Source organism: Oryzias latipes, chromosome 7 (assembly GCF_002234675.1).
Source record: "Oryzias latipes chromosome 7, ASM223467v1".
Taxonomy (NCBI): domain Eukaryota; kingdom Metazoa; phylum Chordata; class Actinopteri; order Beloniformes; family Adrianichthyidae; genus Oryzias; species Oryzias latipes.
This window is the reverse complement of record NC_019865.2, coordinates 1-144179: the sequence shown is the minus strand read 5'-3', so window position 1 is coordinate 144179 and position 144179 is coordinate 1. Positions and strand designations below refer to the sequence as shown.

The following is a 144179-nucleotide window of genomic DNA, read 5'->3' as shown; positions in this document are numbered from 1 at the left end:
AGATAGGTGTGCCTAAATGTGTTATGTTCGGCATTTATCTGCACAGGTTGAGACATTTAACACCAGCCTGGTGTGAGATGGTGGGGGGTGGGGATTCTTCCTCCTATTCTCTTTATTTATTTATTTTATTTTTATTTTATTTTATTATACTGTATTTATCCCACAATGGGAAATTTGTTCTTCGCATTTGACCCATCCCCTGGGGGAGCGGTGAGCTGCAGCCGAGCCGCGCTCAGGAGGCAGTAGCGTTAAGGGTCTTGCCCAAGGGGCCTCACTGGGTGATGTTAATTGCTCGCCATTGATACGGCAATTTCCCCATTATTATTGTTCATTCCACGCCAGGAATCGAACCCTGGATTCCTGCGTCTCTCACCTTGCCAACCGAGCTACCCAGCCGTTTGAACTTGGTTGGATGAATGTCTTTCAAACTGAAAGCCTGTCATATGGGCTGTGTGTGATCTCATTATCAATCATTTAATGTATGCTGATGACATAGTTGTGTTCCGTCCAAGCACTGCTGGTCTTCGACAGTTGCTAAATGTCTGTTCAGCTTACGGACTTGATAATGACGTTACATTAAATGCAGGAAAAAGCATGATTGTGAACCAGAATGCCACCTTCCCAGGTTTGTATCTAACAGATTCTGTTCTTGTGTGTTCTGATGAGGCCACGTGTCTCTGGCGTGTGATCTCAGGAAAGGTAAAATCAATCAGATTGTGAATTTCCGTTCTGAGATCCATACAGTAGTTTGGTGGTGATATTCTGATGAATCAACAATCAGCTGACCTGCTGAGTGTTTCTTTCAGGAGGAGCTTTTTCCTCTTTTAAACTCGTAGAAATGGAGTTGATCATGGGAGCGTTTTAGATGTCGGGATTTTCCTCGGGGACTTCCTTCTCAGGTTTCATCTCCAGGCGTTTGGGATTGACCCTGAACGGCGCAGCGGCGGCATCAGAGAGGGCTGTGGGGGGAATGTCAGGAGATGCTGCTGTTTTTCTCACCACCTACCTCTGTGTGTGGGCTACACCCCCCCCTCGTGAGATCCAGTTGGAACTGGAAATTTCTGGCCGGCGCTGGCTGCGTGCCCACTCCCACAGGCCCGGCTCCGGCAGCAGCCCTTACGGAGTGTCTGGCTCTGGGAGGAGAAAGTGAGAAGAAGGAAACAAACAGCCTGGAGAGCTGAGATGGACAGGGACCAGTTAGGAGGCGGAGTTTCCTCGTTAAAACAACGCCTTCTGTTTTCAGACTGAGGCTAAGCTTCATTCATTCAGTCGAAAGCATCAAAGATGTTAAAAGCATCTCTTCATATCAAATAACAGCTCTGCAAAAACCCTGATTAATTCAAACCAAATCAGATGAATTAAACCGTATTTCTGGATGTTTTCTGATTAATATTTATCATTTTATTTATTAAACTTTCCTTTAGTTCTGATCCCACTGATTTATTATTTATTCTTCTTTCTTTTTTTCTTTAATTCTTGAAAAAAACAGTTGCATATGTCTCCGCCCTTGCTGAATATTTAACCCCACCCCTCACTCACCTCAGCACCAAAAGCACCACCAACCTTCTGCTTTCCTCTCCACGGCGTCCATCTTCACCTCAGTGTTGGACAGTACTCCTCCTTCTGTCCTCGTCCGTCGTCTTTACTGTGTTTGGCCGGAATCTGAGGGGAAGGACACCCAGCTTTGTGGCGGGAACTAAAAACTTGAATGAATGAACTTTAAAATGACAAAAAACAAGGGTGACAGAAAAAACTGACCACCAAGAACTGAAAAACAGGCACTTCATACGCTGAGGGGACCATCAACCTGAACCTGGTGCAACTCATACAGAATGTGACCAAAACCTGACATATCACTGAAAACACAAACTAAAGTCCACAATCACCCCCTACAGCTTTTTGATCACATCTGCCCATTGTTCTTCGTCTACCCACCTCCAAATGTTTCCATCTCACTGTCGCCGGTGACTGCAGGAGTGCTCCAAGGCTCTGCTCTGGTTCACCTTAACTTTCCTCAAATATAAAAAAAACAATAAACTGAACTTCTCTTGTGGACGCCAAATCTCTCTGTCAGTATTGATTACTCTCTCTCTCTTTCTCCCGCCCAAGGCGAAGTCTGTGGTCTCAGTCTGCCTCAAAGCTTTCTGTTGCTCTTCCTGGAAGGGGCGGGTCCTCACTTTGTGACATCACACTGTGAGGTCCCTCTCGTTTTCGTGGATTGGGAGGGGCCGGTCCTTAGAGAGCAGGGTTTCAGAGGAATGCTCAGAAATGTGTGAACGCACCAAAATACTGCTGATAAAAGTGAGGAAGGACATAGGTCCTTGAATTATGGGCCGCAGCAGTGACTAACTGCAAGGAGCGAACGAGAAAAACGACAAATGTACAAAAAAGCTCTAAAAAGAGGAAAGGACAGACATGAGCAGTGTGAAGGAGAAGACAAAATACACACAGTCCCTGTTTCATTAGCAAAGACGACTAATTGGAATTTTTTCTTTTCTTCTTTCTTTCTCCGCCTGTAAGCTAAAATTTGACATGCGGGAAAACTCATCAAAATATGCACACGCCTAGTACCTGCTGAACATTGTCAGCAACCCCCCCACCCCCTTTCAAAGCGAAGACATCATCATTGAAACGTTAAACAATAAATGGGGCGAAAACCGCTAATGAAGCCAAAAATACATCTCAAAATTCACTAACCAAAACACGTGTTGGGGATATCCAAAGGAAGTTTTCATAGAAGTAGGTTTAGAGGCCGTCATCTGGACGTTTCACCTCTTACCCCAGAGGCTTTGACCATTCCAGTACAGAAAGCTGAGTCCAGATGACAGCCCTAAACCTACCACTATGATGGAAGCAACCTGGATGAATGAGAGGCTTCACAGACAAAGGAAGTTTTGTAATTATTATGGGATGGTCACACCGCCAATGGCTTGGAGGCCATTTTGTGGCAAATTGGGAAGTTTTCATGTTTTTCAACAATAAAGGAAAAGAAAACTGTTTCCACCACATGCAGCCAGCTCGAGTCAACAGCCAACAGAGAAGTTTTGTCGACCTCTGACCTCTAGAAGAGGCCGCCATCTTGAACTTGAAAAACCCCTTTAGTACCAGCTACAAATTAAAGTTTGTCCTATAGGGACCTTCACTCATCGTCTCCTAATTTCTTGGACATCATTGGGAAGCTATGGTGGGAAAAAAAATGTGAAATTAGAAGTTGTAAAATTATTAATTGTGTTGGCATGGTGAGCTCGCAAAAGGGACATTCTCCTGTTACTTGAACATTTGTTTACGGAATATTGTAAAAACTGTAATGCATGGATCCCTGGCTACACAGGATATAAACATGTTAGGAATGTGGGCGTGGTTAGCAATAAACCTCTGTTGCCAAGGAAATCCAAAGGTTTACTTTTGTCAATTTTTATGAAACTCACACTCTGTTCGGTATCCCCAGACAACCAAAAAGTAGCATAGTTGCCATGGAGATGAAGCCAACAGAAAAGCTGCCATTTGGAAAAAAATTTTTTTTTTACATCAATTAGTCACCCCCCCCCCCCCTCTCAGTGAGATTTCTATCAAGGCTGTGAAGACGGGGGGGCAGGTAGCGCCGGCAGGTCATTCAGCGCCGCTCCCGGCTTTAATTATAATTATTCCTGTTTGCATCATCAGTTTTTATTTGTGTAACTTTACACAATCTGAGAACGAGCACATTTGGACATTTAAATATATGTTCACAAAATCACATTGTGTCTTTTTAATGGCCTTAGACATTTTCATTCATTCATCTTCTAAACCCGTTTTGTTCTCTTTCGGGGTCACGGGGCTTCTGGAGCCTTTCCCGCCCACTTGTGTGTGAAGGTGGGGAGGGGGGCATCCTGGACAGGTCGCCAGTCTGTCGCACACTTTTTCATTTTTTCTTAAAAATTTAAGAGTTCTTTGGAAACAGCATTTTCTTCCCAGCCTCTACAAAAAGTGGGATCTTTTCTTTTCTGTGTTCCAGTGATTCCAGTTCCAGCTCAAGTGATGACTCTCCAGCGCGGTCAGTGCAGTCTGCAGCCGTCCCAGCACCCTCAGCTCTTCCTTTAATCTCACTGGACAAGGATGAACCACGGAAAAGCTTTGGCATCAAGGTCCAGAATCTTCCTGTGCGCTCCACAGGTAATTCGCTCAGAATAATATGAAAATAAATGTGAGATAAATAAATGTGAACGGTATCTTAAGCATATATGGAGTGTCAAAAGAAGTATGCAAAGCTGTCCAAACAACAAACAAACCTCAGCTATCTAATCTCAGAGATCTGACCTGCAAAAGAAAAGGGAAAAGCAGCGGCAAACGCTGACAGACACAGGAGGAAACGTGTGATAGGCAGCTGTCCCGACTTCTATAGAGAAGCAGACAGGTTGTACTCGTTCTGTGGGTCAGAAGAACCGTTCTGGATCTGATACCTTCTTCCTAACTTCTTCCTTCTAGTCCTCATGTTTTTAAAGATAGTTTTTCTTTATGGCATGTTATATAAGTTATTAACTGACCAATCAGATGCCTCAGTAAAAGCATGTGGGTCTGACGACGAATGTCTAAGGCGTTTGATTGACAGTTTTTGGGTAGCCAATGGCAGCAGACTTCACCCATGAAAGCCCTCTCCTTCTTATTGTGACGTTCTTTTTTGAGCGTTCAATGTTCCCGTGTGTCTCCAGCTCCACACGGATGAACCAGGAGGGAAAAACTATAACAAAGTAGGAATACAGGTTAACAAATGCAAACTCACCGTTGGGAAGGTTCTCTCTCAACGCCGTGTACAATTCTCCTGCGCCGCGTTATTGACTGTAGAATGGGAGAGCGGGGTTTCCATGACACAAATGCAAAAAACTACCGACATTCCAGAAAAAACACAACTTCACTGTTTCCATTAAACCATAATTATGTGAATAAACACAAACCAACTCACACCATAAGTCCTTCATAAACACGGATGTGAGCAGTATTTAGATTTACAGCAGATACCTTCATATTTCTGTCTGTGTGTGTCTCATTACAATGCATGGAAGACACGGAGGATGTTTAGAGATCAGATTGATTTCTTTTAAAAAGTTCTACAAAAGCATCAGTAACTACGTCTCCATGTCTGGTTCATGACATCATTCATTCTTTCTGCTTCTGTGTCTCTGAGACCCACATTAGCTCAAGAGGGAAAAATAGAAACAAGACTCAAACTAGAGGATCTTTTTATAATAGTCTTGATGAAAAGAAGAATAATATCATAAGATTTAGGAGGCCCGAGCTGGCTGCCTTTCCGTCCCGCAGCGGCGCTCTGTCTGCTGCCAGCCAGCCGCCCGGGTGCCGGCATAGCCAGCAAACGGACAGAGAGGTTTCAGCAAAGCCCCCTTCCTGAGGCCTGGAGTTCGGCACGGTGCTTTTAAAGCTGCTTCATCAGCTTGTGTCCATATGTAAAGAATCAACATGTATCAAGTCTTGTCATTTTAGTTTAAATGAATAAAATGGTTCCAATCACGGTTAGTCAGGAAGGAATGAAAGTAAAATGATCTCGTCTGCACTTAGTAATCTTCTGTTGCACCCTAATCTGAACTTTAACACACAGTCATTTAGAATTAAAGTGCAGCAAGAAAAAGAAGAATAAAATGAACTCTGTATGACTCAACAGTGGAGCACGTCTTCCACAACATAGCTTAGAAGAAATGCAGGCAGGCAAGTGTTGACACTTTAACACAGGTTAAATACTTAAATAAGCATATATATATATATATACAAATATATAAACATATACATTGGAATGTGCTGTTGCAGATTTTATCTGTGCATTTTAGAGTTGAGGGCTGTTATTGCCTTGGGAAGAAATATGTGAATGTGTGTGTGTGAATGTGTGTGTGAATGTGTGTGTCTGAATGTGTGTGTGTGAGTGTGTGTGTCTGAATGTGTGTGTGTGAATGTGTGTGTGTGAGTGTGTGTGTCTGAATGTGTGTGTGTGAATGTGTGTGTGAATGTGTGTGTCTGAATGTGTGTGTGTGAGTGTGTGTGTCTGAATGTGTGTGTCTGAATGTGTGTGTGTGAGTGTGTGTGTCTGAATGTGTGTGTGTGAATGTGTGTGTCTGAATGTGTGTGTGTGAATGTGTGTGTAAATGTGTGTGTCTGAATGTGTGTGTGAATGTGTGTGTGAATGTGTGTGTCTGAATGTGTGTGTGTGAGTGGGTGTGTCTGTGTGTGTGTGTGAATGTGTGTGTGAATGTGTGTGTCTGAATGTGTGTGTGAGTGTGTGTGTGAATGGGTGTGTCTGAATGTGTGTGTGTGAATGTGTGTGTGTGAGGGTGTGTGTCTGAATGTGTGTGTGAATGTGTGTGTCTGAATGTGTGTGAATGTGTGTGTGAATGTGTGTGTCTGAATGTGTGTGTGTGAATGTGTGTGTATGAATGTGTGTGTGAATGTTTGTGTCTGAATGTGTGTGTCTGAATGTGTGTGTGTGAATGTGTGTCTGAATGTGTGTGTGTGAAGGTGTGTGTCGGGGTGTGTGTGTGAATGTTTGTGTCTGAATGTGTGTGTGAATGTGTGTGTGAATGTGTGTGTCTGAATGTGTGTGTGTGAGTGTGTGTGTCTGTGTGTGAATGTGTGTGTGAATGTGTGTGTCTGAATGTGTGTGTGAGTGTGTGTGTGAATGGGTGTGTCTGAATGTGTGTGTGTGAATGTGTGTGTGAATGTGTGTGTCTGAATGTGTGTGTGTGTGAATGTGTGTGTCTGAATGTGTGTGTGTGAATGTGTGTGTGAATGTGTGTGTCTGAATGTGTGTGTGTGTGAATGTGTGTGTGAATGTGTGTGTGAATGTATGTGTCTGAATGTGTGTGTCGGTCAGGGAAGACCCAGGACACGCTGGAGAGACTACGTCTCTCTGCTGGCCTGGGAACGCCTCGGGGTCCCCCCAGAGGAGCTGGAGGAAGTGGCTGGGGCGAGGAAAGTCTGGGCATCTCTGCTTAGACTGCTGTCCCACGACCCGGTCCCAGATAAGCGAAGGAAGATGGATGGATGGATGGATGACAACACACATTTTTTTACATTTTGCATCAAATAAATAAAATAGTGTTGATATTTCCTGCCTTTACTGGCAGATTCACCATTACTGCTACTTCCTGTTGTTTTAATGAGCTTGGAGAAAACATCCGCATGCACCTGCCCACTTGACTTTTAACCAATCATGACTGCAAATGCACGCCACAACTTTTACTAAATAACTATGACTGCATTGTAGTGAGGATTTAAATAATAAGTTAGATTACTCTCTTACTTAACTTATGGTGAAGGACAGTTCGTACTGTCCTATCAGTATCCGACACATTTGGGTAGAAACCGCGAGAACTGAACCTACAACCTTCTAGTCAGAGGCTGACCACTCAAGCTTTGCACTGAGACTACACAAAGAAGTTGAACGGTCATTGTAACTAATTTATGACGCATCCCTCGAGTCAAACCGTCTTACAGCATCAATATCTGTGTGTTTGGTCTAAAGTGGGCAAAAAGGGTAAAGGTCAAAATCTCACCATCATGTACTCAGAACGATAATCAGCTTTGAAGCCTTGCCCAGCACAACAGGCTGCAACCTGTTCCAATGTCCAACAGTTTGTGCAGAGTAATGATAGAAACACCGTCTGCACAGCTGACCCCGTTTTCAAAGCATGAGGGGTTCAGCAGCAGTACGATCTCTACGTACTAAAAAAGCTGGAGTCGTTTTCGTGGCAATCGTTTTTATGAAATATGAGCCGCCATTTAGTCACAACTTCATTTTTGCTTTGCACAGATACGAGCCTAAAGGACGGTTTGTTTCATGAATTCAAAAAACACGGAAAAGTGACATCTGTTCAAATCCACGGAGCTTCAGAGGAGCGCTATGGACTTGTCTTTTTCCGTCAACAAGAAGATCAGGAGAAAGCTCTGGGAGCGTCCAAGGGGAAGCTTTTCTTTGGCATGCAAATCGATGTGACGGCCTGGAACGGTCCAGGTAAGTTCAGGGGGTGGCGGTGGTACAGTTCATATCTGCAAAGTCAGTTGCTCATAATCTGCACCTGTTAGAAACAGAAAGTGAGAATGAGTTTAGACCATTGGATGAGAGGATTGACGAGTTCCATCCGAAGGCCACACGAACTTTATTCATTGGAAATCTGGAGAAGACCACCACCTACCATGACCTGCTAAACATCTTTCAGAGATTTGGAGAGATTGTGGTACGTTTAGATGCTTACTTGGTCAAACATTCTGTTGTGTTGGCCACACTTCTAAAAATGAGCCTTCTTTACTAACATGATTTGTTTTATTGTTTCTGTAGGATATTGACATAAAGAAAGTAAATGGAGCCCCACAGTACGCCTTTCTACAATACTGTGACATTGCCAGTGTCTGTAAGGCCATAAAGAAGATGGATGGCGAGTATCTGGGCAACAACAGACTGAAGGTGAAACCTAATTTTTCATTTGAAACATTGTCCATGTGAATTGAAATAATACAATAAATTGTGTTTTTTTTTTAAAGCTTGGCTTTGGAAAAAGTATGCCAACGACATGCGTTTGGTTGGATGGACTGGCGTCAAACACAACCGAACAGTTTCTCACCCGTCATTTTTGCCGCTACGGACATGTTGTCAAGGTGAGCATGTTGTTTTTCCTTCCCTACATAGCTGTTGGTCTCCTGTCTGTGCACTCGCCCTAACGCTCCTCTATTCCTGAAAGGTCGTACTGGACAGGATGAAGGGAATGGCCCTCATTCTCTACAACAACATTGAGTATGCACAGGCTGCAGTCAAAGACACAAAGGGATGGAAGCTCAGTGGCAGTAAAATTAAGGCAAGGGAAACATTTCCCGACTATGATCCATGATCTCAGTGACTGATAATGAACTTTCTTTTTTTCTCCAGGTGGACTTTGCCAATCAGGAGAGTCAGATGGCTTTCTATCGCTCAATGCAGGCATCTGGGCAGGATATACGAGACTTTTATGATGTCATCTCTGAGAGAAGGTTGGTGCTGTATTTTCCTCCCTGTAAGAGCAAGCAGCTGATCCGATGCTGACTTCTACATTATTGTTTGAAAAATGGACAAAAAATGTCAATTCTTTCATTCCAATTTTTTGCAGGGATGATCGGCGATCCCAATACGAGTTTCAAACTGAAAGACAATATTATGAGAACATACGAACTCCCGGAACATACAGTGATGATCTGCGACGAAAATATCCTACAAGAAGTCGGGAGTTCTACACTGAATGGGATCCTTACCAGGGAGATTACTATGACTCGCAGTACTTTGAAGACCCTCGTGAATATCGAGAATACAGAGCGGACCCTTACGAACAGGACATCCGCAAATACAGCTATTTGCAGCGAGAGCGTGAAAGAGAAAGAGAGCGCTTTGAAACCGATCGTAGCCGAGATCATGGAAGAAGGACCATTGAGCGTAGTCAAAGCCCGTCCCACATTGCCACTCGCCGTCCTGCCAGCCCCACAGAATCCACTTCCATCCCTGAGAGGGTGCCAAGCGATTCTGACAGACGAATTTGTTGCCGATCGTCTGAACATAGTGGCAGCTGCAGTTCAATATCTCCTCCCAGATTTGAGAAAGCGGAGAAGGCTCGCTCCGAAAAGCATAGCAAAACGGAGAAACTGGAAAGGGATCGGATGTTTGAAACCGAACGAGGAAATTTTACAGAAAAAGAGAAAAAAATGGGACGAAAAGATAGAGGGGACAAAGAAAAAGCTGAAAAACAGAGGCTTAAAAAGCTCAAAGTCACATCGCCCGTTGCTCTAAAAAGTGAGACAGAATCCGAACTTGAAAGAGAAGTCAGCCCAGAGTCTGTTCCAAGAAGTAAGACCAGCAAAAGCCCCAAAGAAAGCTCCAGCAGAGGAAGGTTAGACCTTCTGCCTTGTGTTGTGCAGCTAACACGTGTCAAGGAAAAAGAAGGCAAACTGATTGGTCATTCTGTCCAAGACAAACAAATCCAGCGTGGTGGCATGGACAGTCTCCGGCTGGTTTCACCTACAGCTGATCAAAGTCCTCCATTCAGACCCGAGCCGTCAAAACTAGATACTTCCAAACACGGGAGAATTCCCAGAGTTAAAACTATGCACAGCTCTGCAGAGGTTTCGGAAAAGGAGGGTAAGATTAAGTCAAAAAAATACAGTAAATCTGAAATAGGATTTGAAAGTAAAATATCTGCGGATATCAGCCGTTTAGCTGTAAGGAAAAGGCGTTTTGAAGAGACAGGAAGAACTGATCGACAGAGAAGAAGCGGCGAACAGGAAAATAGCAGACATAGGGTTTGTAAGCTGTGGAACAGTGCACAAGGGCTACGCAAAAAGGAACACAGCACAGATAAATGCACTCAAATGGTTTTAGCAAGCAGTCCTGAAGAAGGAGCAGACAGTGAGAGTGACCCCATCAGGCGTCCTCTGGAGCAGTCTCAGCTCAGGGAACCTCTTGAAGACTGCACAGAGCAGACGGACTGCCCCCTCCTCCACATGGACGTAGAGAGCTCAAAAAGGGACTCTGGCTCCACCCCCACAAAGACAACTGGTGACTGCTGTTCACAGGAATCAGTCCAGCAAAAGCAGTTTGGGGCTGAAAATGGAGACAGGACAACGCGGTGGAGAGACGTAGATGGAGACAATCTTTTCCTGAGCATGGAACAGACAGATTTCCTCATGAAACAAAATGACTGGCACAGATTCAAGCTTGGCAATCCTGACAAGTCACTCAAGCTTGAAAAATCACCAAACAGTGATTCGTGCCAGTTTGAAAAAAATTATATCACATTTGAAATTGGAAAATCCATCCAGGATGCAGCCAGGGATGACCTGCCATGTGTTAAAAGAAAGAAACATCAAGATTCCTTTGATATCCTGAAAGTAAAACCAGAGTCCGATTTCTCAACTTCAAATTTGAATGATGTGTGCCAAATGCCGTCTTATGTTGTAGCTAATCACCTTTCAGAGAATGAGGAAGATGACGCTGCCCAGATTTCTTTGTCGGTCACAAAGAAGGAAAGAAAATCCTCCCCATCAACAGATGATGCATCCACACAGCCAGAACTGCTGAACAAAAGTTTGAGACATTTTCAGTCTTCTAATAATGTGACCCCAAAGCTGAAAACAACTTTGCTGAGGAGTGACGATGACTTCTTGCGTCACTGGGAAAGACGTGTAAAGTCTGATTCCCTAAGAATGGAAGTGACGTCATCAGGGGACACTTCTAAACGAGAGAGCATCCACAAATGCCTTAGCCAGGATCTGGAACCTGGAGAAGTACAGTCGGATTCAGATGATGATGATGATGGAAAAAACAAATTCAACTCTCCAAAGTGTAGGAGCTCTTTATCATATATCCTTAGAGGTGCTAACAAAAGGAGGGCAGACATTAAGCTTCCAAGCTCCCTGGAGAAAAATAAATTTTACTCCTTTGCATTAGATAAAACCATCACTCCTGATACAAAAGCTCTCCTGGACAGAGCCAAGACTTTGTATTCCTCAAGGGAGGACAATTGGTCCTTTCTTCCCTCACGCTTTCCAGCCTCCCACAGCTGTTCGAACAAGGACAAGGCAGAGCTAGCACCTCGGCCCATTCCTTCATGGTACATGAAAAAGAAAAAGATTAGAGCCGATTCTGGTGAAAAGCTAAACAATAAAAAGGAGGAGCTTAAGCCACAAGACCAAGAGCGCCAGGATTTGTTTGCCTCTCGTTTTCTGCACAGCTCAATCTTCGAACAGGATTCCCGGCGTCTACAACGTCTTGAACGTAAAGATCAAGTTATGGAAACTGAAAGTCTGAAGCCTTGCTTTAAGACTGGTGACGCAGAGGCACACACTGAATTTGCAGAAGCTAATGTCTCACAAGAACCAATAGTACTTTTCCATAGTCGGTTTTTGGAACTTCAGCAGCATAAAGGCAAAGAGAACACTCATCTTGATGTGGAGAGTGACTCAGGTGTGGAGGAAATCAGGAGATATGCTGTTCAAAGTAGCGACCTTGACTTGTCTGATAAGGAATCTGAGCCACCACTGAAAGCCAATGAAAAACCAGCTTGCCCCACGGCGCTGTCTGCAGTTTGGCAACAGGCTCATTCTCCCAAAGACACTTCTGTTCCAGAACTGAAAGACATTTCATCTTCATCCCAAGATCAGGAAGAACTTTGTGGCAAAGAAGAAAAAATGCATCCAATTCCAGAGAGTTCTTCGTCTATTCCAAGGGAAGAAAAAATATCAGAAGATATTAAACTAAACATTTCTTCTGAATTTAAAAATTCAGAGCCAGAAAATAACTTTGAAGTAAAAGCTGAGTCAGTGGAGCCTAAAATCAACTTCAGTGATAATTTGGTGGTGGAGCCTAACCCTGTTGTCGAAGACAAGTCTCCCACGCCTGGTGCCTCCCTAAGAGCCCCTGAAAAGGAGAATGCAAAATTAGAGTCTGAAACTGGAAAACAGGAAGCAAAGCACTTTGAAGAGGCTCCAAAGTCTGATGTAGAAACTGATCCTCACATGCCAGAACTAGAGCCAGAGACCAAACCATTGCCAAATCGCAGACAACCTAAAGGGAAAAGGGCAAAACCCCCATCCGTGTTACCACAATCAACTCAAGCGGAAAAACCTGTGACACGAAAAAGCGAACGTATAGACAAGGAAAAACTCAAAAGGACCTCATATCCTCAAGCAGAAGCTTGTAAAATTAAATCAGAGCCTAAAGCCACATCTAAGTCCCTGGTACATGCATCTGATTTGGAGCAGAACCTGGAATCAAGCTTGATTCATGGAAGAACACGACGAAGGAACGTGAGGTCAGTTTACGCAACTCTGCATGAAGATGAACAAGCCGGCAAAGAACTTTTAGAGTCACCCCGCTCCATGCGTAAGCGAGCTGTCGAGAAGGAACCCACGTCACCCCGCTCCATGCGTAAGCGAGCTGTCGAGAAGGAACCCACGCAGCAAGATGTTCAAGTCTCCACTACCGCCAGGCGGGGACGGCCGCCGAAGAGAGGTGTCAAGCGAATTGAAGACAGATCTCCTTCAAAAGGGGATCCAAAGAAAATGGTAGAAACTGATCCAGACAGCAAGGAGATATCCAATACTGCAGAAATTGTTAAGGCTACTGAGGGATGGCGTTCACCTCGCACACAAAAATGGCAACAAACGACACTTCCTCTAACTGCTCCAGTCAACAAAAAAAGTGGAAAACCAGAGAAATTCTCTGGGAATAAGTTGTTGTTGGCCGAACAAATGGACGTGACTTGTAAGGCTGATGCAGAGCTTCACCTTCAAACGGATACTGACCTGTTTGGGAACATTTCAGATCAATTGGAAAATGTAATCCTGCCAGCAAACAGACATGATAAAAATGTGAAAGACAGTGGTGACACAAAATTTGCTGAAACCAGTTTAAAAGAAATGGGAACCTTGGAAACGAAACAGCAAACAGAAAAGAGTGCCAAAAGTAAAACACCAAGGCTGAAGCGGAACACCAAACAGCTTCCTGAAGACCAGCCGCACAGTTTAAAGAATCTAGAAATCCGTGTCAGTGTTGATGATGTCAAGAGTTTACTTGGTTCTGACAATTCTGAGCCCAAGACATTCGAAGTTACTGCAGTTAGTAAAACCAAAACAGTAGTTCAAGAAAACACGATTGTGCAAATGACAGACTGTCCAAACGAGTCCAAAGACTCTACTTCACTGGACAGTAAAGAGAATCTTTTGGAACCTGAACTCCCTGCAGATCCAACAGCTGTTCTTCTGGCACAACAAATGGAATTGGAGCAAGCAGTTGAAAATATTGCCAAACTTACAGCTGACCAACCTCCTCGACCTTATAAGGAACCACCTGCCGAGCCATCGGCGGAATTGCTTCCTGTCACTGAGGAGCCACCAGCTGAAGTTGAGGAGCAGAAACGAGCCAACCCTGCAAGTGAAACTGAACTTGCAGCTGCCATTGATTCAATTACAGCTGAGGAAACCTGTGCAGATGCAGAGGGCTTCAGTGCTCCTCCTCCTTACACCCCTCTCATTCCAACCCCCGAGTCATTGATATCCTCCTCCTCATCATCCAATGAGATCATGGAACCTGAAACACATATGGTTATCAACAGCATTCTCGCAGGCAGCCTAGATGACGGTTCTCACACACCAAGCCCAAAAGCCCAAGAACCTAAGGCAGCCGATCACACAATTAAACTTGAAACCCCTAGAAAAACTGGCAAAATTAGAGCCAAAAGCCCAAAGAAGTCAAGAAACTGTAAAGGTACAGCTAGCAAAAAAGAGAAAGCATCCAAGAAGCAAAACCTGTCTGTATCGTCTGCACTCAAATTGCCAGAATCAATTCCAGAGGATCCAGAGGCTGGTAATTCAAAAGCAGCCATTGTTATAGCTGGGGCGCCTACAGCAACTTCCGTGGTCACTGCTGTTGCAACATGCAGACATGAGGTTACCAGTGCCATCGCTGTGGACACGCCTAAAGAAGCTGAGCAGCCTGAGGTTGAACAGCCTGTGCCGAAAGAATCTGCCTGCCATTCAGGCCCAAACAGCATCTCCACTTGTAAAACGTCCGTTCAAGCAGCAGAGCTATGCCTTCCGTCTCTCACCCCTGCTCACTGTCGGCCAGTTTCCCAGCATACTGCACCCGCAGGACGACCTGCCAAAATGCCCCTGTCATTAGACTGGCCCCAGAGATCTGAAGAAAGCAGAATTCATGTGGCTTCTTCGTGTCACGTCACAGTGGTAACTCCCTCCTCTCCCGCATCAACCGCACTGGGAAACCCTTCAGCTAACCCTCCTTTGCCCCCTGATACAAAGGCTTCTGACATAGACTCTAGCTCTAGCACCCTAAGAAAAATTCTAATGGAACCTAAATATGTGTCTTCTCCCAACAGCACTTCTGTACCTTCCACTATAGTCTCATCTGGGCGGTCAGACCATATAAGGATGTCGGAGAAGGTAAATATTTCTGATTCAGTGGGTTTAAGACCGTTGCATCTTGAGGAAAGACAGGCACTGCCATCCCAGCCTGCACACCATAAACCATCTCCACTTAAAGAGTCCCAACAGAATTGTGGAGAAAAGAGGCAGCAACAGAAATTTTCTCCCACCACTTCAGTAATTAGTCGAATTCCAATACCTTATGATACGGAAGAAACTCCTAGAATTTCGTTAGGCCATCGAACTATTAGCCTAACAAGTCCTAAACACAGACTTCAGTCAAACTCCAATGAAAACATTGGCTGCCATGGCATGGATGCAGTAGAGGACTGTAACAGTCGTCGCACAGTTGTTGAACCTTCTCCTTATCGTGCAGGCTCTGGTCCAGGCTTACGGGTCAACACATCCGAGGGAGTTGTTGTTCTGAGTTATTCTGGTCAAAAAACAGAAGGACCTCAAAGGCTGAGAGCCAAAATAAGTCAAATTCCTCAGGCCAGTGCTGGTGACATAGAATTTCAGCAATCAGTGTCCAAATCTCAGATAAAGCAGGACCCACTTATTACGTTATCCCAGTTGCCCAATCAAAAGGTCTCTACTGCAGGTTATGGGCACACTGGGGTAGTTTTACCAGGAAGTTCTTTTAACTCACAACCTGTCATCTCCAGTACAAAGCAGGAGAATCATGCATGTGACACATCTGAAGCTCCATTTCACGCCTCCTCTCAGGGTGTGGTGAAGATGTTCCAACCATCCGTTAGTTCTTCTCAAGTCTTAATGTACAACCAAGCGGTGTTTCAGCAGCAGCATGGCAAGAGAGGACTATTAACAGACCCTCATGCTAAAAAGTTGGACATTAGCAAAGTTTCACAGCAGTCCAGTCTGAGTCCAGTCATGAGCCCACACCATTCTTCGCTGTCTGGAGCTCGGATGAGTCCAAGCCCTGGGATGACAAATGAGCGATCAGCTCTAATTCTGAAGCAAGAACCACAGTCTCCAAGAACATCTGGCCACTCCCCTTCACCTTTTGTCAAAGCTTGTCCACAAAGCAGCTCTCCCATTGGGACTTCCGTCGTTCTTGGTCATGGTATTCCACCAATGTCATCATATCATTCCAGTGTCCATCACTCACATGCAGAGCAATCGTCTGTCATAATTCAGCCTCACAACGTCTCTCAGTCAACTGCTCATGAGGTCAGAATGAACAATCCAACTCTGTCTGGAATAAACTACGGAAGGCGTGGAGACTCCATGTCCTCCCCACATGCAGGGCCTCCACAAAGCTCAAGCACGTCCCATTCTAATGTCATACGCGATGTGGTGTTGCAGACCCATCCAAGTCCCCAAGGATCAGTGTCGGGTGTTGGCAGCAACAGTGTGAAAGAAGAAGAATCTCTACACTTAAATCAAGCTCTGAGTAGACCTTCAGCTCCCCAGATCCAGTCAGACGTCATGATGATTCCTAGTGACCCCAGAAGACTCCATGCTGTCCTTCACATGGATCAGTACAGAGACATGCACCAGCGCATGCTCATGCACCAAAAGCGGGGAGAGCAGGCAGCTGTGGAAACCAGGCAGTCACGCAACTCAGACACTGAAACAAAATCTTCCAGCAATATCTCTGGGCCTTCGACCAGTCCTATGTTAGGGAAAAGCGTTGAGCTTTCAACTAAAGGGCCTCTCAGACCAGCAGAGGGAAGGCTAACCCATCAGAGTCCAAATGACAGTAGGATTCGCGGAGTCTGTGTGTCCAGCCCCGTTATGGTGTCTCCTCACCCTCATGGGGTGCAGCGAATCCATTCCGGCTCAGCCTCCTTTCAATTATATCGAGATGTGCGAAAATACCCCTCCCAGTTTCCAGGACACAGCCTTGCTAACCAATGCATTACATCCTCACAGGTAACTAAACACACCCAAGTATCTAAAAATACAAGAAATGTTCAGTTTATCTTCTAATTTGCTTTCAATTTCTGGAACAGGTGCCTCCAGAGCCAGAGCCAGGGAGCAGAGGTCAAACTTCGCAGTTGCTTGTGGGAGGAAGCGATACCAAGCTGGTGAACGCTCATCTTTGCCATGCTAGCTCTTCAGAGCCGTCCCAACTCTCCCAAATGACGGTGGATAAGGTCTCCCCTTCATACCATTCTCCTCTGATACCCCCCATGAGTCTTACTCATAAGCCAGAGCTGTCTGTGCAGAAGGGCCCCCCATCCGTCCTCCTTGGTCCTCCGTCAACAGCATTGCCGTCAGGTTTCAAACAGCTGCGGCATGATGCAAACGTGGAACATTCAGGACAACGGTCTACTGATATGGTGCAGCTATTGACGGTAGGACGGTGGGCTGGCAGGACAGCAGTACTTGTCAGATCAAAAGCCGTTTAACTACACACGCTTTCCCTCACATCTGCAGAAATATCCTATCGTATGGCAAGGCCTGTTGGCACTGAAGAATGACCAGGCTGCTGTCCAGCTGCACTTTGTTTCTGGTAACACGTTGCTGGCACAGCGCTCCCTGCCGCCCTTGGAGGGGGGTTCTCTTCTCCGCATCGTCCAGAGGATGAGGCTTGAGGTTTCCCAGTTGGACAGCGTAACACGTAGAATGACTGTATGTATTTTCTGACTTTTGAAATATTTCAAACTGCATAGGTAATAAAAATGTGTGGCTTACGTATCTGAACTGCTGAAAGCCCTGCAGCTGTGATTCTTCCAGGGGTTTCTAGGACATTTTGATGCATGAATAACACAACCACTTTACTTGTGACAGGTGGAAAATGACTTCTGCTTGCTGCTGGCTCTGCCTTGTGGTCGAGATCAAGAAGATGTCCTCAGTCAAACGCAGGCCTTGAAAAGTGGCTTCATCACCTACCTTCAGGCCAAACAGGCAGCTGGCATTATCAACGTACCTAATCCTGGCTCCAATCAGGTTTGTGGTCTTTAGAATGTCTTTCTTTATCCAGGGGGGTCCAACTCCAGTCCTCAAGGGCCGCAGGCTCGCTGTTTTCAGGTTGCTCCTGCTGCCGATCGCTTGGATCCGCTGTGAAGTTGAACGGATGGGGTAGGACTCTGACCCTGGAGGACTGGAGATGGACCCGAGTGTTTGGAGCTGTGTGCCACCATGCAAACTTGACCCTTTTCTTGTCCATTCTCCGAACCTACAGCCAGCCTACGTGGTGCAGATTTTCCCGCCCTGTGAATTTTCGGAGAGCCACCTTTCCCGTCTGGCCCCTGACCTTCTCAACAGCATCTCCAGCATTTCCCCCCACCTCATGATCGTTATTGCCTCTGTCTGATTACGCCAACACCAGCCCTCAGCCAGAACTCAGCCAGTTAAGAAACTGGAACTGCCTCATGTTTTTCTGAGTTTGACTTTTACTAAAGTAATTTCTTGTGCTTCTTCATGTCACCGAGTCCTTAAATTCCCCAGTGACGACGAATTCCAGGAATCTTTTGAAGACGCACTGAGTGGAGGATGAAATGAGGATTATTGATAAGTTTTGAGTTTATTTTTGCCAGTTTTGGAGCAGTTGGACAAGTCATGGCATTATTTGGGCTGCAGATGGAGCTCTGTTGGAATATTTCTTACCATCAGATTGTAATATTTTTAAGTTGATGTGAAAATTCATTGCACTCTATGAGAGAACTATTGTAAACTCTGTACAGGTTTGAGTAGAAGTTGATGTGTGTACGCTGGGATCCATTATTCCAGCAGAAAGGACGTCTTCGCCTGGCACTCTCGTTGCTTTCTCCTCCGTCATCAGCAAACCTCAGCCTGGTTTCCGACTCTGGTCCTTTCCCCAGGGACGCGTGATGGGATCTTTAAAGCTGTACAGTTTACACTCAATGCCTCAACAGGGGACTATAGAAAGATATTTAATTTGTGGATTTTTTTTGCATCTTTTTGAAAGCTATTGCAGACAATGGTCAAACTGTAAGTATTGTAAATAGTTAAAGACTCAAACTACATGGAGAGACCAAGAGAATTATTTTAACAGACACATCATAAAGTCTTGTTTTTGTGTTTTAAGTTTCTGACCCTCCTGTTCTCCTTTCATATTTATTTTCCACAATTGATCTTTGGATGTTTGCAAAAATTCAAAACAGAAACAAGGATTTTGTGCCAAAATGCTTTTTTTTTTGCAACATGAACTAACGTGTTAAACAGAACCAATTTTCTTATATGACTTTGTATTTTGCCATCCAGAGGGCAGTTCGTTCTTCATCATCACCGTCCTCTTCACTTGTTTATACACAATGAACATGTTTTGGTTTGAAAGGACCTTTTTGTACTGACAGTTGTGCATTTTCTGTCCTTTGTTCTGCCTCCCCGGCGGTCCTGCACTGCCCCCTGCTGTCTGAAAATCATTCCACATTGAAGTCATTTCTGCCACTGAGTGTGGGAGGTGCCGACATGCTTTAGGTTGAACCTGAAGAGGCAAGATGGGATCATAAAGGCCATGAATGTGAGTCAAACGACGCTAATGGATGTTTTGATGCCCCCCCCCCCCTCCCCGTTCTATTCTTGTTGAGTGTTTTTGGAGGAAAACCGATGCTGAAAGTAAAACCATGTTTGTCATGAATCCTTTATGACTGGAGGGGGTCACTCCCATGGTTTATGTTGAAGGCACTTATCAGTTTTTATACATACAAAATCTTTAAATGGTGATTAATATAAAAAATGTCTTTTGATCAATTTTTACTTTGAGTTTATTTTGCTGTTCCTCTATGAGGACATTTTAAAGTGTAACATAAATGGTTGTTTAACTTCTGAAGATCATTAAATGGTCCATAACTCTGTGCTTCCTGTTTGTTTCATGACTGTATTTTGATGTAACGTTTTTCTTCACAATAATCCACAAACTGCCTCTCCAAATGGGAGAATGATAAAGAATTCAGCCATTCCTCCATTTTCCAACATGTTTGAAAAAAACCTTGATGGGGGTCCCACACATTTACTGCCTGTTACCGTATTCCAGATGTGAATATCTGATCGCACTGGATGGATGAAGATGTGGGAAGAAGATTTTGGACTTTGGATGCTAAATAGTTCTGATAAGAAAGCAGTTTCTCCTTTTCAGACAGTCAGGCCTTTCAGGTCTTCAAGAAAGAATTGGAAAAAAAATTGAGATCTATTTACAAAAGAATTCTGCTCGGGCTGTAACCCTTGTGCTGTCTTAGATTACCCCCCCCCCCCCTTCCATTGAGGTGTTCTCCCTACCATGACAAAGGTGGATAAAGGTGGAAAGATTTCATGTAATCCATGGACACCAGTGAAGATCACAAAACATTGAAGAAAAAAGGTTCAGAGCTCGTTCTAGTGGGTCTAGATGACCCAACTCCCAATGTTAAAGTGCCTATAGCACTAGGGTTACAGGTGACACTGCTGACAGAGTTGAAGAGAAAAACTCAGTGGATGCCGTGAACACAAACTTTTGTTTCTCTTCACAGATTTTACAGGATAGTGAGGTAATAGTATTGTGGTGACAGACACACATCATTGTGTGTTTTCCACATGATGGTCTCACTCTGTTTAGTATGTCTGCCCTTTTGATAAATGTGTACATATACCAACCATAAACTGTGATATAAATGTAAATATTGTGGGGGTGCACTTGGTTGTGTTGGGAAATAAGACTTAAATGGAACCAAATGAGTGTTTATACATGACAAATGTGTGTCGGATGTTTCCTTGTGTGTTTGTTTCTGTGTGTATGTTTATCTACATGTGTAGTTGTTTGTGTATTTATGTGTACCTAAACCTGTACTTGGAGAGGGAACAGGGCTATTTATAAGGTTTTTACTTCCTCTGACTCCCTTTTGGTTATTTCTTTTTTTTTTTCTTGTCCTATTTTTCCTGTAGAGCAAATTTCCAAAAGAGAATATTATAATATCACATCCTGAGATGCAAAGGGAGCCAATGCAGCGATTTCAAAACCGCTGACATGTGTTCCCGCCCCCTGTTCCACGTTAGAACTTATGGCACTGAGTTCTGTAATAATTGTAGGCTAGCAAACGATTTTTGTGGTAAACCAGAAAACGGGGCAATAACAGCATGCATCCGCCCCTCTGTTCTGGCACAAGAGAGGTATGGACGGAGGTGGAAGGTTTCCAGGGTGGGGAGAGGGCAGCCAACAATCTTTTGGGCGGTGTTGATGACCCGCTGGAAAGCTGCTGAGCCAAGAGCGTCTGCAGCATGTTAGTACACTTTCTACGATGGCATGGTCAAAGGTCACCAGCAGTCTATGGTTGATGTTATTTTGAGATGATTCCGTTGCGTTGCCAGGATTGGTGTCACCAAGGCCCCACCCTGGAGCCAGGCCTGGTGGCCGGGGCTCCTCCCACGGGGCCCTGGTCAGGTCCAACCTGAAGGAACGACATGGGATCGGTCTCCCGTGGGCCCACCACCTGTAGGGCTGGTGCAATGTGGACTGGGTGGCAGTTGAAGGCGGAAACCTCAACTGTTTACGGAACTTGGCTCTTGGGACACTTCTCTGGGAGGGAAGGAACCTGTGCTTGTGCAGGAGGTCGAGGCGTAGTGGCTAAATATAGGTGGGCTCACCTCTATGCACAGCCTGGGCTCTGAAACTTAGTCCCTCAAGATGGGCTAGAGACTCTCTACCATTCTGGCGTTGCTTGTGAGTCCCCAGCTCAGCCCCCAAGTGTTCAGAGTTCACCCCAGTGGAGAAGAGTTGTGTCCCTTCACCCTCGGGTGGGGGACAGGTCTCTGACTGTGGTTTATTCTACAGACCGAAGAGCAGTGTGGAGTAGTCCGTCTTCTAGGTGTCTCTTCAAGGGGTCCTGAGGACCCAAGCTGAAATCATTGAGGTGAGACTTGGTGTTGAGTCACCAAGAGTGGATGAAGTCCGCCCTGAGTACCTCAAGTTTCTGGATGCTGTGGGAGTCTCAGCAGACATGTTTCTGCAACACTGCGTGGCAGCCGGGATTCCTACCACTGTACTGGTAGATGGGGGGTGGTTTCCATGGGGGTGTACCAACTACCGAGGAATCAGACTTCTCAGCCTCCCTGGCAAAGTCTGTGCCAGGCTGCTGTAGAGGAGAGTCCGTCTGATAGTCTGACCTCAGATCCAGAAACAATTCTTATTCCTCCTCCTATTCCTCCTCCTCCCATGCCTCCTCCTCCTCCTATTCCTCTTCGTCCTCCTCCTAAGCCTCCTTTTCCTCCTTTTCCTCGTCCTCCTCTTCCTCCTCTTCTTCTTCCTCCTCCTCTTCCTCTCACTCCTCCTCCTAACCCTCCTTTACCTCCTCTTCCTCTTCTTCCTATTCCTCCTCTTCTTCTTCCTCCTCCTCTTCCACTTTTTCCTCCTCTTCCTCTTCTTCCTATTCCTCCTCTTCTTCTTCCTCCTCCTCTTCCTCTCACTCCTCGTCCTCCTCCCTCTGAATTCGTTGTGAGAAAAGATTAAACATTTCTTTAGGATGTGGTCTCAGCCTGGAGCATGACTGACGGATCTTCATCGTTTTGGTTTTTCTCTCCAGGGGCCTCATTTATAAAACTTTGCGTAGGATTTGCGTCAGAAGTGGCGTACGGATGAAACATAGGACGTGCGTACGCAAAGAAATATTCGGAGTTATAAAACCGTGCGCACGCACATCCTACGCATCTTTCCCTTAATAAATCACAACCAATTCTAAATGCAGGGCAGCTTTTGCGGCTTCATGACACGCCCATAGTTGCCCATAAATAGTCCGTGAAACGCCCACAAATGAATATTCATTGATTGCAGAACCATGGCAAACACCGGAGGAAATCAAAAAAACGTATCTTCACTCAATGTGAAGTAGAAGTTATCGTTGGCGTGGTGGAAAAGAGGAGAAAAGTGTTGTTTGGAGGGCACAGTGTGGGCATTACTAATGCCAAAAAGGCACGTGAGCGGCAAACGGTGGCAGACGCCGTAAATGCTGTAGCCTCACAACCATTCGAGGTTGTGAGGCTACAGCGCTCCATGGGGGGACCGGAGCGCCAGATGCACCGGGTGACACGCGTGGTTCCTCCGAGTGCTCCTCTGTAACGCCGGGCCCAAAAGCCCGCAGAGGTCCAACAGGACGGCTGGAGGAAGTCAGAACCGGCTCATAAGCCACTCGTCCTCGTTTGCCAACAAGTCTTCTTGCTGTCTAAAGATGCGTTCACTCCGAATTCTTCCATTTGCCACATCTTCTAAGAGCGTAAGATCAGCCATTGTGCGTCATTACGCATTGTGATGGAGCATTTTATTTCCCTCCATTTAATTACATCTGACAAGCTGCAGATGTCAGTAATAATCGACGTGGAAATGGGAAATTGTTCAGCAAATGTAATTTCTTGTTGCTTTCTGAATGGTTGAGACATACGCCATACATTGTTTTATCAAAAATAAAACAAACTAAAGGCATATGCATGAAAACCATAATTCCGTGGCTTAGGAAGAAATGTTTTACTATGAAAACAACTTTCCCCAGTGGATAATTAGTACATCTGTCCGTCTGTCTGTCTAATTACACCTATATCTGCTCCACCAGACGGACACACTGACGAGAATGTCAGTTTTGTATTTCGTTTTGTTAACTATATTATTTATGAGGATGAATTGCACAACATGCCAATATTGCAGAACATATTTCACTTTTCTTTTTCCAAATAAGTGTTCATTTGAATTTCTGTTGTAATTTTCGTTTGATTTTTTTTATTTGTTTCACTGCTGATCGATCAAACGGGTGTTGGTGTAGCTGTTAATTGTAAGACTTGCTTTGTGAAGTCTTCATGTTATTTCTGAGAGGCAGGATTGTCATTTTCACTTTCACGTGTTTCTTCCATCTGCCGACGGTGTCGCCGTTTCTCATTTCACCCGTTTTGTGCGTACGCCTGGGTCAGAGCGTGGAGGACCGCACATTTTCCCGTCAAGTTTGCTTTTTATAAATCTCAACTATTGCGTAGAGAGTGGCGTACGCCTTCTTTTGTGCGTACGCAACGTTTATAAATGAGGCCCCAGAACCTGCTGAACATTTTGGGCAGAAACTCTTTTCCTGAATTGTTGCAGAAATGATTTGATGTCTTTCAGCAAAAACCCAAATCAGATCCTTTTGTTCAGACCTCTGTTTGCTGATGGCAGAAGCACATTCCAGGGGGTGGAGTCTTGACCGGGGGGGGGGCGAGGTTTGTGAATGAGCTGCGGGGCGCAGCGCGCGCGCGCACCTCCACTGCGCAGTCCCAGCCAAAGTGCGGCGCGTGCAGGCGCAGGAAAACTTTTCCAAATGGATTTTCCTCTTGGAAATTGGCTTTTCTTCTCTCTGTGCCTGCTGATTACCAGGACTGTAATAACGTTACAGAGTAACGAAGGTGAGTGTCCGTTTGTACCAGGATTCATGCTGCAAACCAACGACCCTCACCCTGCGGACATCCCGCGTGCCATGCGGGAGCGTCCAGGAAAGAAGCTTCGCTGTAATGACTTCCTCAGAGTGTCTGATCCAACAGAGTTCCTCCGGATTCAGACGAGAAAGCTTCTTCCTGAAGTTCATAAGCCTCCAGTCGAAAGTTGGAGGAACTTTTGCGGAGGTTTGGTTCATGTGACGTCACGCTGCTGCAGCAATCAGGCCGCTGAAGTTTCTCCTGATCGTTGGTTTAATAAATCCTTTTCTGATGTGTCTGGAACGAACGTCTGTGGAGATTTCGGTGACATTCCTGTGGGTTCAAGTCTCATGTCTTCCTCCTCAGTGGTGCTTTTGGACATGAGGAAGGTCGGAGGGGAGCTGGGCTGGTTGACGCTTCCGCTGAAGGAGCCCGGGGTGAGTGAGTGCTGCTTCTGTTTTCAGCTTCGCTTGGGAGTAAAGGAACCCAGAGGAGCAGACGAGACTCCTGCAGAGGAGCAGACGAGACTCCTGCAGAGGAGCAGACGAGACTCCTGCAGAGGAGCAGACGAGACTCCTGCAGAGGAGCAGACGAGACTCCTGCAGAGGAGCAGACGAGACTCCTGCAGAGGAGCAGACGAGACTCCTGCAGAGGAGCAGACGAGACTCCTCCAGAGGAGCTGTTCTCCTTCTGGCCTCTGGTGGTTACATAGCGTTATAGCAACACTTGAACGCTAGGGGGCATCACGTAGTGTCTCATGTTGGAGGCTGGAGGGCTTTCAGCCACAGTTTTGTTTTTTGAGCTGAATCTGCACCCCCCACCAGATTGCGCTGTGAGGCATGCACAGACATGCTGAGGTCCCTGAACGTCTCACACAGGTTTCACAGTGTGTGACTGTAAAGCGCTTCAGGCCTCAGAGGAAGGTAGAAAGCACTTTACAAGTGTACGCCATTTACCATTACATGTGTGTGTGTGTGTGTCTGTGTGTGTCTTTAACAAACCTCCATGGGTCTTCCACGTGTCACATGACCACCGTCTCCCTCTTGTCTGTTTTCTAAGCTGCTGCACAGGAATGTTTCCCAGCTGTGCAGCAGAGGTGCAGCAGGTTTTATGTGGTAGTGCTCACTCAACACATTCCTTTGATTAATAGCATTGCGACTGCATGCAGAGAGCAGCTTGTGTCCCTGTGGGGTCCGGGGGGGTTCATCAGCGCTGCTACTTTATAAAACTGCTGTCACATTACTGCCTTCTTGCAGCAGCACATGCATGTGAGCAGCTCAGTTACTGGGACAAGTGAACGTGGAGGGGGTCTTTGTAATTTCAAGGTTGCACCTTCATCCAGATTTCTGCTGTGTTGAACTATAAAGAATTGAAAGAGAGTTTTCCCTACAGAGGACCAGTTCATACTGAGAGTCCTACAACCGTCTCCTGTAGACAAGCGATCCAGTTTGTTTCTCTAATCTCTATGCTTTGTATGATTTTATTTCAGTGGGAGGTCACCCAAAGAACCCTTAACGGTTCTCAGTTCTACACCTACTCAGTCTGCAATGTTGAGGAACGTGAGCAGGACAACTGGCTGCGTACCACCTTCATCCAGCGAGGTGCATCGGTCTCTCGGGTTTTTGTTGAAATTCAGTTTCTTGTCAGAGACTGTAACTCATTTGATGGAGGGTCATTGACGTGCAAGGAAACATTCAACCTCTTCATGTCCGAGTCGGACGCAGACGTCGGTATGACCTTCCGCAAGGGCCAGTTCAAGAAGGTGGCCACCGTTGCCCCGGACAAGATCAGCGGTAAAGGAGAAATGAACATCAACACAGAGACAAAGGTGGTGGAGAGCCTATCTCGGAAAGGATTTTACCTGGCGTTTCAAGACATTGGAGCCTGCGTGGCTCTCCTCTCTGTCCGAGTCTACTACAAAATCTGCCCAGAAAAGGTCATGGAGCTCGCTCTGTTCCCCGAAACTGTGGCAAGCCCCGGATTAAGGAAGGTGAATGGGAAGTGTGTGGACCACGCTGTCGCCGCGGAACTGCCGCACAGCCACTGCTCTGCGGACGGAGACTGGGTGGTGCAAGTAGGACGATGTCTGTGCCAAGCAGGTTATGAGAAGGTGAAAGACTCGTGTCAAGGTAAGGACATGCTCCTGAATATTAAAGTCCCAATGAGTGAAATTTGTTCTGCACATCTGACCCCTCCCCTGGGGGAGCGGTGAGCTGCAGACACCACCGTGCTTGGGAACCATTTAGTGGTTTAACCCCCCAATCCAACCCTTAATGCTGACTGTCAAGCAGGGAGGCATTGGGTCCCAATTTTAGAGTCTTTGGTGTGACTTGACAGTGGATTTGAACTCACAGATTTCCAGTCTCAGGGTGGACACTCTACCACAAGGCCACTAAGTTGGATGTGGTCCTCCTCACAGGGGCTTTCCCTTGTCTGGACAGAACATTTTAGTCAGGGGAACCAGAGTTTGTTTCCCACCTGAACAGATCTTCAGTCTGAAGACACCCAAGTGGACCCTGGTCCAGGACCAGGAACCACTCTCGGACCCATCTTTGGAGGTGGTCTCGGTTTGTTTCCAATTGGACTGAGCTTCGGTTCGCTCTAAGTTTCCTCAGTCATAAATACGCTCCGGGCTCTGAGCGGAACAACTGGACCAACACGGCCACCGTAGCCGGTCGCCACATGACGTAAAGACATTAGGAAGGAAGCAGCAGATGAGACAACGATGAAACACAGCAACTCCTCAAGGCCCGTTCACACCGGGATGAATTTCGCCGGCGATTTTCGACGACGTTTAACGCCTCGTGACTAAACAAAGGGCACCAATGAGAGTGTGCACAACGCGAAAAAACGCCACGCGTCAAAGCGTCCAAAAAAAAAAACGCCTCGGGTTCGTTTTTTTTTTTGACGCCTCGCGTCGAAATCTATTCGACCAATGAGAATGGCGCTTTTGCACACGTGTCTGGAGCTTCTGAAGTTACAGTAAAACACAACTTGGGGGCGGTCAAACACAAAACTGCCTTGCTGAGCACACATACCAGCGAAGAAGATAGACGCCGAGTAGCGTCTACACTGCCGCGAAGAAATAATGACGGACATTCTAAAATATCCCCGAACCAAGCACCAGTTGGAGCTACTGGTGCTGGAAATATTCATGTTTTCTTTGTTTGATTCTGACAAGCGGGTAAATACTTGCTCTCTTCTTCTGAGCGAAAAGCGACTTTAAGAAGCGTAAAGTTGCGCAGCGCCACCTTGTGTACAGGAGTATTTCTGTTTTACATTAAGCGCCATCTAATGTCAGGGAATGAAATTGCATGTTCGCTCGGCTCATCGTCAGCGAAAATCGCCTGGGTGTGAACACAAAAAACGTGTTGAAAAACGCTGGCGAATAACGCCTGGCGAATATTCGTCCCGGTGTGTACGGGCCTTTAGGGTGCATGAAGGAAGACTCCTTAAAACAAATTTTAACGTGATCACTGTTTTCCCAAAAATCTAAATGTCATTGTGATTTCATTTTGATCTTTTAAGGTGGTATTTGTAGAAGTTCAAAGAAACCACATGTGGGTGTTTTGGTCGAAGAAAACATTAAGAAATTGTAGAAGCAGCACCACCATCGTATGATATCTGAATTCTGAACAAAACACAGATGTCGGGATCCTCCTAGTGGCTGATGTTTGTCCCGTGACTGCCTCCTGTCCTGGGGGGCTCTGCCCAGCACCCTGCCTCACAGTTGGATTCGCTTGTTTTGTTGTTGGAAAGTCAATTGATCAAAGAGCCAGGAGGCTGCTGTTCTACCACGGATTAACGTCTGTCGGATTAACCAGTGGGGGGGGGGGTCCTTTGTATACAACATGCTCTGCTGAACCCCCCCCCATCCTTGTCACTGACGAAGGGGCAGCTAACCCCCCTCTTAGTCTCCACCTCTTCTTTACTTTTCTCTTTGTTTCCACAAGTTGCCCTTATCTTCAGCCAGCATGCCCGGGCCGGTCTGGATCTGCTCCGGGGCAGAACCGGGATCATGGAAATTCCTCTAATCCTCGTCACAAACTCACCCTGCAGTTGGTTGCAGATCAGAGTTTTCCCTCCTCTGACCTGATGAAGTGCTGATGGTTGTCAGCACTTCACACACAAGGTTGTGTAAAGTTGGGAGGGATTTTATTTGAACAGAGGTGAGGGTTGGAATGCAAAGGTAGAACAATGAAGCGCTGTTTTTCCTCGGAGGGCTGGTGAACCCCCCCACGTCTCCCTGCTGGCTGGTGCATTCCTGATCAGCTGCTTGGAAGGAGACTCCCAACCAGAGGGGGGAGACCAGCTCCGGTTCACACCCCATCACTAAAAAAATGAAACATCACAAAGAAGCTTGATGACGGGGGGGGGGGGTGTAGATCAGAGCCCAGATGATTGGTTGGGGGGGCTCACAGAGGGACATCTAGTAGACCAGGGTGCTCATTGCGTCGATCACAAAGGATGTGTAGTAAAAGTATAAATATACGGTATATATTTATATATTTAAAAAGAACTGCAGTCAGCGAATCATCATCCTCAGCTTGACTGACATGCAGAACGGCCAATCAAACGCCACTCACTGCGATGCTCACGTCGGCCCCGCCCTCCCTGTGCTCTGATTCTGCCAATGGCTTATGCTCATTTCGTAGTTTTTCTTCCTCCTCATCTTCAGAAAGCGTTCATGGTCAGACTCCTAACCGTGGATGGAGCTGATGACCTTCACATTGTTCTGCACTGGCCTGAGGTCAGTCACTCAAAAAGAACCTGGAACAGAACTCTCCCTCATGGTGAATGAATCTAGATTTGCTTTGATTGTAGGTAATCAGCTGGTGGGTCACATGTTTGTGGGCGGTGACAGTAATAGACTTTAACTCAGCTGTGCTTTTTGCCTGTGTAAGATGGAAGGGGGGGGGGGGGGTGAGCTGGGTTGTCGTATTTTTTGTTGACCGCTTTCCATGATTTATACGCCAGAAAAACCCTTTCTCATGTTATAATCTGACATATTTATCCAAATGTATGCATTTAATTCAAAATAATGTTTTCATTCACTTAAAAATCAAGTCTAAATATAAATATATGGAGTTTGACGGCGTTAATCCTCTTCCTTTGCTGGAAGGCAGAACTTTAACTGTGTGGTTTCTTCCCTTTGAGGTTGAAGGTTTGTCATGTTCAGCAAATGGTTAACTGGAGTTTGAGACTTTTTCTGGTCGTTGTCTGTTGATCCGCTCGTCTGAGATCTCTGGTCTGTCAACCCTTTTAGGGTTAAAGGGGGGGACGGCGTCGTCTTCACACGGACATCACTGCTTACATCAAAGCTCTGAATTGAAAGATAAAGCCGTTTTCAGTGTGTGGCAGAGGGGATGTAAAATACACAATGATGTAATTCCCCTCTTTGTTTGAATCATGGATGGGTTACATGGAGAAACTTTCAGTTCCTGCTCAAGTTTTGTGGCATCTTTTCATAATTCTGCAGAAATTCCTGCTGACATTTTACCTTGGAACAGTTTCCACTCATAACCTGCTTCCATTGGAGCAATGGAATGAGCCTGTCACCCCCCCAACAGGCTGCCCTGGCCCATCCTCTGGAGGTCCAAAGCTCTGCTGTGAAATCTCCACTTTCAGTTTGTGAGGCAAAGGGTCCTTTTTTTTTTTTTAGAGGCTGGGGAAAAACAGCGTCTGAATAGAGGTGTCTGTGATTGATGTGTCTCCTGCCCAACTACTTTCTGTAAACTTGTTTCCAAATTCATCCCACGCCAATCAAACAAACCGTTGGTGACTGGGTTGTCATGTGTCTGCTGACTGCGGTGAGCGACTTGTAGGGTAGCAATTGCCTTGGGTGTGTTTGGTCGTTTTACCCAAAGTAAGTACTGGTTCTGCAAGCTTTTTCTGCCTCTATAAAATCTCATCTCCTCTCTTTGAGCCGCTCGGGGAAGACGGGGGATATCTTCAGCTTGTTGTTTTTTTTGTAGTTTCTTTTCTCAAATCCTGAGGTGCACACTGTCGCCTCAGCTACAACAAACTGAGACAGCTGGGAAGCTTTTCTGTTTAAGTTGTTGTGCTGCCTCCAAAATCACAGAGAGACTGTAATTCTTGGTCGAATTGCAGCTTCTGAATAAGCATCAAATACATCCGGTTTCACGCAGCCTGATGGGACTTTTAGACTGAGAACATTTTATGCCCTTTTCCCTGGTGAATGTCATTTTTCAGAGAAATCCTTGACAGCTCCTTAAGATTCCTAGTGAGACGAATCTGAGCTTGCTCAGTGGGAAGGAGAACAGCTACTTATGTCAGAAACATTTAGTGGAAAATTAACTAACCGTTTTTTTTTTATCATATTAGTTATTCATAACAGGATGATTAGATAAGCTGTGCAGACCATTGACTGTCTGTGAGAACTCAGGAAAAAATGACTGGCCTCCAGTTCCAACCCAATGAAGTCGACTCAGTCGCCATGAAATCTTTCCACCTTTATCCACCTTTGTCATGGTAGGGAGAACATCTCAATGGAAGAGGGGGGTCATCTAAGATAGCACAAGGGTTACGGACCATCAACAAATTAACAAGTGCATGAGATGAAGAAGTTTTTAGATCAAACCCAGAACTAAATGCTTTGCAAAAAATAAAATAAAGTACAATGAAACATTTCCTCAAGTTGTGTCTTAACATTTTTATTTATTTTGCAATGTTTTAATGAGAAGTATTGCAATAGTATATGCTCAATATTTTTCCTAAGTTAAAAGTCTGTTTTTTTCAATAGCTTCCAAACCATGTGACCTGATGATTCCAAATATATGCCAAATTATGGCTCCAACATGGACCATACACACAGAAATTTTACATCAATTTTTGTGTTTAAATTCCAAAGGTTTGTATATACAGTCTGGTTATTATTTTCAATAGCTCCCAAACCATGTGACCCAAAGAGATGAAACCTACGCCGAAATGTGGCACTGTCATCCCAACGTCAGAAACACCAATGTATATTGCAATTATAGATGATGCAAAATGTATATTAATTTTTATATTAAAATGTGTCTGATGTTGGGGTGTCAGTGCCACAGTTCACAATATGTTTCCTCTCTTTGGGTCACATGGTTTGGGAGCTATTGAAAAAATTGACCAGATTTCATATGCAAATCTTTGGAATTTTAATATAAAAATTCATATAAAGTTTTTGTATGGTGTATTTTGGAGCCATAATTTGGCATATATTTGCAATCATAAGGTCACATTGTTTGGAAGCTATTAAAAAAACCAGAATCTTTACTTCAAACCATTTTTCTAACAAGATATCTAGCATCTGTCATTGGAAAATTGTCTTATTAAAACATTGCAAAATAAATACGATTATTTAAACACAACATGAGGAAATGTTTTATAGTAATTTATTTATTTTTGCAAAGCATTTAGTTTTGGGTTTGATCTAAAATCTTCATCTCATGCATTTGTTAATTTGTTGACGGTCCCTAAGAGATCCGCACTGAATGTCTGCCAAATATCCAACCTACAACTAACTTCACTGCAGTTTCTTAACTGATTCTGAAATAGTGTGGTTGGAAAACTTATTCCTATGCTTCTAGGAAAAAGCTTGCATTCCCAAATTATCCTAACGAAGAGGAAAAACCTTCAAAGACCTTTAATGACCCAAAACTACGTAGACTTTTTGTACTCCTAACCTACAGAATGAGGGGTTATGTCTTGCCTTTTTCCAGCTCACATATTAATATGTTTCAGAAAAAAGAAATCCTCTCTGAAAGAATTGGAATGTCTTCTAAAATGAACCCAAGGCCATCTGCCTGCTTTTTTACTGGCTATTTTGTGATCAAATAAGCTGTTTGGAGGTCTGAACAGATTTTTTCTCCACGTTTCTCAGATGCAGGACGAAGCGGCTCTATAAACCGGATGGATGTCTCGGTTGGGAGGGATCAGCTGTAGTTTACGTCTTTCTGCTCGAAATGTGTCTTGTGCTCTGAGCTCTGCGAGATGCTGGTTGTGGTGTGGAACAGAAGAACATTCCTCAGCCCAGGGCCTCTAAGTACAGAGATGGGACGTTGTGTTGGGTGGGGTCAGAGCAGCACGAAGCACATGGTTTTGAACTGTTTGGTGTATGATGCAAGTATTTTCTTTGCCCCTTGCCATCACTCAGCCCCCCCACAGCACACACTTGCTCACTCTGCCGTTGCTGTGAACGGAAACTGGAGGTCACCTAATCCCCGGGCAACTTTGACCCGTTGGTTCAGGGCTTTTTTTGGTCGGTCTGTGCAGAGAGGTCTTTGCTCTGCTTTTGCATTTGATTTCCTTGAGTTTTTTGCCTAGTTTGGTCCCTTTTGGATACTTTCCTCTGAACTTGAAACGGATGGCAGGTTCCCGCTGTGGGCCTTGAAGAGGGTGTGAAGGGTGGATGGAGGAGAGAGGGATATTTATTATATTCAATCAGGCCTGATGAACACCCCCCACTCCCCCAGGGCCAACACAGCTACACCTTTGTAGCAGCCGATATACCCTCCTCCACTTCTCCACCTCAGTAACCATTGGCTCATGTTACCAGCCCCCCCCCCCCCCCCCCCCCACACACACACCGGAGACCCCCAATGTTTACACATCCAAGTACCCTTCATGTTGATGTTCTGCATGTAGACAGATTGACATGATGGACTGCAATTGGAGCTCTAAAAACAGAGCCGCCTGGGAAGGATTGCTATGAGGGATCCGCTGTGATAAGGATCCAGACATTTTGTTTATTTCTTGTTTGGATTTAGTTTTCTTCCTCGCTGACGTATGTCTGACCCTTTCTTTCCCCGCTCTCTGGTAGAGCGAGCATGTGTTTGTTTTACTTGGCCAAGTGGCGTTTACTTGTACCCTGGAGCAATGGTGACCTTATTGCCTTTTAAAAGCTCAGCACTGGACTCTATTTCAGGGGCCCTGAACCACGTAGCCTCATGTCTTTAGGGGTGTGGTGTCGTCACGCCAGCATGTCACACATTCGTCCGTCTAGCCATCCCAGCATGCATTCATCGGCGTCTCATTCATCTTGACTTCTGCCCTCAGAGCCTCTGTGGCTCCTTAACAGGCTGCTGCTACTCCAACACTCTCCAGTGACGAGTCTTTCTTTGCAGCAAATGGCAGACGAGAAAAGCTGCCTAACGCTGTCAAACTGGACCAATCAGAACACGTTGGCCTTTGTTTTTGAGCTCCTTCATCTCAGGAAACCCTCATAGTGCCTTATTCATGTGTGGTCAGCACTGCAGGTGAGCTTTCTGCAGGAGTCTGCGGCCTGCTGACGGCATTTCTGGTGATCGTTCATCCCTTTGCGTTCATTCTGTGATGGGCTGTTTTAGGAAGGAAGCCTGCGTCAGTTGCTCACCTCCTGCTTCCTGTTTGGTCCAACAACAATCCACAACCCTTCCCACTGTCTCCATGAAACCAGGAAGTTTACTTAGTGCAGCTTTTTCTTTTCCTCGAGGAATCCGGTTAAAAGCTTTTTGGAGAGTCAGCTGCTGTGGTTGCACATTGTGTCAGTGTAACTCAATTCCAGGAAACACTGACGTTCACTTTGAGCGCAGAGATGGTGGTCAGGATCAAAGCTGCACCTACAGCCCTCCTGTTGGTAGGGATGGGTTCCGTTAAGGTTTGAACGGTACTACTACTCTTATTGATACGGTATTTTAACGAGACTCTTATCGATACTTTTTGAGGATGAAAAATAATTAAATAACAAATTGAGAACATAAAGTCTTTTATTTCCTCCTTACGGAACAACATTGTTTTTTTAACAAAACATTTTACTTTATACATGATAATGTTCCAGTACAAACCGGGAATGCACGTGGATGTGCTGGACCAGAGGTCGCTAACCTGAACCTCTCAAAGAGACATTTGGGAGCCGCAACACTAGATGTGTTAGAAAAAAGGTTTTTGCCGATGTATAGTGATAGTTCATTTGGCAATACTTGTGTTGATTTAAAATGTTTTCATGATATTTATGTAAAATATTAATTTAATTCTTTAATTATTTGTATTCATTATGAGAGTGATGTTTCCTTTGATCTTTTTTCCATTTTTGCACAACCTTGAATAGACTTTTCCATCTGTCAAACACCAGAGTTCAGATGAATGAGATGATGGAAACAAATTCACTTTGATGCAGACTCCATCTATTTATTTATTTTTCTTTAAATCCAGTAAACCCAATAAATTATATTTATTTATGGATGACAACTAAGCCTGGGCGAAAAATCGATTGAATGAAGGAATTTGAATTTTTTGTTATGGGCGATTTAAAAAATAACTAAATCGAGTTTTGGTGTAATGCCGCATTTTTGGGTCCCCAGAGCTTCCGTAGCGTTAGTTTCACACGGCGTTATGGCAAGCGGCAAACAACAGCATCATAGCACACAGGAAACAGCGACAGCATGGCTACCGGTGAGAGAGGAAAGTTTGTTCCCAAGAAAGGATTCAATCCTCTGTTGATGGAACTGGTCTGGGTTTACTGATGGGGAGGAAGAGGGGTTTTAAGATTACTGTGGACTTCCTGTGACGTCATTTCCGGGTGAGCTATTCCCAGTGCTAGTCGTGTGTGACTGCTGTCCTCTTGTTTGGCATTAGCCTTACTACTATTGCTTACTCTAAGGGTTATCTGGGTTAATATTCACATCTAATACTTTTTATTAGCGAATTCACCACTGTTAAACCGCTTGCTGTTCACTTTTCTCATTTTGCTAAATAAACCACTTCTCTTTACTTAAACACCGCTAGCCTTAGCTTAGAACCTAGTATGGCCACCACCACTCCTTCCGCCTCTCCTCCTTTCTCCTGCCCCATGTGCCATATGTTTAGTGATGATCCTGCCTCCTTTAGTGAAGATAGCGGTAGTTGTGTTAAGTGTAGTCTTGTGTTAGACTTGGAGGCCAGGCTGGAGCAGTTAGAAGCGCGGCTCCGCACAGTGGAAGCTAAGCCGGCTAGCCAGGTCGTTACTCGTAGCGCGGGCCGCGCCACCAGGGCTAACTTAGTTAGCACCCCAGCGCCCTCCCAACAGCCGGGAGACAGTCAGGGGTTTGTACCGGTTGGGAGGAAACATAGTGCTAAACGCAAAAACTTAGAGCACCCGAGACTCCACGTTAGTAATAGGTTCTCCCCCCTCGGCGACACACCCGCTGAACACTCAACTCTGGTTATAGGCTCTTCTGAAGTTAGAAACGTGGAGCTCCCAGCGGCTACAGTCAGGTGTTATCCGGGGGCCAGAGTTGGTGACATCGAGGGGAACCTTAGGATGTTAGCTCAAAATAAGTCCAGGTTCCGTCGAGTCGTGATTCACGCAGGCGGTAATGATGCCCGACGGAGACAGTCAGAGGTGGTTAAGTTAAACGTAACTTCGGTGTGTAAACTGGCTAAGACGATGTCCGACACTGTAATTTTCTCTGGTCCCCTGCCGAACTTAGTCAATGATGAAATGTACAGCCGCTTTTCATCATTTAACCGCTGGCTTTCTAGATGGTGCCCAGAAAACGGCGTTGGTTTTGTGGATAACTGGAGCGCGTTTTGGGGGAAGCCCGGTCTCATGCGGAGAGACGGCGTCCATCCCACCCGGGACGGTGCCGCTCTTCTTTCTAGAAACATTTCTGCTAGCCTTAGTCTGACAACCTGACAATCCAGAGACGAGACCCGGGCGCAGAGCAGCAGTGGAAAACGCTCCTCTGAGCCTCCCTTAGGGTTAGTGCCGGTGCAAAACCCATGCAGGGAAAGTCAAGCAGGTCCGAGCTTTAGCTTATGTGCTGAAAGACAAATGAAAGGAGCGCGTCATAGAAACCTTAAAGTGACAGACAGCAGTTCTCACAAGCAGAATTATGATGTCATTAAATGCGGTTTATTAAACATTCGATCCATTTCCTCCAAGTCCCTCTTAGTCAACGAGTTAATTACTGATAAAAACCTTAGTCTTCTAGCTTTAACAGAAACTTGGCTCCAACAGGATGACTATGTTAGATTGAATGAAGCAACCCCCCCCACTTATGCTAACTATCAGAAATCCAGGATTTCAGGGAAAGGAGGTGGTTTGGCAGTAATATCACAGTCTAGCTTACTTCTCAGCCCTAAAGTTAAAAATGCTTATAATTCATTTGAAAACATCATATTGTCTTTAAGTCACCCAAACAGGAAAACTCCAAAACCTGTTTTACTCATAATTATTTATCGCCCCCCCCGGCCCATATTCAGAATTTTTAACTGAGTTTTCCGACTTCCTATCGACTATTGTCTTAGATTCTGATCAAACTATAATATTAGGGGATTTTAATATTCATGTTGATGACCCCAGTGACTGTCTAGGAAAGGCCTTTGCAGCTTTATTAGATGATGTTGGTTTCACCCAAAGTGTGAATGAACCCACTCACTGTCATAAGCACACCCTGGATCTTGTTCTAACCCATGGGATAGAGATCAGCCAGCTGAGTGTCCTTCCTCTTAACCCCATCATTTCTGATCACTTTCTGATTACCTTCCAGTTTACATTAGAACATCCTTCTGCCCCAGTGAATAAGAAACAGCTTAGAAGAACCTTAACTGACCGTTCTGTGTCTGAGTTTAAACACACAGTTCAGCCAGTACTTAGTGATATTCTGAGAAAATACTGAGTCCAGCTCCCATAGTATCAGTCCTAGTATAAATGACCACTTTGTTAATGATGCCTTACAAGCCCTCAGGAGTACACTCCATGTTGTTGCCCCCTTGAAACCTACGTTCGTCAGACAAAACCGAGTAGCACCGTGGTTTAACGCTGAAACTCGTTCTCTTAAACAAGAAACCCGTAAGTTGGAAAGAGAATGGCGCCGCTCCGGTTCAGAGCAGTCTCTGGATACCTGGAAACATAGCCTATTAAATTATAAAAAAGCTCTGCGTAGAGCTAGAAGCCAGTACTATTCAACCTTAATATCAGAGAATGGAAACAATCCAAGATTTCTTTTTAGCACTATTGCTAAATTAACTCGCAGTCAGAGCTCAGTAAAACCACATGTTCCTGTTTCTCTCAGCTCTGATGATTTTCTTACATTTTTCGACAGTAAAATCTCAAATATTAGACATAAGTTAAATCAAGTTATTCCTACTATCAGCCCAGAACAGGCTGAAGCGGTAGAAATGGAGGCATCCATAGAAACCTCTGTAACATTAGACTGCTTCACTGCTGTGGATCAAGTGGAAATAACATCAATTATTACGTCCTCCAAATCCTCAACGTGTCTGTTAGACCCAATTCCCACTAGACTTTCTAAAGAAACTTTTCCCCTAATTAATGATCCCATATTAACAATGATAAATGCCTCTCTGGAAACTGGTTACGTGCCACAGTCTTTTAAATATGCAGTTGTTAAACCTCTTCTGAAAAAGCCCAGTTTGGATCCTAGCATCTTGGCCAACTATAGACCGATATCAAACCTGCCCTTTATTTCTAAAATCCTAGAAAGAGTTGTAGTTAAGCAGCTTTACTGCCACCTACAGGACAACAGCCACTTTGAAGACTTTCAGTCGGGGTTTAGACCTCACCACAGTACGGAAACTGCACTAGTTAGAGTCTCTAATGACTTGTTATTGGCCTCAGAAAAGGGACTACTTTCTATTCTGGTCCTGTTGGACCTCAGTGCAGCCTTTGACACTATCGACCACAGTATTTTACTCCATAGATTAGAGCAGGACATAGGGATCAGAGGATCTGCTCTCCAGTGGTTTAAATCCTATCTGTCTGATAGGTATCAGTTCGTTAATGTAAATGGAGATTCCTCTCAGTGCACTCGAGTCAACTATGGAGTCCCACAGGGCTCAGTCTTGGGACCGATCCTGTTTACGCTTTATATGTTACCCCTAGGAAACATAATCAGGAAACACAGCATTAATTTTCATTGTTATGCCGACGATACGCAGTTGTATTTATCCATGAAGCCTGACCAGAATGACCAGATAGAGAAACTGAACGCCTGCATCAGTGACATCAAGACCTGGATGACAATTAATTACCTCCTCTTGAACCCAGAAAAAACTGAGGTCATTATACTTGGTCCTAAAAACCTCAGAGATGCTCTGTCTGCTCAGATAGTTTCCCTGGATGGTGTAAGTATAGCCCCCAATTCCACAGTTAGAAACCTTGGGGTTTTACTTGACCAGGATTTATCATTTAAGGCTCACATATCTCAGGCGTGTAGAACTGCCTTTTTTCACCTGCGGAATATTGCTAAGATCAGAAACCTACTTTCTAAGAGTGATGCTGAAAAACTCATCCATGCATTTGTTACATCGAGGCTGGATTACTGTAACTCCTTGTTAGCAGCGTGTCCTAAGAGTTCCTTAAGAAGTCTCCAGCTTGTTCAGAACGCAGCAGCTAGATTGTTAGCTGGAACTAGCAGAAGAGATCACATCACTCCTGTGTTAGTTTCACTCCATTGGCTCCCAGTTGATTCTAGAATTAAGTTCAAGATCCTCCTGTTAACCTATAAGGCCTTACATGGAATGGCCCCGTCCTATATTAAGGACCTCATAGTCCCTTACCATCCAATGAAAACACTTCACTCCCTAAATGCAGGACTGCTTGTGGTTCCTAGAATTAGTAAAAGTACGGTTGGAGGTAGAGCGTTTAGCCACCAAGCCCCTGTTTTATGGAATAAACTCCCAGCTCATGTAAGAGAGGCCGACTCAGTTTCTACATTCAAAGTTAGACTGAAAACATTCCTCTGTGGACAGGCTTATTGTCAGACTAGTTAGTATTCAGAGATTATTTAACTTAATGTTAGTTTGTTTAAATTAAACTTAATAATAACTATTTCTTTTAAAAGGCTGCTAGAAGTTGAAGCTGGGGTAACTATGGTGCTCTGGGGTTCTGTCCTCTTTCCTTTTTTACTTCTACCCTTCCTCTTCTCTATTCTTGATCATAATTTATCATTTAGTTCTCCATGCCTCTGTTTGCTGCAGTGATTCATGTATTGTCCCTCTTTTCCTCTTTCCCCTCCTGGGGAGTGGGAGTGCTTCCAGACTCCAGTTGGTTCATCCGTGCTCCTGTTCCTGACCGAGTACCTCGCCTCTGCTCCTGCTCCTACACCTGGCTGTGGTTCCTGTCTCCGGCTCGACTCGCGCCTTTGACTGTCCCCCCCCCCCCCCCCCCCCCCCCCAACTCCATCTGGATGAAGCTCGTCTGCTGGACTTTTATATATGTAGTTGTAGATTTAGATAAGTTCATTCTTCTCTAAGATTTCTGGTAAATCGCCTGTCCGTCCTGGGGGAGGATCCCTCCTTCATGTGGACACCCCTGAGGTTTCTTCGTTTTTTCCGGAATCCGTTTTTTTTGGGAGTTTTTCCTTACGGCGAAGGGGGGTCTAAGGGCAGGGATGCCAGTATAGCTTAGTCAGTTTGTTAGTTCATTTTAGTATTTTCCTATTGAACTCTTTGTATTCATGATCCTTTTGATTTCATGTTTTACTTCGAAGCCCATCGAGACGACTGTTGTTGTGATTTTGGGCTATACAAATAAAATTGAATTGAATTGAATTGAAGAGCCCCCCCCCACGCTGCAACATTTGCCTGAAGCCCATTGCAGTCAAAGGCTCTGACTGGCTGTAGCGTGGCACGCGCTCAGTCCTCTGACACACGCAGCGCACGGACACACACACACACATAGTCATTCTACAAGGCCTCTATAGTTAGTTCATTAGTTAGATAGTTAGTTGTCTAATTGTTACTGTTATTTGTTAATAAAGAAGACTCATTGTAATTATGAATGTATTCATTTGCGACGCGTTTATATCATGTGGGACACAGAAAAAGCGACTTCTCCAGTACCGATAGCAGAACCGTTGATTGTTGATGTAGGTTATTCTGAGAGAGACGCCTTCAAAGTTGTTCTGCGACAGTTTTTTTCAAGGATTTTGGAGATGAAAGGAAGATTAGAAAATGGGGCAGAAAGTGTTTAGTTTGGAGGGGTCTAATCCTGCTACAGGAGTGACAGCAGCCTTTTTGAGAGGAGAGGACTGAATAAGGTTGGTGATGAGAGGGGACAGGCAGGGAAGAGGAGCTTTGACCAGAACTGTAGGAAGTGGATCAAGTTGACTGCTAGAGGATTTCGAATGTTTAATTAGCTCAGCAATATCACTGACTGATAGTAGAGAAAATGATGAGAATGTGTGATGTGGGTCCAACAGGAATGAGGGAGCTGGAGCGGAGCCAGGATGTACTAAGAGTTCCTGATGGATGTTCTCTATTTTTGATCTGAAGAAGGAAGCCAAGGTGTCACAGAAGTCAGAGGTGTAACGGTGGGGTGGTAGTTGGTTAGTAGGCTGTCACTTTGGAAAAGAGGGGAAAGAATTCCCTTCACATGTGTTTATTAAAGTGGAGTAGCATGCTGACTTGGCTTTAGAGATGGAGTCCTTATAGTGGGAGAGGTGACTGATGTACATGTCCCTGTGTACGGAGAGACCAGCTTTTTTGTACAGTCTTTCCAGTCCACGTCCTTTAGCTTTTAGTTGTCTGAGGGAGGGGCTGAACCAGGGAGCAGTGAGCGAAAAGGAGACCCTTCTGGTTTTAAGCGGAGCATGGATATCCAGGATGCTGTCATGATGATGTGAGACAAGTTCATCAGGTGTGTGGAGGGTGTCAGTGCAGGGAAGGTCAGTGATGGGGCGGCCGTGGTGCAGCGGTAGGGCGGTCGACCCATGATCGTAAGGTTGCAGGTTCGATCCCTGCCTTGCACGCCCATGAGTCAAAGTGTCCTTGGGCAAGACACTGAACCCCACCTTGCCTCTGGTGGTAGGCGGGCGCCTGTGTTTGGCAGCAGAGCGGCCACCAGTGTGTGAATGTGTGTGACTGTAAAGCGCTTTGTCCTTGTAGGAAGAAAGGCGCTATATAAGTATACGCCATTTACCACATGGGATGAGAAATGATCCAGGTTAATCTTATTGATTTTACGGTAGGTAGTGCTGCGTGGGGGGGTTGATCCAGCGGATGCAATATTCACATCAAAAGTTACTAGGGAGTGGTCAGAGAGAGAAAGGGGATCCACTTCGCAGCCATTTGGCAAGACACCAGAGCAGCAGACAAGGTCTAAAATCGGTCCTGTGGTGTGGGTGGGAATTGTGATGTGTTGATGAACACCAAAACTCTCCAAACAGGATATAAAATCTGTGGACTTCTTGCAATAATCACAGAAATGCCTGAAAGGGTCTGAACTTCCCTCAGCTAAAGAAGATCAGCATTAAACAGATTCCGTCAGTTCCAGTCCAAATCAAACTGAGACTCACCTTTAGGTGTAATCATGGATCCAGACCTGAACCCATACTTCCCAGGCTGGAAAACTCGTAACTCAGTGGTGCTCATGTGTTTGTGTCTATTTTCCCTAAAAGTTGAAAAGCTTACCTGATCCCTGTATTTGTGAACCAGTTTATGTTGAAACGCCTTGGACCGAGTTTGACTGTTCCTGGTGAAACTGTCACTGCAGGGTGTCAGCCAGGCTTCTTCAAGGCTGAAGCCTCCAACAGATCGTGCGAGGCTTGCCCTGCCAACTCTCAGGCTCTGGTCTCTGGAGCCCAGTTTTGCTTCTGCAAGGATGGATTTTATCGAGCACCAACAGATCTGCGCACAGGGCCCTGCACAGGTGAGAATCCTACATGCATTGAACTGCTTTTCTCTGCATTTGCATGCTGGATTAGTTTTTCTCGCATCAATACTTTAAATACAGATTCCTTAAATACGTCTTTGTGTTCCTCAGGTATAATTTTGTTCTCCAACCTTTTATATTACAGGCCTCCCCTCTGCTCCCCGCGACCTCATGGCCTCCACCCAGCTCCCGTCAGGGAAACTGCTCCTCTCCTGGAAGCCGCCTGAAGACACTGGAGATCGGGAGGACATAACCTATAATGTGGAGTGCCAGCGCTGTGACGGTCCTGTCTGTCAAACCTGCGGAGAGAAGATCCGCTACGAGCCTGGCAGCGTGGGCCTCACCGACACCAAGGTGCTAGTGAGCCAGCTGGATGCACACCTGAACTACACCTTCACTGTGGAGGCTCTTAGTGGTGTATCTCAGGTTCTTGAGGAGGAAATGCCATCTTCCACCTCCATCACTACATCTGTGCTCTTCACAGGTGAGCAGGACCAGCAGACACAGGTCTATGGAGCATCTCATTATGAAGAACTGATTTCATTACTGATGATGTTTTTCATATTTTAATCTCCTTTTGTCATCAGATCCCCCAAAACCTATAAGCATACAACTGGTTGAACAGACTCCCACCAGTTTGTCCCTTTCCTGGGATGTCTCCCCTCGTTCTCAGCCAACCAGCTATGAACTTACCTACCGCAAGAAGGTGCACCACGCTTGATTGTTTCCCCCAAAGTTCCATAGACTTGAACGGGGTAGTTCTTGTAGGATCCGCATTAACTAATGTTCAGTTCTAAATGTATTTTAAAAGAGACATGCAAACTTTCCACTCTTATCTGGGGTTCGGAAGTGATGTTGGTTAACCTTTTTGTCCCTGCCAGGACGATAATCTGGATAAAACGACCTACATTTGGCTTAAATTGGAGAAAAACTACGCTCAGATCAAGGATCTGGCCCCGGCTACTGCCTATCTCTTCAGGGTTCAGGCTCTCAGCAGTGATGGCAGCCACGGAGGCTTCAGCCAGGAGGAACAGTTCGAGACCTTGTCTGAAGGTAAAAAAGAGAACAATTCATTATTTCCTGACATCCTTGTTCAGGGTTAGGGTCTCGCTTGAATGTCCCTGCTTTTGTTTTTAGAACACCATAGCAAGACAGCAGTTATCCTGGCTGCTGCGGCGGGAGGAGCCAGCATGTTGATCCTTGTGCTTGTGGTTCTGTTTGTGCGCAGACGGTGAGTAACCGCTGCTCCATCAAAGGCCTCCACCACTGTTTGGATTTCTCATATTTGGTCTTTGCTAAGCCTCTAAAAACTCCTGCATCCACTTTCTCTGGTTTTTTTCAATACCCGCTTCTCTAGCTGAATCCGAGAACTCACCTGGGTTGAATCTGTCCCGTCATCGGTCACTGACCAAATCAGCTCTGAGTTAAAATTTAAGTCCCAAATTTGTTCTCTGCATTTGACCCATCATCCCCTGGGGGAGGGGTGGGCTGCAGTTACAGCCGCGCTCCAGCCATTTGGTGGTTTAAGCCCCAAATTCAGCCCCTTCATGCTGGGGGCTTTGGCTCCCATCTTTAGAAATTTTGGTCTCAGACTTGGCCTGGATTTGAACTCACAACCTTCTGGTCACAGGGCAGACACTCTATGACAAGGCCAGTGAGGGGCACACCATTGGTCATACCATCTGCTTGGATGCTTCAGTGTAAACGTGAACTTCCTCAGTGGTGGGAAAACTCGCAGATGCCCATATAACACCCTTCAATTCATTCCTAAATGTTTCTTCATCTCTAAATTCATTTTAATGCCAGGAACACTTCAGAACATTCACATGATGGAGGTCCGCTCTCGGAACACTTTTTTGAACAAATTGCTTTAGGACTTTCAGCAATTTAAGCATAAAGCTTCAATGGTCGCACTTGCAGCTTAGCATCTTCAGGGATTCAGCTTGCACACATGCATTATCATAGATATTGTCTAGTTTTAAAATATCCTGTGTTTCAGGAGAAGAAATTCTCACAGGCAGAGACAAGACGACACTTACTTTTCCACCCCAGGTAAAACCGCATCTTAATAAACTGACAGTTCGTGGAAATGTTCTCAGTGCAGTTTTGTGTCTTTGACATGCAGAGCAGTTAAAGCCGCTGAAGACGTACGTGGATCCACACACATACGAGGACCCCAACGTAGCTGTGCTGAAGTTTGCCACAGAAATCCCCCCCAGCCATGTAACAAAACAGAAAGTCATTGGAGCTGGTGAGTGACACACCGCTGTGAAAATCTGCCGCAGGGCTTAAGATGTTGAAAGAGCTTTCCAACCCACAGATTCGCTGTTTATTTTGTGTGTTTTTCACCGTTTAACAGGCTGAATGACAGTGGTTTGCAAGATTAGCATCAGTTCTCACACAACAAGTTGAGACAGTGTCTGTTGTGCGTCAGGTCTGAGGAATGTGAGGGTTTGAAACCAGGTTTCAGCAACAGGACGCTGGGAAGCTTTTCTTTAAGGAAAGGCTCGTTCAAGTGTGACCACTTTTACTCTTTGGACCTTTTTCAGTGATCAACTCCCATGATCACGTGTGCAGCGGCCTGCCTGCAAAACACAGGGCAGTCTTTCTTGCAGCACCACGCCAAGACACACCTTTGTGAGAGCACCTCGGGCAAAACAGGCACAGAGACTTCCTGATTTTGTCACTGTTATACAGCCAAAGCCTGCAGCAAGAAACCCGAGAAGATTCCTCACATCCATTTACTGTTGTCGTTCTGGATCTCTTGTTCTGATAAAGACTGTGCCTTTTTGCAGGAGAATTTGGAGAGGTGTACAAAGGAATTTTAAAGGCTCCAGGGAAGAAGGAGTTTGCAGTAGCTATCAAGACGCTGAAGTCCGGATACTCTGAGAAGCAGAGGCAGGATTTCCTGAGCGAGGCCTCGATCATGGGCCAGTTCTCCCATCAGAACATCATCCGTCTGGAGGGCGTGGTTACCAAATGTAGGCATTCCTGCCGTTAAGCTTGTTTTATATTGTATCATCATTTGTAATATAGTGCGTCGCACTGGGTTTTTGTGCAGTTAAACATGCTATGATAGTGACTGAATACGTGGAGAATGGAGCACTGGACAAATACCTGAGGGTGAGTCCACCTGTTGTTCCTGCCCTCACTTTGTTGTTAGCTGATTATGTAAATGCTTGAAAGGGAGGTGATGACATCATTTGATATAAGAACAACCCTTCTCTCTTCCTCTAGAACCACGATGGAGAGTTTTCCTCCTTCCAGCTGGTGGGCATGCTGCGTGGAATCGCAGCTGGCATGAAGTACCTCTCAGACATGAGTTACGTTCACCGGGACCTGGCTGCTCGCAACATCCTGGTCAACAACAACCTGGAGTGCAAAGTGTCTGATTTCGGCCTGTCCCGAGTGCTGGAAGATGATCCTGAGGGGACATATACCACAAGTGTGAGTAGATATGGGCCTTTCTCAGAGCATGACCCACAAAGCATGTCAGGGAGCTCACAGTTGGTTATGTCTGTGTTCTTCAACAGGGAGGTAAAATTCCCATTCGCTGGACGGCTCCAGAGGCAATAGCCTACAGGAAGTTTACTTCAGCAAGTGATGTTTGGAGTTTTGGCATCGTCATGTGGGAAGTCATGGCGTTTGGAGAAAGACCCTACTGGGATATGAGTAACCACGAGGCAAGCTAACAGTTAGAGTTAATTTCTTTCAATGGCACTTTAGGATAGGTAAACAGCTGCCCTAAAAAATCTAATGATGTGACCAACTGCAGGTGATGAAGGCTATCAATGAGGCTTTCAGGCTGCCTGCACCCATGGACTGCCCTTCAACTGTCTACCAGTTGATGCTGCAGTGCTGGCTGCAGGATCGGTCAAAGAGGCCGCGCTTCGGAGACATCGTAAGCCTGCTGGACAAGTTGGTGCGCAGCCCCGACTCCCTGAAGACCATTGCAGACTTTGATCCACGGTAAGATCTGTTTGGTAATCAGCCATCTGGGTTAGGGTGAGGTTTTCTTTAAGCAATGGTCACCAGAAACACCCAAGTCCTCCACCAAAACAGTTGGAACAGGGAAATTTGGCCTCTTAAATGGTCCTCAGTGAGCTTGTATGTATGCACAGACACATGAAACATAAGAGGGAATAATGGGCCGGGGGTCCACGGTGGCCAGGATTGTCAGACTGAAATGTGGTCATCGCCAGGCCCCCGGCCCATGTCAACAGCCCTCATCAAGTGTTTATGCTACTACTGTAGGATTTCTAACAGTTAGACTGTGGCGGTGGGACGGCAGCACATCAGACAATTTTGGGACCTTAGAGACCCTCCTATCAGTCAGTTATCGTGCTGCTGCCTTCCTGCCACCGCATGGCCTCCAAATGTGCATTGGCGGCCACTGCCCGATGTCATAAAATCGTCCAGTCGCCGCTCAATTCGAACTTTGCCGCTGGCATGTAGAAATACAACCACTGTCTCCCGTTGACAAATGCCGGTGTGTGGCCACATGAAGATTTTGCTGAAAAACAGGCTTTTTGCTTTCAGCGTGGTGGCCTTTTGGCATATGTGATCGTAGTCTAAACGAGAATGTCTCAACAAGGGATCCATATCAATCTACTCACCTTCTCTGTCTTATCACTAGGGATGGGTATCGTTAAGGTTCTACGGTACTACTACTCTTATTGATACTGCTTATCGATCCAGTATTTTGACAATTATAGATACTTTTTGAGGACGAAAAATTAATAACAAATTTATTTCCTCTTTATGCAACAACATTGTTTTTTTTTTAGAAAACATTTTACTTTATACATTTTTCCAACTTGAAAAGTAAAATACATGAAAAAATAAGTTATTTAAAGAAAAATAAACAGCAATGTTTTGACATATTGCTGTCATGATGAAAATATAAACCAAATTAAATGAACTGTTCACTCTAAAATAAAATGCAGTTGCATAGGGCAGCAAACGTTGCTCGTTTTTGTTGTTGGAAGTTCTGCATATGGTGCGTGATTTGAACTATAATAAACACATTCATCATTGCTAATAATTTACTTTTCTGCGAGTCCTGTGTTCAAACTTCAAGGGCTTCTGGGGGAATTTCCATAGCATTCATTTCCATTACAAGCTGCGTGCGTTCTTTTTATTTTTTTATATTTTTTAACTTGTCCTGTCCAACAGCTAGGCAGACAGATGAGAGCTGAGGGCCTCTTGTGTTGGACATATTTTACTTTAACAAGTGGGGTTATGAATCTTCAGACTAACCAAAGGTATGTCTGAATAAACCCCTTTTGTAATTGAGGCCAAACTTTATTCATTTTAATCATGTTTGAAAATCTTTGGTGTTGGACCGGACGGAAAAGGAAAGAAGGGAAGAAGAGGGAGGGATGTTAGAGAGGGGGGGGGGGGGGGGGGGGGTAGGAGGGTGATCATAGGAAGGAAGGGTAAAACCATGAAGCAGCATAGAGCAACTAGTTTCTGAATGGTTATACTCATTACGGTGAGGTTCAGATGTAATACAAATCTAGAAGGCCGGGGCCTATCCACACACACACTCACATGTTATAAACACACCTGTTGGCTCCAAAAAAAATGTCCTCATGTCAACATGTACACAATACAGATAATGTTCACACACGCATACTTACGCCTTGCGTGCGGATTCTTGAGTGCGCCAGAGACTTTTGTGTGTGTGTGTGGGGGGGGGGGTTGCAAGAGTCCCGACACCGCGACTCTTGCTGCTTCATCACCACGGTGATCACTCCCACACCGTCACAGCTCTACTCCAGAGCGGTTTAATAAAGACCTCTATTACTGTTCTCTTTCACTCCGTCACAACAAACATGAACGTGTGCCCCCAACACTTGTGCACGCTCTCACTCGCTCTGGCGTGGCACGTGCTCAGTCCTCTTACACACGCAGCGCACTGCTACACACACACATACTCATTCTACAACACCTGTATAGTTAGATAGTTAGTAGCTAGTTGTTACTGTTATTTGTTAATAAGGAATACTGCGTTGTAATTATGAATTGTATTCATTTATGCAGCCGGGGGATTTTGTGTTTGGCGACAGGGGTGGGATGGGGTTGCGGGGTTTGCGGTTAACCGTGACACCGTGACTCTTGCTGCTTCATCACCGCAGTAATCAAAAACCCCACACTGTCACAGCTCTAGTTTATATCTTGTGGGACACACATACACTAAAAAGCGACTTCTCCAGAACCGATAGCAGAACCGTTGAGGTCAGATCTTACCGATACTGAGGTCTTGAAGAATGTTGCCCCGGGGCTCGTTCAATTCCGGGGCTCGGTACCCATCCCTACTTATCACCCCATCATTTCTGCCTGAACATGAATCTGTTTTTGCCGTGGTAAACTCTGCACATCAGAAACATTTGTATTTCCTTTCCATTGCCAGCATTTCAATCCGTCTGCCAAGCACCAGCGGCTCGGACGGTTCTCCCTTCAGGTCCGTGTCCGAATGGCTGGAGTCCATTAAAATGAACCAGTACATTGACAACTTCACATCTGCTGGGATACTCACCATGGACCAGGTCTTGCAGATGAAGAATGAGTATGTTTGTCATCTTTGTTCCTCATTGAATCTAAAACTACAATCCTAAAAGATTTCTTGCTGCATATCTCTAGAAGCAGAAGTCAGAATTTTAAAATGTAGGACTGGGCTCATTTGTGGTGGACCAGTCATTGTAGGTCCAAGACATGCTACCTGCCTTGTGGATCGATTCTTCTTGACCTCCTAAAATCCTGGTTTTGCCCGTTTAGGTGAAAATGCTCTTTAGCTTTGAATGCAGATGCAAAATCCCATCGAGAAAGAACTACTTGAGAACATTTGGGACCTGATCCATTTGGACCATGACCACAAGAACATCCAAAAAATAAACCCCTCAGTCTCTGTAAATGCAGGCCTTCTGGGCAAACTGTAAAGACAAACCCTTTCAAGTATTTGTTATGCAGCCGGATGTCATTTCATGGCTCCATTCTACCATGGTAGTCATGTGGTAGCACTCTTGGAAAGCCACCAGTTATTTATGATGCACCCTTTTGCCAGACAAGGGATTCATGGTAAGCAGGGAGAATTCTCGTTAAGTCGTTGAGGCTGTAATTAAAACTTTGGCTAGAAACTTGTGTATGTGTGTGCAAGGCTGTAGCTCTACTAGTGAGGAGCAAATAAGCCAGTATTACCTGTTATTGTCCAAGATGAAAAAAAAGGGGCAGTTTAGAAGCTTGGAGCGGACCCCACCTTTTCAGCAAGTTGAAGCTAGACTGGACTGGAATCGGCTCCAGGCTGGTATTTCATCACTCTGAATGAGTGGGTGATTACTTCAAGACACGACAAAGCAGGAGGGATGTGTGAAAAGTGTTGGACTGAAGCCAAAACGCCAGAGCAGCGGCTCTTTAACACTCTTCTGTCTTTTGCAGGGACGTCAAGAACATTGGCGTGAGGCTCCCCGGCCATCTAAAGAGAATCGCTTACAGCATCTTGGGTTTAAAGGACCAGACAAGCACCCTGAGTGTGTTTGCAGTGTAATCCCAGCAAGGAGGACAATCCAGACCAGCCGCTGCAGCTGGCAGCCTTTTTTACTCTTAGCTTTGCTCAAGCTGCAGGAATGGTTTTGAAACTGCTCTTTTTTCCCATTGAATTGATCCAATAGTCTGTATATTTAAATATCTATTTTTTTATTGTACATGCCTTGTTTTGGATATATCCCAATGCTAGAATAGGAGGATTTTCATCTTTTCCTTTCATCATCAACCTTTTGTAACCTGCTTCAGCTTTGCACCAGGAATCCAGTGTCCTGTTTCTGCAGAAAACGTACGAGGGATGATGATATTTACAGATTCCTTTGGTATTGTTTTATAATTCTACTATGACCCAAACATTGGAATTAGGGCCAGATAATGTAGCACTTGATCAGCTTTGTTTTTCTTATAAAATAGAGAAACACTTCTTAAGCCTTGAAATGTTTAGAAATTGTAAACAAAGTTCTGTTTTTGACTGTTAAGTTATTTGAAAGACTGAAAGTTTAAAAGGGAAAGAAAACTGCTGGTTCATATTTTGGGTTTCAGTATCTCATTTGGCTTTTGGACCCTTTTGTTGTGCAAAGTCGCAACGTTTTTGATGCTTCAACAATCAAGTGCATGACACATCCCAGAGATTTGCCACTAAATCCGTGTTCAGTGGAAGATGAGTGGAAGCAGCTCTTCGGTGTGAGAACAGGACACGCCTCCTGTTGATGACTCCAAATCCTATTCATTTACTCTTCCTTTGGATTTTTTGCTTTTGTTGACTTCATTTGAAAAAGAGGAGTTTTCCTGGTTTACACTCTTAACCAAACAGTTGTTTTAAATTCACTGCTGCTGTCTTTCCAAATCTTTCTTTGTGAGACTCATTATTGGCTCATTCTTTGTTGCCTTTGGTCTTATGGTGTATTTTATAGTTTATTTATTTTTTTAACTTTTATTTATTCAAAGTGACAAACACTGAGCTTGGTTTATAAGTTTATATAAGCTGCTCGTTGATTTTAAAATAAAATAAAAATCCTCAATGTGTCTCATTTCTAAGATAGTCACCCCCCAAACTGCAATTACATTGCAGAGAAAAAACCTATTGCTAACTTTGATCTATTTTTTTAAATTGGTTGTTTTTTTAAGCAGTGACGCCTCTTTTGAGTTTAGTTTGTTTTTAGTGATCTTTTTGGAGGGTTTTCACCTCCTCGCTGTCTTCAGGTTTGCGTCGCCCCCTGTCCATGTAGGCCGCTGGTTGCTCGTTGGCAGGTTTTCTGTGTTTCTCCTAAGGTTCAGAAAGTTCTAAATTCATGGTTGATCAACCAAAAACCTGCTTAGGGCTTAGTCCCAACTGCCCTTGCGGGGGTGGATACAGACTGTGTGGGCAAAGGTGCAAAAGTTGTGCTATCTTAGGCACTTTAACGTTGGGAGTTGGGTCATCAAGACCAGTGTTTTTCAACCTTTTCTGAGCCACGGCACACTTTAACCTTAAAAAAAATCCCGCGGCACACCAGCATCCAAAAATTAAAAAAAAAGGAGAAACTCATAGTCTGTATTGATCTACAGCCCCTGCACAATCTCACATGCATTTTTGAGATAATTGTTACAGAAAAAGCTGGAAACTGTAGCTGTTTTTTTCTAAAAGATGCAATAAAAGTTAAGTTAGAAGATTTAAAAACAGTTTGTGTGTTCGTTAGTTTCAAGACGTTTAACAACAGATCTCCGTATGCGCTGTCACTCTCACAACCCAATGCATCATGGGAGATGTAGTGCTAAAACGGCCGAAGTTCGGTTTTCGGAGCTTCATTGTTTTGTTCACTTATTCCATGGTCTGATACCGGATTCTGTGGAAAGCTACACCGCTAAAGACGAGCTTTAGCTGGTATTTCTTTTAGAACTGAGCGACTTTACGAGCTAAATCGGGACAAGGAAGTGAAGACTTTAACCACTTCTGATTGGTCAGACTGATGACATGTGATTAACCCCCCCAACACGGGACTTTTCCAAACTACAGCCGATGGTGCAGCTGAATCGCGGTACGTCATTCTTATCAAAATGTCTTTAATAAAATAAAATAAACGCAAAGAAAAAGTATTTTACGATCTTTTATATTCCTAACTCCTCAGTGTTTTATCAGGGCCTGTTTGGATGAACAAAGAGCTAAAATCCTGGAGATGGGAAATGGGTTTTTAGATCAGTTAATGAGGGCAATTTCCCACGGCACACTTGGCCATCTCCCCACCAGTGTGCCAAAACACTGCTCTAGACAGTGCTCTGAACCTTTGTTCTTCAATGATTTGTGATCTTCACTGGTGTCCATGGATTACATGAAATCTGTCCACCTTTATCCACCTTTGTCATGGTAGGGAGAACACCTCAATGGAAGGGGGGGGGGGGGGGGTCATCTAAGATAGCACAAGGGTTAAAATCATATCCAGGACTGTAACTCAAGACAGCTAGAACAAGAACATGGACTTCGACCAAAAAAATAATAATGATAAAAACGCCCCTCTCCCCCTCTGCGGGTGGTTTCTCCTCCAAGCTGGGGTCCTCTACCAGAGTCCTGGGAGCTTGAGGGTCCTGCAGTATCTTAGCTGTTCCTGTTCTTTTCTGGACTGAGAGGTCTGAGGTCTTTCCAGGTATCTGTTGTAGCCACTCCTCCAGCTTGGGGGTTACTGCCCCCAGTGCTCCAATTACCACAGGCACCACTGTCACCTTCACTTTCCAGGCTTTCTCCAGTTCTTCTCTGAGTCCCTGGTATTTCTCCAGTTTCTCATGTTCCTTCTTCCTGATGTTCCCAACACTTGGCACTGCCACATCCACCACAACGGCTTTCCTCTGTTCTTTCGGCGCCTTCTGGGTTCTCTTTTCTTAAGCTCTGTTATTTCTCTTTTACTTGTGCTTGTTTTTGTGTGTTTTATTATGAGGGGCTTATTTAATTATTTTACTTCATGTGTGGGGTTTGTTTTTATTGTATTCTTGTTTGTTTTTTATGGAAAGCACCTTGAGCTGTCTGTGTGACATGAAAGGTGCTTTATAAATAAAATTAATTTGAATTTGAATTTTATCCACCACTACAATGTCTGGTTGGTTCTCCATCAATATCCTATCAGTCAGGATCTGGATCAGAATCTTTGCCCTCTCATTCTCTACCAACTTCAGAGGTGTTTCCCCTTTTGACCTTGGGGTTTCCAGTTCATATTCTGCACACATGTTCCTGTATATTATTCCAGCCACTTGATTGTGGCGCTCCATGTATGCTTTACCTGCCAGCATCTTACACCCTGCAGTTATGTGCTGGATTGTTTCAGGCGCCTCTTTGCACAGCCTACACCTTGGGTCTTGTCTGGTGTGGTACATCTACACCTTGGGTCTTGTCTGGTGTGGTACATCTACACCGTGGGTCTTGTCTGGTGTGGTACATCTACACCGTGGGTCTTGTCTGGTGTGGTACATCTACACCTTGGGTCTTGTCTGGAGACATTCACTGAGCACACTGTCAGTTGGGGCCTTGAGCTTGATGTACTCATGCATCTTGGATGTTTCATCCTGGATAGTGGCTTCTACGCTCACTAGTCCTCGGCCTCCTTCCTTGTGGCTAGCATACAGTCTCAGGGTGCTGGATTTGGGATGGAATCCTCCATGCATGGTGAGGAGCTTTCGTGTTTTAACATCCGCGGTCTGTATCTCTTCCTTTGGCCATCTTATTATTCCTGCAGGGTATCTGATAACTGGCAGTGCGTAGCTGTTTATTGCCCGGGTCTTATTTTTGCCATTGAGCTGGCTTCTCAGGACTTGCTTTACTCGTTGGAGGTATTTAGCTGTTGCAGCTTTCCTTGTTGCCTGCTCCAGGTTGCCATTTGCCTGTGGAATTCCAAGGTACTTGTAACTGTCCTCGATGTCTGCTTTTGTTCCTTCTGGGAGTGAGACCCCTCCTGTGTGGACTACCTTGCCTCTCTTTCTCACCATCCGGCTGCATTTCTCGAGCCAGAATAACATCCCAATGTCAGTACTGTAGATCCTGGTGGTGTGGATCAGGGAGTCAATGTCACGCTCGCTCTTAGTATATATTGATGTCATCCATGTAGAGGAGGTGGCTGATGTTGGCCCCATTTCTGAGTTGGTATCCATAGCCAGTCTTGTTGATTCTTTGGCTCAGGGGGTTGAGACCTATGCAGAACAGCAGTGGGGACAGAGCATCACCTTGGTATATCCCACATTTGATGGACACTTGTGCAAGTGGCTTCCCATTGGTTTCAAGGGTGGTATTCCACAGCTTCATTGAGATTCCTATGAAGGCTCTTAGAGCCCTGTTGATGTTGTACAGCTCCAAGCATTCAGTGATCCATGTGTGGCATTGAGTCATAGGCCTTCTTGTAATAAATCCATGCTGTGCACAGATTGGTGTGTCGTGACCTGCAGTCTTGAGCGACTGTTCTGTCAACCAGGAGGTGGTGTTTAGCTCCTCTGGAGTCTCTACCAATGCCCTTCTGTGTGTTGCTCATGTATTGATCCATGTGCCTATTTATCTTGGTTGCAATGATGCCAGACATGAGCTTCCATGTTGTAGACAGACAGGTTATTGGCCGGTTGTTGGATGGGACTGCACCCTTTAAGGGATCCTTCTGTATCAGAATCGTTCGCCCTTCCGTTAGCCATTCTGGGTGAGTCCCATCTCTTAGCAGCTGGTTCATTTGTGCTGCCAGGCATTCATGGAGTGCAGAGTTTCTTTAGCCAGTAGGCATTAAACATGTAATAATAATATTGGATTGGATTTATCTGCGCACTTCCAGACGCTCAAAGCGTTTACTATGTGTCCACTATTCATTCAGGTGATGGTAGAGTCGTGGCGCAAACACGGTCTCTCTGACCATGCACATTCATGCTGGTAGGCAGTAGTGTTAAGGGTCTTGTCCATGGGCCCTCACAAGGTGGTGTTAACTGCACACCAATTCAATTGCTTGCCTGTTCTTCCCCCCCTGGGAATCGAACCCTGGTTTCCTGCATGTCAGTCCTTCACCTTACCAACCGAGCTAGCCGCTAACCAATGTAGTTTTCAATGGCAAAATCGATCAGCAAAGTTAAGCCATATCTTCCTCCTCGTGCTCTGGCGCATGTAATTCATGCTTTGTTAACAGTGCTGTCCAGTTCTTAAATCCAATTATTTTTATTCAAGTTTTAAATTTAAACATTTTTTCTTTCACATTTTCAATAGATCCTTCAAGTTTATGTCAAAGGTGGGCCGGAATGTGTGTAATATTTGTGCTGATCCTTAGTATTTCTTTTGGTGTTGGGTGGTTTTGTATGTTGTGCTGTTTTGTTTAGTTTTTACTTTTGCATGCGGTTTAATTTTATTGGATCATGGACCTGATTGCACACACCTGGACCTCATTGGGCAGAACTCCTCACCACTGCATAAATGGAACTCAGCGCAGTGCAGCGCAGCTGAAGCGTGACGCAAGGAATGAAGCTCCGGGTGAGAGCCAAAGGAAGGGGGACCAGCTGATCGCCAGGTCGACGCCGACATTGAAGACGTAGCGGGAGCCGTGTGAGACGGGGGCGTCGACCGTGTGGAGGAACGCCGAGGCTGACCGAGAAGTCGCGTGTGGGACCTGAAGGCCCGACGATCGGTGCATAAAGGAAAGTCTGCTCCCCCGACCGGCCTGGATGCGTGTGGCTGATGTTGGTGTAACACCCTGAAGTTTTTGCGTTTTTTTTTGTGTGTTCGTTTCAGCCGCACAGACGCTGGGTTTTTTTTCCCTCCACGGCCGGTTTCAACGGTGGACTTCGGGGGGCGCGGCTTTGGGACTGGACTCTTTTAGCTGGGACTTTTAATCAAATTTTTATGTCTTTTATTTTATCAATTTACAGCTGTTTTTAGATTACTATTTATTAAATCCCTTTTTACATTTTTAATTGTTTTTAGTCATTTTTGCACAGTATTTTATTGAGCTGATTCAATCACCAGTGTGACATTTACAATATGTACCTTCAAGTTTAAAACTATTTTCAGAGTTTCCTTGTTTTTAAATGAAAAAGTACCATCTGTTTCCTTTTTATTCACTTTAAACTGGTACATTTTGACCCATAGGATAAAACTGCCCTAAATTCTGAAGGCCAGACGTTGCTTGGTAATCTGGGTTGTTCATCCAGTAAAATGGCAAAGTAGGGTCACAGAGCCTCGTCGTTGGCACCAATACATTAAAGCTGCTTTATTAGATCAAAGCTTCTAAACTCCTGACTCCTCCCTACCCACTTACTTTAGATAAACCTTTAGAATATCCATCTTACATGTTTGTTAAAATGTCCTATTTTATTTATTTACATTTAATTGTTTTTGACCTTTACAAAAGTTCCTAAATGATTCATTCATTCTTATTTTATGCCTTTTAGCTGTGCAGCACTTTTATCAGGTGAGATCGATTTTATTGAGATGTCACTCATTTAAATAAACGTATATTGATCTAATGCAGCATTACACCAGGCCAGTCAGTCAAAGTTATGGAATATCACACAATCTTTTTTCCTGTTCTCAAGATTCTCAGCTAAAGGAACTCATCAAATCCATTTTCCATAAAGAATTCAGCCACCTTCTTTGAGGGTCTTTCCTCTGCTGGGACAAGGAAGGGATGCTTAGTTTTCTAAGAACTAACTACTTTGGCTAATTGAACTTCTACAGCCCTGAAAGCATCCTTCACAAAAGGACCGTAGTCCACCAAGGCATTGTTTTTGCCAGAAAAAAAGAAGTTTTAACTATTCTGATCTTTCATGAAGCCCATCTTGGGTTTTTGTCCTTGACTTTCTGCTAACTGTATTTTCTGCTTCTGTCAAACCAAAAGAATGCCCAGAAATAGGCCTGGTTTTTATGTGGTTACTGTAAACCAAAAGTCCTGCTTTCTTCAGTCGTTCATTCTTCCTTTTCCATCCTTGATGGAAAAAAGTGAAAGGCAATGCTGCTAAATGTACATTTATCTAAGTGAAGTTTGTTATTGAGCTTGATGTATGCTGTCATTATTGTCTACATTCCTGTAAACGACAGGAGGAATCCATGGCAAGACAGAGACAGGGGGTGATTCCTGGTGATGCCCATGTGAGTGAAGTGCTTTAGGCAATAACAGCATGTGGGGTCTGTCTATGAAGACTGTCATTCATCCAGGTAGATCCCATCACCGTAGTGGGTTTAACCCTTGTTCTATCCTAGGCACATAAACATTGGGAGTTGGGTCATCTAGACCCACTAGACAGTGCTCTGAACCTTTTTTCTTCAATGATTTGTGATCTTCACTGGTGTCCATGGATTACATGAAATCTTTCCACCTTTATCCACCTTTGTCATGGTAGGGAGAACACGTCAGTGTGAGGGTGGGGTCATCTAAGATAGCACAAGGGTTAAAGGTTGTCATCTGGACTGAAGTTGAAAATGTTTCACCTCTTATCCAAACGACTTTGTCAATTCTGAAATAGCTGGTAAAAGAGCTGGTTTATATGTGCTCATGGGGGAGGAGTCAGACCTGAAACTGGATAGTATTGTTTACTTAGACCAGGGGTGTCTAAGTAAATTGAACCATGGCGGGCCGTATCTGGCCTGCCATGGTTCAATCCGGCCTAGTCATGAAGAGTAAAAATTATAAGAATGTTTAAAAAAAACAAGCACGTTTCTAGTCCATTCCTGTGGCGAGTTGTGATTTTTTTAAAGAAATAACCGAAATGCGCAATTCCGCCACTAGGGGGAGCACAGGCTAAGCAAAACAGGTGAAAATGCATATTTTTTGCACCTGCCAAAAGTGAAACCTAATGGCTCTGTGTCTGAATAAGATGTAGTTTGGTTCCCCGCAAGCCCCACTGCTGTGACATTGTTATAAGAATGATCAGTGGTGACACACTAATGACCAAAATGTTGTCAAAAAGAAAAAAAGGGTTGAAGTGCTGAGCTTTCCAGGAACAATGGACAAGTTTTATTTGTTTACGGAGTTGAAAGCAAAACCTGCGTGCTTGTTATGTCATCAACAGGTAGCAGTGCTCAAAGAATACAACATTCAGCACCACTATGAGACAATGAGGAAAGTTTCACCATTTGCAGTTAAGAAAAGAGAGGATTTACCAACTAAAAGCTGGACTGAATAAACAACCGTCTGCATTTACTGCAGCGTGACAAAAGTGATGGACCAGTGACAGACACCTGACTGCAGAGGAGTTGGAGCAAACATCCAAACCATTTTCAGATGCTGAACCTATAGAAAAATGCTGAAGGCTGCAGAAGTCTTGTTCCCTAAAAACCAGCCAGTCAAGGATTATGATTACAGATCCAACATCTCTGAGGAGACTTGGGCGCCATATTAAGGAATCCAGTCATTTATTGTATTTTCGGTCTATATTGATGAAAGCACAGATACAGATATTGCACAACTGTGCATATTTCTTAGAGGTGCTGAAGAGAGGTCATAGCGGAGTTTCTTGAGTTGATGGACCCAACAACAGCTGATGACATAGTCATCTCTCTAGTTACTTTGCTGGACTATGTTGGAGTGTACTGGTCACGTGATGTCAGTCTGGTCACTGATGGCGCCCATCAAAGGTCAGGAAGAAGGCAGGTGTTCCCACAAAATTCAGGCAGAAATCAGGAAAAGATTCTTGGACATTTCATTGTGTCTTGCACACTTGAATGACAGTAAATATGTTTCTGCACAGGATCAAAACGAAGCCCATTGAGACGACTGTTGTTGTGAATTTGGGCTATACAAATAAAATTGAATTGATCTGAATCTGATATTGATGGCTGGCTGAAGTTTGAGGAGAGAAAGGAGGTTAACTCCAAATTCTTGTTATGTTCACAAATGTTTGTAAGTTTAATTTAGTTTAATTATTTATTGATTTGCACATTTACATTTTAGGCAGGTGTTTCATTTTTCTTCCATAGCCCCTCTTGAGTTTATTATAGGAATTGATTCAGTGTCAGATGTAAAATAATCAGTCTGAATAAAAATTAAATAAACCAAATTCTTTAAGTGAAATGCATTTTATTTTACATCCATTGGCCTCTGTAAATGAATGTGTAATAATAAATTATTAGGCTACCATGATGGCTGAGGCTTTTTTTCCAACTAAGTTAAAAAAAAACAACTGTTTTTTGCTTTTATGTCACTGGTCCGGCCAACTTGGGATCAGACGCCTTGAATGGGGCCCCCGAACCAAAATGAGTTTGACACCCCTGACTTAGACCAATGTTTTTCAACCAGTGTGCTGCGACACAGTAGTGTGCGCCGTGGGAAATTACCCATTTTCACTGATCTAGAAACATTTCCCATCTCCAGGATTTCAGCTCTGTGTTCATCCAAACAGGCCCTGATAAAACACTGAGTAGTTAGGAATATGAAATTTCATAAAATACGTTTTTCTTTGGGTTTGTTTGATTCTATTACGTGTGGGCAGCTGGCCACTTAAAAATTTCCTCCGGGATCATTAAAGTCTATCTATATTAAAGTCTCTCTCTCCCTCTCTCTCTCTCTCTCTCTTTAGTGGTGTAGCTTTCCACAGAATCCGCTATCAGACAGTGGAACAAGTGGTTATGGTGGGGAGGTGATGCTGTAGTATCGCGAGACCCAACGAGACGAGCGTAGTGAGTCAACTTGGCGCCACGTAAGCAGTTGTACAAACATTTTCGATCTTGTTTCAATATTCTGCCATATTAAAATAATCCTAGCAACTAACATAACTTGATAAGATTATTAAGCTTTTGTCACCCTGGAGGGCCTGGACAAATTCATTGACGAGTGTTACAATACCTGCGTCATGGGGAAAACCAACGCCACCACCCCCTCCTCCAAGCGTGGACGCCCTGAAGACTCTCCCGGGGCTGCGTCCTCTCCAGGCAGCGGCGTGAGCGACATCCTTGATTCCATTGATAAAAAGCTCTCCAGCCTTGATTGCCACCTTAATCTGCTGGAGATCCTCCATAGAGAATTTCAAGGCCTGCGGGAGTCTCTGGAGTTCAGCCAGCAGCAGGTGCGGGAGCTAGCAGCGGAGAACCAGGCCCTCAGAGAGACCGTCAAGATCCTGGGCAACGACACCGCCCATCTCTCCGAGGAGAACCGATCCATCAAGGAAACCCTCCTGGATCTTCAGTCGAGGAGCATGAGGGACAACCTGGTGATCTCGGGGATTCCAGAAGAGGCAGGGGAAGACCCGGATGCCACTGTGAAGTCCTTCATGGAGGTCCACCTGAAGCTGCCCAAGGAGGAGGTGCAGAATATCTCTTTCCACAGGGTTCACCGTCTCGGAGGACGAAGGTCCGACAATCAGTGCCCGCGTCCTATTGTGGCCAAATTCGAACATTTTAAACAGAAGGAGCTGGTGAAGGGCCGCGGACGGGAAATGAAGGGAACGCACTTCAGCGTTAACGACCAGTTCCCGGCAGAAATCCTCCGTAGAAGGAAGATCCTGTTCCCGCTGAGGAGGAAGCATCTTACTGCGGGTACGAGAGCGGTTGTGGCCGTTGACAGATTATATGTCGACAGGCGGCTGTTCCGGGTCCCGGAGATCACCCCCTGGCTGGGCTGAAGGCTTTCAGATCCGCGCTGAGAACAACTGCGCTGCCCAGAAGAAACCCGTCAAACTCATTTCAATGGATGGAAAACCGGATCATCAATAATCCACACCTCGATCTCAGGAAAACAGTTGTTTTTCTCCACCTCCCACTCATGTCTCTGTTGTTGTTTTGTTGTTTTTGTTTTCTCTTTCTTCTCTTGTTTTCTATCTGGTCCTTGGTCCCCCCCCCCTCCTCATATGTAAATCACCGAAAAGCAACGCATCCTCGGTAAGTATTTATTTACGCGTCAGAGCAAAGTATTGACTCATTTCTTAATAATGTAAACCTACCCAGGTTAAATGAGGATCAAATCACAAACTTACCTCCGCTCTCGTTGTCTGAACTTCATGAAGCTCTGTTACTTATGCCTAATGGTAAAGCACCAGGGCCTGACGGCTTTCCTGCTGAGTTTTATAAAGAATTCTGGGAACAGCTGGCACCAACATTTTATAAAACCGTCACATCTATCAATGAGAGCCAATCAATGCCACCTAACATAAACTCAGCCAACATAATTCTTCTTCTAAAACCAGACAAAGATCCCACTAGTCCTTCAAGCTATCGCCCTATTTCTCTAATTAATGCAGATGTAAAAATTATCTGCAAAGCACAGAGAATAGAAAAAATCACTCCTCACATGATTCACTTCGACCAAACTGGATTCATCAAAGGCAGACACTCGGATGATAATGTCCGTAGACTAGTTAATATAATAGACTTTGCCACCATTGAAAACCAGGAAATGACGGTACTATCGCTGGATGCTGAAAAAGCCTTTGACAGAGTAAATTGGAAGTTCCTTATTTCCGCCCTCCATAAGTTTGGTTTTGGAGAAGCATTGATCAATTGGATCAAAATATTATATCACAACCCCAATGCATCAGTTAAAACTAATAAACAGACTTCCAACAGGTTTTTTCTTGGAAGAGGAACCAGACAGGGCTGCCCACTCTCTCCTTCTCTTTTTGCTATATTCATTGAGCCTCTAGCTGCAGCAATAAGACAGAATGAGAGCATTATAGGAATAAAAACCAAACACAGCCATATTAAAATTAATCTCTATGCGGATGAAATATTACTGTTTTTAAATAACTCACGTTCTGTAAATGAAACAGTAACAATTATTAATGAATTTTCCTGCCTATCAGACTACTCCATTAATTGGAACAAATCTGTTTCATTATCACTGAACAGTAATGCAGAGCAAAGTGTCATGGTGCCTCTGTCAGGTTCCTCCCCCCTCCCCTCTCTGCTTGGCCTAATTCACCTCAGCTGCCGCCACTCAATTCATCAGCCTGCCAGACCTTCATAAGGAGCTCCAGGACCAGTATTCAACGCGAGTTCGTTGCCTCTAATGGTGCTTAGTCTGGTCACCTCACAGTCCCTTGTCATAGATCTCTCGCATTGTCTTACGTACATCTTGTCCTGTCTCCAGGAATCTCATGCCACGAGTGGACACGCAAATCTGGACTCGCCAAGCAGACGCCCATCGGGAGTTACCTGCCTCACTGGGGAATCTCGCCGAACGCCAAGCCGCCTCACGAGCCTTAGCCGGACCTCCAGCCTCGTCTCGAGCCATCGCCGATCCTCAGGTCTCGCCCCGGATCCACGGACCATCTCCAGCCACGCCACCTCCCTGCCGTACCGGAACATCACCCATCAGCGGAGCAAAATAAACTCTTACCTATCCTTACTCACCTTCTGTCGTCCTTCCGGGTTTCAGCGTCTGGGTCTGCCTAGCCTTGCAAGTCATGACAGAACGAACTCGCCCGAACCCCGACCCAGCTGACCCGGAGGAACTTCGCCTCGCCGTAACTCAGCAAGGGATTATGCTAGGACATCAAGCTAACATCCTCACTCAAATGGCGTCGGCTCAGCAGGACTTATTCCGCCGTTTAGACGGTATGACGCAAGCTCTAATTGATTTAACCGGACAATATGCTAACTCTGCTACAGGTACTCACCTTCCATCTTCCGGCAACAGCTACACTTCCGCTTCCGATCCCACCCATGCTACGGAAAACTTCCGGCTCCAACCTGAGCCGTTTTCGGGTGACGTCAAAGCCTGTGGCGGCTTCCTATTACAGTGTCAGCTCATTTTTCAACATGCTCCCAGGTATTATCACACGGACCACAGTAAAATCACTCTCATCATCAACTCACTCAGAAATAAAGCCCTACAATGGGCTCAAGCCTTTATATCAGCTAATCCCATTACTCACCTTAGTTATGAACATTTTATTCATGAATTTCGCCTAATTTTTGATCAGCCTCGCAAGCAAGAGGAAGCCACCAGACGCCTGTTAAATTTAAAACAGCATGGTCGGTCAGTAAGTGACCACGTTATAGATTTTTTTCGTGTCCTGGCAGTTGAAGCAGGCTGGCCAGATATAGCATTAAAAGGAATATTCTACCAGTCTCTAAACAAATCCATTAAGGATCATCTATGCACCCAACCAGATGCTAACTCGTTCGAAGAGCTTGTTTCTGCAGCTCTCAGGTCTGATTCCCGGCTTCGTGAACGGCATAACGATCGCCAGAGTAATCAACACATATCCACTAGCCAACCTTATTTTTCTGTTATTCCGCGCCAGTCACCAACCAAAGCAGATCATTTCACTTCGGAGGAACCGATGCAGGTTGGACATTCTAAACTGTCGGCGGGGGAGCGAAAACGGCGTCAAGAAGAAGGTTCATGCTACTACTGCGGTGCTCTGGGACATTTAGTTTCTAAATGCCCGCGACGTAAACTCCTGATTTCCCCCCCTAGTGACAAGTCGCTTGGGGAATGTTCCACCATTCATACTACTCCTAATTTCCTCTACATTCCTGTTAAACTTTGTACCAAAACAGAAGTCCATAGCACCAAGGCCCTCATAGACTCCGGTGCCGAACAAAGCCTGATTGATATGGATCTCGTCACTAAACTACGTATCCCCACAGAACCTTTGGATAACCCTGTTGAGGCCTCCGGCTTGGGAGGTCAGCACCTTTCTCGGATTACACACCGCACCAAACCCGTCCAGCTACTCACTTCCGGTAATCACAGAGAAACCCTCCAATTCTTCATCACACGTTCCAAACACACCCCGATTATCCTGGGGTTTTCCTGGTTAAAGCTTCACAACCCACAGTTTACTTGGAGCCTTGGACAAATCACCAATTGGAGCGCATATTGTTTGGCTAATTGCCTTTCTTCCGCTATACCCGCCACTTATCGGCAGTCCCCTGAAAATCATACTGCTGTCAATTTGGAAAATATCCCTACCTGTTATCACGATCTACAGGACGTTTTCAGCAAAACTAAAGCCTGCGCTCTTCCTTCCCATCGCCCTTATGATTGCGAAATAAAATTACAACCTGGCTCCACCCTCCCTAAGGGGCGACTATTCAACCTCTCCGGACCCGAAAGACTCGCTATGGAGAGCTACATCCAGGAGGCACTATCCCTGGGTCATATACGCCCCTCGTCATCCCCTGTGGCTGCTGGTTTCTTCTTTGTGGAGAAAAAAGATAAGACACTACGCCCCTGTATCGATTATCGGGAACTCAACCAAATCACCATAAAAGATAAGTACGCTCTACCTCTTATTTCATCTGTTTTTGACTCTGTTCAGGAAGCTCGTGTCTTCACCAAGCTGGATTTACGCAACGCTTATCACCTGGTCCGTGTTAAGGAGGGAGACGAGTGGAAGACGGCATTCAACACTCCACTAGGTCATTATGAATATCTGGTCATGCCCTTTGGGCTGACTAATGCCCCCGCTGTCTTCCAGAGACTAGTTAACGACGTCCTTCGTGATTTTCTGAACCGGTTTGTTTTTGTTTATCTTGACGACATCCTCATCTATTCTAATAATCAGACCCAACACGAACAACACGTCCGCCAGGTTCTCACCAGACTCCTGGAGAATCGACTCTATGTCAAGTCAGAGAAATGTGAATTTCACGTCGACCATGTACAGTTTCTGGGATACATCATAGAGGCGGGACGAATTCGACCCGATCCTTCAAAGATCGAAGCTGTTTCCAATTGGGAACCCCCAAACAGCCGGAAAAAACTCCAACAATTCCTTGGTTTTGCCAATTATTACAGGCGATTCATTAGGAATTATAGCAGTATTGCAGCACCCCTTACACGCCTCACTTCCACCACTCAAAGTTTTCAATGGACCCAGGAAGCTCAACAGGCTTTTGATCGGCTCAAGGGGCTCTTCGTCACAGCTCCTATCCTGATTCAACCCGACCCTTCTCGCCAGTTCATCGTGGAAGTGGATGCCTCGGACTCAGGGGTCGGAGCGGTCTTGTCCCAGAAAGAGCAACACACCGGTAAGCTCAAGCCTTGTGCCTTCTTTTCTAGAAAATTATCACCAGCAGAGCAAAATTATGATGTGGGAAACCGGGAGCTGCTGGCCATCAAGTTAGCATTGGAGGAATGGAGGCACTGGCTGGAGGGGGCTGAACACCCTTTCGTCGTCTGGACGGACCACAAGAACCTGGCATACCTGAGGACGGCTAAGAGGCTTAACTCTCGACAGGCTCGTTGGTGCTTATTTTTTGATCGCTTTCGTTTCACCATAACCTATAGACCCGGTAGCCGGAATGTCAAGCCCGATGCTCTTTCCCGCAAATATAGCTCCTCGGACAAGTCCACAGCCACCATCGTCCCTTCCACCTGTATCGTGGGCGCCCTTACCTGGGACATTGAAAACCGTGTCATCCAGGCCCAAGGTGAGGAACCCGATCATGCCCCCTGCCTTGATGGCACTCTGTATGTCCCTACCTCTCTCAGGTCGGAAGTAATTTCCTGGGGACACTCCTCTCGGGTGTCCTGCCACGGCGGCGTCCAGAGAACCCTCAATCTCCTCCGTCGAAGGTTTTTCTGGCCTTCTATGGACAAGGATGTTCGAGAGTTTGTGGCTGCCTGTACCACCTGCGCCCGCTCTAAGTCATCCAATTCTGCACCGGCAGGACTACTACAACCATTGCCTACCCCCAGCCGTCCCTGGTCACACATTGCCTTGGACTTTGTCACCGGTTTGCCCCCTTCTCAGGGTAATTCCGTCATCCTCACTGTCATTGATCGGTTTTCCAAGATGGCTCATTTCATTCCCCTTGCCCAGTTGCCCACAGCCACCGAAACTGCTCAAGTCCTGGTTCATCAGGTGTTCCGGCATCACGGCATTCCCCTGGACATTGTTTCTGACCGTGGCCCTCAGTTCGTCTCTCAGGTTTGGAAGGCCTTCTGCTCCGCCTTGGGGGCCACGGTCAGCCTCACTTCTGGATATCACCCCCAGTCCAATGGTCAAGCGGAGAGGGCCAACCAGGAACTGGAGGCAGCTTTGCGTTGCCTGGCGGCACAGAACGACAAGGACTGGTCCCAGTATTTAGTATGGATTGAGTATGCCCACAATACACACTCGTCCTCCGCTACTGGGGTGTCTCCGTTCGAAGCCGCCCTCGGGTACTCACCACCTCTGTTTCCGTCCCAGGAACTCGATTTGGCGGTGCCGTCTGTCCAGGAACATCTCCGGCGTTGCCAACGCATCTGGCAACAGACCACAGCTGCTCTCCTCCGCACCAAGGAGAGCAACTGCCGCATTGCCAATCGACACAGGGTGGTGGGGCCCACTTACCAGCCTGGTCAGAGGGTATGGCTCTCCGCTTGCAACATTCCCATCCAAGCCACCTCCCGGAAACTGGCTCCACGGTACATCGGACCCTACGTCATTGACAGGATCATTAATCCTACCTGTGTCCGACTTCGTTTGCCACGAGCTCTCAAGGTACACCCCTCGTTTCACATCTCCCAAATCAAACCTGTTCAGGACAGTCCTCTGTGCCCGCCGTCCGCTTCCCCACCACCCGCCCGGGTCATCGACGGCGCCCCCGCCTTCACGGTTAGCCGGATTCTGGACGTCCGGCGTCGGGGTCGCGGGCACCAGTTCCTGGTTGACTGGGAGGGTTACGGTCCTGAGGAGCGGTCTTGGATCTCGCGCTCTCTCATCCTGGACCCGTCCCTCATCAAGGATTTCTTCCGGGCCCATCCTGATCGCCGCCCTGGACCGCCTGGAGGCGGTCGTTGAGGGGGGGGTACTGTCATGGTGCCTCTGTCAGGTTCCTCCCCCCTCCCCTCTCTGCTTGGCCTAATTCACCTCAGCTGCCGCCACTCAATTTATCAGCCTGCCAGACCTTCATAAGGAGCTCCAGGACCAGTATTCAACGCGAGTTCGTTGCCTCTAACGGTGCTTAGTCTGGTCACCTCACAGTCCCTTGTCATAGATCTCTCGCATTGTCTTACGTACATCTTGTCCTGTCTCCAGGAATCTCATGCCACGAGTGGACACGCAAATCTGGACTCGCCAAGCAGACGCCCATCGGGAGTTACCTGCCTCACTGGGGAATCTCGCCGAACGCCAAGCCGCCTCACGAGCCTTAGCCGGACCTCCAGCCTCGTCTCGAGCCATCGCCGATCCTCAGGTCTCGCCCCGGATCCACGGACCATCTCCAGCCACGCCACCTCCCTGCCGTACCGGAACATCACCCATCAGCGGAGCAAAATAAACTCTTACCTATCCTTACTCACCTTCTGTCGTCCTTCCGGGTTTCAGCGTCTGGGTCTGCCTAGCCTTGCAAGTCATGACACAAAGACTCACAATACCAGTCAAATCAGGCAATATAAAATATTTAGGAATTTATTTTTCCTCCAAACCATCAGAACTGGTGCTGCTAAACTACACCCCATTACTGAAAAGCACACAGAACGATCTAACACGCTGGACCAACCTGCCTCTGTCCCTTATGGGCAAGGTAGCCACGGTTAAAATGAAAATCTTACCTAAAGTTAATTATCTCTTCTCAATGATTCCCACACAACTGCCATTAAAATGGTTCAAAACATAAGACTCATCCAAATCAAGCTTTTTATGGAACAATAAACCTGCAAGAATTAGTCTAAAAACTTTAAAATCTGCGAAAAGCTGTGGAGGATTAGAATTACCTAATTTCCACAAATACTTTCTGCAAATAGATTACAATACATCTTAAAATGGTTAAAAAATAATCCAGAAACCAACTCATGGTTAGACTTGGAACAGGCGTTATGTGGAAAGATCAACCTGTCAGAGCTACCATTTATCCGCCAAAAGAATTAAAAAACAAGACTGTTTCCAAAGTACTAATATAAACGCTACTTTAACAGCATGGTGGGAATTTCTAAAATTATCTAACTCGCCAATTCAACCGTGCAAAATGACACCCATCTGGAACAACCCAGACATCCTCATAAACAAAAAAATGATACACTTCCCATCTTGGCAAGAAGGGGGCGTAACACTACTAGAGCACCTAATTATTGATAAAAGATTCATAACTCCCCAGGAACTTCAAGACAAACATGGAATAAATAACTTCTTGGAATATCACCAACTTAAAAATCTATTGTTACTAAACAGTTTAAATATAAAGACAACGATTTAAAGCTACCAGAAGCAGTTACCTCTGATTAATTTCTCAATGAATAAAATTTTCTCTAAAATATACAAACTATTATGCAATTTAGATAATAATATTTCACTTCTAACAACAAAATGGGATGCAGATTTGAGCATCAGCACAGATGAAAGCTTCTGGTCAGAACTTTGTATAAATACCTTTAAACTGACAAAAAGTCCAAATCTGCAGCTAATCCATTTCAAAACTCTTCACAGAATTTACTACACTGGACAGAGGATGTTCAAGATGGGTCTCAATAACTCAGACATTTGTCAGCACTGTGACGGTAATCTACCCGACAATTACATGCATGCACTGTGGTTCTGCACGCCTGTCCAGGCTCTCTGGCAGCAGGTATGTGCCGATCTATCAGTCTGGCTTAAGGTTTCAATTACGGCTTCACCGTCACTTTGTGTGCTTGGTGACATGAGTGCCATCGATGTAGAAGGAGGATTAGGCTCTATCATTTTCATAACTCTTTGTATTGCTAAAAAAACAATTTTAATAAATTAGAAAAACAAGAAAAATATAAATATAAGTCTATCCAGAAATCTGCTGTTTGATCATATCAGCTTGGAAAAAATGTCAGCCCGAAGTTCAAGCAACTTTGAAAGAATTCGGTCTCTCTGGTCTCCCATAGCTAACTCCATGACTTAGGGGGTGTGGGGCCTGGTCTTCGCTGCTCCTTATCTTTCTGCCGTGGGTCGTGTGGGGGTCGGGGCCTCCGGTGCCTGGCGGGGGGTGGTGGTGACTCCGTTGGTCGGGGGGCCGGGTCCAGTGCCTGGGTGGGGCGGGCTGGGGTGCTGCGTGGTCTTCTGGGCGCGGGTGTGGGGGGGGTGTGGTGGTGGGGGGGGGCTGAGTGGTGTTTCGGCTTGGCTTGGGGGGGTGGTCTCTTTGCCTGTGCTGGGGGGGGGTTGGCGTGGGGTCCTGCTTGGGAGGGGAGGTCCAGCGGCGCTGGGCGGGCTGCCGGTCTACACCTGGGGCTGGGATCAGCCCTTCCCTGGCTCTGGGATGGGGCGGGGCAACCCTCTTGGGGCCCCCGGTCGCTCTGGGTGTCATCCGCTGGGGCTGCGGGGTCTGGAGGGGTGTGGAGGGGGGGCTTGTCGGCCCCGTCCTGTGGGGGGGGCTTTCTGGGGGGGGGGGGGGGGTCCCACTATCGGTACGGGACCTTGGGGGTTTGGCAGGTCGGGGTCTCCGCTGAGGCAATCGGCGGTTGCCCCGGCCGGTTGGCGGCCTCGGTCCCGTCGAGGCCTGACCAGAGCTCTCCCAGGGCCGGAGCTTGGGGGTGGGGGTTTGGGCTTGCTCCGGGGGGAAGGGGGGGGGCGGCGCTTACTGGCTCCATCCTTTCTTTGTGGGGTGGGTGTTGCTGGGCCTGGGGCGTCGGCGCCTCTGGGATGGGGCCCCGGGGCTGGGGGTCCTGAGCGCGTTGCTGGAGGGGGGGGGGGCTTTGGGACGGCTGTTTAACCACTGGGGGACAGTCTACCAGCTGTCCCCAACTTACCCCCTTCCTCATACAATATCATATTAGGGTGAGGGGGTGGGGGGTTTAGCCAGCGTTGAGCCTTGGGGGGGGGCTACTTGGCAGTGGTCCCCCTCCCATGGTTGCCGAATGGAGTGGGCCCCCCCTCTCTCGGTTTTATTTGCACCTTAGACATGTAGGGCCCTTGGTAGGGGGGGTGCTTGGACATCACTGCCAGCAAGCAGCAGATGTCCTCTTAGCACCCTACCCGCCAATTTTAACTGCGCCTTAGACATTTTAGGGCCCCTTGGTGGGGAGGGTGATGGGACATCACTGTGAGTAATCAGGAGATGTCCCCTCAGTGCCCTACCCGCCAATTTTTAACTGCACCCCCTTAGTGCACACACCCTTTAATCCTCAAAATATACATAACAAACCTAAACACGCACACACGCACCCTCACTAACACACAAGCACACAGTCATGTCGCAAGGAAGGTGGGACCTTGGACCATCTGTCCCCTACCCCATCCCTGGTGGGGCGGGCGGGGCCCTTGGCATACCCAGCCCAGAAACCGGGGATCATTTCACACCTGGGCCGGCGGTATCTGTGTCCCTGCGGGGTGGGTTCTGGTCCTTGCCACCGGGTTCTGGGCCTCGACAATTTCCATCTGTGGCCGAGCTTGGTCGGGCCATGTCTACAACAACCCTTGTGGGCCCCCCTTCTCTCTGGGGTGCCCCCTCCTGGGCGGGGGCGGCTGGCCCCTGTCTTGCACCTTTCTGGACCATCTGTGGCCCTGGTGGGTGGCTGCCTGGAGCGTGGAGCGGGTCTCCCTTGGGGGGTCCTGGCTCGTACCTGGGGTTAGGGCGGGGGGATGCCCGGACCACCTGGGTGGTGATGGGGTGCTCGTCTGGGGCTGTGGGCACCCCTCTCGGGTGGGGCCCGGCGTTGGGCCCTCCTGGTGCTGCGGGGGGGCTGCTCTCCTGGTTGGGCTGGGGAGGCGCTCTCTTTCCCCCCATGTCTCCCTGCTCTCTGGCTCTGGGGGCCTCGTGGTGGCCCTGCTGGCCCTGGCCTGGGTGGCGGGCGTGGGCGCCCGGGGGGCGGTTGTTCTCTGCCTGCTGCCGCGTGGCGTTGGGGGCTTCTGGCTGCCGCGGCTGCTGCGGCGGGGGTCTGGGTGTGGGGATGGCTGGTTGCTCCCCCTCTTTCTTCATCCATTTTAGAAGAACATAAACACTCAACTGACCACAGGTGTTAGCTCACCTTTGCACTGACAAATTGCGTGAATGAATGAAATATCTCGCACTAGTTGGCTAGTAGGCATAAGTATGGGTGTGTGAACACTATCTGTTTTGTGTACATGTTGACATGTGGTCATTTTTGCAGCTAACAGGTGTGTTTATAACATTTGAGTGTGTGTGTGGACAGGCCCCGCCCCTTTGAGATTTGTATTCTATCTGTACCTTACCGTAATGATAAACATTCAGTAGCTTGTTGCTTTATGCTGCTTCATGGTTTTACCCCCCTCCCCCCTCCTATGATCACCCTCCTATCCCACCCCCCTCTTTCTAACATCCCTCTCTCTTCTTCCCTTCTTTCCTTTTCCATCCGGTCCAACACAAAAGAATTTCAAAAATAATTAAAATGAATAAAGTCTGGCCTCGATTACAAAAGGGGTTTATTCAGACATACCTCTGGTTTGTTCGAAGATTCATAACCCCTGTTGTTAAAGTAAAATATGTCCAACACAAGAGGCCCTCAGCTCTCATCTGCCTGCACAGCTGTTGGACAGGACAAGTTTAAAAGAAAAAAAAAAGACAGTGGAACAAGTGAAAAAAAAAATGAAGCCCAGAGAAGCTCTACATCTCCCATGATGCATAGGGTTAAAGTGACAGCGTCTCAGCGTACAGTGAGTCTTCCCCATTAAACGTCTTAAACCACAACGAACACACATCAAACAGTTTTTAAATCTTCTTGATGAATTCAGAGGTCAACAGTTTAGTTCTCCTTCAAGGTTTGTGTTTCTTAACAGCCAAACAAAGTCATCTTTCTAACTGAAACACTTTTCTATGGAGTTAATTCAGTCTCAATAATCAGAAATGCACACAAACTGTTTCACAAATACACACACTCTGATTCACAACTGTAATTTTACACAAACGTGCAATATTCATTTGGAAATGCACAAGTTGTGATTCACACATGCAGGCTAAATGTTTCTCACAAATGTGCACGTTGTGATTCACTATAAAAAACAGTACATTTTTCAGAAATGCACAATAGATGCTTAACAAACATCATTTTAGGTACAATCGTAATATGAACTCACAGAACATACAAATGTTAGAATGTGCATTCACAAACCCGCTCTCATTTGTGAATCTCCCCACATTTGTGGGAGATTTTTCTACGGTGAATATTCAGACTCTCTTCACGCTGCAGGTCAACTAATGTCACCATTGGCTAAGGAATCTGTCAATCAAACTCATCAGCAAAGCAGGCGTGCTCACTTTCAGCCAATCGAGTGGCCTCTTAGACTTTCTCCAGCTTCCATCCATGGCGAGGCTTCATAAACGAAGATTATGAAGGGGGCTATCCACATCTTCCACAGGCTCTGCCTCCAAGCACCGTCAATATGAGACAGAGACACCCTTGCCCATAAGGGACAGAAGCAGGTTGGTCCAGCGTGTTAGATCGTCCTGTATGCTTTTCAGTAATAGGGTGTAGTTTAGCTGCACCAGTTCTGATAGTTTGGGGGAAAAATTGATACCTAGATATTTGATATTTCCTGATTTGACTGGTATTGTGAGTCTTTGTTCCGCATTCCTGTTGAGTGGTAATAAAACAGACTTATTACAATTAATGGAGTAGTCTGATATGGAGGAGAATTCATTAATGATTGTTGGTGTTTCATTTACAGAATGTAAATTACTTAAAAACAGTAATATGTCATCTGCATAGAGACTAATTTTATGATGGCTGTGTTTAGTTTTAATTCCTTTAATGCTCTCATTCTGTCTTATTGCTGCAGCTAAAGGCTCAATAAATATAGCAAAAAGAGAAGGAGAGACAGACACAATGCAGACACCATGTTAGATAAATACGGCAAAGTGATTGGTCGTTAGAATCTGGACCAATCAGCAGCTGTTTGATGGCAGCTTGGTCACGTCAAACTGAAACTTAACTCAGCAAAATCAAAGACAGGAAAAAAGCAAGATGACACACAACGCATGCGGAAACGTGTTTTGCAAACGCAAAAAAGTTTTTGAAAGCAAATAAACAATTGAAAGCAAATATTTAATATTTCCATTTGCAACTTAGAAAGTTTTGTGTGCAACATGGCAGAAATATCACTCCAAACAACTACGTCAAGCTGTCCTCCATTGTATGTTGGTCAAAGCTGCCTGCCTGCCTCAGTTCAATTCCACCACCACTTTATGTTGCTTTTGTTTGTTCCTAAATGTTCTCTGGAAAATGTCAGCGTCTTGTCCAAGTCTGCAAACCAGCAACACTCTGGCATTTAGATTCTTGCTACTTTTAGCAGCCATTTCCTGACTGATTTACTTCAAATTCCACCTGAATCGGTCTGCCGTGGTCTTTCCTCTGCTTCGTCTCTGTCTGCATTTTAGATGCGATGGTGATGATGATGTCAGGGCATGACATCATCATTACCATCGCAGAGTATGTGATGATGTCAGGGCATGACATCATCATTACCATCGCAGAGTATGTGATGATGTCATGTCATGACATCATCACATACTCTGATGATGTCAGGACATGACATCATTCAACATCAAAACACAACATTTAGAACATTTAGACAGACTATGATGTCATATTTTGTCATTAGAGAAAATATGACATAGCTTCTAAGTGTACATATAGGACCCTCTCACAGAGTCTTTGCAGGAAAGAATAAGAATCAAGGCTCGGAAAAAACGTTTATAGCATTCAGGAAAAGGGCTTTTTTTTAAATTGCAACAAGTCCAACTGTGAAAATGTCTCTTAAAGAATTAAACAGAGTTACAGAACAAATGATTCAGCAGAATGCAACTTTGAGAAGTCACATTGACATTCTCAGTAAAAATCTTTCCAACATAAAGCACCTGGAAACATCACACAAACACTTTAAGAATGAACGGAAAGCTGCTTTCAGGGAGAACAAGGAATTAATTCAAACTTTAGAGTCTCTGAACAAAGAAGCTCAGAAACAACTGAAGGTTCAGGAGAAATGTGCGGAAGAAAAACAAAAGATTGAAGATTTCTCTGAAAGAAACAACTCTATTAAGGAGCAAATTAAAACTCTGAAATTGAAACTTTGGCCGAAAGAAGAACTGAAATTGGAAAAGGAGAGAGTGAAATCTCAACGAAAAAATGTGGAAAAGAAATATGCGGTTCTTCAGGCTGAACTGCAAAAATATCAAAAGAAAGCAGCTCGACAATCACTTCTGGAAGTAGATTACAGACTAGAGTTGAAGGAGTCCCATCTTTTACAGCATAAAACTGAAGCTCTGAAAAGTGAACTTCGGCAGCTGCAAACAGAGCAAGAGGAACAAGAGGAGATGAGACAAAGCTATCCCAGAATGTGTGTAGAAAAAGTCAGATTACAAAAATTGAACACAAAGTTGGAAATGGAGATTTCAGAGATGAAAAAGAGCCAAAAGACTCCTGAGGAACTGTCTGCTCAGTACTTCCAACTGAGAGAGGAGAGGGATTTACTTAGAGTGGAAGCAGAAAACCTCTTGGAGACCAGAAAAAAATCCGAGATCATGCTGAAAGATGTCAAAAAATTGGAATCTGAATGTGATCAAATGCAGGCTGAGAATGAGAAAACCATCCAAACTAACCTGGAACTCTCCCTGGAAGTTGCCGAGCTGCAAAGAGACTTGGACATTCAACGAAAGGATATACACAAGAAAAGACAAAACTATCAAAGTCTGGTGGACAAAAGGGGCAGTTTACAGAACTTCACCAAGATACTGGAATCAGAGATTCAAACCAAAAAGGAAGAATTGTCCAAAACATCTGTCCGATCGTGTAGGCAGAAACACGAAGACGGAACTTTAATGGAAGACTCTGAGGGAAACTCAGATGATGAGCTGGAACTCAGTGAAACACTTTTCTCTGGCGACTCTGAATCTGATGAAAATTCTCCAATGTCTGAGGAAGATGATGAGGACTTCTCAGACGATGAAGAAAATGGTCTAAAGAAGGAAAGACCGTTTCTACTGAAGATGTCCAGTCTGAAGATTTCAGGGTTGAATCATAAAAAACTGGGGGTGATTTTAAAGGGACACCAGAGACTGTTCAGGAAGGGTCCAGACTGAGCTTTGTGATCTGACTTTTAGCAAAAATGTAGGAAGTTTGTTTTTTTATAAGGAAATTATTTCATGCTACTTCTGTCTTTACTCATTTGAATAGATCTTTTTCATTCACTTCACTGATTTATATCTGATTATTAAGGCTTATTTATTTCTTTATTTACTTTTATCTTGGATCTTATTAATGATTAATTTTATGCATTACTATGTTGTGTGTGTGTTGGGGGGTTTAGGCTATGTATATGTTTAATATATATATGTTTTCTTAATTTTTCTTATTTGTGTAATGGTCTTTTGTCTTGTTTTTGGTTTTTAAAATTAGATTTTTTTTTATCTGAAGCACCTTTAGTCACTAGTAGGTAACATGCTATGCAAGTAAATTTTGATTTGATTTACAAATTCTTTCATGTCTGAGGAAGAAGAGGTCAATACTTTGGTTTCAGATTATGAGAAAATCTAACACAATGAAGGAGAAACTTTTCAGTTTTGGTCATCTTATGGAGGACCAGCAGAGAAAAAGGAATTTTCTTTGACTAAATCCTAAAATAAATCCCAAAATTTCTGATGGGTGGGTGGATTCATCTCAGAACTTTAAACATTTAAATATCTAAGGGGGCTGATGGGAAGAAACATTCAGCTACACACAACACACATTCATGTAGGGAATAAAATGGGAACAATCCAACCCAGGGTTCAGCACTTGGCCCTAATTTATTAATTTTATATATGATTCCTCTTGAGATACTTATTAATCAATTCAGCCACATCTCATATCATTTCTATGCAGACGATATCCAGCTCTACTGTTCTTTCCCGGAAAATTGTTATTACAAACTACAAACTTTGTTGACTTGCTTAACGAGCATTAAAACATGGCTGAGCAATAATCCTTTATTCTTAAACACCCAGAAAAACGAGACTTTGATTTTAGCCCCAGAACATAAAATTCCTTCCATCAGACAACAACTCGGGTCTCTGAGCTTTTTGTCCACTCAAACATCAGAAATGTTGGGGTGTTTGACAAGTCTATGTCCCTGGAAGGTCACTCAAAACAGATGGGAAAAAAAACTGTTTTTATCATCTGAGGAACGTGGCAAAATGAAAAAGTATTTAGTTTTGATCTGACCTGGAAACAGTGCACCCCCTTAGTACACTCACCCTTCACTCCTCAAAATATACACTCCAATCCAAACACACATACATACACAAACACACCCTCACAAACACACACACGCATTTGACAAGGAAGGTGGGACCTAGGACTATCTGTCCCCTACCCCATCCCTGATAGGGGGTACTGGACCCTTGGCAACGGCGCCCGTGTTCCTTGGGTGCTGTTTTCCTGGGCCCGGCAGCCCTCTCTCCACGCAGGGAGAGGGATCCCTGGCAAGTCCAAGAGCCGGGGATCACATCACACCTGAGCCTGGGGGTGTCTGTGTCCCTGTGGTGTGGGTTCTAGTCCCTGCCCTGGGGTGCTGGGCCTCGCCAAATTTCCAACTGTGGCTGAGCCTGGTCGGGGGACATGTTTACAACACTTCTTGTGGACCCCCTTTTTCCCCCTTGGTGACCTTCTCCTGGGCGGGGGCAGCTGGCCCCTGCCTTGCTCCTTCCTGGACCAACCATGGGCTGGGTGGGTGGCTGCCTGGAGCGCGGGTATCCCTTGGGGGGTCCTGGCTTGTACCTGGGGTTGGGGGGGGGGGGGTGCCCGGAACTCCTGGGTGGTGATGAGGTGCTCGTCTGGCGCTGTGGGCGCTCTTCTGCGGCGGGGTCCCGCGCTGGGCCCTCCCGGCGCGCGGGGTGGGGGGGCTGCTCTCCTGGTTGGGCCGGAGCAGCACTCTCTGTCCCTCCGTGCCTCCCTGCTCTCTGGATCTGGGGGCCTCGCGGCGGTCCTGCTGGCCCTGGCCTGGGTGGCGGATGTGATCACCTGGGGGACGGTTGTTCTCTATCTGCTGCCGTGTAGGTGCTGGGGGGTTCTGGCTGCCACTGCTGCTGCGGCGGGGGTCTTGGTGTGGGGATGGCTGGTCACTCTTCCTCCTTCTTTTTACATTCCATCATCCGTTTTAGAAGAACAGAAACACTCTTAAGATTAATAACCCCTGTTGTTAAAGTAAAATATGTCCAACACAAGAGGCCTTCAGCTCTCATCTGTCTGCCCAGCTGTTGGACAGGACAAGTAAAAATAAATAAATAATAATTTTTATAGTGACACGTGTGATGTTATTCTGGTCGGGATTGTAATAAGAGGATGCAGAGTAATGATATACATAGTATCCATAAAATCTTCAGTATTCTTGTGTTTGTTTGGATTTCATTAGTCTATATTGTAATCACCACATATTATAGTATCTTTTATGTTTTTAATAGTTAATAATTTGTGTCCAACTCCCAATGTTAAAGTGCCTAGGATAGCACAAGGGTTACAGCATAAATTATTTTATGCTGCACAATTCTTTGGGACTAGATGAACAGCAGTGACAAGCAAAAGAATGACGCCCACCAAATGAGACCCAATATGTTTAGCTAAAGAAGCATTGTTAACTTTTGTGTTAATTTTCATGGTGTCTTATGTTTTAGAACTTGTGAGCGTTTGTCCAAAGTAAAAAAAAAATACTCATGAAAAAAATGCTATTTTCTCTTAATATTTAATCATTTATTGATTAAAACAAAACAATAGTTCAGAATTTGGCGCAGTGCTAGGGCGGTCGACCCATGATCGTAATATTGCAAGTTCGATTCCCGTCTAGCACGCCCATGAGTCGATGTGTCCTTGGGCAAGACACTGAACCCCACCTTGCCTCTGGTGGTAGGTGGGCGCCTGTGTTTGGCAGCGTAGTACAAGTGTGTGAATGTGTGTGTAACTGTAAAGCACTTTGGGCCTTGTAGGTAGAAAGTCGCTATATAAGTACACGCCATTTACTATTTACAAATCTTAAAAAGTGTAACTTCCTGCTGGACGGAGTCAGAGTTCAGACGTTTGTTTTCTGCTGCAGACATTGTAAGAGAGGAGCTATGGTCAAAGGTTTTGCTCGCCCTCCTTATGAAAGACACGGAAGATGCTGAGAAATCTGGTGCATTTATTTTGAAAAGCTTCACAAAGGTCTTGGCAAACTAATTAGTTTGAAGCTTGAGCCTTTTTTGATAAACACAGAGCTGATATTCTGGTGATTTTTAAGATCAGTGAGCATTCATGTTTTCCCACGGCACACCTGGTCATCTCTCACGGCACACTGGCTGAAAAACACTGTGCTAATCCAATGTAAATGTATCCGTATGGCATAATGGACTGGGTTGGTGACACTAGTTCTCTTTGGCCAAAGCCTGCAGTATTTCTTTCATCTGAAAGAAAACAGGAGGACAAAGAAGGAAATAAATTGAATGGAATTGATTAGTCTTTTCATCAGAATGTGTTTAAAAGCTTCCAACATGTTTGATAAAAGTATAATAGAAAATGTAACAAAGTCAAAGCACAAATATGTGCATGAATATTTTGCAAACATTCATCACCTTTGACCATGTGAGACACCCCACTAGTTTTCCTTTATCTGCCACAAACAGGGTCTGCAGTTCAAGTACACTCATCATGCTGTAGGCCTAAAAAGAGGAAAATCCAGCAGAAGCTTCACATCACTTCCATATCACAATGCAACCACAAGGGGGCACAATCCAGTGCTTTTTCAAGTAAATGCAGAGGGTTGTGTCAGAAAGGGCATCTGGTGAAAAACCAAAGTCAAGTGAATCTTGATAAATGCCTTATACTTAAATACTCTACATAGATGTTCATTAAAGACATGGCTGACTCAGTTGTTGGACAGAACAAATTAAATAAAATTTAAAAAAGAGACATGGCCCACGGGTTCATTGTGTGGTGAAATTTGGTCACAAAGTGCAGAAAATAACACAAGATGAACATTTGAGGATGTATTGAAATTAGATTATTGTCTTGTGTTTCTTTTCTCTTCGAAGCATCAACCTATCAAAAATCGTCTTTGCTGTCATGCGAATCATTTTCCTAGAGACACGCCCACCTTTCCTTCTTTGCTCAATAATACATATTCAAACCAGTTCTAATTAATTGCTCGCTTTCTTTGCACCTCCACCATGAATTCGTTTGCTCTTTTTTCTGCAGCGTATTTCAAGATAATCCATCTGCTTGTGCCATTCTGGGATATGTTTAAGACCCGCCTCATTAATGCCTTTGAAAGATCAGGAGTTTCTCCTAGGTCAGGGGTGGCGAACACACGGGCGGCTCTCGGCCAATGATCATGCGGCTCTTTGCGTCTCATCATATTTTCTATATACTGTGCCTCATTTCATAGCTTTCATAGAGGAATCATATATAAAATTAAACCACACTCAAATCCATCAGAGGGTGTTAAAAATAAATAATAAATAACAATAAAAGTAATTTGGCAATTTGTGAGTTTTAATGCCGCTCCCGACACATAAGTCACCGCCAATCATTTGTGCATGTGACGCCCAATGCCGGAGAAAATAAATAAACATTTGATGTGCGTGCAGACCGTTACCCTCATGGTCAAAATGGCGAAATTCAGTGTATAAAGATGAACACAGGACGTTTCTGGAAGAATGGAAAGATTCTTACTTTTTTACTGAACAGAATGGCGTCACTGTGTTTATTATTATGAGCTTTGGAAGCAGTAAAATAGTTCATGGCAGAAAAGAACTAAACGTATCCCAGAGAAAATGAAAAACTCTTCCTGATCAACACAAATTGTCTCCTTTATGAACAAGTTGAAGCTTTTCAAACATTCAAACGGTCATCATCCCACTTTCCTTCTTTGTGGAGCTCACAGCAGAAAGCTGCAGTCCACATGAATAAAGCAGAACGTGACGCTGCTGCTGGACGGAAACTTGACTTTGCTGTTTGAGGACCTGCAGCAGAAACGACCACAGATCACTTTTCTCATGGATCCTCTAATGCAGAGACTGAGATCCCAGCTTGTCACTGATGAGGCAGCGAGAGAACCGGAGATGATTGAGCTGAAATCTCTTTGTTACGTTTTGGAGAACAGAGAAATCCCCGTGTGTCAAAGAGCTGCTCTAAGCTGCTGTGATGTTCTCCTCAATGTCTGCCAGTCCCTGTTATTACCTTGAAAAACGGGAAATCAAGACATCGGTCCGTTCTGACTGACACTCACATAAAGGAACCGATCAGAGAGGCTGAAACTGAATCTAAACCTGATCTGCAGAGGATCACTAGAAACCAGAGAAATCCCACTGAGATCATCATCCATCACTGCAGGAAGGTGAGAAACTCTGAGATGGAGTTTGGAAAACACACCTGACTGAACACGCTGGTGAGAATATCTGAATATTCCATCAATGATCAGATTTTCATGCAAAAAGTCAATCATTAGTTTTTAAATAAAAAAGAAAAAGAAGTTAGAAAAGTAAAACATTGAAGGCAAAAATTTAATGTATGCTGCACACATCTGAAATGTAATTAATTAATGTGTTTATTGCGAATATGAATGACTTAGACACCAGAAGGATGCTCTGTCCAGATGTTTGTGTATTTGTTTGTGTAAGTATCATTGAAAGAGGAATGTTGAGACACAAAGAATTACCAGTTAAATACTTTTGGGTGAACGGTGAAATATTCAGTTGTTAAAATCCTAAATCTGACTTCAGAGGAGTCAGTGCCTCACCAGCATCAACCTCACTGCACGTCACTGAGTAGTAGTGTGTGTCAGAGAGAGGCAGAGAAAAGAGTGAGAGAGAGAGAGAGAGTGTGTGTGAGAGATGAGAGAGAGGTGCCTGTGTGTGTGGAGGGGGGGGGCTGACCTCCAGGGTTAACTCTGTCTTAGCTGCATTTGATGTGTGTATTGAGGGTGGACACTTTCCTTGAAGGGGACAGAGAGTGCAAGTTCCAGCCAACCAGGAGAGCAGCCCCCCCGCCGCACCGGAAGGGCCGAATGTGGGGCCCCGCCCCAGAAGAGTGCTGGAAATAAAAGTTTGTGTGTCCAAACTTTTAGTCTGTACTGTAGCTTGATGTCATCCATGTAGAGGAGGTGACTGATGTTGGCCTCATTTCTGAGTCGGTATCCATAGCCAGTCTTGTTTATTATTTGGCTGAGGGGGTTCAGACCTATGCAGAACAGCAGTGGGGACAGAGCGTCACCTTGGTATATCCCACATTTGATGGACACTTGTGCAAGTGGCTTCCCATTGGCTTCAAGGGTGGTTTTTCACAACCTGAACAATCAGTTCACCTCCATCCAAGATTTTATGTCTGCTGAGCACTTTTGCAGATTGTCAAGACACTCAGCTCCACCAGATTTTAGGAGATATACATTTAATCTGAGACTATCTCAGAAATCTGAGCGTAATGATCTAAAACAGCAGGTGTGGACATTAAAACAGAGGGGTCAGGGATACAAGGAGAGGGTAAAAACCTAAGGTTTGGGCCAAAACAAAACTGGAGGGTAAGGATTTATTTAGTGTTTTATGGTTGACCCCTAACCTTTGGAGCTTTCCACTTCAGAACTAGAAAAATGTCTGAAGTCTCGTCTTGAGACTCAAGTTTTTCAATTTAGTAGAAGTGTATGGTTCTGTATGGTCTTTGAAATTTTCCTTTTTGTGCAGCACTTTGGAGGCAGCACAGTGGAACACTTGTTAGCACACTTGCCTTGCAATTAAAAAAACCTGGTTTAAATTCTGGATGGTTGAGTTTGCAAGTTCTACCCGTGTAAGTATGTGGCCCTGTGACACACTGGCAAGGCAAGGCAAGGCAAGTTTATTTGTGTAGCACAATTCGTACACAAAGTAATTCAAGGTGCTTCATAAAACAGAAAAATGCATTAAAATCACAATACATCATAGAAAATAATCAACGTAAAATTTACTTTAAAAGAAAAGAAAAAATTTTGAAAATTGATTTAAAAATAAAGGAAGGTAAGGAAAGAAAAGTGCAGATAGGACCTTTCAGTCAAATACACGACTAAACAGAAATGTTTTGAAATGATTTGAAAAGATTTGAGGGTTTAAGAGACAGAGAATGAAGGTAGCTGCTGACTCTTTCTCTTTGTTTCTGTGGGCCAAAAACAATAACTTCGGTCTTGTCTGAGTTTAGCTGGAGAAAGTTGTTCTGCATCCACGCACTGATCTGTTGGAGGCAGTGGCTGAGTGAATCCACCGGCCCATTCACACTCTATTTGCGCCTGCGCGAGGCTGCACATCCGTTGCTCTGTGTGTGAGTTGTTTGTACGTTTGAGACTGTTCGATCTAATGCAAGCCAGCATTAGTAGAATTGTTTATTTTAGTAATGAACTACTGATGATCGGGAAACATAAAAACCTTGGTGTCCGTCATGTTATTCCATCGGAGCTTAGGCGGAAATACCGGGGATGCCGAGCTGGTCGTAAACACAAGGCGAAGCTGAAGGCTAAAGCGGCTAACCGGCGGCGTTTCAAACCATTCATCCCCTCCGTCATTATGGGAAACGTTAACGCCCTGTCCAACAAGACGGACGAGCTCACTGGACTGATAAGTACACAACGCTGCTCCACGGAGAGCAGCCACCTCCTCTTCACCGAGACATGGCTAACCAGCAATGTGCCGGATTTTAACGTGGATCTGCCCGGCTTTACCACCGTAAGAGCAGACCGTGACCCAGACTCCAGCGGGAAGAGCAGGGGGGGTGGCCTCATCCTGTATGCCAACAGACGATGGTGTCACCCGAATCATCTGACCGTTAAAAAGGTAATCTGCGACCGTAATTTGGAGCTGCTAGCGGTGGGCATCAGACCCTATTACATCCCACGTGAGTTTTCCCACGTCATCGCGCTCTGTGTTTACATTCCTCCGAGAGCGGAAGCACAGGCGGCTCTGGAGACAATATATAACACAACAACAGAACTGCAGTCCAAGCACCCAGGGGCGTTCATGATTATTTCTGGTGATTTTAACCACGTATCCCTGGAAACCACTCTGCCCACCTTTCACCAATATGTCGACTGCCCCACTCGAAATAACAGAACTATTGACCTTCTGTATGCAAACACTCTGGACGCATACTCAGCTGCCCCTCTCCCCCCCCTTGGAAAATCGGACCACAACCTCATACACCTGCAGCCTAGCTACACCCCTCTTGTGAAGAGGCAGGCGGCTACCACCAGACAGGTCAGGAGATGGTCTGCTGGAGCTGAGGAGGCCCTCAGAGACTGCTTTGAGTGCACGGACTGGAGTGAACTGATTGGGTCTCATGGGGATGACATTGAAGGAGCTGTGGGCTGCATGACGGACTATATGAACTTCTGTGTGGACTTGGTGGTGCCTGTCAGAACTGTCAGGAGCTTCTCAAATAACAAACCCTGGGTTACCAGGGAAGTTAAGGGCAGTTCTGAACAGGAAGAAGAGGGCTTTCAGGAGCAAAGATCGGGAGGAGATGAGAAGGGTCCAACAGGAACTAAAAGTCTGCATGAAGGAGGCCAAGGAGGCACACGGGAGGAAGCTAGAGCAGAAGTTGAAGGACAACAACCTGCGTGAGGTCTGGAACACCATGAAGACCATGACTGGATGCAGCAGAAAAGAGGGCGGTGTGACAGGCGGGAGTCAGGAGAGGGCAGATGAACTCAATATTTTCTTCAACCGGTTCAGCTCCCCCCAGGCTACTCCACATGTTGCCTGCTCCCCGGTTCTGCAGTGCCCCACCGATCTCCCCAACCATCTTGCTTCTGCTCCCCCTCCTGCTGCCCTCCCCTTGCCCCCATCTCAGTCACCAGCTCCCGATGATCACCCCTTTTCCATCACTGCGGATCAAGTGAGCAGGGAACTGAGACGACTCCACCCCAGGAAGGCAGCTGGCCCAGACCGTGTGAGTCCACGGCTCCTTAAGGCCTGTGCTGCAGAACTGGGAGAACCCCTACAGCAGGTTTATAATCTGAGCCTGCAGCTGGGGAGGGTCCCATCACTGTGGAAAACATCATGCATCGTTCCTGTGCCCAAGAAGAGTCGCCCCAGTGAGCTGAATGACTACAGGCCGGTCGCCCTTACATCTCATGTCATGAAGACGCTGGAGCGGCTGGTCTTGCAGCTCCTGAGACCCCAGGTGCGGGGGGATGAGGACCCTCTCCAGTTCACCTACCAACCTAAAGTAGGAGTTGAGGACGCCGTCCTGTATCTTCTACATCGGGCCCTCTCCTACCTGGACACAGGGGGCTGTGCTGTGAGAAAGCTCTTTTTTGACTTCTCCAGCGCTTTTAATACAATCCAGCCCCTCCTTCTCCAGCAGAAGTTCCTCTCCCTTGGTGTGAACTTCCACCTGGTGTCATGGATAACGAACTATCTGACCAACAGGCCACAATTTGTCAAAATGGGGAGTTGCAGTTCCTCCATGCTGACTGGCAGCACGGGGGCTCCACAGGGCACAGTCCTATCACCTCTCCTCTTTACCCTCTACACCACCGACTTCCACTATAACTCTGATGCTTGCCACCTTCAGAAGTTCTCGGATGACACAGCAATTGTGGCATGTATCAAAGAGGATGAGGAGGGGGAGTACAGACAGCTGGTGGAGGACTTTGTGCACTGGAGCCAACGAAACTGCCTCCACCTGAACACATCCAAGACAAAGGAGAAGGTGCTGGACTTCCGACGAACACCTGCTGAGGTTCGGCCCATCCTCATTGGTGGAGCAGAGGTGGAGGTAGTGGATAACTCCAAATATCTTGGAGTCCTCCTGGACAAAAAGCTGAACTGGTCGGTAAACATGGACTCCATATATAGGAAGGGGCAGAGCAGGTTGTACTTTGTAAAAAGACTCGCATCTTTTAACGTCTGCTCAGATCTCCTTTTGATGTTTTATCAATCTATTGTTTTAAGTGCCCTGTCCTATGCGGTGGTGTGTTGGGGGGGTTGCGCGAACAAAAAGGACATAAAAAAACTGAATCGTCTGGTCAGGAGGGCAGGCTGTGTGGTGGGGCGGACCCTGGAGACAGTGGAGGTGGTGGCAGAGCGGAGGATGCTGTCCAAACTAGACAGCATCATGAAGAACACTGGTCACCTCCTACATGGACTCTTTAGTGACCAGAGGAGCACATTCAGCGACCGCCTTCGCTCTCTGCCATGCTCCACAGAAAGACTCAGGAAGTCCTTTGCACCGAGTGCAATTAGACTGTTCAATACTGCTGGGAGGGGAGGGGGCATGAGGAGGAGTCACTAAACGGGCATCTACTTTTTACCACTTTTATGGTTTTGCTTTTACTTCTTCTATTTTGTTTCTACTGCCGTTATATTTTTATTCCTTTTATTCTGTTTTTAGTGGGGTGACTATTTTATGAATTTATGACTATTTATTAGTCAACTACTTTAAATTTCTATTGAATGTTTGTGTATTTGAGCAGCATCGGATGGTTATGCAAGTTCCCTCGGGATTAATAAAGTACTCTATCTATCTATCTATCTATCTATCTATCTATCTATCTATCTATCTATCTATCTATCTATCTATCTATCTATCTATCTATCTATCTATCTATCTATCTATCTATCTATCTATCTATCTATCTATCTATCTATCTATCTATCTATCTATCTATCTATCTATCTATTCACCTGTTGTCAGTGACACACAGATCTGAGTATCATCTGCATAGTTGTGATAAGATATGTTATTACTGCGTATTAACTGCCCTAGTGGCAGCATGTAGAGGTTGAACAGAAGGGGTCCCAGGATCGATCCCTGGGGCACACCACAATTCAAGCCCATGTAGTCTGAGACACAACTCCCAATTTCAACAAAGTATTTCCTGTCTTCCAGATAAGACTTGAGCCAACTTAGGGCAGATCCAGAGATGCCAACCCAGTCTTGGAGTGTGTGCAAAAGGATCCCATGATCAACAGTATCAAAGGCAGCGCTCAGGTCTAGCAGGATTAAGACAGAGACTTTGCCATTGTAAAGTTATCTTTGTTAAACCTTCTTCTTCATTGCACTTTGTTTCTTTCATTTCAATCTTGAATCCAAAATCAATGAACGACAAGAGACTGTCTTACTCGTTTGAATGGCTCTGTAGAGGTGCCAACGATGCCATCCATACCAACAACGGTAAAACAACCATATGGCTCCGCCGTCCATTCATTTATCGAAGAATTCACCAGCTGCACATTGCATCAAACCCAAAAACATTTCCTCTATATAAACGGAAGTTATTGACTTCAAAATAAAAGCATAAATTGTTCTTTAAAATTAAATTATGACATCGCTGGCAATAAACTATAAATGTGTCACATAAATGGCGCTTACAGCCATCATCAGTGTTCAGGCGGATGTCGTTGGTTACCTTGATAAGAGCAGTTTCTGTGCTATGATGGGGTCTAAAACCTGACTGGAAAAAATCAAATGAATTGTTTAATAAGAGAAAATCAGTGAGCTGTTGGTAGACAACTTTTTCAAGGACTTTTCCTAAAAATGGCAGATTAGAGATAGGTCTGTAATTATTCAGTACAGTGGGATCAAGACCGCTTTTCTTCAGGAGAGGTTTAATGACTGCAGTTTTTAAGGCCTCTGGAAATATTCCAGATTGAAGAGACATGTTAACTATTTGAGTAATTGATGGCAACCTATTCAGGGTGCACCCCGCCTTTAATTGACAGTTGCTGAGTAGGCTAATATGGGATTCAGCTAGTTCTGACAATGGATATACCTTTTGGCAGCTCCCATGAGAGCAGCGATGGACAAACTATGACCCGGGGGCCCATTCAACTATTAAACCTAGGACCGGGACATAAACCCTTAACTTCTGCATCACTCGGCCGTGGTGTGGAGGTAAAGCAGCTCACCTTCAAGTGGAATATTGCAGGAATGGTTCCCGTCTGGATGCCTGTGTGTCAAAGTGTCCTTGGGCAAGACACTGAACCCCACATGCATCCTGGTGGTTATAGGTTGGCGCGAGTATTCGGCATCATTGTGTGAATGGGGACTGTAAAGTGCTTTGGGCTAAGAAGGTAGTTAAGCTCTATAGAAGTGTACCCCAATTACCATTTAGCATGGTTTTTCATCAGATACATTTCCTGACACAAGAACCCACATTTACGCAGACTTGGAACAAACAAAAGCATTAAATTGTTTCACATTGTAGTTTCATTTCTTCAGGTCATTGGAATGAGATATACTCTTAAGGTGGGTTGGATGCCATTAAAAAAAAGATTCCTATGCTAAATTCAACCCCTTGACTCAATTTTATCTCCTACATCATGAATAGAAACTGGGAATGTAGCAGGACTTAAATTAAGGTTATGTCAAAGTAATATCTAGGTTGTAACCCTTAAAGTCACCCACAGAAATGTGGACGCTATTCAATAACTTTTTCTTTTATATGTAACCACAGTGGAAGACGATTTGCATTTGCCAGCTGCATTCACCTACCATGTCAACTGTGCTGGAAGGAGATAGCAGGGAAGAAACTGGTTGGATGCAGCAAACGTCATCCATTTGCTGCTGCAGATTCTGAAAACATCAGCACAAATTCGTCAACGCTGCATGTCCCATTTTAATCCCCTTGAGGTCAGTTTTATTCTTCTAAAAATCAAAAAGCTCAGTGGCCTTGTGGTAGAGTGTCTGCCCTGGGACTGAAAGGTCAAATCTATGGCCGTGTTATACCAAAGACTCTAAAATGGGACCCAGTGCCTCCCTGCTTGACACTCAGCAGTAACCCTTGTGCTATCCTAGGCACTTTAACATTGGGAGTTGGGTCATCTAGACCCACTAGACAGTGCTCTGAACCTTTTTTCTTCAATGATTTGTGATCTTCACTGGTGTCCATGGATTACATGAAATCTTTCCACCTTTATCCACCTTTGTCATGGTAGGGAGAACACCTCAATGGAAGGGGGGGGGGGGGTCATCTAAAATAGCACAAGGGATAAGGGGTTGGATTGGGGGGGGGGGGGGGTTAAACCATCAAATAGTTCCAGAGCGTGGCTGTGTCTACAGCTCACTGTCCTCCAATGTGAAGAACAAATTTCAAACATCTGCGTGAATGCTAAAGACTTATGATTTATGATTTATGTTTAAAGACTTTTTTTGATTGGGACTCTAGGTTTCTCAACAATTTAGCTTTGGTCAAATCTTCCTTTGCAAACAAAATTAGCTGTTTTGAAAAAAGAGATTTTAATGAGCTTTTTGATTTTTTTTATTTAAAAAGATGTTCTGCCTTCCAAACAGTTCTTTTCAAACAAACATCCTCTGGACTCACCTGGGTTTTACAGTGGTGTAAGAACTTCAACAGCTCTGATCGCTGAACAAACCCCACTAAAATCTGGGAATCTTCAACAGAAAAATGAATAAAAGTCCGTTTTCTGTTCACTTAAACTCCGAAGAGTGACTGTAAGGGCTGATAAACTTATTTAAATTAATACATAAAAAGATTGTATGAATCCGTTTGTCTCAACAGAACACAATTTTGCTCTAATAAACTGCTATTTTTTTTTTCTCTTCCTTATGTGGCTGTTTGTAAATCATAACATTGTTCACAGTTGTGGATTTGTTTCCATGGTTTATGTTTTTAAGCTGTTTTTGTTTTTCTGCTCTCTGTGAGGCTCAGTTTGAAAGACTGATAAATATAAATATACAGCAAGTCTGCGCACCTTCAGAGTCCACCACAGGGATTTGTAGCTGAACACTGGCAACGACAATGTGGCGAACCTCCTCTGGCCCAGCTGCTTTCTGGAGTTGCACTGAGTCCTTTTCCAAAATGTGGGCCACAGTTGTCAAGGAAATCCTGTAAAAAAAATAAACAAAAAAGGCGGTCACAGCTAACGACTTCCCATCTTTGTTCCACTAGAACACACAATGGCTTTTTCTCTCTTTTTTGGGTTTCTTTTTTTATGGCGAACATCTTGTTTTTCTAAGTATCCTGCTACAACCAAATCTGTTAAACTAATTACAACTGCCAAGACCTCTTGACATCTCTCTTACACTTTTTTACCTGATTGCACGTCCTGTGAAGTCTGTTTGTGCTTGGTTAACCCGTTCTCAGTGCCTAGGCTTCTTGTGTGCTGTACTCCACACTTGACTCCCTAGATCCTGATGCAGATCTGCGACGCTGGTTGCTTCCACATGGCCAACTGGTGCATACTTTTTCCAAGTCCCCATCTACCTGGCTGTATGCATTATTTAATTCCTAAACTGGCCTTCTGGCCTATGTTTGCTGGATTGTAAGAACATCATATCCTCTGACCACCTTGTTGACTAATAATCATTTCTCCCTAACACCTCTTTCCATCTCTAATGTGCAGGATGAGCTTGCTTGGGGAGATCCAAATAAATCTGCTGGCTTAGATGGTCTTCGTCCTGTGTTCTTAACCCTTGTGCTGTCTTAGATGACCCCACCCCTTACAGTGACGTGTTCTCCCTACCGTGACAAAGGTGGATAAAGGTGGAAAGATTTCATGTAATCCATGGACACCAGTGAAGATCACAAATCATTGAAGAAAAAAGGTTCAGAGCACTGTCTAGTGGGTCTAGATGACCCAACTCCCAATGTTAAAGTGCCTAGGATAGCACAAGGGTTAAAGGCAGATGCTAATGTCATTGCTGCTCCTGTCACAAGCCTGTTAAATAGGTCCCTACAGTGCTTTATCCCAGACTAACCACATGTTGTCCAACCACCAGACTTGCTTTCAGGCTGAGTGTGGGTGGATTAAAGCCACAATCAAAGTCCTTGATGATGTCATCACAGTCTTAGACTGCAAAAACGTCCGCATAGCGACCTGTAGTGAACTTGCAAAGGCTTTGGACTCAGTTGACCACAGGATCCTTCTACGTAGGCCTGTATTGGTCTACTCTGACTATTTTGCAAGCTACCTTTCTCGCTGTATCCAACAGGTGAATGCTGAAAATATCATGTCCAAACCACTAACCCACTTGATGTTCTTTATCACTCTGCTGCTCGCTTTGTACTCTATGCTCCTTTTCACGTTCATCACTGTGAACTCTGCAAACTAGTGGCCCTCTCTCTACGCATGACAATTCCATCATAGGCATCTTTTTATCTAAAAACAATCCTGTATGAGACTCTTTATCACTCGTCTCTCCTCCACTCAGACTAGGTCAGGATAATTTATCAAACTCCCTATTCATAAAACCTTTGCCATCTTTGGCCAAGACTCTCTTAGCTTTTCTGATGCAAATGACTGGAACACACTACTAACTACATTCAAACATTCATCATTAACATCTATCTCTTTATTCAGACAGAGACTTCTGCAGGTCATTGTTATGGCCAGCCCCCTATCAGAACCCCCCCCCCCCCCCCCATGCACAGTCGTGCTGGCGCCGCATGTCTGTGGTATTTGTGTTGTGAACCAGTGTAGCAATGGCTCTTTTACACTGGCTCTTTCGATTCGATTGGGGGGGGGGGGGGGTTGTAAATTTTTAGTTATTATATAATTATTACTCGTTATTTTACTTTATTATTTTATTTCCCAACTAATGACTCATCCGTGAAAAATAATGTCCAGTATAAACTGAGGGAAGTGACTTTAACAAAAAAACAAACAAAATAGAAAAAGTAGTCCGCTCCTGCACTCGATTAATGTATTGGACCGGTGGACCGAGTGACCGTGTCTCTGAGCAGAGTAGCCGGGGCAGAGTGTTTGAGGGGAATGGAGGATGCTTTATTACGTGTGGGAGACTTCGGACTGCGATACGTCCCACAGCTCAAGGTGAACAAGCTACCGAACTCAGGAGGACCGCCTGTAATGGTGCCTCTGGCAGTCTCTCCTCCCCCTTCCCTCTCTGCTCTGCTTCCTGACTCGAACAAGCTGTGAACACTCACCTCATCAACCTCTAGCCCTACTTAAGGAAATCCAGTTCCAGCAATCATCGCCCCTGATGGTGCTTAGTCTGGTCACTAGAGCTTATTCTTTGCTCTTGTGTTTTTGGTCTTCGCTAACTTTGTCTTACGCCTCGCCTACAGGACTTCAAACCAAGAGTGTTCACCTGAGTCACACATCTCCAAGAGCAGCCTTATCCTAAATGAAAGTCCTGGTTACCCCAACCTACGCCAAGACGTCCAGTCACAACAAGAGTCCTTTCCAGGACAAGACCTCCAGCCACGCCATGACTCCAAGCCACGCCAAAAGTAAAACTCAATTACTTATCATCTTACTCACCTGTGTTTTCCTTCCGGGTTCCAGCTTGTGGAGGATTTCTCCTACAATGTCAATTAATCTTCCAGCAAGCACCCAGGTATTATCACACTGATCACAGTAAAACCCCACTAATCATTAAGTCTCTCAGAAACAGAGCCATGCAATTGGCCCAAGCGTTCATAGCGGCCAATCCCATTTCACACCTGCCCTTCGACCGGTTCATCTGAGAATTTTGACTGGTCTTCGACCAACCAGGAATTAACCACCCGACGATTGCGAAGGCTCAAGCAACCCAATCGATCGGTCTGTGATCATGTGATCGACTTTTGGAAATTAGCAGTGGAAGCAGGTTGGCCTGACCAAATTTTAAGAGATATTTTTTTTTACCAATCTCTTAATAAATCTAGACCACTTTTGCCCTCAACCTGAAGCCCCCAAGTTTGAAAATCTTGTCTCAGCAGCCCTTTGCTCCAATATTTGCCTCAGGGAGCGTCAAGGAGAACGAAACCATCAAGCCCGTAAGATACCTCCTAACACCACTCTTCACACCACCACCTTGAATTCACTTCCTCAATCTGTTTTTGAAGTATCCCACAAAATTACAGAAGAACCCATGCAGATCAGACACTCTAAGCTAACTGCTGAAGAGCGTCAAAAACGCAGGGAGAATTACCTAACTTCCACAAATATTTTCTTGCAAATAGATTACAATACATCTTAAAATGGTTAAAAAATAATCTAGAAACCAACTCATGGTTAGACTTGGAACAGGCGTTATGTGGAAAGATCAACCTGTCAGATCTACCATTTGTTAGCCAAACAGTTAAAAAACAGAATTGTTTCCAAAGTATTAATATAAACACCACTCAACCGTGCAAAATGACACCCATCTGGAACAACCCGGACATCCTCATAAACAAAAAAATGATACACTTCCCAGCTTGGCAAGCAGGGGGCATAAAACAACTAGAGCACATAATTATTGATAGAAGATTCATAACTCCCCAGGAACTTCAAGACAAACATGGAATAAATAACTTCTTGGAATATCAGCAACTTAAATCTATTATTACTAAACAGTTTAAATATAAAGACAACGATTTAAAGCTACCAGAAGCAGTTACCTCTCTGATTAATTTTTCTCCAAAATATACAAACTTTTATGTAATTTAGATAATAATATCTCACTTCCGATAATAAAATGGGATGCAGATTTGAGCATCAGCACAGATGAAAGCTTCTGGTCAGAACTCTGTCTAAACACCTTTAAACTGACAAAAAGTCCAAATCTGCAGCTAATCCATCTCAAAACTCTTCACAGAATTTACTACACTGGACAGAGGATGTTCAAGATGGGTCTCAGTAACTCAGACATTTGCGAGCACTGTGACAGTAATCTACCCGACAGCTACATGCACGCACTGTGGTTCTGCACTCCCGTCCAGGCTCTCTGGCAGCAGGTATGTGCCGATCTATCAGTCTGGCTTAAGGTTTCAATCACAGCTTCACCGTCACTTTGTGTGCTTGGTGACATGAGTGCCATCGATATAGAAGGAGGATTAGGCTCTATCATTTTCATAACTCTTTGTATTGCTAAAAAAACTATTTTAATAAATTGGAAAAACAAGAAAAATATAAACATAAGTCAACACAGAAATCTGCTGTTTGATCATATCAGCTTGGAAAAAATGTCAGCCCAAAGTTCAAGTAACTTTGAAAGAATTCAGTCTCTCTGGTCTCCCATAGCTAACTCCATGACTTAGGGGGTGGGGGGCCTGGTCGTCGCTGTTCCTTGCCTTGCTGCCGTGGTCAGGGGTGGGGGTCGGGGCCTAACCCTACACCCTGGCTATCCGAAGATTCATAATCCCTGTCCAACAGGCCTTCAGCTCTCATCTGTTTGCTCAGTTGCTGGACAGGACAAATGAGAAAAGAAAGGAAGATATACAGTATTTTTTTTTAGACCAGAGTTTCTGTGAGTTTATTCACACATGCACACTTTGTCCTGCAGCACTGAACCCAAACTTTGGTCTGTTTACCCCAAAATCTAGTAAACTAGTTATGAAAACATCCTCAATTCAAAGTGTTCAATTAAACCTATGGCATGTTTTGTTGGTGATCGATCGATGGATTGATTCATTGATTGATACAGTGTACCAATGGCATTCATCTTTTGTAATTTAATGTCTTTTTGAAAATATGTTGTCTTTCTTACTGAGGATAAGCCTTCACCAGAGACGGCAGGTGCGGCAATTTCTTGTTGATAGAGATGGCATCATAAAAAGACGGGCGATTTCCGGAGCGAGCCAGCCCATTGGCTAGTAAAGTGGCGAGAAGAATGGGTACAGCATGACTGAACTGACCAGTCAACTCGACAGCCAAAAGAGCTGGGGACAGTGTGTGTGTTACAGCACCAGAAAGGGCAGCTGCACCTGCAGAGAAAACAAGAAGGAACAAATATTTTACATTTAAATGTAAAATAATTATTATATCTTTTAAACCTAGAATTTATCAGCCAGTGAGATCTAAACATTCCTTCCTGCCACAGATTCGGGGGCGCCCTTTACATCGATTGCATTTGAAGGATCTGTGGGTATTGCATCAGTCAAATTTGTCCAACACAAAGGCCCTTTAGCTCCGATATGTTTGCTCAGCTGCTGGATAAAAAAATGTGTGGGTACATCTGGGGCCATCAAAAATAATTACTGTCAGTTGAGGCCTTGAGCTTGATGTATTCTTGCATCTTGGATGTTTCATCCTGGATTGTGGCTTCAACATATTTTCATTTCATGTTTCCTTATGTAACCTAAAGTTCTTTTCCTTCATAATTTGTGTATGACATTTTTCTTTGTAATGTTTATAGAGAGACTGTGCCAAAACCTACTTTGTAAAAAGATCTGTGGCTATTAGAATGAAGCGGTTGCTCCAAAAGGAGCGAACCGTGTCTCTGATCAGTGCAGTTGGAGTCTCGTAACTTCGTATTCACAGGCAGGGAAGGTGCTTTGTTACAGTGTGCAGTCCGGAGAAGGGTTGGGACCGCAGTCTGTCCAGCTGGTCTGCATGAGCGAGCTGTCAGACTCAGGAGAAACGTGTCTCCTGGGAGATTTGTACCTCCAAGCGCACAAGCAGCTTTGGGACGGTGTGTGCGCTATAGCGGAGGCGGCTTTTGAATGAACAGTCTTGAGAAACTGTGCAAACAATCGTGAATTTTAACTATCATAACAATAATAAAAGCGGGTTTAGAAGATCATCTCGCTCTATGTCGGAGCTTTGTTTGTTAACAACCAAACTCATAACTTCTTCTTTTACAGCTGTACTGTAATTTTTTTTTAAACGGTTGTACTGTGATTTGTGCGGACTAATCACTATCTGACACATCATCGGACCAGCGTCCAGCCAACCAAATAGTGTGACGTCATCATTAGTCGCAGGCCCCCGAACACTTATTGCAGGTCGAACAGTTTTGGGACCTACACCGGTAGTTGGATGGTACTTCATCCTTTGAGGGATCCTCCTGGATCAAGATTGTTTGCCCTTCCGTCCCATCTCTTAGCAGCTGGTTCATTTGTGCTGCCAGGCGCTCATGGAGTGCTAAGTTTCTTTAGCCAGTAGGCATGAATCATGTCTAGTTTTTATCAGCAAATTTGATCAGCAAAGTTAAGCCATATCTTCCTCCTAATGCTCTGGAACATGTGATTCATGCTGTGTTCCCGCTGCTGTCCAGTTCTTCAGACCTGGGACTCTTTCTTGGATGTCTGCCACTGTGATCGTTACTGGATTTTGTTCAGGGAGGTTGCTATGTTCTTTTGTCAGAGAGACCTGCTCAAATGTAAAGGTTAATAAACACTGAATGGTATTCAAAACAAATTGGTGTGATAAAAATTCTGTCCAGTCTGCTTATTGCAAAACCCAGAAAACACTGAAAATAAAGAAAGACAATTTAATCCCTTCACACTGATAAGTTCCATTTAGTACTTGAGATATGTGATATTTTACCAGCAAGTGCATAGACTCCAGGATACACAGAATCCCAATGATGGCCAAAAACTACTCCAGTGGAGAAGACATGAGCCACTCCTTCCCCAAGCAGCCGACCACCAGCTGCACCTGGAGCAGAAACACCAAATTCATAAAGAAGGAACCAAATATGTTGTTTTGTTTTGTTGTTCCCTTTTGAACTAAAGACATGATGTTCCTCACCAAGGACAAACATGGGCATGAAGTATCCAGCTGGCAGAGGCAGAGTGCAGGCAAGGACCAACATCCAAATCTCAACAGAAACAGACACACAGTCAGGGGTGTACATTTGCTGACAGCTGTAATAGAATTGCTATTAGTCTGATCAGAGAAGTGCTGCCATCAAGATTCAACCATTTTAATATTTAAATGGCACCACAGGTCAAAGCGACCAACTCAGTGGCCTTGGGGTCTAAAAAAATGCAAATGAAAATAAACAGTCTTTTTCTTTTAACCAAGAATAACTCTCCTTTCAGGGTTTTTTCTTTTATGCCTTTTCTGCTGCTTTGTACACACGACTGATATTGGTCCAGATAGATGCCAGGTTATTCACTCGCAAAAGATTTTCCTGATTGGACATAAAACCTGCTCCTACCAGCAGCAGAACACCTGCTGAGGTGCTTTGTCTGCCTTCTGTTTGTTATTCAAGTTATGAGTCATTGTAACTGAGAAAGCCAACATCCCTCCACTTCTTAACCCGCTGAATCCATTTCAAGGTCATAGGGTCACCAGAGCCTGTCCCAGATACCTTTGGGCAAAGGCGGGGTAAACCCTGAATAAGTCACCTGTCTATTAAAGGACACCCCAAAAACACACACTTACACACCCACATCTAGTAATAATTTAGAGAAATAATGAAGTCAAGAGTGCCCGGAGAAAACCCACACATGCAAGGGGAAAACATGCCAGACGAAAACACTGACCACTGCTTCTGCATACAGGCCTAGAAAAGCCAACAAAATACAATTCAAGAAGACATAATTGTGTTATTGGTACCTTCATGAGCAGAAAGAATGCCAAAGACAAGAGAAGCGGCATTTCTGAGGTGTTCCACTTTAGTGACAACTCCTGATGGACTGATGCATTGTGGGATAAAGAGCTCCACTGTCTGCAATCCAACAACGAGGTGAGGAGCTCTTTCGTGGTGTACTGATGAACAAATGAGTGACATTTGCGTTACATAACGGTGCATCCACATTTTGATAAAACAAATGTTGCTAAAGTCCCACTCCGATCATCTTCTTGTTTATTTTCAAAGTGTTCCTAGTGGTATTTTAATTATGGTAATGCCATTTTTAGCCAAAATCCAAAAACCTGTGTTGTTTTTTAGGACTTAGTTTCTGCAGAGTGGCAGGAGTTCATCAGAAATTCACCTCTGAATTGTGGGTGGGACTGTTGGCGCGAAGTAAGCCTGTGCTGATTTACCATCATGCCTGTGTTTACAATCTGTCTCACAAGCTTACATCCCCTCATACCTTCATGTTACCATTAGTGGTGCAACAAAAACAGATGCAAGATCAGAGCTATCCAGCCAATCAGTTTTGATCAAGTTTCCAGTTCAGACGAGGAAAACAAAGACCTTCATGAATCTTTTTGTCTGACAGTGGATGCATCAGAAAGGGACGGAGCAGGGATCTTGTGGCCTGCAGTTCTACGCCACATCTAAAAGGACATTTTGTCCATCTGCTCCCGACTCACCACAATTTGTATAAAGAAATACTCAGAAAAGCAGTTTCAATCTTTTCTTTATAAATGTCCTCCATCATCAGAAAGATGCCACAAGAACATGTTCAATTTTGATTTGAACAAATCTTATAGATCAGACTTGACAGATCTGCTCCGCTCAAGCACACCGCTATCAGCTTTGGCCTGCTCACTCACAGACAAGGGACAATTAATCAATCAACTCCTCACCAAGCACAAACAGGATTTCCTCTGTTTAATCAAAACCTGGCAACTGCCTAACGCCTTTTCACACCTTAACAACTCAACTCCTGATGGATTTGTTTATGTTTAGAAATCTTGCGGCTCCCGCAGGGGAGGTTTCCGGTAATCCCCCGCAAGAAGTGGAAAGTCACACTTGTCTCAGTGCCCCTGGTTTCTCTGTTGGACTGCACTGTGCTACAAATATCTAGATCCATTCCCACCATCATTGCATTGGTATACCTCCCTCCAAAACCAAACTCTGACCTAATTACTCAGGTCAGCTCCACTCACTCAGCTCCACTGCCATCCAGTTCAAACAAGAATTGATTGCAAAACACCTTTAAGTCCATCCACAACCTCTCCCCTCCTGTTCTTTCTGCTCTCATCAAAGTCCTTACACCTTCCAGCTCCCTGAAATCTTCATCCTCCCTTTACCTGACTATTTCTTTAACCTGCATCAGCACCATGGGGGGCAGGGCTTTCAGCTGCTCTGCCCCCAAACTCTGGAACTCCCTTTCACTGGATTTAGAAAAAACTCTGACACCATGTCCCTATTCAAATCTAAACTCCAAACCCATCTGTTCAGAAAATCATGTTTAACACCTTTGCACCATTTCTTTCTCTCCCAGCTGTTTTAATTGTGCTTTACTCATTTTATTTGTACAGTGGCCTTGAGATTCCTAAAAGGTGCTTTTAAAATAAAATGTATTATTATTCTTATTATTATTAGCAAACACACCAAAAACACAATTTCTTTAATCGGAGTGGGTCTTTAATATCAAGAAGGACACTTTATTTCTTGTACATACTTCACTGATTGAATCCATACTACATACAATATATCCTTCTGGTCTCACTCTCTTACACTCAAACACAAAATAATGCTCACTAAAACAACCAATCAGGCTAGCATAACCATCCAAACACCTCAGACCCCATCGGTGGAATGCAGAAGCAATCAATGTTTAGGCAAGCCAACCCTTCTCATCAAAGACACCACTCATCCTCTTTATCATTCCTTCTATTTGCTGCCATCAGGCAAACAATATAGAATCTTAATGGCGAACAAAAACATATACTAAAAGGCCCTCATCCCACTTGCAATTTCTGCGTTAAATTACTCTTGGCAGCACTTGTATTATTTTCATCTTAGTAGTTGATGTCGCTTTAATTTGATTATTTTATTTATTTATCGTGTTTTGAACCAATGAATCTTTTTCCCCCCGTACTGTTAAAGATAAAATTCTGTTCATTAAATAAACAATAATGGAACAAACATGATTTATCTATCAGTTGGTTGTTTTTAAACAAATCGAATTTACTTACACCATTCAAAATGAAATAAATCCATCAACCCTACACCTTGGGTCTTGTCTGGTGTGGTAGATCTACCCCTGGGTCTTGTCTGGTGTGGTAGATCTGAGCCTCTATTGCTCTGGTGCTCAGGGATTGTTCCTGAGCTGCCAGGATGAGCGCTTCAGTGCTGTCCTGTAGGCCAGCCCTTTCTAGCCATTGGTAGGACTTCTTGATATCAGCCACTTCAGTTATGGTCCGGTGGTACAACCCATGCAGGGGTTTGTCCTCCCGTGAGGATCTGTCCTCCAGCACTGTATCCTCTGCTCTCCATTGCCTGAGACATTCACTGAGCACACTGTCAGTTGGGGCCTTGAGCTTGATGTATTCATGGATCTTGGATGTTTCATCCTGGATAGTGGCTTCTACGCTCACTAGTCCTCGGCCTCCTTCCTTGCGGCTAGCATACAGTCTCAGGGTGCTGGATTTGGGATGGAATCCTCCATGCATGGTGAGGAGCTTTCGTGTTTTAACATCCGTGGTCTGTATCTCTTCCTTTGACCATCTTATTATTCCTGCAGGGTATCTGATAACTGGCAGTACGTAGCTGTTTATAGCCCCGGTCTTGTTCTTGCCATTGAGCTGGCTTCTCAGGACTTGCCTTACTCGTTGGAGGTATTTAGCTGTTGCAGCTTTCCTTGTTGCCTGCTCCAGGTTGCCATTTGCCTGTGGAATTCCAAGGTACTTGTAACTGTCCTCAATGTCTGCTATTGTTCCTTCTGGGAGTGAGACCCCTCCTGTGTGGACTACCTTGCCTCTCTTTCTCACCATCCGGCTGGATTTTTCGAGCCCGAATGACATCCCAATGTCAGTACTGTAGATCCTGGTGGTGTGGATCAGGGAGTCAATGTCACGCTCGCTCTTAGCATATAGCTTGATGTCATCCATGTGGAGGAGGTGACTGATGGTGGCCCCATTTCTGAGTAGGTATCCATAGCCAGTCTTGTTGAATATTTGGCTGAGGGGTTCAGACCTCTGCAGAACAGCAGTGGGGACAGAGCATCACCTTGGTATATCCCACATTTGATGGACACTTGTGCAAGTGGCTTCCCATTGGCTTCAAGGGTGGTTTTCCACAGCTTCATTGAGTTTCCTATGAAGGCTCTTAAAACCCTGTTGATGTTGTACAGCTCCAAGCATTCAGTGATCCATGTGTGTGGCATTGAGTCATAGGCCTTCTTGTAATCAATCCAGGCTGTGCACAGGTTGGTGTGTCGTCTTGCAGTCTTGAGCAACTGTTCTGTCAACCAGGAGTTGGTGTTTGGCTCCTCTGGAGTCTATACCAACGCCTTTCTGTGTGTTACTCATGAATTGATCCATGTGCCTATTTATCTTGGTTGCAATGATGCCTGACATGAGCTTCCATGTTGTGGAGAGACAGGTTATTGGCCGGTAGTTGGATGGGACTGCACCCTGTGAGGGGTGGCCATTCGGGGTGAGTCCCATCTCTTAGCAGCTGGTTCATTTGTGCTGCCAGGCGCTCGTGGAGTGCGGTAAGCTTCTTTAGCCAGTAGGCATGTATCATGTCAGGGCCCGGTGCTGTCCAGTTCTTCATACCTGACACTCTTTCTTGGATGTCAGCCACTGTGATGGTTACTGGATTCTGTTCAGGGAGGTTCCTATGTTCTTTTCTCAGAGAGACCAGCCACTGGGCATTGCTGTTATGTGCTGTGTCTTTCTCCCATATGTCCCATACTGTTCAGTTTCCAGCCTTGGTGGGTCTGCTCGGCTGTTTTGACCCTGCCACTGAGTGTACACTTCTGCAGGTTGAGTTGCGAAGAGCCTGTTTATCCGTCTGGCTTAATTGTCTCTTGTGTACCTCTTTAGGCGGCTGCTCAAGGCTAGGAGCCTTTGTTTGGCAGTTTCCAGTGCTTCAGGTATGGGCATCTGGCTGTATTTCTTAGGTACTTGCTGTCTCATTGTACCTCTTTGAGCCTCTGTCAGCTTACTCACATCCTTCCTAATTGACTTGATTTTGGCCTCTAACCGTTGCTTCCATGGTGGGTATTGTTTTCTTCCATTGTTGCTCTTATAGCCAAGCATCTCAAGGATCACTGCTGCTGAAGTGTAAACCAGTTCATTGGTTTCTGTGATTGTTGTGGTAGAAATTGCCCTCAATGCTTAATTCGCAGTTTCCAGAAGACTTTCAGGCAGTACATCACCTAACCGTTGTAGCTTGTGTCGGGGTTGCCCAGTGGTCATTCTAGGAATGATCTTGTCTTTCAGGTCAGTTGCTGCCTCACTCAGCATATCTGTAGTTGTTGGGGCTGTGTACCCAAGCTCGGGGTGGGAGTGTGGTATAGCATCCTTTCTGACCTGCTGTTCTGGCTCTGGTGTGGTATTGTAATGTATCCCTTCAATCTCAAGTTGTGATAGGAGTTACCGTTTGTGGATGTTAGAGCATTGGGCTTTTCAGGGTCCTGGAGGGGCCTAGCCAGTCTCCAGATCTCAGCCCCATAGAGAATCTTTGCCCAGTAACAGCCCCAAAACATCCCTGCTCTAGAGATCTGCATGGAGGAATGGACCAAAATACCTGTAACAGTTTGTGAAAACCTTGTGAAGAAAATGTTTGACTGTTGTCATTACCAACAAAGGGTATATAACAAAGTATTGCGTTGAACTTTTGCTACTGACTAAATACTTATTTTCCACCATAATTTGCAAATAAATTCTTAAAAAATCAGACATTGTGATTTTCTGGGATTCTTTTAGTCATTTTGTCTCATAGTTGAGGTTTACCTAAGATGGAAATTACAGGCCTCTCATCTTTTTAAGTGAGAGAACTTGCACGATTGGTGGCTGACTGAATACTTTTTTGCCCCACTGAGTAAATACTATGACTCTGTTGTTGGACTAGACTTGAGACTGGTAGGTCTTGACTTGGGACTTGCCTGCTCTTGACTTGGGGATTGACTTGGACTTGAGGACAAGGACTTGAAACTTACTTGTGACTTGCAAAATAATGACTTGGTCCGACTTCTGCATTCCAGTGTCAATTCTAGTAAATATTTGCATACAAGTCATGTCAGGTGAGTGTCTGTGTTCTACAGCACACAATGATGTTATAGATTGTAGAACGTAAGAGAGAAAAAGGAAGGGTAGCATCCAGTTTCACCCACACCAAGCCCCTGCTGAAGGCAAAGGAGCAGTGGCAGTCAGGGTCCCCAGGATACCCACGCAGAGAAGCATGTCCATGACAGACCCCAAACCAGAGGAAGAAAGGCCATTGCACAAGGCCGTGTTTCCAGTGTGAGGCCCGACCAAGCTGCATGTTTTCCATGCCCTGCTGATGCACACCTGATTCAAGTGATCATGAGGCTCTACAGAAGCTTGACAATGACAGTCATCAAAGACAGGTGTGTTTGAGCAGGATTGGATTAAAAAAATGCAGGACAGTGTTCCCCGAGGTCCAGGGTTGGGAAGCACTGCTCTAGGCAACCACCAGCCCACCCCAGTCAGTCAAGGAGAGAACAAAGTCAACCCCCCACCCAGGAAAAGTTATCACAAAATGCTAACAATGTGAAACTTTCAAAGAAAACTAAAATTTCTGCACTGAGCAAGCCTTTGAAGAAAGACTTTGTGCATAAAAGAAGCTAAAGTGGCTCCTGATTCCCACCTCTGAAGCCATGTACTGTCCAGTCGAAGGGGGGAATGTCAGGCATGCCAGGAAAAAAACGACCCCGGCAGAGTACAGACCCTTCCTGCGGAGATTTGGAAATACAGGTGTTGAAGTCAAGTTTGGGCTGTTTTGTGTGTGTGAGAGAAAACTTTTTTTAACTTGTTTTAAGATCTGAGGCCATAATATTGTTTCAAAGGAAAAAGAAAGACTCATCAATATTTGGCTTTTTGAATAAACTCTCACTCTGTCTGCATCCTAATAAACAGCGGGTTGGTTTTGGTAAATTGTAGGATCCACCGATGGCAAAAGAGATAGCAGCAGCCAACAGCTCCACAGAGCAGCCTGCTTCCACACAAGAAAGGAAAAACAGAGGCAACTGGGAATCAAATCAGCAATGGGCACAGAAATCATTAGTCTTAAGGTGAATGAAAAACAGCAAAAACTAAAAAAAACAATCAGATGAAAAATACAACGGTTCCACCTTTGAGTGTGAGTGACATTAACCCTTGTGCTATCTTAGATGACCCCCCCCCCCCCTTACATTGATGTGTTCTCCCTACCATGACAAAGGTGGATAAAGGTGGAAAGATTTCATATAATCCATGGACACCAGTGAAGATCACAAATCATTGAAGGAAAAAGGTTCATAGCACTGTCTAGTGGGTCTAGATGACCCAACTCCCAATGTTAAAGTGCCTAGGATAGCACAAGGGTTAATTAAACATCGAACTTAAGTCTTTTTGAGTCGGTGAGATGCTGCTAAAGCAAACTTACCCCAGGAAAGCAAAAAGCACAATCTCCAGTGGGTAGAAAGGCAAAGCAGAGGGGAAATTCGTTTTGAACAACGCCTGAACAGTTTCTGCGGACAAGAAGGAAATTAACGTCACCAGTTAAAATTCTCCCAGACAATGAAGAACCAAAGGGTTTCCTGCACATCATTGACTTGAGGTTTTGATAAAATTTAGATTGGGTTAGTGTCAATCAGATGTTCTTTGGATTTTCACGTAAAACTATCTTTTTGTGATATCCAGCAAAAATACTGAGGAGTGAAAGGTATTTGACAACATAGTTAAAAATTAATAATGTGTGTGAATAGGGCTGTGACGATAACCGCATCACCGCGGTGATGACTCATCACCGCACGTCACCGCACGTTTTATTTTTTTATTTTATTTTTAGTTCTGCATATGGTGCGTGATTTGAACTATAATAAAAACATTAACCACATTCCTCTTTGCTGATAATTTACTTTTTATATACGAGTCCTCTTGTCCTGTGTGTGGAAAAACCCTGCGTCCTCCAGCGCAAGGTTAGGGACAGCCCATTATACATATTATGGGGGGCTTTTTTAATGAGTGTCAGATTTTAATTAACTGCTTGCCATGTTTTAGTATTTGTAATGTTTACATATAATTTTAAATTAAATGCACAAACACAGGCATAAAAAATAGCGTAACTGAAACAGTTGGACTTAGTTAGATTTTGATAGCAAGTATGCCTACCGGTAGCTTCATTTGGTATACGCCATATAACGCTTGTGCGCTCGAGAATAATAATGGCAACGAATTTAGTGTCTTAATCCAATACTGTGTCGGATATTTGGGCACACTTTGGCTTTGAGGCAGATGACAAGGGACAGCCGGTGAATTTGGACAAGGCAATATGTCGTATATGTCGTACAGAAGTTTCCGTCTCCAGAGGAAATACGACCAATTTAAGATCCCATCTGCGAATCAACCATCCTGTGGCGTTTGTCGGACTTGGGAGAACCAGCAGCAGACCACCTACCTCAGGCCAGCAGCGACAATTGGGAGTCTCCGAGGCCTTTGCAAGAGGAGCGAAGTACCAAAGTGGCAGTAATCGGTGGCGAGCACTGACCGACAGCGTCACTCGTTACTTGGTTGAGGAAATGGTGCCATTTCGTACCGTTGAGAAGCCAGCGTTCAAAGCCATGTTACATGAATTTGACAAGTACATGTACTTCCTGACCGAAAGTACTTTTCTCAAACAGCGATCCCTGAAAAGTATCTGTCAGTGAAGGACGGCGTAATACAGGAGTTAAAATACGTCGATTATTTCTCAGTGACAGCTGATATGTGGTCAAGCGTAAACAACATGCCATACATGAGCCTGACCATACATTATCTGAGCACAAACTGGGAACTAAAATCAAAGTGCCTGGAGACTGTGTTCACGCCAGAAAGCCACACGGCTGACAAACTGGCGGAAGCCCTCAGATCCTCCTTCCAAGAGTGGTCCTTGGATGAGAGGAAACTGATCTGCATTACAACGGACAATGGAGCAAATATTGTGGCTGTGGTCCGGAAGCTTGGCTGGACATGGTTAAATTGCTTTGGCCATAATCTACATTTAGCCGTCACCAGACACTGAAGTAACGAGGTATTTGCAGGAGGAGGCCCTGGATCTGCACTCTGATCCGCTTGCCTGGATAATCAGGCTCGATTCCCTCTGCTATCAAAAGTTGCAAGGAAATACTTGACTGTGTGTGCAACAAGCACGCCATCGGAGCGTGTGTTTAGTGCGGCTGGCAACATCGTTACCCCGTTAAGGTCTTCTCTTAAGCCTGACAAGGTTAACATGTTGGTGTTCCTGTCACGAAACATGAAGACTGGCAAATAAAAGCAGCAGCACCTGGTCATTTTTTGTTTTCAAAGGTTGCAAATGTTTACCTGTATATTTAGTTAATAAGTTATTTATTTAGTTGTTACTGTTATTTGTATGTTTGATAATAAATATACTGCGTTCTATTCATTTCCATTGTATTCATTTCCATTACAAGCTGCATGCGTTCTTGAGTGCGCGACGTGGCCGCCCGCCGGAGGATTTTGTGTTGGGGGCGGGGGGGCACCAAGAGTCCCGACAGACACCATGACTCTTGCTGCTTCATCACAGCGGTGGTAAAAAAAAATCCCACAGCGTCACAGCTCTACTACAGAGCGGTTTAATAAGGAATCAGTCACTTTTCTTCTGGGGGAAACATTTATTACTGTTATCCTTCACTCCGTCCTTCCTCTTACAGACGCACCGCGCTCACAAAGTCACAGTCAATCTACAACACCTATATAGTTAGTTCATTAGTTAGATAGGTAGTAGTTAGTTGTTACTGTTATTTGTAAATAAACAATACTGCGTTGTAATTGTACTTTTTTGGGACGCGGCGGCCGCCAGGAGATTTGATTTGGCGGGGGGCGGAGCCGGGGCGAGGGCGGGGTGGGGCTGTGCGGTTAACCGCGACACCGCGCCCCCTGCTGGTTCATCACCGCGGTGATAAAAAATCCCACACCGTCACAGCCCTATGTGTGAATTTTATGTTTATTAGTTTTTTGTGCCAAACATGGTCTGCCTTTGTAGTTTTCCATGTTTTGCTGGATTTATTGTCTTACTCTGACTTTTAAATGTTATATAGACGTATTTGAATTGAGTCATTATCAGAAGACCACATCTCCACCATGACCCCACCCTTTGATCCTGTGATGGGGGCGGGGGGTTCTAAGGGGAAAAGATGCCACTCATTTCTGTGTTCCCCTTTATGAGTCTTTCAGTGCAGGAATATGGGTGAGCCACCTGGTGGATCTAAACCAGTCTAATGAAGCCACTTTGATGAGTGGTTCACTGTTTTATGAAAGACAGTCCGGTCCAGATGCCAGGGGGGGAGCCACAATCCCTGGCCTGGCTCCCGGGTTAGGCCCAGGTGACGCCAATCCAGGCAATGTAGCAGGAATCTTTGTTGGTGCTTCTCATGGGGGGCCGTTCTTTATCTGGGGGACCCTACCGGGTGCAAAAGCCCCAGACGGCATAGTTCCTAGGATTACTTAAACTATCAAACCCCCACCGTATTAAAGTGGTGGTTCACGGAGGGGGATCAGGACATATTTATTATAAAGGGTAAATGGATAAAAAAAAATGTTTTAATTTTTGTTAACCAGATGATGGGTTAGGGTTAGGGTTAGACAATGGCGTCTCTCTGAAAAGACAAACAAACTCACCGATCACAACACAGGAAAAATAAAACATCAAGAAAATGATCTGAAGGGCCAATGGGAGGAGGGGATCGTACAAGCTCTAACATTGTAAAAAAAAAAAAATCTTTCATCTCTTAACTTCACAAGTAAGAGAAGTTGGTTATTATTCATTACATAAGTCTTGACTTGGGAGTTAGCATAAAGTGTAAGGAATATGAGTTTTAAACGATTAGAAATGTAGACATCTAATGCCTACCGGACCAAAGGACTTTTCTGTGGTGGATTTGACCAGGTGAGAGCATATACGGGCTTCATAATAGTCCAGAAAACAATCCCACGATTCCCCTCCATCGGCTTGGTAACACGTAAAATTGGTAAATCAATTGGTAAAACTTAATTGAATTAAGTTTATTCAACTTAATTTTTTATGTCTATCCAACTCAATTAATATGTTGATCTCACTTAATTCTTTTTAAATTTTGATTATACAACTTAAATTGACACATTTCTCACATCCATATCAAAGACATGAATGACCCAGCAATGTCTCGCATTACAAGGCAGAAACTCACGTGAGGTGAACTCTGTCTTTAATACTGGGACAAACAGTGTTTTACGGCACAAGTGGGTTGGTCATCATCCTCTCTAACCCTCTAACTCATGGTGCAGAAAAAAATAAACATAACAGTTTGAATTACTAGTTAAAACAGAGTAAAACAGCTAGACAACAAAACCCATGGACAAAAACTCACACTTAAACCCTAATCTGCCCAGAAACGCAAAGAAAGTGGTATCCCACAATTCCTTGCGCTGCCTTACGTTATGAGGTCATGACACATTGACAGCTTCACACCAAAGTTACACCAACTTAATAGAATTACGTTGATTGAAAGTAAAATAACTATGTCAGACAACTATTATTATGTTATTCTTAAGTTGAATGAACAAAAAATAAAGATTTATTTTCACCAAACTAAATAAGTTAGATCAATGTATAAAAGTTTATCTTTCCAACTACAGCCCAAATAATGTTTTAGAGTGTAACAACCAAAGTTTGTTTCTCATTCACAAGAAAATGAATAGGCCTGCAGCTCTATAATTACTTTGAAAAAAAAGCTGCTATCCTTTTCTGCTTTTCTTGACCCGACCATGGTCAGGGGAGCCGCTTCAGCTCCTAGGGTGAGGTCGTCTTCATGGAAACTCTTTGTGGTCTTTGGTTCCACACCAGCAAAAGGAACAGACTCACTGTTTTTCTTTGATTAATGATGATTTTTACCCTTCTTTTTCATACATCTTTCGATTCTGTAACTTCCCCCCCCCACACATCTTTTTTTCTTCATCTCTCTTACACCTGCCACCCCACCTTTCGCACTCTCTCTCCTTTTCACACTCCAACAAAGGATGTGGTTAACAATTTTTGTGATCCTCTGAATTGAATTTTTGATTAATAGGGTCAGCACCGCTAAATCTGAGGCCATGGTTTTTTGAAAGGTAGTTTGCCATCACTTGGCAGGTGGAGTGTCCCTGCCCCAGGTGGGGGAGTTTAAATATCTTGGGGTCTTGTTCACAAGTGAGGGAAGACCGGAGTGTGAGATTGACAAGCGAATCGTGCAGCGTCCGCTGTTATGTGGTCGCTGTAACGGTCCGTTGTGGTAAAGAGAGCTCTGTGGTGAAGAGAGAGCTGAGCCAGAAAGCAAAGCTCTCAATTTACCAGTCGATCTTCGTTCCAATACTTACCTATTGTCATGACGTCGTAGACGTAGCAGACCCAGACGCTGAAACACGGAAGAAAACTCACAGCTAGGATGACTTTGAATGGATTTATTTTTCCAATGGTAAATAAGTTTCTGAGGGGACGTGGACGAGTCTCCTCCGTGGATTGAGCTTGGTGTCCTTTGAGCTGATGCAGATGAAGGGGGGGCGACACGAGGAGGCGTCGAACCGTGGAGCCAGAGGGAGCGAGGCTTGGGCGCTGAGGACAGCGGGACCAGCTTGAGGTGAGGCGTGGATGGTGAGGACGACGTGATCAGCTTGGAGCGAGGCGTGGGCGCCGAGGACGGCAGGACCAGCGTGGAGCGGGGGAACCAGAGTGACCAAGGTAGGAACCTGAAGGTGAGCACAAGACGAGGTAAGTAAAGTGACTAGATAAACTTAGCTGAGACTAAAAGGCCAGGCATAAGCACCGGAGTGAGTATAACAAACTGGCGCTGGACACTGGTGAGGAGCTCCCATATGAAGACCGGCAGTATGATAAGAAGATGAGGGTCAGCTGGTTCCAATCAGCCAGGGGGTGAGAGCTGGAGGAGGGGAGGTGAACTGACAGGCACCGTGACAGTACCCCCCCCTCAACGACCGCCTCAAAGCGGTCCAGGGGGGCGGTCAAGGTGGGCCCTGAAAAAGTCGTCCAGGAGGGAATGGTCCAGGATCATGGAGCGGGAGATCCAAGAGCGCTCCTCTGGACCGCAACCCTCCCAGTCCACCAGGTACTGGTGACCGCGGCCCCGGCAGTGAATGTCCAGAATCCGACTGACTGTAAAGGCAGGCGCTCCGTCGATGAGCCGGGCGGGTGGTTGTGAAGCAGACAGCGGGCATAAGGGGCTTTCCTGAAAGGGCTTGATTTGGGAAACATGGAACGAGGGATGAATCTTTAAAGCAGCCGGGAGCCGTAGTTTAACACAGGTAAGATTGATGATCTTGTCAGTGATGTAGGGCCAATGTAAAGGGGTGCTAGCTTGCGTGAGGTGACCTGGAGGGGTATGTTCTTGGAGGAAAGCCAAAATTTTTGCCCTGGTTGGTAATCCGGGGCCGCTCTCCGTTAGCCAGACGACAGTTGCTCTCCCGGGTGCGCAGAAGAGCGGCCTTAGCTTGGCGCCAGATGTGCTGGATGCGTTGCAGGTGATGCTGCACTGAGGGAACCGCCAAATCTAGCTCACGAGAGGGGAACAGCGGAGGAGAATAACCAAGGGATACTTCAAATGGTGACATACCGGTGGCAGAGGAGGGATGGTTGTTGTGGGCGTACTCAATCCATACTAGGAACTTGGACCAGTTGGATGGATTCTGAGCAGCCAGGCAACGAAGGGCAGCTTCCAACTCCTGATTTGTACGCTCCGCTTGGCCGTTAGACTGGGGGTGATAATCAGAGGTGAGACTAACGGGAGCAAAAGGTTCTCCAGACCTGGGACACGAACTGGGGTCCCCGGTCTGAAACAATGTCCTTGGGGATCCTGTGGTATCTGAAAACCTGATGAACCAGAATGTCGTCCATTTCAGCGGCAGTGGGGAGTTTAGGCAAAGGAATGAACTGTGCAGCCCTAGAAAAACGATCAGCAATGGTAAGGATGACGGTGTTACCTTTTGATGGAGGCAACCCTGTGATGAAATCTAGGGCAAGGCGTGACCAAGGGCGAGCAGCGATGTGCAGAGGGTGGAGTAAACCAGCTGGAGGTGAATGGGATGATTTGGATCTGGTGCAAATAGTACAAGCGGCGACAAACTCCCTGACATCCTGATCTAGGGTCGACCAGAAAAACCTGCGTTTAATGAGGTTGAGCGTCCGTTGGACGCCCCCATGACAAGAAACACGAGAAGTATGCCCCCAAACCAGGACGTCCGAACGCAGAGAGGAAGGCACGTATAGAGCATTAGCGGGGGGGGGGGGGGGGGGGGGGGTCGGGTTAAGCGTTTAGCTGAACGGAGGTAAGCGAGATTTTTATGGTCCGTCCAAACTATGAACGGTTGCTCCGCCCCCTCGAGCCAGTGACGCCATTCCTCAAGAGCTAGTTTTATGGCAAGGAGTTCGCGGTTACCAATGTCGTAGTCACGTTCACCAGGTGATAGTTTGCGTGAAAAGAAGGCGCAGGGCTTGAGTTTCCCCAAGGAAACCTCACGTTGGGAAAGAACTGCTCGAACACTGGTATCGGAGGCGTCAACCTCTACGATAAACTGACGTTGGGAGATAAACATCCCCTTGAGTTTATCGAAAGCGCCCTGGGTTTCTGGGCTCCAAATAAAAGGTTTATTAACGGACGTAAGTTGAGTGAGAGGGGCGGCGAGAGTACTGTAGTTATGTATGAATCTACGGTAAAAGTTGGCAAATCCGAGAAAGCGTTGTGATTGTTTGCGTGAATCGGGAGGTTCCCAGTTGGCGACAGCGGAAACTTGGTTGGATCGGGGCGGATGTTGGCAGCCTCAATAATGAACCCAAGAAACGAAACAATACATACGTGAAATTCACACCATTCAGCCTTTACAAAGAGCTGGTTTTCGAGAAGACGCTAAAGGATTTGACGAACATGGTGGGTGTGGAGATTGTGATTGGGTGAATAAATGAGAATATCGTCAAGATAGACGAAGACAAACCTATTAAGGAAGTCTCGGAGGACGTCATTAACTGGGTGTTGAAAAACTGCAGGGGCATTGGTGAGCCCAAAGGGCATCACAAGGTTTTCAAAATGCCCAAGAGGGGTGTTGAAAGCAGTTTTCCATTCGTCCCCCTCCTTCATACAGACTAGGTGGTACGTTTTACGAAGGTCTAATTTTGAGAACACACGCGCTTCCCGAACGGAGTCCAAGGCGGAATTTATGAGAGGCAAAGAATATTTATTCTTAACAGTGATCTGATTTAATTCTCGGTAATCGATGCATGGCCGTAGGGTCTTATCTTTCTTTTGGACAAAGAAAAAAATGGCACCAACGGGTGACGAGGAGGGTCGGATGTGGCCCGTGGAAAGTGATTCATGGCGAGTTTTTCGGGACCTGACAGGTTGAATAAACGTCCCTGGGGGAGAGTGGCCCCGTTTAATAACTCTATGGAGCAGTCATAAGGTCGGTGCGGAGGTAGAGCCCCGACCTTGTTTTACTAAAAACAGTCCTGAGATCATGGTAACATGGGGGTACCTTGGAGAGGTTGATATCAACAGGGGCAGGCTCCTGATTGGGAGAAACTGATGGTACGGCGGAGCGGAGGCAGTTGGCAAGGCAATGGGTGCTCCAGTTAGTTATGTGATGATTGACCCAATCAAACTGGGGATTGTGACTGCGGAGCCATGGGAAGCCTAAGATTGAAGAGTTTGAGTGATATAGAATTGCATAACTTCATGATGGTTACCGGAGGTGATAAGTTGCACGGGTCTGGTAAGGTGAGTGATACGGGTGAGCAGCTGACCACCTAGTCCAGCCGCCTTGACAGGATGATCCAGCGGTTCTGTGGGGAGACTGAGTTTGGACACTAAGTGACCGTCAATAAAACTTTGTTTGGCTCCAGAGTCTATGAGTGCTTGGCATTAATAAACTTGAGACTGAAGATGGATGAAGATCTTGGGGGAGCACGTGATGCTGTAGTATCGCGAGAGCCGACGAGAGGAGTGTGGTGAGTTTACTTGGCGGCGCGTAAGTTGTGAACAAACATTTTTGATTTATTTAATTACACCGCCATATTTAAATAATCCAGAAAGTTAAAAAATAAAAATCTGAAAAAGTTTGTCAAGCATTTGCCAGCCTGGAAGACCTGGAGGACCTGGAGGATCTGGAGAATTACATCGACGAGTGTTTCAATACCTGCCTCATGAAGAAATCCAACACCGCCACTCCGTCCACCAAACGCAACCGTCCCGAAGACTCCCCGGGGGCTGTCTCCTCCCCAGGCAGCAACATGAGTGATATCCTGGATTCAATTGATAAAAGGCTCTCCAGCCTTGATTGCCGTTTAAATCTGCTGGAGATCCTCCATAAGGAATTCCAAGGTCTGCGAGAGTCTCTGGAATTCAGCCAACAGCAGGTGCAGGAGCTCGCAGCAGAGAACCAGGCCCTCAGAGAGACCGTGAAGACCTTGGGCCACGACACCGCCCGTCTCTCTGAGGAAAACCGATCCATCAAGGAAACCCTCCTGGATCTTCAGGCGAGGAGCATGAGGGACAATCTAGTGTTCGCAGGGATTCCAGAAGAGGCAGGAGAAGTCCCGGAGAACATTGTTAAGTCCTTCATAGAGGTCCACCTAAAGCTCCCCAAGGAAGAGGTCCAGAAGATCTCCTTCCACAGGGTTCACCGGCTCGGAGGAAAGAGGCCGGACAATCAGCGTCCCCGTCCTATTGTTGCTAAATTTGAACATTATAAACAAAAGATGCAGGTAAAAAGCAGAGGGCGAGAGCTGAAAGACACACATTATAGCGTGAATGATCAGTTCCCAGGCGAGATCCTCCGCCGGCGGAAAATCCTCTTCCCGCTGAGGAGGAAGCACCTGTCTGCTGGAGCCCGCGCGGTGGTTGCCGTTGATAAACTTTTTGTGAATGGCAAGCTGTTCCGGGACCCAGAGGTAACACCCTGGCTGTGCTGAAGGCTTTCAGAGGCGCACTGACATCTGCGCTGCCCAGAAGAAACCAGCAAACTTATTTAATTGAATAGGAAATAATCGGATCATCAATAATCCACACCTCTCAGGAAAAGTGTTTTTTCTTTCTCTCACATTCATGTTTCTGTTGTTGTTTCGCTGTTTTTGTTTTTTGTTCTTTTTCTTTCCCTCTCTCTTTTCTCTTGCCCCCCCCCCCCTTCTCATCTCCTCATATGTGAATCAGGTAAAGTCAACGCAACCACGGTGAGTATTTATTTATGCACGGAACGGGCGCGCGCGCATACTAGCGCGCATAAGAGCATGCACACGCGATCCCGCACACACACGTTGATAAACTGCAAAAACCTCACTTAGGCTCACACAGGACGCACGCAACATGCAGCTCATAGCCAAGACACGTTCACCCACAACGCACAGCGCTTGTCAGTGTAGCAGGTACGCACAGCGGGCACGCGCACACGGATGGGCACACGCACTATTTAGCCTTGCACTCTCCCGGTTAAAACAGCTATGAACAGTCTTAATATCGTTAGCTGGAATGTGCGTGGACTTGGTTCTGGGCCAAAGAGATTGAAAGTGTTAAATCACCTGAATGATCTTAAAGCAGATATAGCTTTGCTGCAGGAGACCCATTTATCTTTATCAGCTGGTCATCTCCTGTGCTGTTCCCAGTATCCAGTTATGTATTCTGCCAGTTTCAACTCAAAGCAAAGAGGAGTTGCTGTTTTGATTAATAAAAATGTTACATTTACTCATAAGGATACAGTTACTGACCCAGAAGGCAGATTTGTAATCATTAATATATCCATTCAGAATAAGGACTTTTGCATAGCAAGCATCTATGGTCCTAATGTTGACGACTCTTCCTTCTTTCACAGATTCTTCACCTCACTCTCAGCTCACTCTGACTCCACAATCATTATAGGAGGAGACGTCAACCTTGTTTTGGACCCTGAACTTGACAGACTCAGCACAGCAGCAAACCAGCGTACATGGCAGTCTGCAAGTATTCTAAAGCAGTACATGAATGACCTGGGTCTCTGCGACGCTTGGCGCTCATGTCATCCAAACACTAAGGGGTTCACCTTTTTTTCTCCAGTTCATCATTCACACTCTCGTTTAGATTATTTATTAGTCAGTAACTCCCTTTTGAAAGAAATTAAAAGTTCCAACATTCATCCAATAATTATCAGTGATCATGCACCAGTCTCTGTAAATATTTCTGGGGAAATATCGATACCCTCGGGTTCAACCTGGAGGTTTAATACGTCTCTGTTAAAGGACCAGGAATTTATTGAATTCTTTAAAAAAGAGTGGGAAACCTTCTTAGAATTCAACAATACTTCTGAAATATCACCAAGTATTCTTTGGGAAGCAGCAAAAGCAGTCATGAGAGGGAAAATCATCTCTTATTCAACGCATAAAAAACGCAAAGAGAAAGCAGATTTATTAGAATTAGAAAATAAAATAAAAACTCTGGAGACTGCTTATGCTGCTTCTGCACAGGAACACATACTGGGCGACCTGAAAAATTTAAAGCTGCAGTTTAATGACATCATCAATAAACAAACACAATTCCAGATACAAAGGCTTCGACTGGAAAGATATGAAAACTCAAATAAATCTGGCAAATTTCTAGCTAATCAGCTTAAAATTAATAAAGAAAAATCAACAATCACTTCTATTATGGACCAAACAGGGAATATCACCCATGACCCGGTAAAAATTAATAATGCGTTTAAAGACTTTTATCAAAACTTATACACTCCACAGATCAATCCATCAGAACAAAGCATCAACTCATTTCTCAACAATGTAAACCTGCCCAAGTTAAACGAAGATCAAATCACAAATTTAGACTCTCCGCTCTCGTTGTCTGAGTTTCATGAAGCTCTGTCACTTATGCCTAACAGCAAAGCACCAGGACCCGACGGCTTTCCTGCAGAGTTTTATAAGGAATTCTGGGAACAACTGGCACCAACGTTTTATAAAACGGTAAAATTCATCAATGAAAGCCAATCTCTACCACCTAACATGAACTCAGCCAACATTATCCTTCTTCTAAAACCAGACAAAGACCCCACGAGTCCTTCAAGCTATCGCCCCATTTCTTTAATTAATGCAGATGTAAAAATTATCTGCAAAGCACTAGCACAGAGAATAGAAAAAGTCACTCCTCACATAATTCACTTTGATCAAACTGGATTCATCAAAGGCAGACACTCGGATGACAATGTCCGCAGACTCGTTAACATAATAGACTATGCCACCATCAAAAACCAGGAAATGACTATACTATCACTGGATGCTGAAAAAGCCTTTGATAGAGTAAATTGGAAGTTCCTCATTGCTGCCCTCCATAAGTTTGGGTTTGGAGAATCATTTATCAATTGGATCAAAATATTATATCACAACCCCAATGCATCAGTTAGAACTAATAAACAGACTTCCAATAGGTTTTTTCTTGGAAGAGGAACTAGACAGGGTTGCCCACTCTCCCCCTCTCTTTTTGCAATATTTATCGAGCCTCTAGCTGCAGCAATAAGACAGAATGAGAGTATTAAAGGAATTAAAACCAAACACAGCCATCATAAAATCAGTCTCTATGCAGATGACATATTACTGTTTTTAAGTAATATACATTCTGTAAATGAAACGGCAACAATCATTAATGAATTCTCTTCTATATCAGACTATTCCATTAATTGGAATAAATCTGTTTTATTACCACTGAACAGTAATGCGGAGCAAGGACTCACAATACCAGTTAAATCAGGCAATATAAAATATCTAGGTATTTATTTTTCCCCCAAAATATCAGAACTGGTGCAGCTAAACTACACCCCATTACTGAAAAACATACAGGACGATCTATCACGCTGGACCAACCTGCCTTTGTCCCTTATGGGCAAGGTAGCCACGGTAAAAATGAAAATCTTACCCAAAGTTAATTATCTCTTCTCAATGATTCCCACACAACCGCCATTAAAATGGTTCAAAACATTAGACTCATCCATATCAAGCTTTCTATGGAACAATAAACCTGCAAGAATTAGTCTAAAAACTTTAAAATCTGCAAAAAGCTGTGGAGGATTAGAATTACCTAACTTCCACAATTACTTTCTTGCAAATAGATTACAATACATCTTAAAATGGTTAAAAATTAATCCAGAAACCAACTCATGGCTAGACTTGGAACAGGCGTTATGTGGAAAGATCAACCTGTCAGATCTTCCATTTATTAGCCAAATAGTTAAAAAACAGGATTGTTTCAAAAGTATTAATATAAATGCCACTTTAACAGCCTGGTGGGAATTACTCAAAATATCAAAATCATCAATTCAACCGTGTAAAATGACACCCATCTGGAACAACCCAGACATCCTCATAAACAAAAAAATTATCCACTTCCCAGCTTGGCAAGCAGGGGGCATAAAACAACTAGAGCACATAATTATTGATAGAAGATTCATAACTCCCCAGGAACTTCAAGACAAACATGGAATATATAACTTCTTGGAATATCAGCAACTTAAATCAATTATTACTAAAAAGTTTAAATACAGAGACAACGATTTAAAGCTACCAGATGTAGTTACCACTCTGATCAATTTCTCAATGAATAAAACTCTCTCCAAAATATACAAACTTTTATGTAATTTAGATAACAATATTTCACTTCCGACAACAAAATGGGATGCAGATTTGAGCATCAGCACAGATGAAAGCTTTTGGTCAGAACTTTGTCTAAACACCTTTAAAATGACAAAAAGTCCAAATATGCAGCTAATCCATTTCAAAACTCTTCACAGAATTTACTACACTGGACAGAGGATGTTCAAGATGGGTCTCAGCAACTCAGACATTTGTCAGCACTGTGACAGTAATCTACCCGACAATTACATGCATGCACTATGGTTCTGCACGCCTGTCCAGGCTCTCTGGCAGCAGGTATGTGCCGATCTATCAGTCTGGCTTAAGGTTTCAATCACAGCTTCACCGTCACTTTGTGTGCTTGGTGACATGAGTGCCATCGATGTAGAAGGAGGATTAGGCTCTATCATTTTCATAACTCTTTGCATTGCTAAAAAAACTATTTTAATAAATTGGAAAAGCAAGAAAAATATAAATATAAGTCAACACAGAAATCTGCTGCTTGATCATATCAGCTTGGAAAAAATGTCAGCCCAAGGTTCAAGTAACTTTGAAAGAATTCAGTTCTCTGGTCTCCCATGGCTAACTCCATGACTTAGGGGGTGGGGGGGGCCTGGTCGTCGCTGCTCCTTGCCCTTCTGCCGTAGGCCGGGGTGGGGGTCGGGGCCTCCGGGGCCTGGCGGGGGGTGGTGGGGGCTCCGTTGGTCGGGGGGTCGGGTCTGGCGCCTGGGTGGGGCGGGCTGGGGCGCTGCGTGGTCCTCTGGGCTTGGGTGTGGGGGTGCGTGGTGGGGGGTGGGGTGGTGGTCTGGCTTGGCTTGGGGGGTGCTGGGGGGGTTGGCGGGGGGCGCTGCTCGGGGGGGGGGCCCAGCGGCGCTGGATGGGCTTCCCATCTACACCTGGGGCTGGGATCGGCCCTTCCCTGGCTCTGGGGCGGGACGGGACAACCCTCTCGGGGCCCCCGGTCGCTCTGGGTGTCATCCGCTTCGGCTGCGGGGTCTGGGGGGGGTGGGGTGGGGGGTCTTGTCGGCCCTGTCCTGTGGGGGGGCATTCTGGGGGAGGGGGGGGGCATTATTGGTACGGGGCAGGGGGGGTTGACGGGTCGGGGTCTCCGCTGAGGCCATCGGCGGTTTCCCCGGCCGGTTGGCTGCCTCGGTCCCGTCGAGGCCTGACCAGAGCTCTTCTAGGGCCGGCATTTGGGGGTGGGGGCCTGGGCTTGCTCCGGGGGGGGGGCAACGCTTTCTGGCTCCTCTCTCTCTGTGTGGGGGGGGTGGTGCTGGGCCTGGAGTGTCGGCGCCTCCGGGGGTGGGGCCCCTGGGCTGGGTGGGCCTGGCCCCCTTGTTGGGGGGGGGGCGGGGGGACAGCTGTTTGACCACCGGGGGACAGTCTATCAGCTGTCCCCAACTTACCCCCTTCCTCATATAACCTCATAACAGGGTGAGGGGGTGGGGGGCTTAGCCTGCGATGAGCCTGGGGGGGGGGTTTACTAGGCAGTGGCCCCCCTCCTATGGTTGCCGTATGGAGTGGGCCCCCCCTCTTTCGGTTTTATTTGCACCTTAAACATGTAGGGCCCTTGGTAGGGGGGGTGCTTGGACATCACTGCCAGCAAGCAGCAGATGTCCTCCTAGCACCCTACCCGCCAATTTTAACCGCACCTTAGACATTTAGGGCCCCTTGGTGGGGAGGGTGAGGGGACGTCACTGTGAGTAATCAGGAGATGTCCCCTTAGTGCCCTACCCGCCAATTTTAACTGCACCCCCCTTAGTACATACACCCCTCCCCCCTCAATATATACATCCCAACATAAACACACACACATGCACACACACACTCTCTCAAACACACATACACGCACACACATTTTGCAAGGAAGGTGGGACCTAGGACCATCTGTCCCCTGCCTCTTCCCTGGTGGGGGGTACGGGCCCCTTTGCAACGGCGGCCGTGTCCCCGGGGTGCCGGCTTCCCTGGCCCGGCGGTGCTTTCTCCGCGCGGTGGGGGGGGTTCACATTACATCTGAGCCGGGGGTGTTCGTGTCCCTGGGGGGTGGGTTCTGGTCCTTGCTCCTGAGTGCTGGGCCCCGCCAAATTTCCAACTGTGGCCGAGCCTGGTCGGGCCATATTTACAACACCCCTTGTGGGCCCTCTTTTTTCCCCGGGGTTCCCCCCTCCTGGGCGGGGGCGGCAGGCCCCCTGCCTCGCTCTTCCCTGGACCAACCGTGGGCCGGGAGGATGGCTGCCTGGAGTGCGGAGCGGGTCTCCCTTGGGGGGTCCTGGCTCGTACCTGGGGTTGGGGCGGAGGGATGCCCGGAACTCCTGGGTGGTGGTGGGGTGCTCGTCTGGGGCTGTGGGCGTCCTTCTCCGGTGGGGCCCTGCGTTGGGTTCTCCCGGCGCGACGGGGGGGCTGCTCTCCTGGTCGGGCTGGGGCGGCGCTCTCTTTCCCTCCGTGCCTCCCTGCTCTCTGGCTCTGGGGGCCTTGCGGCGGCCCTGCTGGCCCTGGCCTGGGTGGCGGGCTTGGTCGCCCGGGCGGCGGTTGTTCCCTGTCGGTTCCCGTGTGGCGTTGGGGGGATTCCGGCTGCCGCTGCTGCTGCGGTGGGGGTCTTGGGGTGGGGATGGCTGGGCACTCTCCCTCCTTCTTTTCACGTTCCACCATCCATTTTAGAAGAACATAAACACTCACCTGGGCACAGGTGTTAGCTCACCTTTGTACTAACAGTTTGCATGACTGAATGACTGAAATATTTCACATTAGTTGGATTTAAGGCATAAGTATGCGTGTGTGAACACTATCTGTTTTGTGTACATGTCGACAGGTGGACATTTTTGCAACTAACAGGTGTGTTTATAACATTTGAGTGTGTGTGTGGACAGGCTCCGCCCTTTATGTACTACATTTGAACCTTACCGTAATGATTAACAACCAGTAAACTTGTTGCTTTATGCTGCTTCATGGTCTTACCCCCCTCCCCCTCCTATTATCACCCCCTACCCCCCCTCTCTCTAACGTCCCTCTCTCTTCTTCCCCTCTTTCCTTTTCCGTCCGGTCCAACACCAAAGATTTTCAGACATGTTTGAAATTAATAAAGGTTGGCCTCAATTACAAAAGGGGTTTATTCAGGCATACCTTTGGTTTGTCTGAAGATTAATAACCGCTCTTGTTAAAGTAAAATATGTCCAACCCAAGAGGCCCTCAGCTCTCATCTGACTGCCCAGTTGTTGGACAGGACAAGTTAAAAAAATAAAAATAAAAAAAATAAAAAAAAATAAACTTGAGACTGATGACATAGCTTGAGAGGTAAATAAAGAAAGTTATTTTCCTGAATAACAGTGGAGGAACCCTTCTAGCGGGGGGGGGGGGGGGGGGCTTTGGAGTTTAAACATAATGAGCATGTGATGCCACAAATAGCATGCTGAGGACTGTTTTTAAGTATTTTTAAGTATTTTGTTATGAATCCCTGCAGGGGCAAAATACTTGCTTTGTATGCTAATGTACTTTATCTGGACAGAGCTTTATGTTTTGGGACTGTTATGAATGGACTTTGGTGAACGAGAAAAAGCAGCATGCGCCTTTAAGAAGAGGCGGAGCTACGAGAGGGAGGCGGCCAATGACGCGCAGGCAGCAAGGGCAAACAGCTGATGCTTTAAAAAAAAAAAGAGAAAGACTGGGATGGGGGAGGGAGAAACTCAACAGATGTGCCGTGTCTGAGAAACTGCGTCGGATGTCCCAGAGCCGCTCCGTTTTCATGCTCCACACACTGGATTATACTCCCCACTTCCTGGAGGACGGATTATTGCGTGTATTTTTCCCCATGAAATCTACACGTCATAGATCTGGAAAACACCGGTGAGATTGAGCCTTTTTGTTTTTGCAATGCATTGCTGGGACTGAGTTTACAAACTCCATTAGTTGGACTCTAGGATATAAACAGAGACTTACATATATATATATATATATATATATATATATATATATATGTAAAAATACGGTGGTGGTTATATGTTTTGTCGGATGAACGGTTTGGGGCATGGTAAATATATAATACACCTGAACAAACCTTAAGTGGGACCTCTGAGTTGTCATTCTTTGTTTAATGTTTATGTTGCACGCACCTGTTTTTCTTAATTTAAGCAGTTAATATTTTGAATTGCTTTATTGTACTCTTTTCCAACATTAAGTTTGGAAAGGTTTGTTACAAGCACTGCTGCACATGATGCCCAGATTGTCCACAATAGAAACAGGTACCTTCTTCCTTGCGTCTGCGGCGTTCCTCCGGTGTGAGTTTTGAATGTCCAATCTGCATGGGTTCCTCAGAGGAGCGGGAGAAGTGTTCGCGTGAGATGAAAGAAGGCGGTTCTGGCATGGGGGGTTTAGACACAGGGTTATTTACAGTTTTCTTCTCAGTTCGTGCTCTTTCTATCTGACGTTCGCGAAGTTGTAGGTCAGATCGAAGAGCTGCAGTAACTAGCTCCTCGAACGTTCTAGCTTCCGGCTGTGAACAGAGATGGTCTTTAAGTGATTGATAGAAAACCCCTTTTAGGGCAACGTCCGGCCATCCAGCTTCTACAGCTAGAATGCGAAAGTCAATTAAATGTTCACTTACAGATCGGTTGCGTTGCCTTAATCCCAGAAGGTGGCGAGTCCCCTCCTCTGTCTTGCGGGGTTGATCAAAGATCAGCTGAAATTCACCTAAGAAACGCTCAAAAGAAATCTGAGAAATGGGGTTTGCAGATAGATAGGCCTGAGCCCATTTGAGCGCTTTGCCTCTGAGGGAGTTCTCTATGAGGGTGATCTTGCTGTGGTCAGCTTGGTAATACTGCAGAGCCTGCTGAAAAATAAGTCGGCACTGAAGAAGGAAACCCCCACATGATTCAACGTCCCCCTGAAAATATTCCGGTTGAAGTCGGAAATTTTCAGGAATCCATGTGGCAGTGGAAAAAGTCTAAGCTCCCGGCTGTAGGTGCTGTAATTTTGGTATTAGCATTAGCTGGATATTGTCCGATAGGATTCATCTGGGCTTGAGAAATTCCACTCAGTCGACGAGAAAGGTCCTCTTGAATAGCGGTGACCCGGGTGATGGTACTGTAGAGGAGGTCCAGAAACAGTCCACGCTGGGTGACGGTCTGACGTAGATCTTCCGGGTCAGCTGGGTCTGGGTCAGTTTGTTCTGTCATGACATCGTAGACGTAGCAGACCCAGACGCTGAAACCCAGAAGAAAACTCACAGCAAGGATGACCTTGAATGGATTTGGATGGTCATAACCGAAAGAACCAGGCTGGCTGGCTAGGCGCTCCCTTAGAGATAGGGGAAGGAGCCTGCTCACCCGCAGAGACCTTGGACTAGAACCGCTTCTCCTCCACATCGAAAGGAGCCAATTGAGGTGGATCGGTCATCTAGTCCGGATGCCTTCTGGACACCTCCCTGGGGAGGTGTTCCGGTATGTCCCACTGGACGGAGGCCAGAACACGCTGAAGAGACTATGTCTCTCAGCTGGCCTTGGAATGCCTCTGGGTCGCCCCAGAAGAGCTGGAGAACGTGGCTGGGGCTAGGGAAGTCTGGGCATTTTTGCTTAAACTGCTACCCCCACGACCTTGTCGAGGATAAGTGAAGGAAGATGGATGAATGGATGGATGTTTTAGAATTAGTGAAGTCACCATTAATGTTTCCAAGTTGACCACACAACTCTATTCCTGCTCCTTTAAAAATATTTGTTTTCTACCTCTTTTCTTTCTACTTAAAGCTTTGTGTTGTGTGACAATTGTCCTGCTATAGTAACCTGGTTAATGTAAGGGGTTGGACAGTTTCACATCAAACTGAGACATGCACATTTTCATGTTGAAAGGAGGCACTGTTGTGTTAAAAGTGATAAATTAGTCTTGTTTCTGTTCCCGTGTGGTTTTCCTTTTTGCTTAGAGTTACTACTTTGTTTTTCTGACTCCTGAAACGTTAGAAAAATCGGAATAACTTTGTTTTAGTTTCCTTTCTTTGAACGTGGATTCCAGCTTCAAGCTTTGTGGAAATGTCTTCACAACTTTAAGAACTATAAGAATATTTTTGGTCACTTAATAAGAAAAGACATGTAAAATTGCTTCAAAAGCGTCAGAAAAAGATGTTTTTCCACATTTTCCCAAAAGACAACGTGAAACACATGCAGAACGTCTGTGCTTTGAAATCCCTGCCCCCATTTGTGTCAAAGCAGTTTTCAAACTTTTCCAATGTTACCCCCCTGTTTGGTTTCTAGCTCTCACTATTTAATCTTGCTTGGCTGACAGAAGCTTTTACCTTTTGATTAACTAGATCTGGGCAATCAGCAGCAAGGAGGAGGATCCGGACAAGAGACATGTGCGTAATTTAAAGGACCAAAGTTGGACAATCTCTTGGGGCCTTATCTCAATCCTCATGTCATTTACTTACTTTCTACTATATTTATCAACAGAAAACACCAAGTCCGTTAGGATGTTAAGATTTTGACTTACAGCTTAAATGTCTGTTAATGTCAGATGGACTTTGTTAATTTTTTTAAAGGTGTTGATGCTTTAGAGGGACTCCTGTATGCTCCTGTATTGGGGGTAAAGGTTGGCAATGCTAGCCTTTTAGCTGGGGTAGTTTTTGTTGATCATTTTTGGAGGCTGGCATGGGAGTTTGTGATCACCTGAAGGTGGTGTGATGCTAAACCCAAACAAGCACTAAAACACTGAAATGAATGTGCATCAATTTTTCTGCTGCAATTCAGTTCTTTAAAGCTGCACTCTGATGCAAATTGTGTTTTTGGTGTTTTTTTTTTTTTTTTTTTTTTTTTTTTTAACTTGTCCTGTCCAACAGCTGGGCAGACAGATGAGAGCTGAGGGCCTCTTGTGTTGGACATATTTTACTTTAACAAGAGGGGTTATTAATCTTCAGACAAACCAAAGGTATGTCTGAATAAACCCCTTTTGTAATTGAGGCCAAACTTTATTAATTTCAATCATGTTTGAAAATCTTTGGTGTTGGACCGGACGGAAAAGGAAAGAGGGGAAGAAGAGGGAGGGACGCTAGAGAGAGGGGGGGGGGTAGGGGGTGATAATAGGAGGGGAAGGGGGATAAGACCATGAAGCAGCATAAAGCAACAAGTTTACTGGTTGTTAATCATTATGGTAAGGTTCAAATGCAGTACAAAAAGGGCGGGGCCCGTCCACACACACACTCAAATGTTATAAACACACCTGCTAGCTGCAAAAATGTCCACCTGTCGACATGTACACAAAACAGATAGTGTTCACACACGCACACTTATGCCTTAAAACCAACTAGTGTGAAATATTTCAGTCATTCAGTCATGCAAGCTATTAGTGCAAAGGTGAGCTAACACCTGTGCTCAGGTGAGGTTTTATGTTCTTCTAAAATGGATGGTGGAACGTGAAAAGAAGGAGGGAGAGTGCCCAGCCATCCCCACCCCAAGACCCCCACCGCAGCAGCAGCGGCAGCCGGAATCCCCCCAACGCCACACGGGAACCGGCAGGGAACAACCGCCGCCCGGGCAACCAAGCCCGCCACCCAGGCCAGGGCCAGCAGGGCCGCCGCGAGGCCCCCAGAGCCAGAGGCCAGGGATGCACGGAGGGAAAGAGAGCGCCGCCCCAGCCCAACCAGGAGAGCAGCCCCCCCGCCGCGCCGGGAGAACCCAACGCAGAGCCCCACCGGAGAAGGACGCCCACAGCCCCAAACGAGCACCCCACCACCACCCAGGAGTTCCGGGCATCCCCCCGCCCCAACCCCAGGTACGAGCCAGGACCCCCCAAGGGAGACCCGCCCTGCACTCCAGGCAGCCATCCGCCCGGCCCACGGTTGGTCCAGGGAGGAGCGAGGCAGGGGGCCCGCCGCCCCCGCCCAGGAGGGGGGAACCCCGGGGAAAAAAAGAGGGCCCACAAGGGGTGTTATAAATATGGCCCGACCAGGATCGGCCACAGTTGGAAATTTGGCGGGGCCCAGCACTCAGGAGCAAGGACCAGAACCCACCCCCCAGGGACCAGACACCCCCGGCTCAGATGTAATGTGAACTCCCCCACCGCGCGGAGAGAGCACCGCCGGGCCCAGGAAGCCGGCACCCCGGTGACACGGCCGCCGTTGCAAAGGGGCCCGCACCCCCCACCAGGGAAGGGGTAGGGGACAGATGGACCCAGGTCCCACCTTCCTTGCAAAATGTGTGTGCGTGTATGTGTGTTTGAGATGGTGTGTGTGTGCATGTGTGTGTGTTTATGTTGGGATGTATATATTGAGGGGGGAGGGGTGTGTGTACTAAGGGGGGTGCAGTTAAAATTGGCGGGTAGGGCACTAAGGGGACATCTCCTGATTACTCACAGTGACGTCCCCTCACCCTCCCCACCAAGGGGCCCTAAATGTCTAAGGTGCGGTTAAAATTGGCGGGTAAGGTGCTAGGAGGACATCCGCTGCTTGCTGGCAGTGATGTCCAGTGATGTTTTTGGTGTTTTTACCATGTTCTTGTGGATTTTTTCTGATGATGGAGGACATTTATAAAGAAAATGAAAATTAAAACTGCATTTCTGAGTATTCCTTTCTGAGTAAAGCTTGTAGCAGTGACGCAGAAGCTAGTATTGCTGTGAGCCACATACTCCCAGCTCTGCCCAATTCTGATGCATCCACTGTCAGACGAACAGATCCATGAACGTCTTTGTTTTGTCTGGTATGAGCTGGAAGATGGATCTAAACTGGAAGCCAGGATAGCTCTGACATTGCTGCCATTTTGGTTGCAACATGATTGTTAGCTTGGGGTGTGAATGGCTGCCAGCTAGTGGAAGTTCATGTAAACAGATGGGTGATGTGAAGGGGGCTTGCTCTGTCACAGTGCCAACAATCCTGCCCACAACTCAGAGGTTAATTTCTAATGAACTTCTGCCGCTCTGCAGAAACTATGTCCTAGAAAATGACACTGGTTTTGAAATTCCGGCTAAAAACAGCATCATCATAATTAAAAGACCAGTGGGAACACTTTGACGATACATCAGAAGGTTATGAGAGTGGGAATTTAAAATAAAACCTGTTAGATGAGGGTTAAAAGCTTCTCCACCTCTTTAACCCTTGTTCTATCCTAGGCACTTTAACATTGGGAGTTGGATCATGTAGACCCACTAGACAGTGCGCTGAACCTTTTTTCGTCAATGATTTGTGATCTTCACTGGTGTCCATGGATTACATGAAATCTTTCCACCTTTATCCACCTTTGTCATGGTAGGGAGAACACGTCAATGTAAGGGGGGGGGGGTCATCTAAGACAGCACAAGGGTTAAAGGGTTTGGACTGTTTTGAAGCAAAACATCTGTTTGCTAACTACCAGTGTGGTAACTGGTTACTTACCCATATCTCCACTCCAGACAGAGAAGAAGCGGAAGGTCAGTGCTCCACAGGCCGCCGAGAAGAAACATGGGAAGTAATGCCTCAGAGAGTAGTGGGAGCCCATCACCTCCACACTGAACAACACACCTACAGCACCAAAGCCAAAAGGACAAACAAAAGAAGTCTCAGCCAGCAAGGCCAAAAGGGATAGCCAGCTGCCCTGTGGACAGCAGAGCTTTACACTGGCTACTGTAGCAAGCCGGACCACTGAGTGCCCACATAAGCCCCATGGGGCCACCATGGAAACTGTGAAAAAACCCATTCAGGGATCAGTGTGCTTCCAATAGTTGTTCATTTCGACTTTTAGAGTTTTGAGGAGGCACATGTCAAACACCAAAGAATTGTGCAGACGTGATCACAGGAGAAGAAAACCTACATTTTTGGCTCTTTGATTTATCACTGCATGTTGGTTCAGATGTCCGTGATCAAACACTTCTCCATGGTGTTCACAACCAGAACCATGGCCCGGTCCGGTAGACCGAGTGGTTTGACGTAAAATTGCAGCCTTTAACCCAAGTGTTCTCAATCTGCTTCTGCTTCCTGAGAAGCCTGGCATGTTTGGAGATTTCAGCATTCCTTCTGGTCAGATGGTCGTTCAGATAAGCAGCCGATCCCTTCAGATTCCCCCTTTGGTTCATCAGAGCTAGCTTGTGTTTTTAATTCACAACCTGATGAGGATCGCTGGTTACCCGTCTCCTTTCTCCTGGGGAGCCGTGGCAGGTCTCGATAGTGTTTAGATCTCTTTCTAGCTAGGAATGCTAGCGCTATTAGCATTAGCAATTAACTCCAGCTCCACTTAGCTTTGCACGAGGTTTGAGGTTTTATTGATCTGATTTGATTTTATTGATTTATTTCAAGCATTGTAGTCAAAGCAATAAAGAATTTACACATATTTATCAAACTCATTACAGAAATGAGGAAATATATAGATTAATAAGACAGGAAATAAAACAAAACAAAAAGTAGAGTTTGATTTATTGCTTGAAAAGGAGTGGGAAGAAGCAAGCTTATACAATCCCACCCCTACTGAGTTCATTCATTTGATAGTTTTACAGTGTTTTAAATCCGGTTCTGATCAGATAGATTCTCTTCAAGAAACAAAATCCAGTGCCTAGATATGATTGATGATCTTCAGAAAACATTCATTCATGATTTCAGTAAACAGTAACGATACCGATATGAAATAATAATTGATTATCATTAGAACACATGATCACATTAAACTATTAATTATTGCTACACATTGCAGATCAAGTAAACAAAATCAATAGCTTATTGATTGTAATTCAAACATTTCAGTAATCATTATTGCACATTACAATGTAACACTCAGTGGTTGTAATTAAAATAGCTTTGATTATTTCACCACAATCAAGTTCACACGTGGATTTGGAATTATTCAAACACCTGTTGATCCTTAAATCCTCTCATCTTCATATCCTGAGATAAGAGTTTCTTTATACCTTTTCTTGAATATTTGAACATTTTTTGAGGTCATTACTGAACCCGTTCCAGAGTTTAGTGTCACACACCGACACACAGAAACTTTTCTCTGTGGTTCTTATCAATTTGATCTTGAAGTTTCTACATCCCCTCAGTTTGTTCCTCCTTCATTTTCTAACAACTGTTTTTGGATATTGATGGTAACGATTTCCAACTGGCTCTGTATAAAAGTTGTGCAGTGTAAAAATCCACAAGGTCATGCAGTTTTAAAAGTCTTGATTGATAAAATAAATTGTTTGTATGATCAAGATATCTGGCTTTATGTACAATTCTGACGGCTCGTTTTTTAAGTAAAACGAGAGGATGTAGTGAGCTCTTGTAATTATTTCCCCAAATTTCTATTTTCTCTAAAACCATATTGGTTTTCATTTATAATGTTATGTTTTTCAATAAATAAAGCTAATTTATCATTGAATAATTTTTCTAAAATTCTTGAGAATTGTGGAAGGAGACAGCTCTATAGTTTGTAAATTGGTGTTTGTCTCCACTCTTATAGATAGAAATCACTTTGGCTATTTTCATTTGGTTTGGGAATCTCCCAGTTCGTAATGATAAGTTACATATGTATGTCAGAGGCTTAGATACACTATAAATGACTTTTTTCACCACCTTCATATCTATATCCTCACAGTCTTTTGAGTTTTTACTCTTGAATTTATTCACAATTGATATCGGCTCATTTTCGTTCACATCAGAAAGAAGGATTGAGTGTGGGATCCTTTCGATGGGTGGATTATTGTCTTTGCTAGTTTTGCATTTTGGAATTTCTGCTGCCAACTCTGGACCCACGTTTATAATAATAATAATAATGGATTGGATTTATCTGCGCTTTTCAAGACACTCAAAGCGCTTACAGTGTGTCCATTATTCATTCACTCCTCATTCATACTTGGTGACGGTAGCTACGGTTGTAGCCACAGCTGCCCTGGGGCAGACTGACAGAGGCGTGGCTGCCATTTCGCGCCTACTGCCCCTCTGACCATCACCGGGATCATTCATACACATTCACACACCAGTGGAGCCACACTGGAGGCAAGGAGGGTGAAGTGTCTTGCCCAAGGACACAACGACATTTTTTGGCTGGTGGGAGCGGGGATCGAACTGCCAACCCTTCGGTCATTGGACGACCCGCTCAACTACCTGAGCAACTGTCGCCCCATAACAAAGTAGTTATTGAGACCATTTGCTGCTTCATTGATGTTGTAGCTTTGACCCTTCTCATCTGTAAAGTAATCTGGATAAGTTCGCTTTTTTGTCCCATTTTTAATGATGCTATTTATTTTTTTTCCAAACTTGCTTTACGTTGTATTTATTTTCATTCACTAGATTATTGAAGTACACTTTTTTACTGTAACGTGTTATTTCAGTTAGTTTATTTTTATATGACTTATATCTTTGTTCAGTTTCTCTTGTCCTCTGTTTTAAGAATTTTATATAGAGGTTATTTTTCTTTCTACAAGCATTTTGTAGACCGCTGGTTAACCAAGGGCATTTGGCATATTTGTTCTTGAATTTATAAATTAGACAGTTCTTATTGTAAAGTGACCTAAATATTTCTAAAAAAACATTTATAAGCAATATCGACATCTTTCTCTCTGCACACAGAGTTCCAGTTTTGTCTGGATAAGTCATTATTCAGAGCATTCACGGTTTTTTCATTTCTTAACCTTTTGTAGACTGGTTCTTTTATAACTTTATTTGTCTTCACATTGATGTCAAATAGTGCAAAATCTGGTAAATGATCAGTTATGTCACACATCATTAGTCCACTCATATGAGCGTATTCTATATTATTTTTAAAATATTATCAATGAGAGTAGCACTTTGAGTAGTGATTCTGCTGGGTCTTGTTATGGTTGGATATAAACTCATACCATACATTCTGCTGATAAAGTCGTTGGTTGCTTCATGTTTGCTGGGGTTTATCAGATCCATATTAAAGTCTCCACAGATGTAGAATATTTTGTTATTTAGAGAGGTAAACATCTTTTCCATCCAGTCACTGAACACTTCTAAGCTTGACCCTGGCGACCTATAAACACAGCTTATAATGACATTTTTCCCTGAATTGTTACATATTTCAATTGTAAGACATTCCAGTATTCCATCCACTGCGACAGACAATTTATCAATTACTGTAAACTTTGTGTTTTTTTCCACATATATTGCGACTCCTCCACCTTTTTTGTTTACTCTGTTCACATAGTTAAGTTCATAGTTCTCCAATTCAAAGTCAGCGTCCTTGTCGCGGCTGAACCAAGTCTCAGATATGGTTATGATATCAAAGGAATACCCGATGTTCTGTAAATAGTCCTTGATGTCTTCAAAGTTGGTATTCATGCTTCTGCTGTTAAAGTGAATGATTGACAGTGTTTCTTCTGGGTTAACAGAGTTCTTAAAGTCATCTATGCTGTAATATTTGCAGTCCATATTAACAGTGGAAAAGAATTGATCAGGGTCGATGTCTTGAAGGTTTTTGTCATTATCACTGAATATTTGAAGGTCGGTTTGCTCACCATTCAGATCTCTCTGAGAGTTGTGGTTGCGGGTGATTGTTGAAGAAAAAGTGTTGTTTTTTTCAGAAGCCATGGATAGTAGAGTTCGTCTCCTCATCCCGTGAGACCAGCATCTTCACGTATCTCTTGTTTAGACTGTGGTGGGTAAATAGTTTTCCAAATCTTTCAAGCTCCTGATAAGAACAACCTTGGACTGCTCAGGGGATCCACAGAGTTTGGCATAAATTTTGCAGTCTTCACCCAGGTTCCTTGAATTTTCCCCTGCTTTTTCAAGTAACGTGCTCTTCTGGCGATGTCGGCATTCCTTTTCGTGAGGTTGTCAAAACAACGTGAAAACGTTGGTTCCCCTCAGATTTCTTCCTTGCTTCAATGAAGCTGCTTTGTGTTTCCGATTGACAAACTTTAAGAGGATTGCTGGTTTGTCGGTGTCTCTTCTCCTGGGAAGCGGTCTGCAGATCTCTGCATTGTTGGTGTCCAGAGAAATTCCATTGGACTTTAGGAACTCCTCCACCTGTTTCTCCACAGAGCTCGTCTCCTGCTCGTCGGATTCCTCACCGTTCTCAGCGGTCACTGCATGCGCGTATGACCGGGGTTTGATTTTCAATCCGGTGATTATCACGTTGTTACATCTGGAGATCTGCTCTTGGTCATCCATTCGTTTCTCGATTATATCCATCCTGTTGAAACACTGCTCCTGCAGAGCCCGGACCTGCTTCACCTCTCCGATAGCATCCAGAATTTGTCCGTGAACAATCTTCATAGCTTTGATGTCTTCCAACACGAAATCAAGCATCTTCCTCAAGTCCTCATATTCCTCAGACACTGGGTTTCTTCTTGGTGGCATGTTTAGGAATTGCTTTTCTCAATATTTACGCTTTTCTGCGGTAAATAGAATTGAGAACTGCAGCTGGTCTATGCCTGCGTGGCGTCTTCTCCGAGAGCCGGAAGTCATCCAGTTATTCACTGGATGAATAATGTCATCCAGTGAGAATGACATTATTCATCCTTGCTTGTTGTTCCACGTCGTCCACTCTTTTTCTGTAGCCGGCAGGCAAAACATGTTCGTTCGTTAACCCAGAACCAGAAGATTGGGAGCGGTTGAAGTGCCAGCAGGGATGAAAGGCTGAAGAAGCAAGAAGAACTTGTAGAAAGGAACTCAAAACTCAGGATGCATTATCATACGGATTACAGTCTACAGTGTTTGTATATCTTACAAAAGAAAAAGCCACCCGACCAGTCTATGGTGTAGATTATGGGACACATACAAACGCACTGATTTTAAAATAGGGTTTATTTAACTAATGGGAACTAGTGAAACTTAAAACAGCAATCATCATGTATAAAGCCAGAACTAACTTACTTCCAGTAAACATACAACAACAGTACAAGGAGAGAGATGGGAGTTACAATTTAAGAAATCAGCTGAACTTCAAAAAGCAGTGTATTTGTACTACACAAGATAAAATGTGCTTATCAATCTGTGGTGTGGATTTATGGAATAGACTGGATAAAGGTTTAAAACAAACCAAAAGTTTACATGTATTCATAAAAACCTACAAGATGTCACTGATGGAACTGTACAAAGTAAGAAATGATCAGTAAAAACAAAAATATTCCTTCTGCGAAGGTGCTATGCAGAATGTAATGTGAATGTATGACATGTACAAAACTGTAAATAGAAATATGTAAAAAAAGGGGTGGGATCATATACAAGATTTCTCTTCTACCTTCTCTTTTTCAAGCACACTGTCTTGTTTTATCTGCCTATTTAAACGTTTGTGTTTATTTTCATTTTGAAATAAAGAAAATTGAATTGAATTGGACAGTGAAGAGCCACAGAGGGAAAAGAGTTGTGTATTTATTCAATCACGTGTCTTACCACTAACTGGTGCTCCAAAGCAGCTGGCAACTCCGACTGCAGCAGCTACAACCAACATGTCTGAGGTTTTTTCCTGCAGAAGTACACATGTTGGCCTTAAAAACATTCAAACAAACAACTGTAACATGCAGTAATGACAAAATCAGTTAGAAATGTTTCCTGCAGCTTTGAGTATGGTTGTCAAAATAAGACAAAAACCTTTATTTTATTATCTTGAGAAATTTAGATTTTTAAAGAAATATAGATCAGTTACTTCAACAGTAAGTTGAAACAGAGTCAAAGGGAATAATCACAGACAACAGACTGATAACCTGTAACCCTTGTTCTATCCTTGACACTTTACCATTGGGAGTTGGGTCATCTAGACCCACTAGACAGAGCTCTGAACCTTTTTTCTTCAATGATTTGTGATCTTCACTGGTGTCCATGGATTACATGAAATCTTTCCACCTTTATCCACCTTTGTCATGGTAGGAAGAACACCTCAATGTAAGGGGGGGGGGGGGTCATCTAAGATAACACAAGGGTAAAGTAAAGTTTTAAAGCTTTGTGAGGTCCACCTACCCACCAGCGATTAAAATAAACAAAACGTTTGAAGTCTAATAAAATAAAAGGACTGATCTAAGAATTGTAATGAATAGAAAACATTAAAAAGCTCTTTTTTTTTTTAACTTGTCCTGTCCAACAGCTGGGCAGACAGACGAGAGCTGAGGGCCTCTTGTGTTGGACATATTTTACTTTGACAAGAGGGGTTATTAATCTTCAGACAAACCAAAGGTATGTCTGAATAAACCCCTTTTGGAATTGAGGCCAAACTTTATTAATTTCAATCATGTTTGAAAATCTTTGGTGTTGGACCGGACGGAAAAGGAAAGAAGGGAAGAAGAGAGAGGGATATCAGGGGGGGGGGGGGGGGGGGGGTGATAGTGAGAGGGGGATAAGACCATGAAGCAGCATAGAGCAGACAGGTTTGCTGGTTGTTTATCATTACGGTACAGTTCAAATGTAGTACAAAAAGGGCGGGGCCTGTTCACACACACTCAAATATTATCAACACACCTGCTAGCTGCAAAAATGTTCACATGTCAACATGTACACAAAACAGATAGTGTTCACGAACGCATACCTATGCCTTAAAACCAACTAGTGTGAAATATTTCATTCATTCAATCATGCAAACTATTAGTGCAAAGGTGAGCTAACACCTGTGCTCAGGTGAGTGTTTATGTTCTTCTAAAATGGATGGTGGAATGTGAAAAGAAGGAGGAAGAGCTCTTTGAAAACAGAGTTTTCATAAGTCTGTTGTGGGCTTGAATTCAAACCTTTTAACACAGTCGTCAATGACTGACAGTCTGCCTTCAGTGTTCTGTGGAGAAGACTACAGCATTTGGTTTGCACTCTGGTTTCCATCAAATTTGGGAATAAAAAATAAGGGTTTGGAAATAATGTCAAATGAGACCCTTTTTTTGTTTTTGATTTATATTCTTGACCACAGCTACAACAGTTGTTAAAATGCATCTTTTGTTTGACATCACACATTCAGTAATGTAGCTTTTTCATGTTGAACACTAATTTTGTTGAGAGTTTTGGTAAATTTGCCATAAGGCCAGGGAATTTAGTTCTCTACTCTTTCTAACATTGAAGAGAATTTTTTTTTTAAATTTCCTGCAATTTATGCTTTGAAAAAACCTAGAGGGAGGCCATTAAATAATTGACTCTTTACACGTCAACAGATGTTGTTCCAGAAAGAATGTTAAAGCCTGGCTGTCTGATTATGAATTGATGAATTTACCTTTCACTGATATAAATCTATAACAGTCATAAAAGTATCAGATTAAAGTACTTCATATATCTTCTTATTTCTAATGCATTACTGGTTTTTGCATTTCTATTTTCAATTCCTGTTTACAATTGCCACATATATATATATATTTTTTTTTTTACTGGAGTCACTTATTGAAGCTGAGATAGGGATTTTGGGTAAAGGTTGCAATGCTGACATGACATTTGATTTACCTTCTTGATTCCTTGTAGAAGAGAGAACATATTATCTAAGTAGGCAGCAAACATGGTGGAAAGATGCACAAATGGTCCCTGAAATGTAAAAAATAAATTGGGAGATAAATCTGACAGTTATCAGCGGCACAGCCCTAATCTTGTGTTAGCTTCATGGTTTGTCTCTCACCACTTTGCCGAGGAAAACAGTGCTTCCAGCTGCCAGCGTACAGAAAAGGCCCAGGAACTTGGAAAACATGTTTGTAAGAGACAAGTAGAGAGGCATGTCAATGCCAGCCAGCATGGTTCTGACCTCCGGGATCCCTGAGCCTAAGGAGAACAACATCATGAGCCTAAGCCCACAAAAGCCTTAAAAAACCCTGTCATCAACCGTGGGACAAGAATAAATGAAGAGAAAAAAAGGAAAAGCCTGCAAAGACTGTTGTTCGTACAAGCTGAAAAAGAAACTTTTTCACTCTCCAGTGTGTGAATGTGTGTGTGAATGGGTGAATGAGACGTGACTGCAAAGTGCTTTGGGCGTCAATGCGGGTATTGAAGCGCTGCAGAAGTATTGACCATTTTACCAATATCTTTGGAACTTTAGTGTCTAAGAAATGTCTTCTGAAATGTTTTTAAAACTAAATAAAATTGATATCACAAACTTTATTATCAAGCAAATCAATAAAGAGACTATAAACCACCTTAACAAAATTCAGTAATTTCTGCTTTTTGGATATGTTGATTGGTGTATACTCACAAGGCGCTTTACTACCTTCTTAGAAGGCCCAAACCACTTTACAATCACAGTCCCATTCACATACAAATGGCGGCTAAATGCTGCCAAGCTATAGCCACCAGAAGCAATGTGTAGTACGGTGCCTTGAAGGACACTTCAACGCCCGTGTGGGCAGGGTAAAAACCGAACCCGTGATCTACCAATCAGAAGTTTACCGCTCTTCCTCTGCAACACAGCCACCCCATGATATGACTGGGTGCTTTAAAAGATCCATATCCAAATCCAGGGTAAAATATTGGACACTGACCTGTGGAGAAGGGGCAAATGCTCTGGCAGAATGTTGCTGCTAAAGCACAGAGGCATGCTGGGTAGAGCGTCCAACAGAGGAACTGCAGAAGAAAGTTGCCCTCGAGTTGTCCATAAAGCCACTGCTGAGCTGGAAGTTTAAAAACGGAAACTTTGATCAAAGTTATGTTTTTTTTGCTTGTCTGGATTGAATCTTTTAGAAAAATGTTCATGTTTACCCCCCAGCATCTTGGCCACACTGAAGTCCATGAGGAAGCTGAGCAATGCCATTGTAATCCCCAATGTAGCGTAGGCATACCATTGCATACCACACACTGCTCCCAAACAACGTTGTAACTTCAACAGAAAATCTGCAAACAACAAATTGTCCAGTTTAATCTGCAACCGAGTCACATGCCTAGCATGCATATCATCATAAGCCCCTTGTTTGGCCTTTGACCCCTCTACTTTCACCGTACGCTGCATCTCCTTGTACTCTGCCTTCTCTCCGCAGTCCTCTCAGTATTCCACCTCTTCTTAGCCTGTATCTTACTCCTTATACACTACTGAGCCTCCTCAGTACACCACCAAGTCTCCTTAGCAACATTCTTTCCTGATGACACACCAAGTAAACTCCTGCCTGTCTCTCTGATCCCATCAGCTGTAGTTCTCCAGTCATCTGGAAGTTTCACCTGAACACCCACCCAGAGCCTGTTTCAACTGCTTCTTAAAAGTCATGCAACATTTTTCCCTTTTCAGCTTCCATCAGTTTGTCCCTTTCTCTGCCTTTGTCCTTTCTTTCTTCATCTCCTTCATCACCAGAGTCATCCTACACACCACCATCCTAACCGATCTGGAAACACTCTCACCTATCACTATTTTGCAGTCACTGATCTCCTTCAGATTACACCGTCTAAACGAGATGTAGTCTGTCTGTGTGCTTCGACCTCCACTCTTAAAGGTCACCCTATGTTCTTGCCTCTTCTAAAAGAACATATAGAGCCATAGAGCCATTTCCATCTTCTTTTGCTAAATCAATCACCATCTATCCAACTCCATTGGCGCACATTTCTGATTGGCAGCAGGGTGGATTAAAAAGTGATCATCAACAGCGATGATGCACGCCTCAAAAGGTAGTTCCGGCCACATAGCTCGATTGTTCCATATCACAGAAACAGAAGACTACTCAGAAGACAATATTACTATTCCAAATATTGACATGTCTGAAACAAATAAAATAAAATAAAAACATAGATTGTCATACTTTGTTTCACGGTTTATCACAACAAGACAGTAGAAAAAAATGAATCATTTTATAGTTTCCTTTAACCTCTCTGGTTAATTTGGTCATTTAAAGACTGACATGCAGCAGAGAGAAAGAGATTAAAGGACCTAAGAAACAGGTAATAAGATACGAGGAGGAATTGAATTCTTTGGACTTTAGACTTTGAACCCAACTTTAGCTTCATCATCTGGACAAAAACAAGAGATAAGAGGTACATTTTTACTCTGAACTGATGCTTTAACCCATCGTGACCATCAGCATAAATATCGTTTTCTTTTGCTGCTGCAGTCGAGGTTGGTGCCGTTACCATGGCACACTGCACCATGTATCAAATAGTCTGCTTTTTGTGAAAAAGCGATTTAAGATGAAAAAAAATAAAAAGAACAAAGTACTAAAAATTTATTGAATAATTCTTTTCTTTTCTTTCTTTTATAAGTGACCAATGTATAAGTCAGAAAATGCCCTTTGAGGTGTCCATTATCAGAAATAAACAGACTTCATGGAAGCAACCATTCAGGCTTCCGCATCACCCATTACTTGTTGATAATGCAGACCTCATCGGCCATTATCCCTTACATATTAGTGCATTGACTTGAAACTTGACCAAAATTTATAGCTTCCACTCTAAGTTCATATGAACTCAGATTCACATATCAAATCAAAAGAACCCCTTGATATTTATCAGGCAATTAGGTTACAAACCCACCTTACCTTTGACTGTTGAGTGAGTCTCTCTGCATGGTTTCCACTGAACCAAAAAGACTGAGCTTTTGACGGATGATAGAGGCTGTTTTTCCGATTCCTGGACATTTTCGTGCTGATCTCTCTTCCTCTCAGGAAGCTCTTCCAGCTGTTTCATTTTGCCTGAAAATACACAGGAGTGCGTAAGTGCAAATTTACCTTCTTGCTTCAGATAAGGCTAATCAGATTCCGTATGCGTGGGCTGGTAAGTCACCTCTGTCGGGATATTTGCAAAGAGTCACAGCTGAAAGAGTAGCTAATATTTACTTTATCTGGAACACTAGTTTTGTCCTCCATTTGCCAGGAAACACATTTTCAGTTTTTGCATTGTTTAGAACCAGGGAACACCTTTAGAGAGGGAGAAATTAGGGATTAAGAAAATGAAGACACGTAAAAAACCCACAACTATCATGTGCCTATAATAGAATAGAATAAGTCTTTAATAATCCCTGAGGGAATTTAGAAATGGCCATCTGCGCACACTCATAAAACACACACACACATTAAAAACCGGGACAGGAAGAGACTTAACAAGCTGTCAGGAGGGCCAGTTCTGTCCTTGGCTGCCCACTGGACTTTGTGGAGGAAGTGGGTGAAAGGAGGATGTTGGCCAAGTTAACATCCATCATGGACAACACCTCTCACCCACTACATCAGACAGTTGAGGCACTAAACAGCTGTTTCAGTGGCAGACTGTTACACCCCCCATGCAGGAAGGAACGGTGCCGCAAGTCATTCATCCCAACAGCTGTAAGATTGTACAATGCCACAGTTTAAATATGCATGTACAAACCGTAGCTCATCTGGATATTCTTTATTTATTTAATTTTATTATTAGGCATAACATATGTTATGTCGTAATAGTGTACATAAGTTCTTACTTATTTTTTCCTTTTTCTATTTTTGCACATTTTGTATTTGTATACTTGCACATTTTGGAACACCCCTCACTTTTGCACATTGCTGTCACTTTTCTCTGCTTTTTGGAACTGCTGTGACAATTGAATTTCCCCAATGTGTGATCAATAAAGAATATCTTATCTTATATTATCTTGAAAAAATACAAAAAGAAAAAATAGCAGTAGATTAAAAAGATTAATAGATTAAAAAAATAGAATTATAATTTAAAAAATCAGTGGGTAAAAAATAAAAATGACAAGAAATTACTTTTAAGATGCCCTACCAGAGAGTTGTATTTCCTGATGGCACGAGGAACAAAAGATTAATTCTAAATCAATGTAAAATGAAGGAAGTTTTGCCTAAGTATGAGCAGTTTAAATCCCCTGTCTCGCGTTTAAACTTTGATAGCAGCAACTTTAATTCCACTAAAAAGAATCCACTATTTAAAAGACTGAGATTTGTCACATATCTAAATCGTTTTTTATCACACTCCACTCTGCTTTGGCTGGATGTCCTGCTTTAAACTTCAACAATGTCCTGGTTTCATTTATGTGGTTATTTTTTGGGACTTTGTTCCTGCCTCAGCTCCACAAACCTGCACTGAACATAGAGTAATTACTCCAAACACATTAAAACCAGCTTCTTGTTTTCTATATCATGAACCCATAACATCTTTGAAGTGTTTGATTATTTACTCATCATTAACAATGAGGCAGATTATTATGAAGTGCATTCTCAGTATCAGCAAAGTTCCTCCCAAACTGTCATTTATAGGTAATGAGGAGGAGTTGGCATCTTTTGACCAAATTGGACTGAATTGTCCAGAAGCTCTAAGAATCCTCTCTTGATTCTTTAATCAGAAATACATTCACAAAAAAATCATTTTGCACAGTAACATATGGGCACATATGTTAAACTTGGAGGCTGGGCATGGCCCATAATTAAATTACTTTGGACCTGTGTGTCAATATTTCTTTACTATGCTCTATGTCAAATCCATTCACATGTTAGTTTCCTAAAGTTCACCACTGTTGTTTTTCCACATCCAAAGAATCCAAAGGGAACATTCTTAGAAAATTCTAGACACTGGATGGTCACATGACTTTATTCAAAGTCTGTCCACACATTGGACTGGAATGATGGACTGATCCGTGTTGATGACATCACATGTGTGTTGTTGCTGTCATTGGTCGGTTTTACATTAGAGTGACATAAACCTACTGTACCTTAATCCAGATGGTATGTTCCAAGATCAATTATAAATCGATATAGATCAATTTATCTCATTTAAAAATTATTTTATAATCAGATAGGTCAATTTGATTAACAATTCGCGTCAGACAGATGGATCTGGTTGGATTGTAGGAATAGAAATCAATTCATCGGTTAGTCAATTAATTGTCCATCCATCCATCTTCTTCCGCTTATCTGGGACCGGGTCGTGGGGGCAGCAGTCTAAGCAGAGATGCCCAGACTTCCCTCTCCCCGGCAACCTCCTCCAGCACTTCTGGGGGGACCCCGAGACGTTCCCAGGCCAGCCAAGAGACGTAGTCTCTCCAGTGTGTCCTGGTTCTTTCCCAATTAATTATTACCTAATTTTTACATTTCTCAAACAGCCTCTTGACAGGATTTAAAATTGGCTTGTCCGAGGTGATGTTTGCATTTGTATTTAGGCGTCCTTACACAACAACCCTGTCATACACTTTCTGAGTAAATGCAGAAGAAAATGAATCATTGTCCTTAGTGAGAAACTCAATTTGAAAATGGAAGCAATGGTTGGCAGAGGTCAAGGTAAGTAAAAAAACAATTATATTCATGGTTAGTAGAGGTTCCTGGAAATTTGTGGGAGTAATGTGATGTCCTTTAGCACATGATGACGTATCTGACTATATCTGTAACAGCTTTCTGAGAAGTGACGCACATAAACTGAAGGGTTTTGATGGTGTGATTGCATAAATTCTTTCTGATTCAACTCACTGAACCCCCTTAGTTTGTTATTTTATTGTTTCATTTTTTTGGACATTCTAGTCTAGATCCTGTTACAATATTAAATGATTTAGTTTCATTACTTGCATTAGGAGAGAATAGTAATAAGTTGTATTTACTCAGTTGCATTGGCTGCAGAAAAAAACTCAGTAGCTTCACTGTAGTAAACTTTTGACTTTCTTCAAATTTTCAATGAAAACCTTTGTGTTGAAGACTGAATTGAATAATTCTTAGTCTACAAAGTTTTCAACTGTACTTAAGTATGTATTGTAACAGTTAATTATTCGTTTTTCTGTGAGTAAATATTTGAAAATATAAATTTTCTTTTTCTTTACTTGTTCTGTCCAACAACTGAGCAAACAGATTAGAGCTGAAGGTCTTTTGTGTTGGACAGGTTTTACTTTCACATAAAGAGGTTACATAACTTTTAAAAACCAGAGTGGAACCAAACACAGCCATCATAAAATTAGTCTCTATGCAGATGACATATTACTGTTTTTAAGTAATATACATTCTGTAAATGAAACGGCAAAAATCATTAATGAATTCTCTTCTATATCAGACTATTCCATTAATTGGAATAAATCTGTTTTATTACCACTGAACAGTAATGCGGAGCAAGGACTCACAATACCAGTTAAATCAGGCAATATAAAATATCTAGGTATTTATTTTCCCCCCAAAATATCAGAACTGGTGCTGCTAAACTACACCCCATTACTGAAAAACATACAGGACGATCTAACACGCTGGACCAACCTGCCTTTGTCCCTTATGGGCAAGGTAGCCACGGTTAAAATGAAAATCTTACCCAAAGTTAATTATCTCTTCTCAATGATTCCCACACAACCGCCATTAAAATGGTTCAAAACATTAGACTCATCCATATCAAGCTTTCTATGGAACAATAAACCTGCAAGAATTAGTCTAAAAACTTTAAAATCTGCAAAAAGCTGTGGAGGATTAGAATTACCTAACTTCCACAATTACTTTCTTGCAAATAGATTACAATACATCTTAAAATGGTTAAAAAATAATCCAGAAACCAACTCATGGTTAGACTTGGAACAGGCGTTATGTGGAAAGATCAACCTGTCAGATCTACCATTTATTAGCCAAATAGTTAAAAAACAGGATTGTTTCAAAAGCATTAATATAAATGCCACCTTAACAGCCTGGTGGGAATTTCTCAAAATATCAAAATCATCAATTCAACCGTGTAAAATGACACCCATCTGGAACAACCCAGACATCCTCATAAACAAAAAAATTATCCACTTCCCAGCTTGGCAAGCAGGGGGCATGAAATAACTAGAGCACATAATTATTGATAGAAGATTCATAACTCCCCAGGAACTTCAAGACAAACATGGAATATATAACTTCTTGGAATATCAGCAACTTAAATCTATTGTTACTAAAAAGTTTAAATACAGAGACAACGATTTAAAGCTACCAGATGTAGTTACCACTCTGATCAATTTCTCAATGAATAAAACTCTCTCCAAAATATACAAACTTTTATGTAATTTAGATAACAATATTTCACTTCCGACAACAAAATGGGATGCGGATTTGAGCATCAGCACAGATGAAAGCTTCTGGTCAGAACTCTGTCTAAATACCTTTAAACTGACAAAAAGTCCAAATCTGCAGCTAATCCATCTCAAAACTCTTCACAGAATTTACTACACTGAACAGAGGATGTTCAAGATGGGTCTCAGTAACTCAGAAATTTGCGAACACTGTGATAATAATCTACCCGACAGCTACATGCACGCACTGTGGTTCTGCACTCCTGTCCAGGCTCTCTGGCAGCAGGTATGTGCCGATCTATCAGTCTGGCTTAAGGTTTCAATTACGGCTTCACCGTCACTTTGTGTGCTTGGTGACATGAGTGCCATCGATATAGAAGAAGGATTAGCATCTATCATTTTCATAACTCTTTGTATTGCTAAAAAAACTATTTTAATAAATTGGAAAAGCAAAAAAAATATAAATATAAGTCAACACAGAAATCTGCTGCTTGATCATATCAGCTTGGAAAAAATGTCAGCCCAAAGTTCAAGTAACTTTGAAAGAATTCGGTCTCTCTGGTCTCCCATAGCTAACTCCGTGACTTAGGGGGTGGGGGGGGCATGGTCGTCGCTGCTCCTTGCCCTTCTGCCGTGGGCCGGGGTGGGGGTCGGGGCCTCCGGTGTTGGCCGGGGGTGGTGGGGGCTCCGTTGGTCGGGGGGTCGGGTCCGGCGCCTGGGTGGGGCGGGCTGGGGCGCTGCGTGGTCCTCTGTGCTTGGGTGTGGGGGTGCGTGGTGGGGGGGTGGGGTGGTGGTCTGGCTTGGCTTGGGGGGGTGGTCCCTTTGCCTGTGCTGGGGGGGGTTGGCGGGGGGCGCTGCTCGGGGGGGGGCCCAGCGGAGCTGGATGGGCATCTACACCTGGGGCTGGGATCGGCCCTTCCCTGGCTCTGGGGCGGGACGGGGCAACCCTCTTGGGGCCCCCGGTCGCTCTGGGTGTCATCCACTTCGGCTGCGGGGTCTGGGGGGGGGGGGGGGGGGGTTTGTTGGCCCTGTCCTGTGGGGGGGCATTCTGGGGGAGGGGGGGGGCACTATTGTTACGGGGCAGGGGGGTTGACGGGTCGGGGTCTCCGCTGAGGCCATCGGCGGTTTCCCCGGCCGGTTGGCTGCCTCGGTCCCGTCGAGGCCTGACCAGAGCTCTTCTAGGGCCGGCATTTGGGGGTGGGGGCCTGGGCTTGCTCCGGGGGGGGGCGGCGCTTTCTGGCTCCTCTCTCTCTGTGTGGGGGTGGTGGTGCTGGGCCTGGGGTGTCTGCGCCTCCGGGAGTGGGGCCCCGGGGCTGGGTGAACCTGGCCCCCTTGCTGGGGGGGGGGGGGGGGGGGACAGCTGTTTGACCACCGGGGGACAGTCTATCATCTGTCCCCAACTTACCCCCTTCCTCATATAACCTCATAATAGGGTGAGGGGGTGGGGGGCTTAGCCTGCGATGAGCCTTGGGGGGGGGTTTACTAGGCAGTGGCCCCCCTCCTGTGGTTGCCGTATGGAGTGGGCCCCCCCTCTTTCGGTTTTATTTGCACCTTAGACATGTAGGGCCTTTGGTAGGGGGGGTGCTTGGACATCACTGCCAGCAAGCAGCGGATGTCCTCCTAGCACCCTACCCGCCAATTTTAACCGCACCTTAGACATTTAGGGCCCCTTGGTGGGGAGGGTGAGGGGACGTCACTGTGAGTAATCAGGAGATGTCCCCTTAGTGCCCTACCCGCCAATTTTAACCGCACCCCCCTTAGTACACACACCTCTCCCCCCTCAATATATACATCCCAACATAAACACACACACATGCACACACACACCCTTTCAAACACACATACATGCACACACATTTTGCAAGGAAGGTGGGACCTGGGTCCGTCTGTCCCCTGCCTCTTCCCTGGTGGGGGGTACGGGCCCCTTTGCGGCGGCGGCCGTGTCCCCGGGGTGCCGGCTTCCTGGGTCTGGCGGTGCTCTCTCCGCGCGGTGGGGGGGTTCACATTACATCTGAGCCGGGGGTGTCTGGTCCCTGGGGGGTGGGTTCTGGTCCTTGCTCCTGAGTGCTAGGCCCCGCCAAATTTCCAACTGTGGCCGAGCCTGGTCGGGCCATATTTACAACACCCCTTGTGGGCCCTCTTTTTTCCCCGGGGTTCCCCCCTCCTGGGCGGCGGGCCCCTGCCTCGCTCCTCCCTGGACCAACCGTGGGCCGGGCGGGTGGCTGCCTGGAGTGCGGAGCGGGTCTCCCTTGGGGGGTCCTTGCTCGTACCTGGGGTTGGGGCGGGGGGATGCCCGGAACTCCTGGGTGGTGGTGGGGTGCTCGTTTGGGGCTGTGGGCGTCCTTATCCGGTGGGGCCCTGCGTTGGGTTCTCCCGGCGCGGCGGGGGGGCTTCTCTCCTGGTTGGGCTGGGGCGGCGCTCTCTTTCCCTCCGTGCGTCCCTGGCCTCTGGCTCTGGGGGCCTTGCGGCGGCCCTGCTGGCCCTGGCCTGGGTGGCGGGCTTGGTCGCCCGGGCGGCGGTTGTTCCCTGCCGGTTCCCGTGTGGCGTTGGGGGAATTCCGGCTGCCGCTGCTGCTGCGGTGGGGGTCTTGGGGTGGGGATGGCTGGGCACTCTCCCTCCTTCTTTTCACGTTCCACCATCCATTTTAGAAGAACATAAACACTCACCTGAGCACTGGTGTTAGCTCACCTTTGCACTAACAGTTTGCATGACTGAATGACTGAAATATTTCACACTAGTTGGTTTTAAGGCATAAGTATGCGTGTGAACACTATCTGTTTTGTGTACATGTCGACAGGTGGACATTTTTGCAGCTAGCAGGTGTGTTTATAACATTTGAGTGTGTGTGTGGACAGGCTCCGCCCCTTTTTTTTTTTTTTTTCTTTCTACATTCGAACCTTACCATAATGATTAACAACCAGTAAACTTGTTGCTGTATGCTGCTTCATGGTCTTATCCCCGTTCCCCTCCTATTATCACCCCCTACCCCCCCCTCTCTCTAACGTCCCTCTCTCTTCTTCCCCTCTTTCCTTTTCCGTCCGGTCCAACACCAAAGATTTTCAGACATGATTGAAATTAATAAAGTTTGGCCTCAATTACAAAAGGGGTTTATTCAGACATACCTTTGGTTTGTCTGAAGATTAATAACCCCTCTTGTTAAAGTAAAATATGTCCAACACAAGAGGCCCTCAGATCTCATCTGACTGCCCAGCTGTTGGACAGGACAAGTTAAAAAACAAAAAAAACAAAAAAAAAAAAAAACCAGAGTGGAAAATATAAACGCCTTTTGTTTGTCACTTTATTATTTTTATTTTTCTGTTACATTTAGTGTGTGTGGGGAGGGAGAGGAGAAGAATGTGAGGGGGGGGGGGAGAATAAAAGGAACAGAGTTGGAGAAAGTGGGGGATACAAGCACTGATTTGAATAAGTTATTATTTTAAGCTATAACAATTATACCAGATTTGCTGGAAAGACAAATATTATGTCCAAGCTGAAATTCCATCAATACACTGTGGGTTAGGAGGGGGGGATGAAGCAGACAGGGAGCAGTGTGGCAGTGTGCACGTGGGGGTGGAGATACATGCATGCTGCCAGAGTGAACCGTGTGATCATAAGGGGAACCTATAGTGGCCGACAGGGCTCACAATACATACAAAAGAAAAAACACAACGGCATTACCTGTTGCGCAACGAAATTACCCGCAACACGACGACATTGCCGCAGCATTAGCATTAGCCTCAGCACAACGGAAATTATGACTTTTTTTTACTATCGACAGAAAAAAAACAATTCAGTTTCAAACTATTCGGTGTGACAGAGTTTTTGAGCCACCAAAAAAGCAGAGCAGCAGCAGATGAACGCCGCGCAGCCGCAGAGCAGACCAGCTAAACTTAGTTGAACAGGTCAGCTGAATGTTTATTGATAATGTTCCTAATGTTGGAAGCTCATTTGTTTGATTTATGATTTATTAATGTTTTATTTATTGATGGGTGGTTTGCAGGATCTCTGCAGCCCCTTGATGAAGACGTCGCCAACAGCGTCGGTATTGTTGTGGAGTGGGTGTGTGTGTACGTGCTGGGGACCGAGCGTGTGTGTGTGAGAGGAGGAAGAAGCGCATGCAACGAGAGAGGGAGGTGAGAGCAC

At 44.9% G+C, this 144179-nt stretch overlaps 4 protein-coding genes across 5 annotated transcripts; 3 read left to right on the top strand and 1 right to left on the bottom strand.

The window, feature by feature from the left end:
• The first annotated feature begins 594 nt into the window (after window positions 1–594).
• On the top strand, window positions 595–19726 carry LOC101159000 (msx2-interacting protein-like). Its single transcript, XM_023957126.1, has 14 exons — window positions 595–625; window positions 900–1146; window positions 3995–4152; window positions 7793–7993; window positions 8065–8216; window positions 8318–8443; window positions 8521–8634; window positions 8718–8831; window positions 8903–9003; window positions 9120–16833; window positions 16914–17258; window positions 17341–17535; window positions 17695–17853; window positions 18089–19726. Exons 1-14 carry the CDS (start codon window positions 595–597, stop codon window positions 18218–18220), a joined length of 9789 nt encoding a protein of 3262 aa, XP_023812894.1. The 3' UTR covers window positions 18221–19726.
• Window positions 19727–24104: 4378 nt separating this feature from the next.
• Window positions 24105–49764, top strand: LOC101158510 (ephrin type-A receptor 2). The gene is made up of 17 exons (XM_011472907.3): window positions 24105–24258; window positions 24634–24704; window positions 25757–26396; window positions 41741–41896; window positions 42045–42383; window positions 42487–42605; window positions 42781–42952; window positions 43037–43130; window positions 43899–43951; window positions 44025–44150; window positions 44695–44880; window positions 44961–45022; window positions 45137–45346; window positions 45433–45582; window positions 45675–45868; window positions 48315–48470; window positions 49337–49764. Exons 1-17 carry the CDS (start codon window positions 24174–24176, stop codon window positions 49443–49445), a joined length of 2922 nt encoding a protein of 973 aa, XP_011471209.1. The 5' UTR covers window positions 24105–24173; the 3' UTR covers window positions 49446–49764.
• A 22503-nt stretch (window positions 49765–72267) lies between these two features.
• On the top strand, window positions 72268–74553 carry LOC105357710 (golgin subfamily A member 6-like protein 1). Its single transcript, XM_011492984.3, has one exon. The coding sequence runs from the start codon at window positions 72960–72962 to the stop codon at window positions 74286–74288; it is 1329 nt and encodes a 442-aa protein (XP_011491286.2). The 5' UTR covers window positions 72268–72959; the 3' UTR covers window positions 74289–74553.
• A 2783-nt stretch (window positions 74554–77336) lies between these two features.
• On the bottom strand, window positions 77337–135831 carry LOC101167014 (chloride channel protein ClC-Kb-like). 2 transcript variants are annotated; one of them, XM_023956261.1, is made up of 19 exons: window positions 135586–135831; window positions 133829–133960; window positions 133612–133740; window positions 132759–132898; window positions 132590–132667; window positions 130574–130646; window positions 124637–124762; window positions 102082–102166; window positions 101551–101649; window positions 101305–101389; window positions 95406–95558; window positions 94593–94662; window positions 94389–94499; window positions 92608–92824; window positions 87888–88021; window positions 87497–87567; window positions 86668–86748; window positions 77787–77873; window positions 77337–77618 (listed from the first exon to the last, which is right to left on the bottom strand). In XM_023956261.1, the coding sequence occupies exons 1-19, from the start codon at window positions 135731–135733 to the stop codon at window positions 77580–77582; spliced, it is 2058 nt and encodes a 685-aa protein (XP_023812029.1). In that variant the 5' UTR covers window positions 135734–135831; the 3' UTR covers window positions 77337–77579. The 2 variants fall into 2 exon arrangements, with proteins under 2 accessions (XP_023812029.1, XP_023812030.1); XM_023956262.1 differs by lacking the exon at window positions 124637–124762.
• Between the last annotated feature and the right edge of the window lie 8348 nt (window positions 135832–144179).

What these genes read in the sequence shown, in the direction of transcription:
- LOC105357710 (XM_011492984.3), top strand. Translation starts at nt 72,960, where the DNA reads ATGTCTCTTAAAGAATTAAACAGAGTTACAGAACAAATGATTCAGCAG.
- LOC101159000 (XM_023957126.1), top strand. Translation starts at nt 595, where the DNA reads ATGATTGTGAACCAGAATGCCACCTTCCCAG. An exon ending in AGAGATTTGGAGAGATTGTG is followed by an intron (nt 8,217 to 8,317) that starts GTACGTTTAGAT and finishes TTGTTTCTGTAG; the next exon opens with GATATTGACATAAAGAAAGT. An exon ending in GCTACGGACATGTTGTCAAG is followed by an intron (nt 8,635 to 8,717) that starts GTGAGCATGTTG and finishes TATTCCTGAAAG; the next exon opens with GTCGTACTGGACAGGATGAA.
- LOC101167014 (XM_023956261.1), bottom strand. Translation starts at nt 135,733, where the DNA reads ATGAAACAGCTGGAAGAGCTTCCTGAGAGGAAGAGAGATCAGCACGAA. An exon ending in GTGCTTTTTGCTTTCCTGGG is followed by an intron (nt 101,650 to 102,081) that starts GTAAGTTTGCTT and finishes GTGTGGAAGCAG; the next exon opens with GCTGCTCTGTGGAGCTGTTG. An exon ending in CTGGTGAAGGCTTATCCTCA is followed by an intron (nt 88,022 to 92,607) that starts GTAAGAAAGACA and finishes TTTTTTTTACAG; the next exon opens with GATTTCCTTGACAACTGTGG.
- LOC101158510 (XM_011472907.3), top strand. Translation starts at nt 24,174, where the DNA reads ATGGATTTTCCTCTTGGAAATTGGCTTTTCTTCTCTCTGTGCCTGCTG. An exon ending in CACTTACTTTTCCACCCCAG is followed by an intron (nt 43,952 to 44,024) that starts GTAAAACCGCAT and finishes TTTGACATGCAG; the next exon opens with AGCAGTTAAAGCCGCTGAAG. An exon ending in ATTGCAGACTTTGATCCACG is followed by an intron (nt 45,869 to 48,314) that starts GTAAGATCTGTT and finishes TTCCATTGCCAG; the next exon opens with CATTTCAATCCGTCTGCCAA.